Source organism: Ovis canadensis, chromosome 20 (genome assembly GCF_042477335.2).
Source record: "Ovis canadensis isolate MfBH-ARS-UI-01 breed Bighorn chromosome 20, ARS-UI_OviCan_v2, whole genome shotgun sequence".
Taxonomy (NCBI): Eukaryota; Metazoa; Chordata; class Mammalia; order Artiodactyla; family Bovidae; genus Ovis; species Ovis canadensis.
In genome coordinates this window covers 30,415,623-30,552,647 of record NC_091264.1, presented here as the reverse complement: position 1 = coordinate 30,552,647, position 137,025 = coordinate 30,415,623, and the positions used below count along the sequence as shown (strand labels likewise).

The following is a 137,025-nucleotide window of genomic DNA, read 5'->3' as shown; positions in this document are numbered from 1 at the left end:
TCAGAAAATTAGGAATAGAAGGAAAGTTCCTCTGTCTGATGAAGAATGTCTAGAAACAGAAACAGGGAATTCCTTGGTGGTCTAATGGTTAGGACTCATTGCTTTCACTGACCTGGGCCTGTGTTCAATCCCTTGTTGGGGAATTAAAGTGAAGTGAAGTTTCTCAGTCGTGTCTGACTCTTTGTGGCCCCATGGACTGTAGCCTACCAGGCTCCTCTGTCCATGGGATTTTCCAGGCAAGAATACTGGAGTGGGTTGCCATTTCCTTCTGCAGGGGATCTTCCTGACCCAGGGATCGAACCCAGGTCTCCTGCATTGCAGGCGGATGCTTTACCCTCTAAGCCACCAGGGAAGTTTTTGGAGAATTAAGATCCTGTAAGCCTTGAGCAGTATGGCCAAAAAAAAATCTAGGAACAAACAACAACAAAAGGCATGCAAAGTAGAAAAATATGACCCACAATCAGGAGAAAAATCAATCAGTAGAAAGACTCAGAAATGAAGAGATGAAATAACTAGCAGAGGAAGACACTGAAGAGATAATATAAATGTGCTTCACTCATATGCCTCATGTATTCAAGAAGGTAGAGAAACATACAAACACAAACAAGAGAGAAACAGAAGTTTAAAAAAAAACCCAACTGTCATGTCCAAAAATGAAAAATCAGTTCAGTTCAGTCACTCAGTTGTGTTTGACTCTTTGTGACCCCATGGACTGTAGCACGCCAGGCTTCGCTGTCCCTCACCAGCTCCCGGAGCTTGCTCAAATTCATTTCCATTGAGTCGGTACTGTCATCCAATCATTTCATCCTCTGTCGTCCCCTTCTCCTCCTGCCTTCAGCATCAGGGTCTTTTCCAATCAGTCAGTTCTTCTCATCAGGTGGCCAAAGTATTGGAGTTTCAGCTTCAAAATCAGTCCTTCTAATAAATACTCAGGACTGATTTCCTTTAGGATGGACTGGTTGGATCTCCTTGCAGTCCAAGGGACTCTCAAGAGTCTTCTCCAACACCACAGGTCAAAAGCATCAATTCTTTGGTGTTCAGCTTTCTTTATAGTCCAACTCTCACATCCATACATGACTACTAGAAAAACCGTAGCTTTGACTAGACGGACCTTTGTTGGCAAAGTAATGTCTCTGCTTTTTAATATGCTTGTCTAAGTTGGTCATAGCTTTTCTTCCAAGGAGAACCATCTTTTAATTTCATGGCTGCAGTCACCATCTGCAGTGATTTTGGAGCCCCCCAAAATGAAGTCTCTCCATTGTTTCCCCATCTATTTGCCATGAAGTGATGGGACCAGATGCCATGATCTTAGTTTTCTGAATGTTGAGTTTTAAGCCAACTTTTTCACTTTCATCAAGAGTCTCTTTAGTTCTTCTTCAATTTCTGCCATAATGGTGGTGTCATCTGCGTACCTGAGGTTATTGATATTTCTCCCAGCAATCTTGATTCCAGCTTGTGCTTCATCATTTTAAATGAATATAATATCTTAAATTTAAAAAATACACTGAATGTGACTAAGAACAGTTTAGACATTGTAGAAGAAATTATCAGTGAATATTCAGATATACCAGTTAAAAAATATCTAAACTGCAGCTCAGAGGAAAAATAAGAGGTGAAAAAACATAAGTAGAACATCAGCGACATTTGAATACTGTCAAGTCATCTAACACATGAGAAATTGAAGGCTCAGATTGGGACAGGGAAATAAAAATATATATATTAGGAGAAGCAATTATAGCTTTCTTCTTAAATTTGATGAAAACTAGAAACAACAGACAAGTAAATAAATAAATATTTTTTTAAAGACATTATAAAATGACACAAAATTCAGTGATTTTTATATTTTTCTATCATCATAGAAAAAGCATAGCTCAGCGTACACACACAGACATGTTTTTGGTTTTAAGTAAGATATATTTTGTCAGCCTAGGAAACTGGAACTTATTTCACATAATGGATTGTTGGCTTTATTTGCAGCTTTTAACTATCAGGATATGGAAGTGGGAGGGGGTCTCCTTTGCACTATTGCTCTGGCTGCAAACATGAAGGGTAGGACTGTGTCTGGTACAGGACAGACCCCAGATCTCACCAAAGAACCCAAGTGCTCCCCACTGCCCCACACTGCCTGCTTGCAGAGAATGGGGAGGGTGTTGGGGAAGAGTAAAGCCTAACTGCATAGCACAGGGAGCTCTACTCCATCCTCCATAATGACCTATGTGGGGAAAGAATCTAAAGACAGAGTGCGTATTTGTGTATGTATAGCTGGGCCACTCTGCTGCACAGCAGAAACCAACACAACATTGTAAAGCAACTAAAATCCAGCAAAAATTAATTTTTAAAAATAAACAAAATACTGTATTAAAAAAAAATAAAGTGACTCCTACCATATTTCAATAGGGATAAAAGAATAAAGCACAGAGGAGTTTCTGGAAGAGGCCAGTTAAGATGAAAAGGAACGTCTGTGGGAGTGGAATTTAATGTTAAGGAGGAAAGCTTGAGGGGTGAAGGAGAGTGATGAGGGTGCTGGGGGCTTTTCTTTTGGGGTGGCGGTGGACAACAGACTCACCAGTAGTAGGGTTGCTGCTGCTGCTGCTGCTAAGTCACTTCAGTCGTGTCCGACTCTGCGCGACCCCACAGATGGCAGTCCACCAGGCTTCCCCGTCCCTGGGATTCTCCAGGCAAGAACACTGGAGTGGGTTGCCATTTCCTTCTCCAATGCATGAAAGTGAAAAGTGGAAGTGAAGTCGCTCAGTCGTGTCCGACTCTTAGCGACCCCATGGACTGCAGCCTACCAGGCTCCTCCGTCCATGGGATTTTCCAGGCAAGAGTACTGGAGTGGGCTGCCATTGCCTTTTCAGAGTAGTAGGGTTATCAGGTAGGGTTATCAGGTGAGAAATCGTAGCCTGAGCTGGGAAGCTGTTGGGCTCTGATCTCTCCATTGAGAAGACTCTCTTTACTTCAGCCAATGCCCTATTACCCTCAGAAGTGGAAAGCCAGCCCACTTGGCAATTGTAAAAATAAATGCAAGAGGAAACAAAGCAACATACTATGTTCTGTCGAGATATTGTGCCTGCCAGATATTGCTAATGCCGGGCCAGAGATAGCTAGTTTGATAGAGATGTTATTAGACACAGGCTAGCACTAAGCTGACATCTTTCTCTTTGATGGTATCAAAAGGATTAAAAAGGACTCAAAATGCAATTACTTTTTGCCATCGAGTCATCTCTGGGACACCTGTGATACAGCCCCCGTTGTCTGCGAAGCATTGCTCTGGGCTAGACTCCAGACAGTGCTAATCCAAGTGGTCAAACCGAACTTCCCCCACCTGCCACTGACTGTTACGTGCTGGTACCCTGTCTCCAAAGACAGCCGCCAACAAGCTCCCCCATCCCTGTGCCATGTCCCTCCTCCTACCAGGAGACGGAGGCCATCTCCCCTCCCTGTGGGTCTGGGCTGGCCTTGGGAACTCGCCTTGACCAATAGCATGCACCAGAAGCGAAGATGTGCCCCTTTCAGCCTGAGTGTTAACTGATCCCTTCTGCCTGGACTCCTTGGAGCTCTGGACTGCCAGGTGAGAAAACCACCCAACTGGAGAAGGAGGTCCCGCTGCCCCAGCGAAACTGCCAGCTGAATGCAGCCAAATGAGTGAGCCCACTACCACCATGAGGCACACAGGTCACCCCAGCTGAGCCCCCAGCAACATGAGAGATAGCAAATAGCTGCTGCTTTAAGTCACCGCAGTTTGGAGCACCGCATAACAGCAACAGGCACCTGATTGTGTGCCAAGCACCACCAACAGCCTTACACGTGTTATTTGTTTAATCCTCACACCGTTCCTGGGAGAATGGTACCTTTCACTCCATTTTACAGATGGGAGAACGCAGGCTCAGAAAGGTGATGTCACCGTGCCCATGGTTTCATAGCTATTAATAGAAAAGTACTGGAGTGTAGGCTGGACCTAGTGTGTCTGATTCCAAGATGGGCAAGGCAAGGGGATGGTGGGGAGATCAGCAGGGACCCCGCATTTCCATGCCAGTGGGGAGAGAGAGATGCTGTCCAACTTGCCCCAGTCCAGGACGCTCCTAGGGCCCCAGCCAGAGTGCAGCAGGCTCAGGAGGGCAGTGCAAGATGGAACAGGAGGCCAGGTTCTGCACTGAGAGCTCATGCTGGGAGAAAGGGGCTCCAGGGCCACCAAATTAAAAATTTTTTTATTAATTTGGCTGAGCCAGGTCTTATATATAATTGTGTTTATGTATGTGTCTTGGCCGTGCTGGGTCTTTGTTGCTGCACGGCCTTTTTCTAGTTGTGGAGAGTGGGGGCTGCTCTTCGTTGCGGTGCACAGGCTTCTCACAGCGGTGGCTTCTCTTGTCGTGGAACATGGATTCTAGGGCACCTGGGCGTCAGGAGTTGCTGCACGTGGGCTCAGGAGTCGTGCTTCCTGGGCTCTAGAGCATAGGCTCAATAGTTGCGGTGCTCAGGCTTAGCTGCTCTGAGGCCTGTGGGATCTTCCTGGATCAGGGATCAGACCCATGTCCCCTGCAGGGGCAGGCAGATTTTGTTACCACTGAGCCACCAGGGATGCCCTGCCTCAGGTCTTTGCTGTGGCATGCAAGCTGCTAGTTGTGGCATGCGGGATTTACTTCCTTGACCAGGGATGGAACCGGGCCTCCTGCACTGAGAGTTTGGAGTCTTAGCCATTGGACCACCAGAGAAGTCCTGAGCCACCAGCTCTTCGACCCAGACAGATTCCCAGCCCCCTACCCTGCCTGGGCCGCCACTAGACTTCACGTGACCCCAACTGGATCTGATCTCTGAAAAAGGTCACCTAGTTTGTCTAGCTTGTAACCTGGGGACCCATGTGGCCAGCCTCCTGATATCCAGTGCCTGCTCTGTGATGGATACGGGGCTGCCCACAGTGGGCATTTCCCTGGCGCAGGATTCCCTCCTGCCTGTCTCCCAGCATCCTGCTGAATAGTCTTCCTGAGCCACAAGCTAAACCTGAAGTTTCCCTCCTCTCTTGATCCTCGATGCTTAGATGCTTAGATTGACAAGATTAGTATCTCCTCGGGCCTGTAGAGCCCACACCAGGATTCAGAGCTGGGTAGCCAGGGGACCCTTCAGGCATCAGTTTGTGTGAATTTACTAACAGACAGGCATTCACTGGAGCCCTGGGAAGAGAAGGGACACTCCTGGTGCAGCAGCCTGCGACAGCGGGAGAGGTGAGAGGGATGCCAAGGGATCACCAGAAGGCACCGTGGAGCGTCACTCTCAGCCTCGGGTCCACCCTTCTCGGCAGAAGTCATGGAGCTGAAAGCCAGATGCCGCAGACCTTGCTGACAATAGGGATCTGGGTGAAAGTCGATTTCCACCTAACATGGATGTGCGTGCGTGCCAAGTCTCTTCTGTCATGTTTGACTCTGTGCAACCCTATGGACTGCAGCTTGCCAGGTTCCTCTGTCCGTGGGATTCTCCAAGCAAGAACACTGGAGTGGGTTGCTGTGACCTTCTCTAAGGGATCTTCCCCACCCAGGGATTGAACCTGTGTCTCTTACATCTACCTGCACTGGCAGGCGGGTTATTTACCACTAGAGCCACCTGGGAATCCCAACGTGGATGCATTGGGTAGTATTTGGAAGCAGCAGAGAGTGCCCTTTGGGGCTGCATTTGCTCACGGAAAGCATGGAGGAGATGTGCCATTTTTCTGCTGCAGCCTCCAAGGGGCCATTCTGTAACTTGGCAGCAGCAGTAGCGTCATGCTGATCCCTGGATGGCAAGCCATGAGGTATGATCTGGAACTCTGAGTGTCAGTTGGACCCCTGGTGGGTCCCAGGTGGTCACCTTCCCTTCTGGGAGATGCTGCCGGCTTGGCTAGGCCACGGCATTCCGGTAGGAGCCACTTTTATCTGCCCGGGCGTTTGTCTTCTCTCTTCCTGTTGCCTCTCCTCCCTCTTTAAATCATCTCCCCACAAGAGCTGTTTAGTTTTCAAACTGTCACTGATTCTGCAGGTTTGAGGGCAGCCCCTGGGCCTTCGGGAGGATGGACAGAGAATCCAGAGGTTGACAGTGTAGCCTGGGAGCTGTCACTCACCACGTGGGCCCTGGGGAACATCCCCTTTCTTTTGGGGCCTTCTGTTTTCTAACCTGTAAAACGATCAGGTTGAAATGAAAGTTTCCTCCCAGCTTGAACCTACAATGATTCAGTCCTCAAGCATGTGGTCTGCTGTCTGACAGGTACTGGGCTGGGTGCTGGTTTTTGTAAAGCTCGCTTTCTAGGAGACAGGAAGGTGAATAAGCATGGAATTAGACCAGAGAGGACTACGTGCTGCGCCGTTAAAAAGAATACATTTGAATCAGTTCTGATGAGATGGATGAAACTGGGGCCGATTATACAGAGTGAAGTAAGCCAGAAAGAAAAACACCAATACAGTATACTAACACATATATATGGAATTTAGAGATGGCAATGACGACCCTGTATGCAAGACAGCAAAAAAGACACAGATGTGTATAACGGATGTGGTTGAAAAGATTGAGCTCTATCAGCCTTGTGAAGAAAGCAGCAGTGACCTGGCTCTCTGGCCCCCACTGCCCCCCCTCAGCCCATCCCCCACTCCTCAGGTACAGGCGCCGTCAATTCTTTTAGATGATCCCTTTGAGTTTTAGCAGTGCACACTTCTGTGGAAGAGACTTGTATCACTATTTTTGGACTTATCAGTATTAGGTCCCAATTAAGTTCTCACTTAATTTTTTTTTAAGATTTTTTTTTCAATGTGGATCTTTAAGTTTTTATTGAATGTGTTACAATCTTGCTTCTGGTTTACGTTTTAGATTTTTGGCTGGGAGGCATGCTAGATCTTAGCTCCCTGACCAAGGATCGAATCTGCACCCCCTGAATTGGAAGGTGAAGTCTTAACTACTGGACTGCAGGGAAGTCCCTAAGTTCTCACTTTATAAGATGTAGATTAAATTTTCTTTTATCCATCCTCCCCATTAGAACCTTCACCTAGAACCCCTGCCTGTCTCCTCATTCTCCCAATGTGGTTATATCATCCTCTTGGTTAGACAGAAACTCAATGTTTTCACTTTTTTAAATTAAATTAAATTTTTTTTGGCCACACCTCACAGCCTGTGGGATCTTAACTCCCCATTCCGGGGAACTGAACCTAGGCCCCCTGCAGCGGAAGCTCAGAGTCTTAACCACTGGGCCACCAGGGAAGTCTCATCAACGTCTTCATTTTCATGACTAATTGTTATTTATAGCTAAACCATGTAGTAGATTATTAATATTATTTCAACATTTGTTCTCTATGGAGTGAGCTGCCCTTTTTAAAATTTGCTTTGCTTTCCTTATCCATGTTAGTGATTCGGTCCCCAAATCTTTCCTGGTAGTGTAGATCTCATCTCAGTAAGTCCAAATTTTAGGCATTCTATGCATTTCATCTTCTTGAATAAATTGTTCCCAGAGCCCTTTCACTTCTGCAGGAGGACCTACTGGCTCTCTATTTCAGGCACTGATCCTAATCTCTCTCTCCTGTGGATTTTCTGATGTCTTTGTCTTGTATTTGCAGGAGGGAACACACCTCCACCCTCCCACTGTAGAAATGGTCAATGGAAGTTGTAATTTGGGGAGAATTTGCATGTCTCAGCATGTTTTTGTTTTATATTTAAGTTTGGCAGAGTATGGAACTTTAGGTTGGAAAAAATCTTCCCTTAGAACTTTGAAGGCAATGCTCCCTCACATTCTGTGACAGTTCTCTGAAACAGCCAATGCTGTTTTGAGTCCTGATCCTTTCACGTGATTGTTTTTTTCTAGAAGTTTGTAGCATCTTCTCTTTGTCACCGGTGTTCTGAAATTCTGTGACGTTGTGCTTTGGTGAAGGGGCATTTTCATATACTCTTTGGCCTATTTTAGGTCACTTCCCCAGTGGCTCAGATGGTAAAGCGTCTGCCTACAATGCGGGAGACCTGAGTTTGGTTCTTGGGTTGGGAAGATCTCCTGGAGAAGGCAATGGCAACCCACTTCAGCATTCTTGCCTGGAAAATCCCACGGACAGAGGAACCTGGTAGGCTACAGTCCATGGGGTCGCAAAGAGACGGACACGACTGAGCTACATTTACTTTACTTTTTACTTTGGCCTATTCAGTTTGGAAACTCATGTCCATCAATTCTGGGAAATGCTCTAGAAGTAATTTTTTTTTTTTTGATAGGAAAGTAGGATTTATTGGTGGGTGTAAGTAAGCAGGCGACAGTGCCCTGGCTCTCATGAGCGCAAGGGCCACCATTTGTTCTGAGGGCCACGATTGGGTATATATTTTACCCCACACCCATCTGGGATAAACTGCTTTTCTGCCACCGTGTTTTCAAATTCATCTGCGTTAAACTTAGTAAATCCCTGCTTCTTGGAGATGTGGATCGTCAGGTGTCCAGGAAACTTTCACTTGGCTCTGCAGAGGACCTCAGTCACATGCTTCCTGTTCTGCAGCTTGGTGAGGATGGACATCGTGACTTGGCCAGTGTGGACCCTGGCCACTGTGCCCTGGGGCTCTCCAAAGGCATCTTGCATACCTGTCTGGAGTCTATCACTCTAGCACAGGACAACATCTTATAGATGTAGGTGACATAGAAGGGGTGGAGCTACACTCGGATGTGAAAAACAACTTTGCCACAGCTTTTCGCCATGTACTTGCTGGCACAAATACGGGCAGCCTCCAGGGCTTTAGAGGAGAACTGCTGATATTCATCCGATACCATGTGGCCACAGAGTAGGAACTCATCACTTTTGCCTTCTTCTGTCCCAGGTCAGTGATGCTAATCTTAGCATCAGGGACATCTCGGCATAAGCCGAAGGGAGATTTTGGGTATGGCTTGTTCTTACAATACCGGTAACACCAGGCAGGGTGGATTGTCTGTGGCCTGCTGAAGGGAAAGAGCTCTTGAAATAATTTTTAAGGGATTTTTCTCTTTTCTGTTTTTTTTTTGTTTCTTTGATTTTGTTTCTTTGTTTGCTACAGTTTGGGAGGATATCTTTAACTTCCAGTCTTTCTGTTTAATTGTCATTCCTGTTGTATTTTAAATCTCTGAGACCTTATTTTGTCCCCTGAATGTTCATTTTTATAGCATCTTATTCTGATCTCATGGTTGCAATATCATATTTCTCTGAGAATAAATAATTTTTTAAAAAGTTTCCTTCCGTCTGCACAACAGTATCCCCCAAATTGCTTTCATCTGTTTGTTTTGATCTCTGTTCTTCATATTAGATGCTTTCCTCATGTGTCTGTGGACCTTTGGGTTCCTGCTGAAGAATGGAACTCTAAAAGCTTTGCAACTATGGGCGGGCCTTTGCTGCCTCTACCCTTTAGAAGCCCTTGAGGACTTCCTCGGTGGTACAGTGGTTCAGCTTCGCCTGCCAATGCAAGGGATATGGGTTCAACCCTGATCTGGGAAGATCCCACATGCTGTGGGGCAACAAAGTCCGTGGGCCACAACTACTAAGGCCTATGCGCCTAGAGCCTGTGCTCCACAAGAGAAGCCACCGCGATGGCAAGCCCATGCACTGCAACGGAGAGTAGCCCCTACTTGCTGCAACTAGAGAAAAGTCCTCGAGTAGCAAAGAAGACCCAGGGCAACCAGAACTAAATAGATAAATAAATACATTTTAGAAAATACTAAAAAAAAGTCTCTCTTGATGTCAGAGTCTCTCACCCAGTCCGCCTGAAGTGACCCTGCCTCTCTTACATCTGTGTTCCCCAGCCCAAAGACTCTCCGTCTTACTCACTCTAGAATATGCATCTCCCATCACCTGCAATGGTACAGAGGGGGAAAGGAACTGACCTGCACAGAGTAAGAGAGGGGATTTGGAGAACTAACTGCTCCTTAAATTGACTTTTAGTTTGTTTTCTTTTTTAAACAGGCTTTTTTATTTTTTTAAGATTTTTTTGATGGGGACCATTTTTAAAGTCTTCATTGAATTTGTTACACTATTGCTTGTTTTATGGTTTTTGGCCTTTGGGCCAGGAAGCATGTGGGATCTTAGTTCCCTGACCAGGGACTGAACCCACACTCCCTGCACTGAAAGGCGAAGTCTTAAACCACTGGACCGCCAGTGAAGTCCGTAGGCTTAATTTCTTTTTAGAGAAGTTTTCAGTTCAGTTCAGTTCAGTTCAGTTGCTCAGTTGTGTCCGACTCTTTGTGATCCCATGAATTGCAGCACGCCAGGCCTCCCTGTCCATCACCAACTTCCAGAGTTCACTCAGACTCCTGTCCATCGAGTCAATGATGCCATCCAGCCATCTCATCCTCTGTTGTCCCCTTCTCCTCCTGCCCCCAATCCCTCCCAGCATCAGGGTCTTTCCCAATGAGTCAAATCTTTGCATGAAGTGGCCAAAGTATTGGAGTTTCAGCTTTAGCATCAGTCCTTCCAATGAACACCCAGGACTGATCTCCCTTAGAATGGACTGGTTGGATCTCCTTGCAGTCCAAGGGACTCTCAAGAGTCTTCTTCAACACCACAGTTCAAAAGCATCAATTCTTTGGCACTCACCTTTCTTCACAGTCCAACTCTCACATCCACACATGATTACTGGAAAAACCATAGCCTTTACTAGATGGACCTTTGTTGGCAAAGTAATATCTCTGCTTTTGAATATGCTATCTAGGTTGGTCATAACTTTCCTTCCAGAGAAGTTTTAGGTTCACGGAAAAGTTGAGTAGAAAGTCTAGTGAGTTCCTGTACACCCCCTGCTCTCCTGCCCACATATGCACAGCCTCTCTTACCATCAACATTCTCACCCCAGGGGACATTCGTTACAGTGGATTAACCTACATGGACACACCATTGTCCCCAAAGTCCACAGTTTACATGAGTGTCCACCCTTGGTGTTGAACATTCTATGGGTCTGGACAAATGTATAAATGCACATACTCACCATATAGTTTCACATTATTTTCACTGCCCTAAAAATCATGTGCTCTATCTATTCATTCCTCCCTCCTCCCAACCCCTGACAACTACTTCCGTTTTACCTTTTAAAATTCACTCTTATCCCTGCTTCTAGAAGTAACCCATGCCAATCTAGCCCGGAGCCCCAGGCCCTGAGTTGGGGAGTGGGGCTGCTTCTCAGCTGTCCTCATCTCTGGCAGGACTCAGCTTTCTCTGCCATCGTCTCTCCAGCTTCCAAAACTTGTTGCTGTTGTCTCCTCCCTTGTTCTACTGGTTTCTATGAATCTACACCTTAAGAACAAGGCCCTCTGTGTAGTTAAGCAGGGCTTCAGGAGGAAAACGCATGAGCTCAACTTGCCACCTCTAATTAAAGGTGCTGCAGGTGAAATCTCTGTGGTCACCTCAAGTTCAACTTGACCCAGACCACTCCCCCATCTTCTGCAAAATAAGGTTCTGATTCTCTGTAGGTCCTGGTTTCTGCCCGTGGCTCCTGCTGCTCTGCTGCCTACGCTTTGACACCACAGGGTCCTCTCTGCACCTTTGTGTCCTTTGCCTCCTGTTTGTGGACACTCTCCCTTTCTCTCTTCCTCTGGGGTCCCTCCCGTTTCCCCTCCTCTGTTCGCAGCAAGATCCGGCCTCTCATACCCAGGCCTGAATGAACAGCCTGTTAGTGACCTTCGAGTATTTTCCCTTCACATCTAACCTACGAAATGTCTTTAAACAAATAAACTTGCCATAGTCATGTCATTTATGGCCCCCAAATATTTTGTCTAGAGCAAAAAGTCCCGGTTTCTGAGTAGGCAGGTGAGTTTCCACAATATGACTACTGTATCTGCCTGTCCCAGCCTGCTTCTCCTGCTAAGACCACTGGGCCTGGTCATAGCCACTCTGAGCACACTGGTCCCTTCCAGACCCTGATCCCTCTGCCTGCACACCTCCCCAAACTCATTGTAAATGCTGCCTCTGACACTGAGCTCCCCGAGTTACCCCAGAAATTGCCCACAGCCTCTTCTAGGTTTCTAACCTTGAATCAAAAGTCATGTTGCCATGTTTGGCTAACATATCTGTCCTTCTTCGGGGTTGTCTGAGGGGAGGGACTGGGTCTTATCCATCCTGTACATTCAGGGCTTAGATCGGTATCTCGTATGCATTAAGTCCTCGATAAATGTGTGAGTGATTGACTTTATAGTTATATTTCATTATTTGTCTGTCTATTCTTTTCTATGCTGCTGTCTTCATTGTCACCATATTAATAACACTTTGATAGGAAGATCGTTTAAATAATTAAACTCCTTGAAAGTGTCATTAGAAGGACCTTCTTTGTACCAAAGATTGCTCACAGCAAAACAGAAAAGAGCATGTTCTTTTGCATGCTGTCTTAACTTGATTTATTATTTCACTCCTTTACGTGTCTGTCTTTCTTCCCTAACTGTTCTGTCTGCCCTGCAAGGGCAGGGTCTGTGCTTAGCTATTCCTGCCAGCATTCCTCATGGCACTCGGCCCCAGCCTGGGCAGAGAGCAGGGGCTCCGTAAAGATGTGTAGATGGACTCACATGTGCTCCAAGGTGCAGGGAGGATAAGAGGGCTGGTCTGGGGTGACTGACTTTCTGGAGTGGAAGCAAAATCAGATAGCCAAGCTGGGCTTGGGTCAGGCCTGTGGGGAGGGTGATGGTGAGGACCAGCGTGGACCGTGGGAGAAGGCATCTGGGAACAGCCCATCACAGCCAAGTGTTCTTTGGGAAGCAGGGAGAAGAGCAGAATGAGGAAGAGGGTAGATGGAGGAGAGAAATGTGTGTGGACAGAGTGGCGGCAGGGTGAGGGTGGCCAGCACAGTGGGGCAGGGACGAAGAGGGTGGGCAGGCCTCCAGGGTCAAGGCCTCAGGGGGTCAGGGCCTGACCAGCCCCCTGCCCCACCTCCACTTCCCTACTTCTCTTTCACCTCCACTTCGGGTGTCAGAGCCAACTTCACCTTCACCCTCACTGGGCTGGGTCTCCCCTCCCTTGGATCAGCATCACCAGGTCCAGGCTGAGGCCTCTGCTCCCTGATGGCATCCCGCCTCCCGCCCTCCCCCCGGCCATTCGAGAGTCCCATGACTGTGTCCAGACACCCCCTCCCAGAGCGGACCCCACCCCTCTTCCTGAGCAGCTGAGCCCGAGCCCTTGGGGAGATAACAAGGAAGGGGTTATGAGAGGCACCTAGTTTGATGGACAAGGGCGGGTCCTCATGGGAGTATCACGCTGAATCTTGCTGCCCTCTCCTACTCCCACTTAAACATGTATCAAAACCCACAACATCAATACAGTCAAAAATACGGATAGTAAACCCTCTTCTTGACATTCCAAGGGTATTCCCTTCCCCTCCCACTCTGGGGTCCTTGCTTGCTCTCTCCCTCTGCCGCTAAACTAGTGAGAGAGAGTTTACACCCCTGCTTCCCTTTCTGCTCCATACATGGACTGCTTAACACGACTCCCTTCTCTCAGAGTAGGTGCCATCCTAGGGTGCCAGGGGCTTCCTGCTGCCAAGTCCATAGTGGCGATGGTAGTGGTTGAGGAGGGGTGGTTCTTCCAGGCTTTGTCCTCCCTGAGCGCCTCAGCCCTGCCCTGCAGAACCCCTGCCTTGGCCTCAGGCTGCCCTCTCACCTGGCCCTCCTCCTGATTGCCTTCTCCATCTCTGCCTTCCTTCACAGCCATGTTTCTTGGCCCACAACCAGATGTGGGCCCAGATTTATCAGCATTTCAGCAAGGTTCATCTCTCCAGCCCCTCTGGGCAGGGCCAGCTTGCTTGTCCTGGCCCTCCCTGCAGGCCCAGCTGAATAACAGACCTCTTCCTTGGCTGTGTCTTGAGCCCAGAGGGGCTGAAGGAGTGAGATTTCTTCCTTTGGCCCAGGACCCAAACCTTGGAATCTTTCTTCTTTTGTTTTTAAATGAAACATTCCAGCCACACAAAGGTATCGGGAATAATGGGATGAACCCGTGTTCCTAGCAGCTGGCTCAAGAATAAACATTATTGATGTACTTGAAGCCCCTTGAGTACGCCTTCTCGGGGCATCTTCCCTTCCCCAGAGAGGCAACCGCCATCCTGAATTTGTTATTTATCACTCCTACAAAATCTTTAAATGTTCATGACATGTATATGTGGCTTACACACGCATGGCTTCAAAGCACTGTGTAACCAGCAGCACTCTGTGTATCTTTCTTCCATTTTCGCCCCTCAGATGTACCTGCTACTGACAAGTTGCACTGTGGACTCCTTTTCTCCACAGTCTAATATTCCACTGTCACAACGTGCCACACTTGACCTCCTCACTCTCTCATAAATAGGCATTTCAGATACACCAGCTGCGGTCGTTTTGGACCTTTCTTCTCTTGTGCAGCTACCTGGTCCCAGCTTCTATTCTGTTCAAAAAGCTTCCTGATATCATTTCCCAAAGCAATCTCCCTTTTTAGGACTCCATTACCTGTCACCCAGATAGCCCCAGTAGCCACCTAACTGGCCCCCACAGCCCCAGCTTAGCCCACTCACCCCACAGCTACTTTTTCCCCACAGCTGATATCGGTTGGGTAGCCTCTGCTCTAAACCCTCTCCTGGGCGCTGCCCCCCACCCCCAGCTGGGACCCCCCAGCTGGCCCTTGAACTCTCCACAGCCTGACTCCCTCATTTCCCGTATCACCTCCCACCACTGCAGCCAGAGCTTTAAATGTTCTCAACTGCCCCGATCCTGCCTTCTCTCTGCTATTGCTCCACTTACCAAGCTCTCCTGCTGAGTCTTAGCTTCCCCTTGAGGCTCCTCCAGTACATCTTCTCTGAGAAGCCTGCTCTGAACACCTCTGGAGGCCACAGCCCAGGGTGATGGAACCAGATTTAGCCCCTGCCAAGCTCACTTGAGGCTACAGTCCATGGGGTCGCAGAGAGTTGGACACGACTTGGTGACTGAACAATGATCACAATAAAGCTCACCTGAAGAATCAGACTGTTCCCCTCTGATGCAAACTCAGTGACATGGGTCACAACTCTGAATCTCATCAGCAGTACCAGCAGCATTGCTGCTGATGGGGTACCAGTCAGTATGGGCCCCGTGTGCTGGCTTCACGAGTTCATTTAATTCTCCCCTCGATCTGAGGAGTCAGGGATTCTTTTTCCTCTGTAAAGATTTGGAGGCGGGGATGTGGACCATTTTTTAAGTTTTCATTGAATGTGTTACAATATTGCTTCTGTTTTTGTTTTTTTGGCCATGAGGCATGTGGGATTTTAGCTCCCTGACTAGGGATCGAACCCATACCCCTGGGTTAGAAGGTGAAGTCTTAACCACTGGACCACCAGGAAATCCCAGAGTCAGGAATTCTTATCATCACTTCGTAGATAAGGAATTTGTATAGACAAGGAAAAAATATATATATACAGATAAGGAGACTGCTCCGAAAGTCCCTTGCCCGAGGCCCAGCCTGTGCCAGAAGATGTAAATATCGTTCAGCAATGACAGTGGTAGGCCAGGCTTCTGTCAGTCCAGTCTTCCTCACATCTGCCTCTCCACACAGACCTTTGTTTTCTGCCACATGAACCTTCCTGAAGCTCCATCTAGGCCCCTCTACAAGTCTAGAGTGTTTTTTTCTCTCCCTGTTCCCTACCTGTCAGTTTCCCCTTCCCAGCTGTGGCCTCTCTTCCAGGCAGTCCTTCAGGAGCACAGGGGGCCCCTGAGCCCCATGGTAACTGGCAGCCAAGATTACATTTCATTAACAGCTATTATGGGCTGTGGACCTAATGTGCACCTAATATGCATGACACATTTTTATATGTGTCTCATTAATCTTCTCAACAAGCCAGTCATGATCACCCTATCCCAACTTACAGATGAGGAAACCAAAGCCCAGAGAGGTCAGGAAGTTTTCCCAAGACCTCAGAGCTAGCAAGTAGCAGAGGCAGGATTTGAACCCCTGCAGAGCCTGAGTTTTCTCCCCTGCAGTCCTTGGCCCTGATTGCCATCAGTTTCCCAGCTGAGAGCTGAGTCTGGGGCTTCTCTGCTGTCCACCCACTTGTTACTGTGCTTGGCTGCTCTTGACCCCAGGCAGCGGCCGATGGAGACAGTCGGAGTTCCAGTCTGAGAGCAGGAGGGGCTCTGACCCTTAGCGGGGGTGAAAGGTTTCTACACAGGACCAGGAACTCCAGCATGCCCACTCCACCCCGTACCACTCCTGTTAATTCAACCCATCTTTCAAAGGTCACCAATGCCCCCTTCCTAGCCCCTCTTGGGTAGGACAGAGGGCCTTTCAGCCTTGGCTGCCACCATGACCACTTTCTTGGGAGGGGTTGTTTTTCTAAACTTTTGAACCTGAGGTGGAGACAGACTGCAGGTGTGCGGGCGACCTGGGTCTGTGTGATGGGATGTCACAGTCACTACCGTGTGGTTTGTGTCCTTGCCCGGGGTGGCCACAGGATAATTGCAGGCTTTCAACATGGAAGGGACCTCTTGGTGTAAATGTAGCTGATGAGCAGCATCACGTGTGTGCCCATGTGTCTGTGCATGTGCTCAGGTGTGTGCCTGTGTGTGTGTGGTCCTCGGGAATCCTCTCCACCTCTCTCCTCTGCCCAGCGGCCTCTCTGCCCTCACAGCTCAGATTCTATTCCAGCAGAAGCTCTCCCCCTCAACTACCTCCTCCTCCCTGTGTGATTATTTTTATAGGGCATTTCAGCCTTCTTTCTCAGGCTCTCTTTGTCCCTCAGTGACATTTCAAGCCTCAACTTACCTGATTCTGCCTAGAGCACTCTGAAGCCAGGGCCTGATTCCTAGCTCTGAGGTACTCTGTACCTCAGTTTCCCCTTTTGGAGTCTCCAAGGAGAAGGGGGGGACAACCTGCTCTTTTCTCTTCCCCCAGATTCAACCAGATTCCTCATTCTTTTAATGCTTCACCTGTTAGTCTCTGATTCCCAAAGTCTCAGTTTCCTCATCTGTGAAATGGGGATAATAATAGTATCTAACTCAGAGTTAGGTGGCATCACTTAATGGATATGAGTTTGAGCAATGTCTGGAGATGGTGGCGGATAGGGAAGCCTGGCGTGCTGCAGTCCATGGGGTCTCAAAGAATCAGACACGATTTAGCGACTGAACAACAATGAACAGAGTTGTGAAGATTAGACAAAATAAAAGGCTTCTATAATAGGATGTGGTATGTGATAAGAGCTCGTTAAATGTTAGTAATTACTGTTACCATTAAAAATCTTTACTGACCCCTTTATCGTGCCCAGTGTATTAGGCTCCAGAGGCGTCTTCTCTCCAGATCGCTCTCATCTCTCTTACTTCTTCCGTTTCTGTTCAAGGTGCTTCATAGGTCAAAGTTGGATGGGTCTAGAAGCCCCCAAACAGCAGGAGGAACACTTTTCTGCCCTGGGCTATAGACCGCTCTCTGGGACACGGGGTCACAGGGCTGTAGTTCTCACAGGAGGTTGAGCATTCCCTCCCACTCTCCACCTCCCGTCCTTTCCTGGAGGGCAAGTTTGCCCGAAGAGGAGCCGCAGCTCAGCTTTGTCTAAAGCGCCCTCTGCTGGCCACTGGCAAGGCCTTGGTCGAGGGTGGCGAGTAGGGGGAAAGGAGCCTCCTGAGTGTGAGGGGAAGGGAATGTCTGCCCAGTGCAGAGTCCACAGGCACCGGTGTCCGTGCTCAGTCGTGTCCGACCCTGCGACCGCACAGACTGCCGCCCACCAGACTCCTCTGTCTGTGGAACTGTCCAGGCAAGAATACTGGAGCGGGTTGCCATTTCCTATTCCAGGGGATCTTCCCAACCCAGGGACCAAACTGGTGTCTCCTGCATTGGCAGGCGGATTCTTTACCCCTGCGCCACCTCGGAAGCCACTGTGTTACCTTCTCACCCTCAAAATGTCTGGCTTGGAGTATCCCTCTTTTTTTTTTTTTGGTTGCCAGCCTGAGAACAGCTTCCAAAGACAGCTTAACCCAGTAAATGCAGAAATATTCAGACCTGGACAAGCAGCCGGCCAGAGCTAACCACCTGCTCCCGATAACAGTAGGAAGAAGAGAAGCTAGACAGCATGCAGAACTTCCTGACAGCAAAACAAGACTGGGGATAAGGTGGTTCTTATTTAGGAGGTAATGAAATCCCATGGACAGAGGAACCAGCCTGATGGGCTACAGTCCATGGGGTGGCAAAAAGTTGGACACAACAGCATCTGAACACCAAATGATGGGGGGGGGGGGTGCTGTCCCACGTGGGATCTGTCAGAACAGTAAGGACATTAATGCCTGAGTCTAACTCAGGAGACGGAGGTCCACGGCAGCCTCCCATTCCTGACATTTTAAGACCTTCTCTGCCAACATCTGGGAGAGGTCTCACCCCACGTCCAAATGTACTGACCAGACATTTGCCATATCCCTGGGGGAAGGAATAAAAAAGACTAGTTTGAAGCAGGAGAAACTGAAGTTGGACCACTGGAAGGGCTGTCCTGACACTGAGGCTAGGGGTCTTGTCCCTTTAGAGTCTCCCATCTGGGAAGAATGCTCCTAGGGCCAGGGAACAAACCTTCTCCTGCGGGTGGAGTTGGGAGCTCGCAGGTAGCAGCTAACACCTCTGGATTCTCTGGAAGGCTAATGGGTTCCATGGGAAAGCAGGGGGAAAGGGAAGCAGCCACAGTGAAACTGCGGGTAACTGCTTTGCTGCAGTCAAGAATGCCTGTTGTCCACACAGACTACATGCAGCTAGTCCTACCCTAGTTCATGCAGCTAGTGCAGAACCCTGGCAGCCTCCATGGAGGGTGATGGGGGCAGATTACGATTTGAGCAGTGCTACTTCATAGCGCCTGGTGGGCAGAGCTCCCCTGGCCTGCCCGTCCTGAGATGCCCTCCCTAGGCAGGGACAGGGGATTCACCCCGGGCTCTGCACCAGAATCCAGAGGATTAGGGCACGGGAAGGAGGCGGGGTAGACGGGGCTGGACAGGTCGGGGAGGACACAGATGATGGTTGAAAAGAATAGGAAAGGCCTGAGATGGGAAGTCAGTGGAGACTCAGCCTCCAGATCCTGCTGGCTCTACCCACACCCCCCGCCCCCGCCACTTGCCTCAGGCTTGGCTTTTGGAAAGTTCCAGCATTTTGATGCTTTGTGGGGTTACTGATGCCGGTCCGCTTTCTCAACACCTTCCCTCCCCTGGCCACACTTCCCCTAAGTGCACACACTCCTTCCCGAGCCCTGCTGTGAAGAAGTGCCCATGGTACTGGAAGGGAGCTGGAGTCTGAAGGGGGTGCTCCCCTACTGCGGATGGGTAGTGGGTGGGGAGTCAGGATTTGGTATGGTCCAGTGTGGTGGTGCTCCCTACCCTGCTCTGCCCTTAACAGCCTGAACCTCTTCCTTATCTCCCCCACCTGTCCGGAGTCCCCTCTCCATGGGCTGCAATAACCCTTTTTTCGACCCAAGTCTACACTTACAAGCGCTTACACTGCACAGTGGAGGACAAGCATCTCAATGCCACTCCCTCCCCTACGCACACCTATCCAGGTAGCCTCCACCCACGGGTGATGGGCCCAGAGGGCTTCCCGGGCATGTGCTTCTGCAGCAAGAACCCTCTGGATCCCAGGAGGAAATCTACTGCGCAGTGAAAACGTCCAGGCAGGAAAACTTGGATTTCAAACCCATGAAGGAGCCAGGCCCAGGAGTTGTGACTTTGGGAGAAAACAGAATGATGGAGACCTGGTTTGAGAGAAAATTCCCTGGATGATGAGTGGAAAAGGGAGCCAGGTGGAGCGGAGAGGAGCTGGAACAAAGCTGTGAATGATCATGGAGGCGGAGACGCTGGTGCTGGGGCTCGGTCCACTTCCGCACTTGCAGCAAGCACCCCTCCAGGAGACCCCGCTGCCCAGAGCGTCCTCCCCTCCCTTGCTGACACACGCAGGGCCCGGTGAAGAGAGGACGTTTAATATTTCTGTGCTGGTCAAACAGAACACAGGTGGGGAGTACATAGGGGAGGGGGCAGAGGGCCCCCTGCCTCTTGGGAGGGGTGGTTTGTGAAGGGGTGTATGTGGGGGTTTCTTGGGAAATAGTCCAAGGAGTCTTCTCAGCAAAGGGGCCTGGCCTGGGGTGTTGTGTAAGCATCAAACACACCCAGTCCTTGGCCTTAAGTTGGGGTCCCCCATAGGGGGTCTGTGGAGAGTCTCACTTTTTTTCCAGCTCCTTCGCTGGAATCCACACTCCCAGTGTGATGGGGAACTTGGTCCTGGAGAGGGGGGTCTGGAGAGCCCCCAGGAAGCAGCCCAGGGTTGGGAGGAGGGCTCCCCGTGCCCATGGCCCAAGGGGATGAGAACCCTGCAGGGGGAGCTGAGGGCAGCAGTCTCCTCCCCTCTGCCCATGCTCCTTCCCCCAGGCTGGGCCAGAGCAGAGGGGAGGTGAGCAGGGCCCCCAGCTTCTACTGAGTCCCAGGGTCCTCGGGGTTGGGGTGGAGAGAGGGGGTGTTGGCCACCAGCAGACACTGTAAACTTTGGTTTAAAACAATAACTTAAGTCGGGGAGGGCTTCCAGCCTGGGGCTGGGGTGGGCAAGAGGAGCAGGGGACGTGGGAGGCGACAAAGGAAAAAGCCAGCGAAAAGTTTTGGTTTTTGCTTCCGGCATAAGGAAGGTCTTTGGTCATCCGAGTAACTGAGGGTGCAGGGTTGGGGTGGGTGAGGGGAGACTACAACGGGGGACCTGAAGGCTGGGGTGGCAGTGACCGGCTGGGTCACAGCAGCCACCATATTCATCCCGCCCGCTTTCAGCCTGGCCTTTCCCCCTGGCCTTTCCCCGGACAGAGGCAGACGCTTTCCTGCAGCCCCGGCACCACGTCGCCCGACTCCAGCCTCAAGGGTAGCTCGGCTCCACCTCCACGAGTCCACCGGGCACAGGCCTCTTCCTGTGCTTCCTGGCGTGGGGGGCAGCAGCCAGCAAACAGGGGTGGAGGCCTGCTGCAGCCTGGAGCCAGACGCCCTGTTTCCACGGACCCCGCCCTCAATCCGGGTTCTCTCCCCACAACCCCGGGACTTGTCCCCCCAGCCCCCACCCCGCACTAGCTGTGGCTTCTGAACAGGCAGAGCTGAGGGGGCTGGTTTCTCCTGGGGCTGCTCTGAGATTTAGCTGCCCTGACCCAGGCCAGGGCAGGGGAAGGAGTCAGGGTGGAGCTACTTCTTCACAGTACGGACAAGATGGTGGAAAGGAGCACAGTTGGAGGAGGTGGGGGCCTCTGGCCAGACCACATGGCCAGAGCCAGGGGTGCGGTGCCCTGGGTTTGAGAGGGTGGCTTAGCCCCGCCTGCGGGTCTCCAAGGCGCTGAGGGGCCCTGTAGGGGCGAGCTGGTGGGGGAGGAGGGCCCTGTTGCTGCTGGTGGTTGGGGACAAGGGGCATGGAATTCAGATGTTGGGGGGGGGGTCTGAGGAGGGGTCTGGGCCCTCCGTGTCCTCTGCCGGTCCCAGACCAGGGATTCTGTGTCCCCTCGGGGTGGAGGGCGGACCGTCCCTGCCCCCGAGTGTCGTAGGTCAGTCAGGTCACCTTGGGAGTTGCTGGCCCAGCCCCACCATCTGAGTCCTGGAAGTGCCTTGAGGTTGGGTGGGGCGGGGTATGGGGGTAAGTGGGGCCTGCTCCTGAGGGCGGGGTCTCACCCCTGCCCCCGGAGGCCCTTAGGACAGCTCTTCTCCCGGCAGCTCGTCCTCCAGCTCCCTGTCTTCTGGAGGGCCCGCGGTGCTGGGGTTGGGGGGCCCCAGGGGGGGCCCGGGCCGCCTGTCCTCCTCGGCCTCAGCCGGCTCCTCTTTCACCTGTACCTGGTGGCTGTAATGGGAGGGGTGATGTGGACACCCAGGGGGCCTCCCCCTGCCCGCTCCCACCCCAAACGCATCCAGAATCTGGGGGCACCGGGGGGTGTCTCCCCAGGAGCCCCTCATTTCTGAGGGACTGAGGGCTGACATCAGTCTGGTCTTCCCCGGGGCTCTCTTCAAAGGAAAGGAGGTGTCGGGATGGGCAGAGATGGTCCTTGGTTGAGAAGGAAAGAGGAAGGGAGATGAGAAAGGATGGAGGAGGGAAGGAAATAAAAATAAAGGATGGAGGTGGGGAGCCATGAGGAGAGCGTGGGGCCACTGGTCCTGGGAAGAGAGCTGGACCGGAGGCGACAAGATGGGGATCCCAGCTGCAGGGGGACAAGATCCCACCTTCCCAAGGTTTGCTGGGGGGACTGAGGTGGGCTGGGGTCCGCGCCACAGCCTCACCTGTACTGGGGTGGGGAGAGGCGAGGCGGGCTGCTGCTGCCATTGCTGGGCAGTGGCTCCACGGGGGCACCCGCGTCGTCGTGGCCGAGGGGCAGGAGGCTGCTGGCGGAGCCAGGGTTCAGCATGCCGGGGCTGTTGAGGAGGGGGAAGCTGCTCTCGGCCAGGGCAGCCTGGAGGGTACAGAAGTGGAGGCCCGTCAGTGGGCTCCACCTGGTCAGGTGATGTCCCTTCCCCAGCCCTCAGGAGCCTCCTGTGCTGCGTGTCTGCGCCCTGGCAGATCTCTGGTGCTCCTGCCTCTGACCCTGGCCTGCCTTTCAGCTTTGCTGAGAACCTGGGCTTGACTTATTCCCCTCCAGGGAGACAGAGGACCCCTCCCACAAACGAACAAGCCAGGGAGGGGGACTCCATTGCCTATCTATGCCAACCTCCCTGCCCTGTGCCCCGTGTCTCTGCCAGAGAGGGTGGGGGAGGCTCTCTTCTGAGGCCAGCGAGCTGGAGGGAAGGTGACAGGGCTGGAAGGCGCTGGTCGGGGACCAGTCCACTACCTGGTAGCTGGCGTTAAGTGCTCCGTAACTGAGGCCCGAGATCATGTTCTTTACCAAGGTGGGGCTCCTGGAGGAAAGAGAAGGCATGTCTGCTTCATTCATTGGCTTACTCCTCACTCAGGCCTTGACCCTAACTGAGGGCCTGCTTTGTTCCAGGGGAGGTCCCGTTCAATATCCTGGAGGTCATAGTCAGCCGTGCCCATCTTGTTCAGCCCTCCTGCTGACCTGAAACAGCAGGAAGCAAGAGCCGCCTTCACAGGAGAGCTGCCCGGGCTCCTAGGGACCCTGGAACACACCCAGAGTCTCCGAGCTGATGAGTGGGACAGAGATTCCTCCCTGTGTCTTTCTCCACACCAGGCAGCCCAGGAGCTTTTCTCTTCAGTTTAGATTTCCCACTGTCCGACAAGGTCTGAGTGATAGCCTCCAGAGTCCCCTTTCTGTAAAATCCACTTTCCTGCCATCCTGAATTTTGGGACATCTAGAATGCCATGTGCTCAGCCTGTCCCCACATGCTCTACACCACAGGCTTTTCTATACAAAAAAGTACTCCAGGATTTGGGTCAGGAAAAGCAATGGCTTAAGGCCATCCTTCCACAGTGACTACCCCCAGTTTAGAGCGTCTCAGAGAGGTTAAGAAACTGGCCCAGTGTCACAGAGCTGAGGAGAAATAGAGGTATAATTAGAGCCTAGATCTTCTGATTACAGGGTGAAAATGGGACATGAAGATTTCAAGTGTTGGGACTGCCATGTGAGGGCACTCAGAAGGGGTGTGGTTCCTTTTTGAGTCCCAACCCTGCCCAAGCCCCCACTGCCGCCTGAAGGTAAGAAGGCTCTTGTCTGGGAGAAGGAATCTTTGAGGGGTACAGACATCCACAGATATAATCTAACTTGCTTCACACCTCTCTCTGCCTCTTCATAGGCCTCTGGCCCAAGAAGCACAGGCAGGCCCACATGAGATGTCTGGGGTGGAAGGTGGCAGAGCTGGAAGGGAAGCTGAAAGAGGAGGCTCTGACCCTCTCCCAGGTCCCTCAGTCTCCACTCAGAGCACTACGTAGGAGAGGTCAGAGACCCAGCTGTCAGGGATCTGCTGGGCAACTGCCTCCCAGCCCCTTGCCCTCTCTGGGCCTCCTCTCCCTGTGAAAAATGAAGAAGTGGGGCCCAGGGATCTCACAGGTTTGGCTCATCCTGTGACAAGACGGGGGAGAGTGGCTCTGGGGATGGCAGCCCCTTTGTCAATGGCCACGCTGGCTGCCACCTGCCCACGTCCTGATGCCCGGTTCCTCTCAGCTCCTCCCTCGGTCAGAAGCAGAAGACTGAAATGTCCTCTCCCTGAATCACCAGTCACTTCCAGACTCTGGGCCCTCCTGGGCCCGTGGCCTCCTTTCTCCCCGCCCTCCCCCACGGTGGGAAGGCTCTGGTGCACGGAGGTGCCCTGGGGAGGTATGGGGGGGTGGGCCACGCACCCCGTCATCTTTGGCGGTCTTCGCTTCTGGTACTCCCGCTCGTCCACAGTCCACACGGCACCCTTGACGTTCTCCACACGCACGAAGCACTTGTGCAGGCTGAGGTTGTGTCGCACCGCATTCTGGGGGTACGGGGACAGGAAGCAGATGCTCAGAGGGGGCCCCTCCTCCATGCAGGGGAGCACAGGCAGGAGAGTTCTCAGGTCCCACCTGGTCCCACCTTCCCCGGCCCAGTGACAAGCGGCAGTGGGTGGGCAGGCAACGACGCGGCTGGAGCGGAGGGAAGGCCCCTCTGCGCCCTTGGAGCCGAGGGTCCCCGGGACCCCTCGCCACCGCCAGCCCACTGTATCGTCTGCTCCCCGCCACATTTTAGAAAACTCTGTCTACCAGGTGACTGAAACCTCGTTAGCAATAGCCCATTTTCCCACCATCATCAGGCAAACACATGCAGTCGTTGGGGCTTCTGAAGAGCACGAGACCCCATTCAGGCCCTGGCCCCTCAGTGAGCCTGGGACGTCGTAGCTCAGGCACACACAGTCTCCATTAAGCCTCAAAAGTCTTGGGAATAACTCAGGAAGCCTTGCTGCAACTTCCTCTATCCCCTTGGGGCATGGGAGCCTTGACTCTGGGTTGTGGCTTAGACTGTTACTGTTTAGCCGCTCAGTCGTGTGACCCCATGGACTGTTCCCTGCCAGGCTCCTCTGTCCATGGGATTTTCCAGTCAAGAATACTGGAGTGGGTTGCCATTTCCCTTTCCAGTGGATCTTCCCTACCCAGAGATCGAACATGCGTTCTCCTGCATTGGCAGGTGGATTCTTTACCACTGGGGCACCAGTGAAGCCCTCTGGCTCAGAAAACATAGCTTATTGAGAGCACGAAGTATACAGTAGGGGCCTACTGCATGCTTGTTAACATAAGGAAGCTGGGAGAAAGGAGTGTGTGAGTTTAGTGGCTGTACAGCAGGAAGAGAAGGGAAAAGAAGAAAAGTCACCTTGGCAGTCCCACCTCCTCCCAGAAGGATAACTTCAGGAATTGAGGTCATCTGGTTTGTAGGACACTTGGGTGGGGGCAGGGTGCTTGGCCCATATTGCCCCCTGGGAGCCTGGGCTAGAGCCCTAATCCATCCCCCACTGCCCCCCAACGTTCCTCACTCCTGTCCCCCGCTCTCCTCTTTCAGCTTCACACCCCCAAGCCATTCCTGCCCCTGTTACCTGTCCCCTCCAGCCTCCCCCCACCTCATCTCCATCCTTGTCTCCTCTTTACATTTCTAAACGGGGAGGAAAGCAGGCTGGGCGGGCAGCCCGTGCCCCTGGAGATCCCCTCTCCCTCTCTCCCTTCCAACTCTTGCCACTTGCAACTGGCCCGATTTCATTACCAATTTTAATTTGCCTCTAATTAAATCCTGTGTATTTTTCCAACTCGCTTGCTAATCCACGAGGGAGGCGGGCGGCTGGAGTGGAATCTCTTGGAGCGATAATTACAAAGGGCCTAATCACGCCGGGGCTCCTGTCTTGGAATAAATTTGCCCGCATTACGGGGCTCCGATCCTCCGCTTTGCAAATGAGAATGACCCCAATTTCCGAGGATGGCCTCACCGGGGCTTTTTTCCCTCATTTCGAAGCCTGATTCGTGATGAGAGACTAATTCGTTACGCTGAAACATTAACGGCAATTTAAGGGGTCTGGCGGGGGCTGCGTAAACAAAAGGACCGGCCCACAACACGGGCCCTGGGAGGGGACACAGGGGGAGGGCCGGCAAGGACCGTCAGCTTGGCAGATGGCCGCTCTGTCCCCGGCTGAACGGCAGCTGGCCTGGCCCACGCTGGCTCCCGACCCTTCTGCCCTGGTCTGAAGCGGACAGCATCCCAGGCTGAAGGGCCCGAGGAAGGAAAGGAGGAGGGAGGAGAGGAAGCTGAAATAGTTGAGAAGAGGAGGGACCTCAGGAGCAGACAAACGGACGGAAAGGAAACAGATGAGTCGGGTGTGTACCCAAGGTGCATTTCCCAAGTGACATGAGTGGCAGCTTGATGGCAAAAATCCTGAAAGTCAGAGTGGACCACAAGCTGAGATGGTTTCTGCTGTGCCACAGGGAGGGCACAGGTGGTGCCCTACACGTGGCAGAAGCACCAGCAGAGCACAGCTCAATGGGACGGTCACTCACTGAGTGAGCTTCTTGCTGGGACCTAAACGAGGCGAGGGGAGGTGGGGGTGAAGACCTCCACGGAAGGAGACACACTGCTGAGACGACCAAGGCTGGGCCACCAGCCCAAGGTGGTTGGTATGAAGGCCCAGGGGGTTGAGCTACGGGAGGGGTGGCTTCCTGACGGTCATCGAAGGGTTTAAGGAGTCACCTAAACCAGCTCCTCCTGACCTCAAGAGGGATTGTAGAGGTGATAAGAGAGGACAGCAAAGGAGGATAGGTGGGTGAGAGGCACTTGGCCCCCAAGGAGGCAGCTGTCTGTAGCAGTGAGGCTCCACACTGATTCCCCTAAAGGTAGAGGATTAATATAGTAAAGCAAATGTTACATAACAACTGTAATGATCCCGACATTTGTATAGGACTCTGTCCTTTATGAAACCTGGTATCCAAACCGGCTTGCAGGTTGGAGACTGAACCAGGTGGCCCCCAGAAGGCCCTGCTGGCTCAGAGAGAGGGCAGGACTGTGGTTGGCAGGAAATGACATCACTCACAGCCAATCAGAGCAGCTGCCCCAGCCTCGCTGCATCTTTGGCAAGCATTGGGAATTGGGCATGGGGATACAGAAGGTCAGGAAGCAGTCTCTCCTGCTGAACTTAGCACTTTCAAGGAAGAGAAGGCTGAGCTCTGTACAGACCCTACCTGTCCTGATCACTGGTGGGGAGGGGGGTCCCTGTGACACTTGTGGAAACCTGGTGGGCCAGGGGAGGTAGGCTGCTTAACTGCAGCTTCTGCTCTGGCCAGCAGAGGGACTCAAGAGCCAGGGATCTGATTCAGGTCCTGCGACACCGGGCCCTGGTAGCCATCCTTTCCCACAGGGCGCGGACACTTCCTTCTTTCCCCTCAGCCGCTCCCACCCTGCTGCACAGAATGTAATACTTTCACCCATCAGACAGACAGACAGACAGCACACCCCCGCATCCTGGCTCTAGAAAAATAAACAGCTTAGTGTCCCAGCTCACATCTCTGCACCCCATTTTTCTAGCATCCCTCCCTTGCCTCTTTCTGGTCCCCCAGGAAAACTCTACAGCTGAAGGTGTTCAAATGACTAATTGGATGAAGACAATTATCTTCCTGCCACTGATGGGCGGAGCTGGGGAGAGTATGAGTGTCTGTGTTTGTGCCCCACAGTACAGTCCAGGATTTCGGTCTACACACACGTCCAGGCCTGCAATCACCCAATCCTGCCACCCCACCCCCCCCCCCGCCCCATCCATTCTAGGCTTCAGAGTGTGCACTCTGGCAAGGAATCTGGACCTTCAAGGACTCCTGTGAATGGGACCCAGGCCTCCCTACCAGGTTTGGGCACTACTGACTCCTGGAGGCCCTACTTCAGGGGGCTGGGGTCTTTGGGGCCAAGGGGGGCCCCTCTAGAGAAGTGGGGGTGGGGGTGGAGGGGCCCAGGGCCCAGCCTGGGGCCTGCTGAGTCATTTGTACAGAACTGCCTCTCCAACGGGTCTGTTAGCCGGCTTTGGTTTCAAAGGGATGTGGAGATGTCCAAGGTTGCCCAGGGCCCTGGTGAGGAGGAAGGGGCATGCCTTACCTTCCAGGTGGCTGTGTTCCTGCGGAAATAGGCGAACATCCTGGTGAACCAGTTATAGATCTCATTCAGGGTCAGCTGCCTGTCGGGGGTTTCCAGGATGGCCTGTGGACAACGAAGAAGTACAGGGACCCTCAGTCTGGGCCTCCAAGGGTCACAGGCCTGTGTGCTCTCCCTAGCTCTCCTCTAGGGCCCTTAACTCGTCTGAGGACAGGAGAGACCCACGGAGGAAGCGCGTGGACAAGCCTGGGGGTGCTCTCTGGTCCTCTGAGAGGGGCAGGCTGGTTGCAGCCCAACCAGAGGCTAAAGGGAACACAAGTCTCAAGGGCCATGCACTTGTTGGAGGAGCGTGTGAATTTCTGCTGGAGGGAACATGGCTCAAACAGCCCCTGCCCTCAACTGGGAAGGAAAGCAGCATTCTTAAGAGAAAGTAGAGCAGGCCATTTGGAATTTATCCTGGTTTTGGCAAAGGGCACCCCAAGCATGAGATGGAGTGTGTGTGCGTGCGCGCGTGAGAGAGACAGAGAAAAGGAGATAGCTACGAGTGACGCTAAGTGTAATAAAAAGTAGTCTCACGGGGTAACCTGTATGTGGAAAAGAGAGAATGGATGACACGGTGGGTATGAGCAGCAAAAAACAGCGAGTGTGCTCTCAGAGACAGGTCCACCTGACCAGCAGGCTGGGATCAGCCGAGGTCCCACGGGAGAGGCCATTGGCTGAGGAGGAAACTCGGGTGCGAGCGGGACAGGACTCCCATGATGCTCTCTGCTCCCAGGATCCCCTGGGGGCCGGGACGCTGAGGGAGGTGCGCAGCCAGTGTGCCGCCCCCAACCCACTCCCTCTGCCTCCCCACGGCTGGCTCACCTGGCGGATCAGGGAGGCGTAGGTGAAGGGCGGCCGGACGTCGGCGTTCTTGTAGAACTCATGGTTCTGGGCCAGCTCTGGGGGCAGACAGTCAGGGCATGAGGAGGTAACCGGAAGCGGGGGCTCCGGCTGCGGCGGAAGACGCCCCTCCCCGCGGCGGCCCTTACCTGAGGAGATGGGGGAGCAGAACTTGTCGTTGCTCCTCCGCCGGGCGGGGCCCCCGCTGTGCAGGGAGGCGGAGCCCAGGCCGGGGGGCCTCAGCGGGGTGACGGGGGCGGCGGCCGAGGTCGGGGGGTGCGCGAGGCCGTCTGGGAACGAGTCGGCTGCGGAGACCGTCACCTTGGAGAATGAGGAGCCGGGGACTGGGTTCAGCTGTGAGCAACAGGGCAGGGTGCTGAGCCGGGGGGCCCCCAGTGAGGGGCGGGGGGCGCGCGGTTCGGAGAGCCGCAGGGAGGGGAGAGTCACTCACTGGCTGGCTGAAGGGCTTGGGCTCCGAGGGCCGCATGTGCAGATGGGTCATCATGGCCTGCAGCCGCTCGCTCTCCTTGGCGAGCTGTGGAGAGGCGGGCGGTGAGCAGGGGCCTGTGCTAGGGGCAGCTGGGCCCTCTTCCCCTTCCACATCCCAAACCTCCATCCCCAGCACCTCTCATCCCTGCCCCCTGGCGTCTCCCTCCGTCTCCTGCTCCTTGAAACCCTCTGCACTTATCCGGACTGTGTCCCCGGCCTGGAGCCCAACACAGCCGCTGCCCGTCAGTGCCCACTTCTCCTCAACAGCACACGCCTTTTCTCCCCATCAAGGGCAGAGGCTGTGGCTGAAGTTCAGTGGCACTTGTGTGTGAGGGTGCCCTCACACACTGAATGGGGATACAGGAATGGACGGATGATTCATTCACCCCTATTCATAAATTCAACGGATCTTTCACAACCATCCTCTCACGCCAAGGTGCTCTGCTGGGTACTGGAAGGCAGTGGGTAAACACTGGTTGGCTGCCTCAGGGACTGTCCCGAGTAGCCTCCAAAGTATTCCAGGCTGTAGAGCGTGGACTCTGGAGCCAGACTGCTCTGGTCCTAATCCCAGCTCTGCTACCGACTGGCTGAGTGACCAGAGGCAAGCTACTGCACCTCTGTGTGCCTCTGTTTATGGCTGTAAAGTGGGCATAGCATCTTCCCAGGTGGCGCACTGGTAAAGAATCTGCCTGCTAACGCAAAAAACACAAAGGGACACAGGTTCGATCCCTGAGTCAAGATGCCCTGGCGTAGGAAATGGCTACCCACTCCAATTCTTGCCTGGAAAATTCCATGGGCTAGGACTCTGGTGGCAGAGAGTTGGTTACGACTGCGCACACACAAAGCAGGCATAATAATAGGACCCACCATATAAGATCACTCAGAGAATCCCTTGAGTCACCTAGGTGTTTAGCATAGCACAAACAGGTACTCAACATGTTAGCTATTCCTGTTTATTTTTATTGTTTTTATCAGTATGCATCTCTTTGGGACCTCCTAGCAGAGTGGCCCCCAACCCTGGCTCCCCCCTCAGAATCCAACTGTGTTCACAGACCTTGAGAACCTAAGATGACCCTTCCAGGAGCCCCCCGCGCCCTGCCCCCACAGCTTGGGGCCACACCTGGATCTCCAGCTGCTGCACCACCTGCATCTGCACACGGCACTGGGCCGTGCTCCGGTCGTCCAGGGCGTGCTCCGTGTTGAGGTGTCTTCCGGTGGGGAGGAGGGGGCGGACAAGAGAAAGTTGGCCCTGGTCATCTTGCTATCACCACCCTCCCCTCCCCTCCTCTAATCCCGCCCACGGCCTGGAGAGCAGACAGACCATGACATACAAAGAAGGGAACCAGACAAAAAAAAAAACAGGGCCACGGAGGAAGCCCGCCTTCTCGTCAGCCTCCTTTGATGTCTTTGCTAAAATCCCAGCTACAGAGAGATCTAATTGCAAATGAACTAATTAAGTAAACCTCTGACGAAGCGTGAAAACAATTTGTTTGACCCTGATGCTGCAAGGGTCTGGGAGACAGCGGAGTTAATCAGTCAGTGACAGAGCCTGGCACGGCTGTGGCAGCTGGCCGCCTGCTGCCAGCCGCCTGTCCGCCAGGCCCTGAGGCCGTCTCTAGGCCGTCACTCGGGGATGGGCCTGGGGGAAGCTGGGGAGGGCGGTGGGAGAAGGTCTCTCCTCCTCACACCCCCACCCTGCTGGGCTTCAGCTGCCTGGAGACTGGGAACTGGGGACAAGGGACAGGGCAGGGAGGCTGCTGGACCAGGAACACAGATTGGGTGGGGGGGCGGGTAGGTGCGATGAGGGAGTTGATGGTGCAGAGAAGGAATGAGGCCCCGCCCCCTGGGGTGAGGACACAGGACACTTGGGTAAGTTGGGTGGCAGGCTGGGGGACAAAGGAGAGGGGTGGTGACACCTACTTGATAAACTGGCCCAGGTCTTCACACAGGGTCTCACAGCCTGGCCACTTGCACTCTCCATGTCCGTACAGGGGGTGGGAGCCAGGCGTCTCCTCGTGGGAGGAGCTGCAAGGACAGGGAGGAGACGGGGGTCAGGGACCCTGAACACACCAGCAGCCTGGGTCCTGCGCAGCCCCAGCTTCCCTACGGATGAGGTTTCAGTCCCTAATACAGGTTCCCCAGAGGCCGAGCACAGTTTTGTGTGCCCCGGGAGAAGCCCCCAACTATGGCAGCCCTCGGGGTCAAAGCCAGTCCCCAGGCAGGTGTGCAGTGCTTCCTCCCGGCCCAAGCCCCATACCTGTCTCTCCGAGGTGTGAGCACAGTGGGCTGTCCGTTGGGCAGGGTGTGGTGGGAGAGGGGAGGTGAGACTTTGGGGGGGGCGGCGAACGAGGTAGCGGTAGTGGCCGTGCCGGTGAGGTCCAGCCCCTCCTGCTTTACGCTGTCCTCGGCGGGCTGCCCGGGGGCACCCTCGCCCTTCCACAGCTGGGGCAGGTCCGTGGGGCACACAGCTGCTGCAGGGCAGAGAGGGGAGGCCGGTGGGGCCCCAGGAACACAGGAGGCCCCCTGCTGCAGCTGGCTCCTGGGAGCCCTTGGGGGCAAGCGAGGGCAGTGGGGCTGGGGCTGGGGCTGGGTGGGGGCTGGGTACTCACCTTGCGGGAGGGTCTGCAGGGGCCCTGAGGCTTGGCTGGGCTGCAGGCTGACCAGCCCCTGTCTCTGCAGGTTGAGCAGGTGCTGCTGCTGCAACTGTTGCATCTGCAGGAGCTGCTGCTGGAAGGCCAGCTGCTTGTTCCCCAGGGCCTGGTGGGGGGCCCGCGGGGGCGGGCAGAGAGGGGTCCCCTCAGCCTCGGGCGTGCCGTCTGGCCCCCATCCCGCAGCCACCCCCTCCCAGGGCCTGTCGGCCCCCGGAGCTGTCGTGGTGGCGTCCGCCGCTGCAGCCTCCCTGCTCCCAGCCCAGCTTCCATAGGGCTGCATGCTGCCTCGCGGTAAACACGCCTGCACGCACGCACGCAGGCGCGCAAACACACACACACACAGCCAGACCCAGACACGCAGCACGACGCCCTCCCTGCTCCCGCCTCCCTCCTTCCACGGCTTCAGCTCCCGCACCACAGCTGTGCTCGCCTTGGGGGGGCGGGGGGCTCGCATCACAATGATGGATGAGCCTGTCAGACTCAGGGGGCCACTCCTGCTTGGCGGGCACCCTTCCCACATGCCCGGGGTGCCCCCCTTCTGCTCTGAGGAGGGGGCCTTCTCCCCTCCAGCTCCTCTCCTCTCTTGCTTCTTAGATACAGAGAATCCAGGAGTCTGATGGGACTTTAACAGATCAGCATCGACAGGTCACCAGACAGGGGAACAGACACATTGCTGCTGCCCAGGTGCCCGCCAGCCGCCCGCACTTGCTTGTTCTGCTCTTGCTGGCTCTCTCTTCCCTGCCCTGCCCCCTGATCTCCCTACCAGGCCCCCTGCCCCCCCGATTCAGTACTTCACGCAAGCACTAGCGAGTCAGTCTGTCAGTAAGTCTCTTCTAAAGGCCCAGGAGCCAAGCAAGTCCTGGGTGCTTAGGAGGCAGGGATGGCTGGGCCCACCCGCCCTGGAGGTGGGAGGATGAGGGGGGGTTGCTTCTCAGTAAACCCACTCTAGAGACAATGCAGAGAGTGTAACAAATACAACACCTCTGATGGGGAGGCTGAGGCTGGGAGGGAATGACTGGGCGACAGCAAGGCAGCTCCTGGGAAGAGGCAACTCAGAACATGGCTGTGTGTGGGTGGCAGGAACGGGGCGTGGGGTAGGGGCAGGGGGTTGGGGGTGGTACAGGGCCTGGTGTGGAACCTTAGGAAGCACTGTGGCACAAAGAGGGAGAGTGATGTGGGCCGAGGGGTCCCCTGGAGAGGCAGCACAGGATGCTACAGGATGTGACAGGAGTTGGAATAGAGCTAAAGAGACTGAAAGATTCTCAGGACCAGGCCTGGAGGGCTGAGGTGCTGGGTCACTGAGATGAGGAGGCAGGAAGAGGGCCAGACCACGAGGCAGCCTGTCCTGAACGAGGACACTCACACATTGACACATGCGTGCTCAGATACCCAGGGCTCAGCACATCTGCTCTCCTCATCCCACAACACGAAGCAAGGAGAAGAGGACTGAACGGGGTTGAGGGGAGATGGAGGAATGTGCCTCCACCCCCCCGCCCCCGGCCGCAACCCCCTCCCCAGCCTCTCCTGATATTTCTACTGTTCCCACAAAGCAATTCTCTCCCAACCACTCTGGGATGCCCAGCCTCTGGCCAGGACGGGGTGAAGTGGCAGGTGAAGGGCAGGCGTCCTTTGAAGGGCATGTCCTGCCCTGCCCAAGCCCCTCACCTCTTTGGGTTGCTGCTTCCCGGCCTGCTGTTGGGTGAGGAGTTGGAGGTGGAGCTGCTCTTGCTGCTTCTTGTAATATTCCTGCAGCTGGGGATGGATAGCAGGGCGGGAGGGGGTTAGCGCTGGCCGGGACTGCTGACCCCAAGGCAGCACCAGCCCTCTCAGGACTGGGCTGCTGAAAGACAGATGGCCCAGCAGGGAGGGCTGCCCTGCCCTCCCCGGTCTGCAGTCTGCATGGAGAGAGCTTCCCTGAGTAGAGCCAGGACTGAGAGGGGCAAGGGGAGCCTCCCCCACACTCCATGCCCTCCCTCTCCCTTAGGTCAGGAAAAGGTGGGGGATGTTCTCTGTCCCTCCCTTCGGGTTTGGAGATACAGGTGGGGCCAGCAGGCTGTGAGGGTGTAGGGGGTGGGGGGTCTGCTGTGGGAGAGGCCTGACCTCTGACCTCTCCCCAGCTGTCCTGGAAGAAGGCAGGTCAGTCTGGCCTGAGCAGTCTCTCTGGTTTCTGACACTGCTGTGGCCCTTGGTGATGTTGCTAGTAAACAGGGTGGGAGTGGGGAGGCCAGAACACCCAGCCCTTCCCTCAGCCTGGGGGCAGACTCACCTGCTGGATCATGAGTGCTTGCTGCTGCTGGAGCAAGGCCTGCAGCTGGGGGGGCGACAGGATCTGCTGCATCTGCTGGGGGGTGAGCATCTGGGACGACATCATGGCCACTGACACGGGCACCTGCGGGATGGGCCGAGTCAGACCCTCACCTCCACCCCCACCCCACGGAGGCCCCCACCCAGGGCCCCGCCCCTAGCAGGGCAGAGTGGCTGCAGAGTGAGCAGCCTTGGGTTCACATTCTGGCTCTGCCACCTGCTAGCCGTGTCTCCGGACAAGTGACTCACCTCCTTCATTCTTGGTTTTCTTTCTTCTTAGAAAACAAACATTTTTTGGCCATAGAACCTGTGGGATCTTAGTTCCCCAAGCGAGGATAGAACCCGTGCCCCCTGCATGGAACTGCGGAGTCTTAATCACTGAACCACCAGTGAAGTCCCTATTCTTGGTTTTCTTGTCTCTGAAATAGCGACAGTCTCGGAAGTAGCGACAGTGGCTGCCTCTTAAGGTTATCACAGGGGCTAAGGACCTAATACTTAGAACAAAGCCTGCAGATGTGCTGTGCTTAGTCGCTCAGTTGTGTCCAACTCTTTGCAACCTCATGGACTGTAGCCCGCCAGGGTCCTCTGTCCATGGGGATTCTCCAGGCAATAATACTGGAGTGGGTTGCCATGCCCCTCCTCCAGGGGATCTTCCCAACCCAAGGATTAAACCCAGGTCTCCCGCATTGCAGGTGAATTCTTTACCATCTGAACCACCATAGGGAAGCTCTTATATGCAGTTCTTGGTGTGAGAAGATTAGAACCTAGTGACACTGGTCAATAGAACCCATGCTTTGCAGGATTTCCCCCACAACCACCAAGTGATGGGGAGGGGCAGTATGTAGCCACTGCCAACTCCTACTCAGTGTGTTCTGACAACAGGACCCACAAGGTGGGCCTGGCTAGGAGGGCAGCCTGCAGCCACAGGAAGGTTTCAAAATGCCCACATGGCACTAGGATCTGGACTTTGGCCCAGCTCACATCCATGTCATGTACTCCAGCCCATCTGCCTAGATGGCCTGGAGCTGATGCCCAGGGAGCACGGTAGTGCCATCCTGGGTGAGTGGATGGAAATCCAGAGGTCCAAGTGGGGTGGAAATACCAGGCAGGGGCACAGGGAGGCAGGCCACTGCTCCTTGCTGGGCACTGAACTTGCCATGTGACCTCTTGGCAAGTCACTGGCCGTCTCCAGAATCTCCCATAAAACAGGGATCGGACTGTGAGAGATGCCTCCATCCTGCTGGAACATGCATGGTTTTCAAACAGGGCAGCTTTCTGTCCCCCGCCCTGGGTGAGGCCTCTCTAGGAGGCCCAGAGAATCCAGCTACAGGCAGAAGATTCAGGGAAAAGCAGTACCATTATTCTTTCCCCCAGTTCCCACCTCCCCTGAAATCCCCAAGCTGGGCATTCATATCCAGGGTAGTCCAAGTGGCAACACTGTCTTGTTGCCCTGCTTTAGCAGGAGAGGTGTCCTGACCAGCCCATCGGCCACCCCCATCAGTTTTCAAGGCCTATGTGGTCAAGACTCTGATCTCCTGCCTCTCTCCCCAGCCCCAGCACAGCCCCAGCAGAGCTGGCACTCAGTGTAAGTTTATGCTTCCCTGAGCTGAGTTACCATCCCCTGCAGATCAACTTTGGGGCAGGGAGGGAGGGGAGCTGGCGGCCCAGTCCAGGAGGAGTGTCCTGCAGAGACTTGTCCTGGTCAGGACAGGACAGGTTATGTCCCCAGAGGACTCCTGGGCCCTTTTACCTTTCCCCAGCCTCATGGGTACGGCAGAAGAGGAGGAGGTGGTTCCACTCAGGATCCCTGGCAGAGGCTGGGCTCAGCCTGAAGCCACCAGTGAGGTTATCCCCAGGCAGACGGAGGACATGCAGGGGACTGAGGGACAGCAACAAGTCTCACCACTCCCACCCCATAGGCAGTGGCCGAGCCACAGCCCTGGGCTCCCCTCCTCTACCTAAGCCATCTCTGTGCAAACATCCCTGGAAGGGGCACCTTGCTTTTTAGCCACGGTCACACCGGGTGAATGAGGGTGCCCCAAGTGCAGGGTTGGAATTCATGCCCAGGTCTGTGTGCTCCATAGTTCCCGCTGTGCCCAGGTCCTGCACTGCCTGCCCCATCCGAGCAGCTCTTGAGAAGGGCTGGGAGAATGAGCAGAAATGGAACCATCCAGAGAGCTGAAGGGGTCAAAAAGGTTGGAGATTCCAACGCCCAACCTCCCTCTTTATAGCTGTCACTGGGGAAGACAGGGAAAAGTCAGGCTGCAGGGCTGTTCTGGTCCCCATCCCTGGAGGGGCCTGCGGTGGGGGGCAGACCACGGCACAGACCCACCCCGCCTTGCAGAGCCAGCCTGTATCCTTTGCTGGGTGATCCCAAAAAGGTAGTGATGAGCTCAGAGTCATGGATTTCTGAGTCAGGTGACCCAGGTTCTTGTCCCTGACACTGACTGTCTTTTGAAATCCCTTAAGCTTCCTTTTCTGCATCCACTAACTGGGGTCAGGCAGGCCTGCCTTCCCTGCTTCACAGGACTACTCAAGAGGAAGCTGTTGGCAACTGATAATGTACCAGGCTAAGCCCTGTATGTGCATCATCTCCCTGAATTTTCATAGCCACCCTGGGAAGAGGGCACCATCACGGTCATCATTTTATAGATGAGAAAACTGAGGCCTAGAGGGACAATGGGAAAAGGGGTACGTGGAAGTTATTTGTGTGTCATGAAACTCTACACAAACATAAAGACAATTACTTTTGAAAACCCTCTGGCTTTTCCATTTTCCCTCTGTCCCCCCACTCCTCCACGAGTGCACCCCAGCACTTGGGCCCCAGGAGCATTACACGGTAAGGGTCACTTGAGACCAGAGTTCTGACCCTCCCATGCTCATGGCTGTGGGGATTGACCTAGAGCAGATGGCCAGGGCTCCGGCCAGGAACACTGAGCCCAGACACCCGGGAGGTCTTTCCAGGCACCAGGACTGTGAGTCACTGCAAGTGGCCTGCAGGAAAGGATGCGGCATTTCCTTCCTTGGGGCTTTCCTACTTGGAGGCAGGGGAATGGAAGAGATGACCTTGGAAGGCCTCCCCAGCCTCTGCTGTTCCTGCCAACTGGCCGAGCAGCTGGCTGGAGAGGTGGCTGCAGCAATCTGGACGGATTACCTTGTGTGTACTCGTCTCTAAGGTGGCCCAGCAGGGTCAAGAAAGGTCAGTGAGGTGGCTGCTGCTTGCTGATCTCCTAGACTGCCTGAACCCATCCCTTCCCTTCCCGCCCCTTGGGGGTTCTGAGAACTGAACTGGAGCTCCCCTGGTGTCCCCAATGACCCCCCTCACCAGGCTGGGATGTGTCAGGATGGGCATCGTCAGCGAGTCAGCTCGGCAAGGCCAGTGAATCACCATCTGGAGGGCGGCCAGGGCAGCTAAATGCTTACAAAAGCCCTGGCAGTGTGAGCCCTGGGCAAAATGCCGCCAGCTGCCTCCAGCCCCGCCCTCAGCGACCCTGCTTAGGCTCGGGGCCCTCCAACCACCATACATGTGGTATGCTGGGCTGGGAGGGGCAGAGATGGCACCTGACACAGAAGAGGCTCATTTGGAGGCTGAAATGGATACAATTTGGTGCCAGAATCAAGGACCCAAACTCAACCTCTTTTAAATGGGTGAGTGGGGAGACTAGGCCAAGGTTGCAAATAACCCTTGAGAATAACCAGAGAGTAGTTCTCAGTCCTGGCTGGAGCTGCAGCAAGAAAGATTGTGGTGAGACACCAAGAAGAACTTCAAGGAATGGCAAGGGGGCTGAGAAGATGAGACAGTGGCTGGCTTAGCTAAGGGGCTGCCCCAACCACCCTTCTGAAGAAACTCCTAGCTACCTGTACTGCCTTCTGTGAGTGACTCTCCCTGCTTGGGGCCCAGACCCAAACCAAGCAATCTCTAGGCTGGAGCTGGAGACCTAACCTGGCATTAGAAACTCTTGTGAAGCTGGCTCTGAGAGAGGGGTGGTAAACACAGCTTGGGGGTGAGCCGGCAGGTGATCCTGCCTTGAGTTGGGGACTACTGGGAAAGCGGCTGCCACTGAGCTGCCTGACTCACCTTATTCAAACTCCAGATTGACATAATGCACTCTCCTGGGTCCTCCCACCAGCTGTGAGATCACAGAAAAACTGTTTCCAGGCCCTGGACCTCACTAGGGGTCAGAAGCCCCACTTCCTTGAAAACTGAACCTGAGCATGAGGAGGAGAGGCAAGGAGGGTGTCCAGGTTTGGAGGAGGAGGATCATTGGCTGGGACCCCAGGCTCCTGGAGAAGTTCAGACATGGCCCTAAGAACCCCCATCTCCAGCAGCCCAGAGAACCATCAGGCCACGCCTCTGTACCGGGGACTCTGGTTCACTACTGTAGCATGTGACAACATCACAATGCAGGCAGGAAAGTGTGTGTTCTGGAGCTAGTTGTTTGGCTTCAAATCCTGGCTTGGCCCCTTGTTAGCTGTGTGTCTTTGACCATGTTTCTTAACCTCTCTGGGCCTGAGTGGCTTCATCTGCAAAACGGAGCTAATAACAGCATCTGTCTCCTAGGATGGTGAAGATAAAATGGGATGATATTTGTAAACTACCTGTGTCTACCCCATGGTAAGCACCGTGTAAATGTCGTCAGTTTAGGAAGCACTGAGTAAGTGTTTGTTGAGTGACCTCTCTCACTGTTGGCAGTGGGGGTGGTTTCCTAAGGAGGATTCCACAGCGTCCCTTCTTTTCTCGGTCCTTCCAACTACCATCCAGCTCCTTCCTCTTACTGGGTCAACAGACCCTCTCTGGATTGGGGAACATTCCAACCGTTCCCCAGCTGACTCCTCCCTGATTTTAGAAGATGGTATTGGCTGGACCAGGGGCTTCCCAGGTGGCACAGCGTAAAGACTCCACTTGCAAATGCAGGAGCCACGGGGGACCTGGGTTCAGATCTCTAAGTTGGGAAGATCCCCTGGAGGAGGAAACGGGAACCCACTCCAGAATTCTTGCTTGAAAAATCCCTTGGACAGAGGAGCCTGGCGGGCTACAGTCCATGAGTCGGACATGACTGAGCATGCAAGCTATTCTAAAAGCAGTAGGCTGGGCCTAGGGGAGAAAACTCAGAACAGACTCAGCACAGTAGCCTGAGGGCTACTTCAGACCCAAGGAGTATATGGGGGTGGGAGGGGGCGTGGAGAATGAAAGTGTTAGTCACTTAGTTGTGTCCAACTCTTTGCAATCCCATGGATTAGAGCCCATGAGGCTTCTCTGTCCGTGGGATTCTCCAGGCAAGAATACTGGAGTGGGTAGCCATTCCCTTCTCCAGGGGATCTTCTTGACCCAGGGATTGAACCCAGGTCTCCTGCATTGCAGGCAGATGGCAGGGGGATGGTGGGGACGGGGGGGGGGGGGTGCATTCCCTAGTTTAAACAGACCCAGTTTTGACACTACAGGAGACAGGAGACCCTTATACTTCATTCCCATCAGCTCTCCGGATTCTGTCCTCCCCTCCCCCGCCCAGGCCACTACCCCTCTGTGCCCGGCTCCTCCCCCCTGAGAGATGTCTCATTGGATTGGAGGCTTTTAGAAGAGGGCCACTGTCTGGCACCTTTAACTTCTTGACTGCACTTACATAAAACACAGATCTGCGTTCAGAGCCCCAGGACAAAACCTAGGCCTGGGTCCTTGTCCAGGCACCCAGTACCCCATCCCTGCCCTGCCCTTCTTGTCCCCCCTTCCTTCCCTCAGCACCCCACCCCCCAAGGCTCCAGCTTTGCTCACCCTTCCTCCCTTAGATAAACTTCCTTTCAAAGCCCCGCTTAATCCTCTCCCCAATTCGGAGTGCCCTCCCCTCCCAGCAAAGAGGGGTGGGGAGAGCGAGGAAGCTTGGTGGCTGGGCCCGGCGATGGGGAGGGGGGTGGGCTGCCCACGGAGCTGTGACCCACCCCGACTCAGACTGCAATTCTCCCAAGTTCTTTGTGACACAAAAGGTAAACAGAAGGCCTGGCTTACCCCCGCCCCCAACCCCATCTCCCCTCCCCCAGCCGGCCAGATGGGCCAGCACACTGGGGGGAAGGGAGAGGGGGAAAAAAGGGCAGATTGTGCAAAGGAAAACAAAAGAGACAGAGAGACATCAAGAGACAGGAAACGTGGGGAGACAGAGGGTTGGTGGGTGAGAGACGAGGTAGGGGGAGGGCTGGGCGTGGTGGCCTCAGCGAGTGAGAGAGCTGGGGAGAGGAGGGACAGGCTGAGTGACCCAGAAGTGCTGGGGAGAGACCAGAGGCGGTGGGCAGAGAGATGCAGAAGAGGAGGGCTGAATCAGACTCAGACTCTGAGCCGACTGGCTTGGGGGGGAAGGTCAGGTGCAGACGGGAGGGCAGCTTTTCTCCACCCACCCGGCAGTGACTGTGGCTCCCACTGGGAAGTTGCCCACTCTCTGGCACTGGGGATGGGCCAGAGCACTTCTCCAGCGGGTCCTCCCCTCCCTCGGTGTCCTCCTCACCTGCACAGCAGAGGCCGACTGTTTGCTGTCGTTGTTCCCTGGGGAGCTGAGGCCCGAGGCCTGCTGCAGCAGGAACTGCCGGGCCACCTGGAGAGCCTGCAAGACAGGGGTGCATCAGTGTTCCAGCAGCTCTAGGGGACATTTGGAGAGAATGAAGGGGAGGAGGTCAGGTTCACGTGGAAGGTCATGGGAATGAAAGTGAAGAAGGAATTCATAGGGCCTGACTCCATCTTAGGCCTGTTCATGCTGATCATGCTCGGCCACCTTTCCAATGGACTCTGAACTCTTTGTTTAGTGCCTATGAAAACAACAACAGAAGGATAAGACCCCCTCCAGACAGGGGAACCTTGAAGAGCGTATCTAGGTTACTCATCGCCTAAGAGAAACCATACACTAGATCACCCCTTCCTCCAGACAGGCCATAAATTTTTCTGTATCTATCGGAGTGTAACCTCGGGTTTATTGATTATTGGCTAATTGTTTGTTTGAGCACATGAGCACATAGCATGTGAATGATGGGGTTTTGGGGATTGTATTTTCCTTGGTTTATGTAAGTCTCAAGGAATTTGGAGTGGTGGGTTCAGACACATGCACATGGGATATAAAAGATTTTCACAAATGCTGGTCGGGGTCCTTGGCTAAGAGGAGACTCTGCCTTGGGCCTGCTGGTGTAATAAACTGCACTCCACTATCTGCATTGTCCTGAGTGAGTTTGTTTCCCAGAACACGTGCCTACAACAAGAGGGTCACGGGGTCCACCTGGGCTTGTGGAGAAAGCTAGGAGTCACTGAGAGAAGCTACCAGGCTTTGGGGATCAGAGCCTGTAGGGACTCACTCTGGAACTGTTGGGACTCAATGAGGGCAGTGGTACAGAATCCGCCTGCCAATGCAGGGAACGTGGATTCAATCCCTGGGTTGTGAAGACCCCCTGGAGTAGGAAATGGTAACCCACTCCAGTATTTTCCAGTATTGCCGGAAAATTCCATGGACAGAAGGGCCTGGAGGGCAGTCCATGGGGTCCCAAAGAGTTGGACATGACCGAGCACATAACACACGTGTCAATGGGGGAGCAAACGGAAGGGTGGGTGGTCAAACAATGATCCAGGAGAAAGTATTAACATTAACAGAGATTATTTGTCGAGCATCTACTACAAACATGTCAGGCACTTTACAGGGACAATCTCATTTGATCCTCTCCTGGGAAGGTGTGAGGTAGGGATTATCAGACCCATTTTACAGATAAGAAAACTGAGTCTCCAGGAAGTTAAGTAAAATGCCCAAGATCACATAACTCAGAAGCATCAGAGCTAGGATTTGAGGCCAAGAAGCCTGGCTCCCAAGCCATCTGTCTTACTAGGTGGTCAGTCTGAGGGCTCACGGGAATATCACCCACTTGAAGTCAGAGCACACAGTTGGGTGGATGAGGGTCTGAGCACTGCATGGCTTTACGAGTCCAGGGCGGTCTGGGCCCAGGACATCATGGCACTTGGGGAATTGAACTAAATCCTGAAGGGAGTGTGAACTATCAGTGAGGCCAAGGTGGCTCAGACTGGACTCTGAGGTGGTGGGATCATGGGATCATGGGAATGGGAAGCGCACAGTTTGCAGGAGGAGCATCTCTGGCTAGTCAGTGGGTAAGGGAGGTGGGCAGATGGGCAGTGAGTGGGAGGTTGAGCAGGAGAGGTCTGGTAGGAAGGGAGGGCTCAGGAAGTTCTCTGTAAGGTCTGCCAAGCCCTCCATCCCTGCCCCTCACCCACACCCCCTCCCACTCCAGGTCAGTAGGGGGTACAGAGGCTGGGGGTACAGGACTAGTTTTGAATCCACATTCCAGAAGCAAAAAGTCTGTCTGTCCCCAGGTTCCTCGAAGACCTCCTCAGGGCCTGGAGTGGTCGTGTCCAGGCTCTGGCATCAGGCAGACCTGAGTGTGAAGTCCAGCTGTGCCACCGCCCCCACCACCCCCGTGGGGTGATCATGGGCAAGTTATCCCCTCTCCTTGCATCGAGACCTCCTGCTCTGCAAACCTGGGCCACCACCCAGCTCCGAAACACGTGGGGGATGGGGGTGTTAAAGGACCAGTGCTTGGCACACAGCTGGCATTCTCAGGATCTGCTCCTTTCCCTTCTGAATCTCTCCACCTTCCTCTTTGTCACCTCCTCCAGCCTCTCCCCAGCACACCTACTAAATGAATCCACCTGTGGCCCCCTCGCACATATGCCCACACAAACCCTTGTCTACCCTCATGTGGACTTCCACTCCCATGCCCACTGCAAGCTGAGCCCCACCAAGGCGGCTCTGAAAGAGAGGGTATGGATGCATGCATACCTCCCCCGGCCCCCACTGCAAACACTCAGGGAGCCCACTGTGTACCAAGCGTAAAGGCACACCCCCTTCGCAGCCCTTTCATTGAACAGCTGAGCCTCCCGGAGGCTTAAATCTAGTTCACCTTAGGACAGCATCTAAACACACCCTGGTGTTTATGGGAACGTGTCCCTGGGAAGAACTGGAATCCAGATTAGCATGGCCCTCAGCAGCGCTTCAGATCCTAGACCTCCCCCATGCCCTTCTTTCTGCAGACCTCAGCCTGGAGAAGTGGCCCAGGGGTGCTTCTCTTCAAGACACACATCAGAAAGTAGAAATCTGACCTGAGTCAAGGGCTCTGAGAGGCTGTGGGAGGAGGTGTGGGGTGGGGAGAGGAAAGGAGGTGGCCGAGTTGTCATCAGGAAGGGTCTCTGCTTCTATGTGCCTCATTTCTAGGGACCACCCCCCAGGTCTAGTGACACAAGCTAGACAGATGCTCTATGTCCTCCAAAGGTAGATATGGGGTAGGAAGGTCAGGGGTCAGGAGCTGGCAGCCCAGGTGACCCAGAGGAGACGCTGGTCAGGGTGGGGGGAGGATGCACCCCAGATCTCTAGTAGGAACAGAGGAGCCTCATGGGAAGGATTTCCAGGGGAAGTTGTGGGGGGCACGCTGATCAGTCTCCTGGTGGGGGGGGAGTGGCCTGGGGGGGTTGAATTCACTCCCCACTCTCCTACTTTGTGGGCCCCTGGAGCATGAAATTACAAGACTTACAGGGAAAAAAATGACAGGGCCTTACAATCTCATTCCTGTGAGAACTCCCTGAGGCAGGCCCTCATCACCGCACCGCTCCGCCCCCCGCCCCATCTCCACTTCCCCTACTCCTACCACTCTGAGCTTTCCTCCCGTTAGGCCTGGTGAGATTCTAGGCCTGGCCAGAGCGTCACCTCCTCTGACCTCCCAGCTTTCCCCACACTCCTTCTTCTGGTTTCCAGTGTGCCCCGGACTGTGCTAGGTGCTGGGGAAACAAGAGAAACAGAACATGGACTGTCCCAGAGCGGCGATGGGCGCCAGAGCCCAGGGGTGGTGGCAGCGCTGACTGGAGTCTGGAAGGGCAGGCTCACCAGGACTCAGCAGGAGGGTGAAGGGAGAAAGCATAGCGACCCCCACCCAATGGGCAACAGAAATGGACAGCAAGTCTGGGGACCTTGAAACCACTTCCAGGACAGAAAATCAAGCTGTGTTGGGGGTAAGCAGGCAGAGAGGCTGGAGAGCCTCCGGGGTTTGTTCCTCCGGGCACTTCATTGATTCCTCCTTTACTCACTCGTTCACTTTCACGGCCCCTTGCCTCGTTACTGGCTTGGAGAAGATTGAGGGGTGACAGAGGAGATGGGGGAGGCCACAGTGGGCAGCACATGCTCATTTCATGGACTTTGTTTACAGCCCAGCCCCAACACCCGACCCAGTGAGGGACCTGGTTCCACCTATAGCTGCCCAGGAGTGGGTGATGATGGGTGGACAGGGGTTGGAGGCCCAAGCTCCCCTCCCCAGATGTCCTGGTCACTTATGCTTAGTGCACTGTGATACTGCTTCATCCTCACCCCCATCTGGACCCCTAGCCAGGGGTGGTGCTCCAGGAGGAGAAGGGTGGGCCAGGAGAGGCCCTTTGGCCCAGGAAGTCCTCCCCCAGGGTGGTCATCCATGGGATCAGGTAGGTCTGAGACTTCCTAAAGCCCCGTCCGACTCACAGTCACCACCCTGGCACTACAGGCGTAAGTCTACCCTGCCGGCCTCAGCTAGGGCCTGATACATCACTGCAGACTGCCCACCTCTGAGACACGTGGGAAATGACACCCCCCCCCCCAACCTTGACAAATGCAGCCCCACCTTCTCTGCTGATGACGACCAGGTCCTGGCCTCCTTGAAAACAGAGACATTGTTAAATGGATCTGTGGGTTCCTGCCCCGGTCACCAGCACCTGGCAGACACCCTTGGGAAATGCACTTGAGTCTAGGCTGAACAGGGAAGGCAGGCCCAGAATGACACAGAGCTCAGGAGCCAGCATGTGAACAGGGCCTGGCAGTTTTCAAAGCACTTCTACATTTGGGTGAAGCTTCCCAACCTTGAGCTAGACAGGGCAGGTGTCACTGGCTTCATTTGACAGACAAGGAAATTGAGGCCCAGGGTCCCATAGCTAAGAAGTGGAGTTCAGACACCTCCAACTGCCCAGCCCCCCTCAACCCCATGGAGAGATCATCGTGATCTCATGCACAGTCTGGTGAGGCCTACAAATGTGCCTTCCCCGAAGTCTTGGGAGCTTGCAGCTGTCTAGATGTGAAAGGGAGGTACAGCTGGATGAAAGCGGGGAAAGACCAAAAAAACAATCTCCCCAGGAGGAAAGTGGGCGCAGTTTCCCCTCCCTGCAGGCCAGAGATACCCAGATACATCTTTTGGTGGAAAGAGGCATTTAGGATCCCATCAGGGTCGGAAATTCCCTGGAGGTCCAATGGTTAAGACTCTGTGTTTCCACTGCAGGGGAGCAAGGGTTTGATTCTGGGGCTGGGAACTAAGATCTCACAAGCCACGTGGTACAGCCAAAAAAAAAAAAATCCCACCAGGGAGAAGGCATGGAGGGTTCAGGGAGCAATAGGAAATTGGGAACCATTTGGCCTTTTCAAGCTTATTTTCCGTCTCCCTCCACCCCTCAGACTGAAAACCAAATGCTCAGCTCTGTGGTTTGGGAATTAAGGTCTAGTTTTCCTCTCAAGCAGGCAGCACTGGTTCTTTCAGTGCCTGAACCCTGGTCAAAGGGATCTGGATCTAAATCCTGGCTCTACCATCTACTGAACGACCTTGGCTAAGTCCTGCTCTGAGCCTCAGTTTCTTCCTCTGTAAAATGGGAATAACCCTGTAGTCAGCTCAGAGGTTTGTTGTGAAGAATACATGAGACAGTGTGCGTGGAGTACTCAGCACAGTGCGACCCCAGCAGGTCCTGGATGGACGTTAACTCCTGTGATGGTGATTATTAATCTTTTACCTTCCCAGGCAGCTCCTGATCATTTGCCCACTGCCACCAGAAGGACTTGTGAACCAACTCCTCTTCCATCTACACCCACCCCACTCCCCCCTCAAGCCTAAGAACTCAGTCTCGCTAATGAAGCCGAACTCTCCTCCCCCTACTGCCCATTCAGAAGTCATTAGCAGGATCTCCACAATTAGGAACAAATGGTTTATAACGGATGGCACCCAGGGAGGGCCATGAGGATGGAGGGGAATGAAGCTAGTGCTTGGAGGGCAACAGGGAGCTACTAGGAAAAGAAAAACAAGTCCTGGGGCAGAAGGGTCTCTCATCTACGGGATGAGACCACACCCTCATTTCTGTCTGGGAGAATTCAGGGAAGGACCAGTGACCTCTGTGCAGAGGTCAGGTGCAGGGATGTTTACCAGTTCTTTCTCCAAGCTAGAGGATTCCAGGTCTGCGTTGGGGTCCCAGCCTTGCTGTGTGCGTGTGCGTGTCCATGTGTGTGTGAGGACGTGGTGCTCAGGAAGACAAGCTTGAAGGACTGAACTTTGAGAACAGAGCAGAATCACACAGATCACAGAACTGGTGAGCTGGAGGGTTAGAGGGTTATCTAGTCTGGTGTTTTCCAAAGTGCTGGCCTGGCCATGATCTAATGGTGGGTCATAGAATATCAATTGAGAAGGTCAAAAACAAGGAAAAAATACACACACACATGAAAATATCAGAGTTAATACATAAGCATAAGCATTGTTTCATAAAACTGCGCTGCTGCTCCAAACAAAAGGTATTTCTTACAACAGATTCCAGCAAAAATATCTGCAAAACACTGATGTAGTTCACTTTATCGATAAGGAAATGGAAATTCAGAGACAGGCAGTGAAGTGCCCAGAGTCACACAGCAGCTGAAGCAGAACCTGAATCCCCTGGGCCTGACATGGGCTCTGAACAGGGGAAGTGCGCCAGGAGGTGGGCAGGCAGGATGGAGGACCCCCGGGAATTAAAACTCTGGTTTAATTCCAATGGTGGTGAAGGGCAGCCAAAATAAACAAAACTGAAACTTTTGTTTGCATCTAGCTAATTTTGGCAAAATTGGGATCTCAACTGTCTGGATAGTTTCAACTGAGAGCTGGCTAGATTTAGAGGAAAGGGCCCTAGAAGGGTGTTTAGGGGGCCAGCCCACCCCAAACCTGAAAAGCCCTCCCAGAAAGGCCTATCACCTGATCACCTGTCCCCCTGGAACATGACTTTTGATTCCTTTATCCATAATTCAGGGGGTATTTATGAAGTCCCGCAGGACACCCACACTGTCCTAGACACTGGGGACACGGTGTATTTGCTTTAACTGGGCTCACATCCTAATAAAATGAGACAGACGCTGTAACACAGTGAAGCGAGCTGTGAGATAGTGGCCATGTTGTGCAGGACGGTGGGATGGTTACTTAGGTTGTACGGCCAGGGAGGACCCCTCCGAGGACACACTGAGGATGAGGGGGCTACTCTTTCAGGGGACAGATATACGACTGGAAGGAGCTGGTACAAGAGTCCAGAAGCAGGTGTAAGGCTGGAGCGTTATGAACCAAAAAGGCCAGTGTGGCCAAGCTTCCAAGGAAGTCTCAGGAATGAGTGGCAGCCAGATCACAGGGATGCTGGTTTTTTATTGCATTCTATATTCGATGAAAAATTGCTGGAGAATTTTAAGCAAGAACGGCTGTAATCTTTGAGAGCAGATACCTAACCCACTGCTAGTAAACAGTAGGTACCTAATAAGTACTTGTTGACTGGTACAGGAAACCTCTGTCTACTCCCTGAAATACAAGTCCTCTGGGACCAGAGTGTGGAGGGAAAGGGGACAGGGAGAAGGGTCAGCAGTCAGGGGTCCCAACCACCAAGGGTGCTGACCTGGGGAGATCCAGGCTCTCCACCAGCCAGGCTTTGTCCTCCAGCAAAGAGACATAAAAATGAAATTACGCAGAGAAGGAGGGGCATGGAGGATCGGGGAGAGGAGACCATAAAACCCCCGAAGTGATTCTACACCTTTTTCCCTTGGAAAAAAAAAAAAAAGCTTTTTGGGTAAGGCTGTAAATTTTTTTTACACCAACCTCGTAAAAATGACATCGGCACATTCTCAAATTAGAACCATTAAAATGAAAACCAGCAACGCAGATACAGGCAGGCCCACGTGGGTGGGAGACACACAGCCCAGTTTCAGGACCCCTTCCCCAACAAGTGTGTTGAGAATGCGACCCCTCCAAGGAAGATGATTAACACAAGAACCCACCACGGCCCAGAAGGGCAAGGTCCTCCCTAGAGGCTGGCCCTCCCCTCCATTCTTGCCCCAGAGGCATGGGTGCAGCCTCTCGGGGCCAAAACCAGCTCCCCAGGAAGGTCCAACAGTGGCGTCCGGAAGGAACTGAAGCACTGTGGGCTGAGGGTTGCGGGGTGGTGGCGCTTCCCCTCCTAGACATGTCCCAGTAACTGGAGTTCTCTGGAAGTGGGTCTGCTCCCAGGTCTGGGTTCAGGGCCACTGTGAACCCAGCCACTGCCCTCATGCTAGCCACCCTGCAGGGGCCCTAAGAGTGAGGTTTGGAGTGGGGGCTGTGCGGGGCATACGGTTCCCTCCCCACCGACTCCCACTGGGGCTCCCTCAGGAGAACACCTAGCTGACCCACTGAGAGGGGGTCCTGGGATGTGCCCACCTGGCTTCAGTCCTTCACCCTTAGAAGAGGAAACACTCACCTTCTTCCCCCTCAATTCTCCCCAAACTCCTTATCAGTAAGGACAAGAACTCTGGTATAAAAGGGAGATGAAAGAGGTGGGGTGGGAGGGTGGGAGGAGGGGGTCTCAGAATTCCACAGCAGAAGGGAAGCCTGAGGGTACAGTGGGCAGTCTCCTTCCTAGTCCCAAGGAAGCAGGGGCCTGGGGACACCCCTCCTCTACCTTTCTCTCCCCTCTTAGGGAAACTTCCTTTCCTGTCGGACCAGGAGGCAGACATGCAAAACAGGGGGGCCTTTGGCTTAGTTACCCAGGAGGGGTATGAGAAGGGGAGTTTGGCCCTCTCAGGACCCTGCCCGTCACCTTACTACCTGGCCCCACCTCCCACTTGGCCCCTGTTCCCAGGCAGGAGGGACGCAGGGAGTTTCTAACACTCCCTGCAGCTGTCCACAAGTCTGGGACCTCCCTCGCGTGAACTTTCTAAGTCTCCCCTCTGAGGAGTGTGGGCCCTGACTCTCCCTTCGGGGGGGCCCCCAGCACCTCCTGGGAAAGGACTCATTCTACAGAAAGAGAAGGGGAGTCTGGAGGGTGTGGGACCGGAGATGAAAGAACGGGATCTGGGGCGGGAGCGAAGACTTGAAGAAATGGGCCCCAGACCTGCAGACGAAAGGCAACTGCTGACTGCACACGTGAGGTGTCTGTGCTAATTCACCTCCGAAGACTCCCCTTTTTCCACCCCATCCCCCCAGGAACTGGGGCCACGAGAGCCAGATGGGAGAGGGAAAGGAAAATCTCTTCCATTCTTCCTTCCCCTAGCTCCCTGACACTGCCCAGCCCCGTCTCTATGGAGGGGGCTGAGGTAAAAGCCCATTAATGTGCAGAGCCCCCCAACCATTCTGAATCTCCTCACAGGATGTGAACAGGGTGGGATTTGGCCTGGTTGCCACAGCAACTGCAGTGGGAGTTCCCAGACGCTAGGCAACCCTCCCGTGACCCTTGCTGACCTGTCACCCCCGCAACCAGAGGACAATAGGAGTGGCAGCTCTGGAGGCCCCGACTCCTTTCAGCCCAGCCGCTCTGCCCGCTGCCCGCCCCCCCCCAACCCCGCTGCCTGCCTGGCCCAGTCCCCCTGGCCCCAAGTCCAGCGAGCATCCCGCCTGGCCCCCGAAACCTCCACAGGCCCTCCACCTCACTTCCCCAGAGCTGCCACACACTTCTCCCAGCCCTGGCTGTGCCCTCATCGGAGAGCTTAAAGGATATTTGTGGAGACCCCGGGGAAAGCCCTACACAATGGGAACGTGTTCATACAGGTGAAGTCAGATTAGGAGAAAACGCAAGGGCAACCTTCAAAGAAAAAATGCCACCCTAGAGGGGAAATATGGGCCAAGGAAGACTTTGGCTTGATGAGGGAAGGCAGGGGTTGATGGGCAGCTGGCACGCCTGTTGGGTTCAAGGCATCTCTAACAGGATCACTAACCCCAGCGGGCCAGCAGGGTGCTGGGTGCAGAATGAGCTTCCATGCATGTTTGCTGAGTGAATGCGCGCTCCAAGGCTCACAGTCCTCCCCTGCCTCCTCCTCAGGGGAGATTCGCCAGGAGACTGGAGACCAGGTGAAAGCCCCAAGGACAGAGTGGAGGCAGTGTGGCTCTGTCACTCACCAAAAAGGGGCTGGGAGGAGGGAGCAGGAAGCTGGGGCCTTGGCTGCTGGACCGAGGCAGGGCAGCCAGACCAGACGGGGACCCTCTCTCCAGTCAGACAGGGCCGGGCAGCCCAGCCCTGCCCCCCTACCCCCACCCCCTGGCCGCCTCTGTTTAAACAAGCTCTCGGCCTGCTGTTGCATGGAAACCGGCGCCTCTTGTTCCAGAGTGACGTGGCTGCCCTCTTCAGCACTGTTTGTTTCAGCCTAAAGTCCTGTCACCAGCCTGACTTCTGACTCGCCCTGTTTATCTCTCTCTCTCCTTTGTCAACTCATTACTCCCAAAGGCCAAGACTGCATTTCCAGGGCTTGTTTATCCAGAGCAGAGGGGCAGGGACCAACCGACAGATGGACAGACGGACAGAGGAAGAGGCGCCATGGGGGTACAAGGAGGAGGGACCAGGGCGCCACCCACAGACCCACTCACAACCTCTGGAGTGGCCACTTAGAGCCGGCGGCCAGCGCTGCTTTTTGTTGGTTTGTTTTAAGAGCGCTTTTAGCCTGAGAGTGGAGAGCTCTCATTCACTCACCAACAGTGGTTTATTTAGCACCTAGTAGGCACCAGGCCTTGCTGCCTCAGGGACTGCGAAGTGTGGTAGGAGCTGAGCCCTGCACGAGGAAACACCAGGAGCCAGGAGAACCGAGAACTACCATCCCTGGCACCTGGACAAGTCACTGCTGCCTCTGGCTGCCCCCTTATCTGTGATGTGGGAATAAGAACAACACAAACTTCCCCGAGAAGGTAAGGGGATTAAAGAACCAAAGCATCAAACAGAGGCATGGTTTTTGTTTGTCCTCCAAGGACTTCCTGATTGGGGTTGAGAGGGAGCAGGCACTTGCTGGGCCCAGCCCTCTTCCTCCATTCACTCTCCCAACAAAGAGTCAGAGACATTTGTTGCGGGGGAGGGGGTATCCAGAAATCGTTACCCTGAAGCCCCACCCCCAAAAGCTTCACTAATATATCGGAGGCAGAAGGATGGCCCACAGACTGTTTCCTCTTAATTGACAATTTTGTAATTTTAATTTTGCAGGGTTCTTTTCATAGTTTGGAGCCAAGAAAACCTTTTTTAAGTCTCAAATATTTTCCTTGGCCCTAGGCACTACGCCCGTAGTGAGTGCAAATGGATAAACCAGCCCTCCCTCTGCCTGCCTCCAAATCTCCACCCCAGTTTATTTGTGAAACAGATATAGGATTTTCCAGGACTTTGGGATATTCACCAAAACAAACAGGGATAACTGGAACGTGGAATATAGATGGTAAAACACCAGCCTGAATGCAACAGAAACACAGAAACCTGATCAGTACAGACAGTCCCATCTCTCCCCACCCCACACCACTCCCCGCGTATCCTGCTGCTCACTGGCGCTCAGTATTCTCTTTAAATAATTTCTTAAAAGAAACTTTCCCCCTAGCCTTCCCTCCACTTTCACAAATTTTCATAGCTCTGTCTGCCTAGAGGTGCGATAGAAGTCTTCACCCACACAAAATGGGTGGCCTTGGAAATCTCTGGCCTGGTGTGTTTTGTTATTGTTTTGATAAAGGGTAGGGTTCTGCCCTTTGACCTTCTGTCCCCCATAGATGGTACAGATTCTGTGGGTCTCTTCCCCAGGGAACCTGCTTAGGCAAGCTTGGGAGATGCCAGCGAACTCCCAAGGACCATCTCCCTGGAGAAAGGAGACAGGCCTTTTCTGCTCAAGTTCCCACTGTTTGCAAGAGGAAGGGATTTTTAAAGTCCTCAATTCTGTTCACACCCGTATGGATCAGTCACTGGGGGGAAGGATTTCACACCCAAATTGCATCTGATCCTAACAGTCCCTGTGCTTCAGGTGCCAAGAGGCCAAGGCTCAGGGAAACCCAGGACTGGCCCAGAAGAACTGCAGGGAAGGAGAGGTGGAGACGGAACCTGGGTTTGCTCATTCCCTGAGTCAGTCCTGGCTAACCAGCTCTAGATTCGGCCTTCTGACAGTGCTGCTTCCAATCTGACCTCTGGCTTCAAGTGTGGAGGGAAAGGGCCCCTTAGGGGCTATGAAGTGGGAGAAGGAGCCTCAGGGCAAACCTGGGGGAGAGCAAGAGAGTGATAGGGGCACACACCTGTGCACACAGGGCAGGGAGGGGCACAGGCAGGGAGGCACGTGCAGGACCAGCCCCCAGGGGTAGCACCACCAGCAGTGACTTGAGAACCAAAGTCAAATAAGAGAAGGCGCATCCCAAGGCCAGCCCTGGCTGGGCCGGTTCTCCTGAACTTGTCAAGCATGATTTTCCCTTATTCCCGGGTGGGGCTGGGAACTGGGGCCCCTGCTCTGTCATAACCCAACCAGGCTCCCCACCCTAAGGCCTCCTGATCCTCAGAGAGGCTGGTCTTGGACTCCTGAACTCTGCAGTTTAGGGTGGGAATGATGAAGGGGGAAGAGGGAGGAGGATACAGACAGAGGTTTCCAGTCCGGGCACTAAACATGGAGGCCTGCCTCTGCCTGCAGCTCGGGAACTCCTCCCAGGTGTGCTGACCCCCGGTGCCTGTGAGTTGACTCACAGCTTGGATCAGGGGCCCCAGGCAGAGGTGCAGGTGGGGAATGCATTACAATACAAACAAAGTAAAGCTCCCAACGTGTGCAGAGCCCCCCAGGCCAAAGAGGAGACACCCAGAGCGGGGTCTCCCTCCCCCAACCCTGTTTGTTAACTTAGCCAGAGTGCAGGAGTAGAGCCCAGGTGCCTGCCTGCCTGCCCAAGATGCACCCACCTCGAGCCTACTGCCCAGCCATCTGTCTGCCCTTGTGGGCATTTCTGAGCCTAAGCCCGGAGATCTCAGGGCCCCCAGCCACACCACCCTTTCTGGAAGGGCTGCTCTCCTCTGGCCTTAGGGATCACTAGAGGGAGGAGGGGTTGTCTCTGCTGGTTGGACCTTCTCAAGAAGGTTAAAGTAAGACAGCTAGGCTGGGAGGGGAGGCCCCCGGGGGAGCCAGGATGTAGGAGCAGGGGTCCGGCATCCCTCCCAGGTGGCTGGGGAGGCGTGCCGGCTCCTACCTGTTGCTGCTGGAAGTGCAGGAGCTCCGCGGGGCTCATCTCGCCGTTGCTGTCCGCGCCCACGGCCGAGTCCCTGCCCGGACCCCCTGCGGCAGGGCCCGCAGCCCCGCCGCCGCTACTGCCGCCACCGCCGCCATCGGCCTGCCCAGAGAGGCTGCCCACGCCGTTCTGACCAGACGGAGCTGACCTGATTGTCTCCGAGGCGGATTCCACCATCATGTCGCTCTAGCGGGACCTGGAGAGGGAGGAGAGACGTGGGGGAGGGGCTGAGGCACGAAGGCCTGCCAGGCAGGGCCAGCAAGGGATCCCCCCCCAACACCCCCGTCCCCAGACAACACAACCCCACCGAGCCCTGGGGCGGCTTCTCCCTCTCAACTTCCTGGAGGCTGACCCTGGGACCCCTGTTGGGGTGCAGACCCTCCTAATGTCACCCTCCCCCCAGGCCCAGGCAAGGGCAGCTCCAGACTGTAGCTGAGGTGCCCCCATTGCCCCATATTTCCTCGAGGGGGCGATGCCCCACCCTCAAACCAGTTCAGGCCTCTCCCTCCAGGCTAGTGTGTAAGGCAGAGCCAGGACGGGCAGGGGTCTGCAAGGACTGAAAAGCAGCTGAGGTATTCACTGGGAGCCACCATATTGCCTCCCCTCAACACTTGTGATGGCGGTTGTGTTTATTTCCCCCCAGATCCGGAGCTCCCCAAGGACAGGGCCTCCTTTCCCCACTGCAGCACAGGCAGCCGCCGTCTGCCCAGGACCCACTACTGGATGCCAGTCCCTCAGCTGGGCCTGGAGCTGTGCTCCGGGAGGGGGGGCAGCCAGTGGTCCGACATCCCTGACCTTCCATTCTAAGGCCCTTAGCCCAGCGCCTGGCCCAAAGCTGATTCTCAGTGTTTACTGTCTCCGCAGGCACCCAGACCCCTTCTCACAAGAATTGTGGGAGACCGTTCCTTTCGTCCTGATTTTATAGATGGGAAACCGAGGGTCCAGAGGGTCAGGAGATTTACCCAAGGCTGAGCCAAGGCCTGAATCCAGTGTCTTCTTCCCCCACGTCCCCAAACTGCCTCTCAAGCAATGGCAAAAACATGCTCAGGACAAGAGGGTATGACAGGGATGGTCAAGGCCAGCGAGGAGGGGGCCTGCGGTTCCTTCTGCATCTCATGGACGGTGCACTAGCTCAGATACCTGTTACACAGACTGAAGCAGATGGGGGGCTTCAGTAGGCAGAGCTGTTCTCAAAGGCTGGGGTCTCCAGCTATCGCCAAAGCCACAGTCCCTTGAGAGGAACACTGATTTCAGCCAACAAGACACAGTGGTATCCACTACTGATCTCTGACAGGAGTCTTAACCTCCCTAAATCTCTCTCAGTTTCTTTGTCTGTAGAAGGAATTTCTCCCAGCCTCAGAGTCCCGTGAGGAGTAAATAAAACAGCACACACAAATCACCTGCAGAGTTAAGGGCCAACAGATGATCGGTCCCTTCCTCACCTGCCCTCTCTCTGTTTGTAAGGGTGAAGGCCCTGGGCTCGGAGAAGTCGAAGACTTGGCCGAGATCACACAGCGATCAAGGGGTGGAAGCCAGTCGGTGATCTTTCCTCCCCTTCTTGATTCCCTTTTGGCCTTTGCAGACCCCACAGACACATGGAGTCCCTGACCCAATAAACGGGTGCGAGTGGGCCTTACTAGGCCAACGGCTGGAAGAGACTCATTGCCTTACTTTCTTCTCCAAGGAGGCAGCTCCCAAATTCTCTTTCACCTTGGAAGAATTCTCTCCCGTCACCCTACTGAGCCCCTTGCTGTTTTTGTCCCCAGTGTCAGCAGAATGGGAAGGACAGTGAGGGCGTGGGGGGAGCTGGGGGTACAGAGCACTGCTGAGGGCCCACGGGGAGCCCACGAGTCCCCGTGTGCCACGTCACACTTGCTCTTGTGATGATCTGTGCGGCCTCCTGGGTGACCCCGTGCTGCTGGAGTGTCCCTTTTTCTCTGCGTGTTCCCAAGGACTTTTTACAACCACCCCTCTCCCCCTAGCTGCAGCTCCCAATCCTGGGTTCCGAGAGGAGCTGGGCCGGGGGCAAGGGCAAGGTTGGGGGTGACGGTTTGGAAGAGATGGAGCACTCGGTCTCAGGCCTTAATGGCTGTGTCAGCCCGGGGGCCGGCAGCTGCCAAATGATGGATGGCATGGACACCATCCTCCACCCACCAGAGCACAGGGCTCCAGTCCCCCCCAGCAGCCTACAGAGCACCTTCCTGCACTCAGGCCTGGGCTCCCAGCTACCCGAGGGGGAGGGGAAGACAGCAGGGCCCCTCTGCTCTCCCTCGGCCTGACCCTGGCCCTGATTCCAAGTCTAGCTGCCCTGAGATCTGAGAACTCCTGGGCCCCTGGGGACAAAGACCAGAGCCTCAGGGCTGTGTGTGTGTGTGTGTGTGTGTGTGCACAGGAGAAAGGAGAGGGAATCCAGCAGTTTCTTCCTTGGGGTAAGAGAGAGTGCCCCCCTTCCCACACACACCATAAAGTTGATCAGACAGCAAGTTTGGAGGAAAGGAGAAAAAAGGAAGGAGGATGCAAACAGAAGTGTCCTTTTCTTTTCTTTTTTATTGGGGGGGGCAGGATATAGAGCGACACCCAGTGAACAACATAATTGCTGCAATGTGGCGTGTAATAATAGCTATTCAAGCGCCGATCATTCATATTAAACAGGGTGAAGCAAGCCTCTCATTTGCATGCTTGAGATTATATGCATTTGAAAAGTCATTTCCGCAGGGTGTATGAATGGCATTAATTCCCACGTGGCGCTCTGCTCTGCCCGCTCCCCGGGGCCTTCAACTCCTTCGAGGGTCCTGCCCGCCCACCAGCACGCACCCAAACCTGCAGGTGGGTGCTCCCAGGAAATCTCCACACCCTCACCTCTGCCCTGAGACACCTGCCCTCCCGAGGGGAAGCACATGGGCAGAGGGCAGCCTCATGCCTGTCTCTCCGCTGGGTGATGTAACAACACTGGGGTGTTCCCTGCACTGTGGGTGAGCAGGTTCTGGGTGCCTGGGGCCCAGCCAGGTAGGGGTGGGGTGGCTGGGGTGGGGTGCTGGAGGCAGGCCTTGATATCAGTGCCTGGTTCCCATAAGGACAGGGGAGAAAGCCAGTGTCCGTGGGAACCTGGACTCTGGCTGGGGGAGACAGGGGCCTGAGTGTCAAGGCACCAGAGCTCAGCCACAAGCAGCTGTGAATCCTTTCCCTTCCTCCTCTGGGCCTCCGTTTTCCTGTCTCTGCGTGGTGAGGTGGTCCTGAAGGTCTCTTAGGACTTGGAAGCTTCAGGAGTATAACTCCCCAGTCAGTGTGTGGATAGGAAACCACCAAGTTCTAGAGGCGGCCGAGAGACATGGAGGGTCCACTTGAATCACAGCTGTCCCTTTCCCAAGGGGAAATGCAGGCCTCAAAACTCCCCGTGGAGACCTGGGCTGCCTGCGGTGGTACTGAGGGGTCCCCTCCAAGAACCCCCTCCTCCGTTCACTCCCACCCCTCTGCCTCTTTCCACACACTTCCCCCTCTGCCAAGCCAGCTCCAGCCCTGGGGACCCCTGTCCTCAGCAAAGAACTGCTGACTGACCACCTGCAGGAGCTGAGAAGCACTCTGGGAAGGAGACCATCTGGTTTCAAGGGCCACCTGGGTGACCTTGAGCCAGTCACTGGTTGCTTTTTCTTTCTTCAAATGGAGACGTAAGGAGAGGGAACAAGATCTTTCTAGGATTCCCTAAAATTGATTCGGTCATGGCCAACTCAGCCTTCCCTGAACCCTCCCCTGCCGCAAGCTGGGGGCAGCGCGGAGTCATCCCCTGTGCGCCAGGATTTCTCCGTGGGGTGCTGGTCCTACCCTTGGGCAGGTCCTGGTTTCTGGTCTCTCAGGGCTCCCCTGGGGCGCCAGGGCACCTGAGAGCCTCTGGCCAGTTAAGGAAGGAAGGAAGGAAGCAGGGTCAAAGCCGCAACCGCCTCTTCCGCTCTGGGGGTGTCTGCGGGGCCGCCGGGGGCTCTCCCACCTCCCCTGAGGCTCCTGGCCCTTCGAAGGATGCGGGCTCGAAGCACGGACCGGCTTGGAACGCGCCGGGTCCGCCTCTGTCCCCTCCCTGGCCGGAAGTGACGAGTTCCACCCACCTTGGGGCCAAAGGGAGGACCCAAGGGTTAGGGTGCTTTCTGGGGGGGGTGGGGGAGGGAAAAGGAACAGGGAGCCCCACACGCGCAGAAACCTTTTGTGCCTTTTCCGCGGGCCCATATGGTGTACGGAGTATTAATTACCGTAGCTTTTTAATTAACAATCGCTTAATCTGAGCGATTGCCATGACACCCTATGCCTCGCCGCGAACCCGCACCGCCCGCCCTGCCAACTCATCAATTAATTTTTATTGACGTTTTCTTCCCCAAACAGGCACAATACCAGGGTTTTCCAATTAACACCTCCGCGATCTCTAATTAGTGCAATTAACAGACTGATGGATGCCCGGAGTTTACCCGCAAGGGAGGGAGGGAGCGAGGGAAGGGGCGGGGCAGCCCCCAGCGCGCTCTCGCTAGGGGCCTCGTGTCCGGCAGGACGCACACGTGCATGCGTGCAGCCGGAGAAGGGGCGCACCCCCAGCTCTCAGGGGAAGCCCGGCTGGTAGGGGCGTGACCACAGGTAACCTGTACCCAGAGCAGTGGTGGTGATTTGAGTTGAAATAGCAGACACCGGGGTCCAGCCCTTGGGAAACCTAGAATCTTGTCGGGGGGCAGTTGAAAGCCTGAGACTAGAAGTTGCGAAGCTGGCTTCTAGCCCTACCTCTGTCACCAATTTGCAGTTTAACTTGGGGCAAGTTCTTCCCTTTTCTTCTCTGTAGGATGACGGGGGAAATTGGACTAGATGTAGCTATCTGTTTACAATGTATATACCCCTATCAACTTCCAAGAAAGACTGGGAAGCAGACTGCAATAAAAGACAGACAAAGCTACTTAAAATATAATACCATGGGGTAGTACAAGGGAGAATAAATGGGCCAAGACCTTAAGCCAGAGGATCTCAAAACTTCAGTGCATCAGAATCGCCTTGGGAGGCTTGTTAAAATACAGATTACTGGGCCCCTGGCCTGGAGCTTCTGATGTTAGGCCTGGAATGCTTTGAGAATTCATTTCTTAAAAGTTCCTAGGTGATGCTGATTAGGCAGTTATGAGCTTCCTGGTGGCCAAAACGAGGTGATCTACCCCCAAGACCATTCGTTCATTCAACGTGGATTTTGTGCCAGTTAAGCCAAGCACTGAGTGAGGCCCTATCTACAGGATACTAAAACTTGGTCCTGGCCTCCAACTGGCTTACAAAACTCAAACAAGCCAGCGTAGGTGTCCTGGGTGTTTTGAGGACAACTGGTAATAATGGAGGTACAATTTCACCTCCCTTTTTTCCTGGGTAAATTTGGCATTTGTTTTTTTTGAAAGTTTAGCCAGTAGCGTGAAGTTTTGGCCACAAACAAACTCATTCTTTTCTTTCTTCTGATGCTGCCCAGGAGAATATTTCACCAGCAATGACCCTTCATCCATTCATTCGTTCAACAAATATTTAAGCACCTACTCACGTGCCAGGCTGTGTGTGTGCAGACCCGAGCAGGCCTTGCACTCCGGGAGCTATGTCCCCACAAGGTGAGGCAGACGATAAATAAAGACACATGTAGATAAGCTCAAATAAAATAAATTCTATAAATATGAGTACAGGGAACAAATAAAAGACTCAATTTATATGGAGGGGCAAAGAAGGCTTCTTTTTAAGAACTGGCATTTATACTTAGAAATGAAGAATAAGCAGGTATCGGTCAGGCAAAGTGTACACTGAATGCAGGGGGAACAGCATCTGCAAAAGGCCTGATTTTACAAGAGCAGTCACTGGTTTTTGAAGACTTCCTTCAGAGCAAAGAGTCTTTGAAATGGATGCATTTCTGGATTATATAAAAAGACATGGGATGTCCCTGGCAATCCAGTGGTTCAGACTTCACCTTCCAAAACAGGGAGACCGGGTTCAATCCTTGGTTGAGGAACTAAGATGCCACATGCCTCGTGGCCAAAAAATCAGAACGTAAAACAGAAGCAATATTCTAATAAATTCAATAAAAGACTTTATAGTACTACATGGGGGGGGGGGGAACTTTCAAAGATAGGTTCTCATAAGGTGTAATTTAGAGAAAAAAAAAGCCACACATAAGCAGGTACCATATGGAACAGAGCATGGGGCTACCTTTTATTTCCCTCCTCTTCTCTTCCTCTTCCTCCTCTAGCTGTCCCGCTATCAGATCCCACTTGTGTCAAGGGACGTAAAGCAGAGGGCTCTTCACAACGAGCACTGGCATTTCAAGCACCTGAAGGATACTTCCCAATCTGTCATTCCAAGGCCCGGGGATCCCCTTGCCCATCCAGCTCAGGCCCCAAAGGCCCACTGGCTTCGGGCCACCAGGTGAGAGGAGGGCTCCAGCAGGAGCCCTGGGGGCCTCGGCCTTTCCTCCCAGCCCCTCATTGCACATCCTACCTGCTGACCCTGCTCTGGTCTCTTATTAGCTCTGTAATTAGAACATGAGCAGTGAGGTCACCATCTGAGCCTTGGTTTCTTTATTTGTCACGTGAAGCTAATACAGTAACCCTTCCTTACAGGGCTGCCGCGGTATCGCTGCCTGAAGGTGTGCAGAGAAGGCTACTTACTACTGTTGTGGGGACCCAGCAAGTCCAGATGCCATCCCCTCATCCCGGCCCTGATGCTGGGGCCCCATCCATTCCAGGCTCGTCCATTTTCACTCTCTTCAGCACTTGAGGAAAGTGAGACAGAACCCAAGGGTTGGAATGTCTCTGTAGCTGCCAATCGGGTCCTCAAAGCAAGGCAGGGTGATGCGAGCCCCATGACTGCTTGGCACTTTGATCAGCCTGGGCAGTGTCTCTCCTCAGGCAGAGGGGGCCATCGGAGCTCCAGAAAAAGAGCTCAGTCCCTCTCCAGGGGCCTCCCTGGACTGTGGGATGCTCTTGTGTGGGTCAGAGTCTGGCACCCTGGGCTCCCTGCTAACTCACTGCAGCCTAAGAGTCTCCCTGAATGACACACTGGGAACTATCTGGTGTCCAACTTCAGGGATCATTTGAGGCCTCTTCTTAGCACAAAACCTCCAAGCCCAAGGAGCTGATGCACATGCCAGGATAAGGATGTGCCTCTGATTTGGAAGGTGAGCTGCCATCCTGGGGTTCTCTGTTCTAGGTTCTCCTCCAAGTTTCAAATAACTTTATCTTCTAATCATAAGAGTAGGACATCTTGGTAGAAGCATGTGAAGAGGAAATAAATGAATAGTACCTGTAAGTTTACCAGCTGGAGAGCTAAACTTTGGGGCCCTACCCCTTTCAGTCTTGTCCATTTCATTCTCTTTGGGCATATAAATTTCTAAAACATGAGCTTGGGTTCATAATCTGTACATGGTTTGAACTTTTTTCCCACTCACCACTTACTATCATAACCATTTCCACATGACATCAAATATTTTAATCAGCAGTTTTTAGTTGTCACAGAGTTGTCTGAATGACGCTGGGCACAGAGGGTACTGGCATTTGGGCACACAGAAGTGAATAAAACACAGCCCTTGCTGGGGGGAGGGGGGTTATAGTTGGGTGGAGAGAGACAGACACAGGCAAACACAAGCATTAAAAAATATCCATACCTGTTCTCTGTGCGCCAAGTAGCTTCAGTTGTGTCCAGCTCTTTGCAACCCAATGGACAGCCGATGGACTGTAGCCCACCAGGCTCTACTGTCCATGGGAATCTCCAGACAAGAATACTGCAGTGGGTTGCCATGCCCTCCAAAGAATCTTCCTGACCCAGGGATGGAACGCGTGTCTCTTACGTCTCCTGTATTGGCAGGTGGGTTCTTTAACCACTAGTGCCACCTGGGAAGCCCCCACCTGGGCTCTAGCTGGGATCAATTTAATTGGATTCTCTGGGAAGTCAGATCTAGGCATGGATAATTTTAAAAGTATTCTAAATTTCCAGTACAACCAGGGTTGAGAACCGACTACACAACACACAACTGTACCCATGTTATGTTCAGCAGATACTGGAGAAGGGGGCTGGCTATGGACGCCTCCAGGGAGGCATGGATGCCTCGAGGGAGTAGGATGCTCTGGGAAGGTTTCCTGTAGGAGGTGACTTCTGAGCTGAGTCTTCAGTAAGTGAAGCCTGGGCACACAATTTGTGAATATATTTTAGTAACAACTATTCCACTCAGAGTCCTTGAAAGTTCTTCCCCATATCCTGTCACACAGAGGCACTCACTATGACAGATGAAGGAACCACTCTTTGAGGAAGTTTAGTGATGTTTCAAGGTTTCTTGGCTGCTAGGAGGTTGAGCCAAACTGAAACCCTACAGCTCCCAAACCAGAGCTCTTCCCTGGAATTCCATCTCAAGGTGGCAAAGCCCGGAGGGCGGTCATTGGAATTTCCGAGGAATCTGAACCTTTCCTCACCACCACACCATGCCCCTGCCCCAGCGCACTTTTCACTGGCTCCGGCCCCAAAATGCTTCCACCAGGCCCTAGCAAGGTGGCCTCCCTCAACACTTCTTCCAAGTACCATGACCGAAAGAAAGAATTAACAGCAAGAAAAAGAGAAAAAGAGAACCAAAGAGCCCACTCCATCTCATTAAGAAAGTAAACATAAGAGCCATCTAAGTGTCTAATTAAGCTTCTAATTAGTCCCTGCTTGTTACTAATGCAAATTAGATTACTCCGCTTAACTACAGCATGTCCACAACACCCTTGTTAATTGCGGCCTTTTGAAATTAAATTACTCCCTAATTAGCATATCAAAGCCATTGATTCGGAGCTGGGAAAGATGAGGGCAAGAGGAGCCGAATGCCAAGTTTGGTTAATCAGAGATGGCTAATTAAATAGTGCTGTCTTTCGTGGGGGGCCTGCTGGTTAAGGGGTGGGGTACTCACTCAGGGCCTGAGAGGCCATCTGGAGCCTGGTTCTGGTAGTGCCCTTGGCACCAGGGGGCTCCCGTGGGCACAGGAAGGGCTCCTGCCAGCCTGGGACAGACCAGTGGTCTGTCCTTCTTTGGGCCCTGGCCCCTTTCTTTGTCTCCCGATATCTAGCAGTGGCATTTACAGGAATCTTGGGTACCAACTCAGAGGCATCCAAAAAACACACCCACATTCAAATATGCAAGATACAGCATCCTTCCACATCTTTTTCCCTGTTCCAAGATGACTTCCAGAAAGGTTACTGCTGCCCAGCGCTTCTCTAGTCCCCACGTGTGGTTCCATTCTTGGAAGAAAGTCTCCTCTCCCCCACCAAAAAGTACATTAAGTTTCTGTTGGGGATGGCAGGTAAGAGGGTGATGACTTTCATAGAGGGGTTCACCTCGGAGCCGATGGGCTAACTTTAGCTTAGAACAGATCCCTCAAGACATAAGGCCCTAAAATTCCCTCTGTGGTAGAAAGAAGGGGGGAAAAATTCATCTATCACAATCAGTTCTTAAGCAGCTGTGCAAGAATTAGATGTGGGTCTGGGTGTCCTTAAAGGTCTTCTCTGAGCTTGTACAGACCTTGCAAAGCCTCTCAGACACCCGCCCTGCCTAGATCTTCCTAGAATACTGAAGTGAAAGTGAAGTCGCTCAGTCGTGTCTGACTCTCTGCGACCCCATGGACTGTAGCCTACCAGGTTCTTCCGTCCGAGGGATTTTCCAGGCAAGAATACTGGAGTGGGTTGCCATTTCAGCAAAATCTCCATGGCAAAGTTGCTAACAGAAATGCCCTCAGGGTCAGTCCCCAAGGGGGCCAAGTGGGACTCGGAAGATACTCAACGCCAGCCTATCTTTACCCCACAGAAATGCAGGCTCCATGTTTCATAGTGTGTGGGTTTTTCAAAAGAAGCCGAGCAGGGACATTTATGTGAAATTTACCACCGTAATAAACTTTGTGAGAGCCAACAAAGGGGTGACGTTAGCCCATCTGTGATCTCAGTCCTATGGCCAGCATTCTGCAGGGGCAAGCTCCGGTCAGCTGTGTGACCCTGGACAAGTTAATCACCTCTCTGGGCCAGGGGACCTCACTTGTTAAACAAGAACAAGGAAAGGAGGCATGGGAAATGGCAAATCACAGTCCCTCAGCCAGGGTCTGGTGACCGCCTCCTTCCACTGTACCTGCCATAATCCCTTCCCAGGCTTGGGATGTCTTCTAGAACCTTCCTCCTCCATCTTCCATGCAGAAGGCAGAGTCTGACCTTGTAGGTGTCTTTGGCAGGAGGTACACACCTGTGCCCTCTGCTGTACATTTAACAGATTAGCCCTAACGGAGGGCAACAGATCTTAAATGCCTCATCTAAAAAGGACAGAACTTTCACAAGAATAAAATCTTGGTGACTGACGGTCCCTACCCTGGTCCATCAATGTCTCCTCCACCAACTAGGATGTGTATCTGTGCATATTTGATTCTGTCCCCAGATCTTCCTACCCCAGTCCTCCTCTCCGAGTTTCTCACCAGCAGACCTCAAAGCACACAGAATCAAGGTCATGGCCAAATTTCCAAAGGGTTTGGTTTTGCTGATGAATGCAGGGATCAACCCAGGCCCAGGGGAGAGGAAGACTGCCCCTCTCCCCATTCGTTCAGAAGGGTGAATCTCAGGTAGGGTCCAGTCCATGGGTAGCCATCCAAGCCAAACTGGGCTAAAGGGCCCATAGCAGTGGTTTTATTTTAGAAAATAAATTTAAAAGCAGGAAAAGATAGATGGGGAAGGGGTGAGGCTGTCCTGGTGTAAGGGGGAGGGCAGAAAGGCAGCACACAAGGGCCAAGCTGCAGCCCGTCTCGCTGAGCTCTCTCTCCCAAGGAGATTCAATTAATTGATAACAAGAGGCATCAAATTAATTTCTGGAGGATGTGAGATTCTGATGAAGGGAAATCTTCGAAGATGAGGATCTAGAGGGAGGGGGCACGCAGCGGCCCCTCTAATCAGGCTCCGCTGCCTAATTGCGGGGGAGGAGACTTGCCTGGGCCGCAGGGTCGCTGCCCCGCGCTCCACAGCGCCCCTGTCGGGCAGGACCCGCGGAGGCGGTGGAACAAAGGGGACCGGTCTCCTCTCTCACCCAACTTCCAATCCCCCCAGTCCACAGCTGCGGGAAAGTGGGTAGCAGGGAGAGGGGAGTGTGGGTGCTCCCTCCCCAGCGGTACAGTCAGGAAAACTGGGGCTCAGAGAGGGAGCGTCACGGTCCATGGTCAAGGTCGCAGAGGGAACGAGCAAGCGGGTCATGTGCGCTTACCCGAGCCGCTCACCAGGGAGTCTCAGACCCGCGCAACCCAGACCGGCCCCAAGCTCAGGGAGGTCAGCACAAGGCGTGGGAGACCCTCCCTGTAGCTGAAAGATCTGAGGCCACCAGGCCCCTCTTCCAGAGTTGCCTGGACCTCTCAAAATCCCCCAGCATCCTTTCGGAGAGGGCCGAAGACACTCGGCGCGCACGTCCCAGTGCTCAGGTCTCAGAGATCGAGGAGCTGCCGGCACCTCGCACTGATGAGCTCGCGAAGGCTCCGGCAAACACTGGCCGGGCGAGCAATCCTGAACGAGTGCACTCAGCCAGGGCGCGAGGACCCGGAGCTTGGCCTCTCCTGGGAACACCGGAGGCTTCCGAAGGGAAAGATTCCCCCAAATGGACCGACTACGCACCCTCAACATCCGACCTTCGCTAGTGCCTGCGACTCTGACCCGGCCCGGAGACGACCCGAACTGGAGATGCGGAAGCCTGGAGAAGCACTGCGCCCAAGCACGAGCGGCAGCCGCCCCTCCCTCGGTCTCCTGTAAATCCCGAGTCCCCATCCCTCCCCCAAATGCTCCCTCCCACAAATGGTCCCCAGCAGCGCGCCCTTTTCTTTCAAGTTGCCATACACTCTGCTCCAAGAACCCCCTGAAGGAGAGAGAGGAGGAAGTATATGCTACCCTCTTTTTGACCAACTTCCTTCGGCCTGGGTCTCCTGGAAGCCTGGGCTCCAGAGCTGGGAAGCCGAATCTGAAGAAGTCTGCCTGCTGGCCGCCGGACTGAAGAAACACAAGCCCCTTCACCAGCCCACTGGGCCGGTTTCCCTCCACACAGCTCAGCCTTCCTGCAGGCTCTGCTAGGACCTGGCATCCTGTCCTGGCTGGGGAGTATGGGAACCAGAGCCTGCCCCGCCCCCCACCAGCACCTGTGGGAAAGATCCTCACTGGGGGACTTGCTCCATTTCTGATTTTCCAAGTTGCAAGGGAGCCACCTCTTCTAAAATCTCTTTGCGGAGAGACTCCGGCAGCTCAGCGGTGGAAGGCAACCGCACGCAGTGATGGCTCCACAAGGTTTGTGGAATCCCGGTCTCCAATCCCAGACCCACCCTTCCCTCCAGTCACCATCATCTGTCTCTCCTTCGCTGCCCAAGGAAATTCTGGGTAACTTCTACCCGCTGACCCTGCCTATCTTGAACAAACATGGGGGGTCACTAGACACCCTACTCTGTAACCATCTGAGAAAAACCCACCATCTCACCCCCACTCCTTCCCATCTGCACTTGTGGCCCAGGTAGGTATGGTCAGAAACTCCCAGTGGGAGAGCAAAACCCCTTTCCCCACACCCTGCACCACCAATGACCCCACCCAGCTTCTGGTCCCAGCTTGGGAGGCTCCAGTTGGGCAGAGGATGGGGCCTGGGGAGGTAGGCAGAGCTGCTGGGCCCGGGTGAACAGGCTGCAGGGGACAAGGATCAAAGGAAGACCACCAGCCTGGCCAAGGCCAGAATGGCTCACTCCTTGAGGCACTAGAAGCTTTGACTCTATAGCCCAGCACACTGCGGCCTTGTCCAAATGGGTATCTTTTGTGCAGGGAGCTCTCGGTTTCTAGCTCAGGCAGGCATGCTCTGAGTCCAGGCTCCTCCCAAGGCCCACCTGAATGCTACTTCAAAAGCCAACTGTATCTGCAAGCCTGGGGCTGGGGGGTGTTGGAATAGAGGGTTCCTGTGCCCCCCAACAGGACAGCACTGGCCATGGGTGAAAGTATGCATTTCCATGGAGAATCCAGGAAGGCAACACTGAAAAAGACAGTGACTTCACCCTCAAGGGAAGGAGCTTTTTGCTTCTCCAAGGTGACCCATCCAGAGGTGGGTCCCAGATTGATTTAAGACTGCCAGCCAAATCTATCTTCCATTAGACTGTGTGAGCCAGGGTTCCATACCATAGGAGTCTCCCTTTTTTGGAGAAAGATGGTACCATTTTTCCTCCTCTGTGTTCTAAGGTATTATCCCTCCCACTTTTGTGTCCATGAGCACCTTAGCATGCTGGGGGGAGGTGGACCTTCCAGGGTCTTGTGCAGCTGAGAAATCCAAAGTCCTGAGCCCAGATCCTCCCTTAAAAGAAAGACAGGAAGGGGAAATCCAGCCTTCTTGCTGGAGGGCTGAGGGGGACCCAGGCCTGAGCCCAAGAAAAAGGGAGGGGAAGTGGCAGGCCCTCCCATCCTCTCCTTTCTCCCTTCCCCACAGCAGAGGCTCAAGCCCTACCGATTACACTGGTGGGAATTCCAGGAGCCCCACCACTAACTATGTGACCTCAGACAAGCTGTTTCTTCTCTCGAGGCTTTATTTTCCTAACCCTTAAAATGGAGATTAATTTCCAGTCCAGCACGTGGCCTGGCAGTGCTGGGAATCTAATGAAAGCTACCCCTGGGTCAGTACTATGGTGTGCCAGGCACTGTTCTAGGTACTTGACACCTGCTCTTCCATCCCACTGGCAAACAGGCTCTCAACTGCTATCACTGACCTACTTTATGCATAAGAAAACTGTGGTTCAAAGAGCTTAATTAAGTTCTCCAGAGTCCCATCACCACTGGCAGGTTCCAAAGCCTTTTCCTTTGTGACCCATGTTCTGCCCTGGGGAGGCCTGAGTTCCTTGCCCTGAGTTCCAGAGTCGGCACCAAGTCATAGGAAGCCACTTCAGCCACTGGAGCCTCAGCATCCAGTCAAAAACAGTGCCCATCCTGCCCTGGTCTGGGAAGCTGGGAGCTTTTGAAAGGAAACTGTGCCAGAGCTCCTTGGATGGAAGAAAGTATCACTTTCACTGCTGCTGTTGCTAAGTCACTTCAGTCGTGTCTGACTCTGTTCGACCCCATAGATGGCAGCCCACCAGGCTCCTCTGTCTCTGGGCTTCTCCAGGCAAGAATACACAGTTTGGGTTATCAGAAAAGCAAAGGTGCTGTGCCTGCTTGGGCTGGGCTGGAGGGGTTTGCATTTCAGCTGGAGAGACAGGAAAGCCACCAGGGCAGTGGGGCAGCAAAGGATTAGGAGGTAGGGAAGAAGGGTGCAGCCACGCCAGGCGTGGCAGATCAGGGAAGCCTTCTTGGGTAGATGACCCTTCCCCTCCTTGCACCTCATACCTCTCTTCTGACAAAGACACCCTTGCACCACCCTCCTCTCTCCTGTCTCGTCTGCCTTTCCTACCCTGACAATGTGCAGACCCCAGCCCTCACAGCTTGGGCGCTCCAATGCCCAACCTGGGAGCTGCCCAGACAGTGTAGGGGCTCAGCAAACCCTTGGGGGATTAATGGATTAAAGGACCCTTCCACCACAGCTCCAACTTTCCAGCCTCTAAGGAAGAGGTGTGTTTAGAGTAGGGGCCCAGCAGGATATGCACATTCCTGGCAAGAAGGGACCTACCTGCCAGCAGCCAGAAAGGAAGTTTCTGGCCAAAGGCAGAGGAAAGGGGGTGGGGTAGGGGTGTCCAGGTGTGAGAAGGGACAGGGACAGGTCCTTTTGCAAGTTGGGCCCACACTAGCCCCCCCCACCCCACCCCCACACTCCCCCACACTGGTGTCAGGCCTTTCTCTCCCCAGGGCTCAGGGGTTCACCAGCTCCATAACTCCTGCAAAACATGCCCAGGACTGGGAGAGGGAGAGAAAACCCCACTCAGCAATCTAGCACTTAGTGCCAGAAGAAAAGGTTCCCATGGTCTCCCCCAGAGTAGTGCCAAGATTAGGATGGGGGAGGGGTAAGGTAGTGAGGGGGAATCCAGGAGAGATTCAGATCTTACAGGGGTCCCAAGCTGCAGGGGGTCGGGGGGGAGGGGGGGAAGCACAGCCACTTCTACCTGATGCCACTTTGCCCCACTGATGACAGTGGGAGTGACACCAGATGGGGCGCCCAGGAGACAGTCATACTTCTGAGAGGCTCAGATCTAAGGGTGCTGGAGCGGGCAGACTGTCCAGGTGCCCACAGCACAGTCCCAGGGGCCTCCCTCCTGCCTGCCAGGTGACAAAGAGCCCAGAACCCAGGCAAAACAAAGTTCCTCAAGTTAAAACAAAAACAAAACAAGCCTGCAGATTTCCCCTCCCCTGCAGCAGTTTTCTGCCGGGTTGGGCAGGGTTGGCTGAGGCAGGGGCTGTCTGAGGTGGGTGACTCTCCTTAAAGCAGTTGGGCCCTGGCAAGCTTATTGGGCCTTTGGCCCTTTCCCCCCACCCCTGCCCCACCCACTGGCTTATTAGGAAGGTCATCAGCTTGAAATGCCCAGTGCCAGTAGCCTTCAGTCCCGATTCTCACAAAAAGTGAATTTCTGGGTTCAAATTCTTGGTGTCGAGGTCTCCATTACCCGCTGTGATCTACCACGGGACTGGTCAGACTCTCCCTCGGCTACAGGCTGTATAGATGATCCCACAGCTCCTTCCTTCTGGGTGGGAGAAGGGGGCACCCAGGGGAACCTCCAGCTCCAACCCTAGCTGCCTCTCAAACTGCTCCTCAAGCCCTCAATCCCAGACCCAACACAGTTCGCTCTGGGACAACCCAGGCACGTGCGGGATGAAGATGCTCAAGTTCAAGTGAAAACCCGCATTGGCCAAAATGCTCCTGGGCTTTTCTCAACCACCACTGAGATGACAGCTTCAGACTCCGGTTTTCTCCTGGGGCACCTCACCTCCAACCCCTGCTCCGGTCTCCGAGGTCAATCAGCAGGGAGACTCGGCCCAAGGATGCAAGACATGCGGAGATCTTCAGACGGCTGAAACCCAGGCACCGAGGGAGCGAGGAAATCAGCGGGGCGGGGGTTGGCAAGAGAAGCCGGCGACGCACAGGGCCGAGTCGGGGGTTCTCTATCTGGGCTCAGGGTCTCAGCGTTCCCATATCCTCTCCTCCCAACCAAGAGAGTCCGGATGGGACGCCCAAGTGTTCACGAGGTCGCCCCAGTTGGAGAGAATCCGCAGCCGTTAGGGCCTCTGACTCAGAATCCGCCTCCCGCGAAAGCACCCGCTCCTTTGCTAGGGAGGCCAGGACCCCAGGCAGCTCAAGGCGCCCCGCTTTCTAGCGCCTCGGGCTCTAGCCGGGCTCAGCTCAAGTTAGTTAGGCGTTGATGGGGAGCGCAAGGCTGGAGCGCTGCCGGGGTGACCGCAGCTCGGGGAGAAGTGTTTGCGGGGGGCCTGTCTGGGAAGATGCCACAGTCCTGGGTCTGAGGAGGGGGTCCTACTTGGTTATCCCGGGACACTCTTCCCAGGCGATCTCCGAACCCTGCTGCCGCCTTCTCTCCTCCCCTGTACGGTGAGGCGGGGCTCTCTTCAAATGGGGCGAATAAAGATACCCACAGGGTCGGCCCCCCACCCTCCGGCACCGGCGCACAAAATCACAAGAGGCCGTTTCTAGACGCTCTCAAGTCCCCAAGAAGTTTTCCTCTCGAATCTCCCAGCCGACCCAGGGATGGAGGAAAGGAGACGACTGGCCCCGGAACCTCCGAGATGCGACCCCAGCAAACCGAGTCCCCTCCTCATCCAAGGAGACGCGGCGAGGTGGACTGCGGTCTCCCCCGTCCCCATCTGTCTGCCTCCGGCGCGTCTTGGGGAGTCCTGGACACACTGGGGTTGGGGGAGCCCACTTCACCACTTCCCTCCCCGGCTCAGCAAAGTCTAGGCCGAGAAGTACTCTTTGTCTTACCCGGGGAGTGGGGGGGTGCGCCGGTCGCTCCCCCGGACACCCCATTCCCCGTGGCTAGGCCGGGAGGGGGCCGGTCCTAGATTCTTGGGGGGATGGCGGGCCTTAGTAGCCTTTCCAGCCCCCCACCCCCACCCCGGCCGACCTCCGCTGCCCACCCCCCGCCGCCGCGCCGTAGACCCCACCTGTTCCCCAGGCAGCTCCCGGCCGCGGGGGCCTGAGCCGGGGGCGGGGTGTCGCGGCCCCGCGGGGTCAGGGCGCCGCAGCCGGCCCCGGCTGGAACAAAGTGCGCCGGCCTGGGCCCGGCTCCTCCCGGCGCCCGGCGCGTCTCCGGCGGGCAGTTTGCAAACACAAAGTGAGCCAGTGAGCGGGCGAGAGAGTGCGCGAGCGAGGGAGTTGGGCTGGTCGCTGGCCCAGCCCCCACCCGCGTCCCCGGGCTCGGCCGGCCACCTACCTGTCCGGCCCGGCCGCTCCGTGCGGGCTCCGGCCCGTCAGCCCGCGCGGGGCATGGGGCTCGCTCGGGTCGCCGCCCGGGCCCGCCGCCGCCGCCGCCTGCTGGGGCTGCCCCTCCGCGCCGCCCGGCGCCGCGCAGCTCCCGGGCGCCCTCCCTCCGCGCCGCGCCGGCCGGCCGCCCGCCGCGCGCCCTAGCCTCGCCGGGGCATCGCACTTTGGGGGCGGCTCGGCTCGCTCCGGCTCTGCTCCTCCTTCTCGATCCTCCCGCGACGCTTGTCCGCTCGCTTCGCCGCCGGGGCTCCGGGACCCCGGCGTCCCCGCCCCCGGCCCAGCCCTGGTTCCGGCCCGGGCTCCTCCCCGCCGCGCCGCCGCCGCCGCCTGCGCCGCGCCCTCTTCGCGGGTTGGGGGGGGTGGGGGGCGCTCCGTCCCGGCCGCCGGCCGCACGCTCCGGTCCGTAGGGGCGGCCGGCTCCCGACTCCGAGGGGCTGCGACTGAGCCCGGGCAGCGAGTGGCTGCGAGCGGGCGGCACGCGGGCGGGGCGGGAGGGGGCGGGGGAGGCGGGGAAGGAGGGAGCGCGCCGAGAGCCAGGGAGGAGGGAGCCGGCGCGCGGCGGAGGGAGGGCAGACCAACTTCTAGCGCTACCATAATTCGCCTAAAGCAGGTGCAGCAACTTTCACCCGGCCCCGCAGCTGGCGGCTAGCGAAAGGAGACCACGTGGGCCAAACTTTAGAGGAAGAAAAAGTGGGGAAGACATAGGGCTGCGAATCTGTAAAAAGGAGGTGGGGGTGGGGGGAAATGGAGGGACTCCAGGGATTCACTCTGGCTTTGCGAATCCCAAGGCGCGCTTCGCAAACCCCAGCCTTTCTCTGGAGTCTGGAGGGACGGCCAAGCCCTTGCTCCCACACGGTTCATTGGTTCCCGGCGGGCTGTGCCCGGCGCAGGGAGTGGCCGGGGGGGCCCCAGGGTCCGGAGCCGGTGTCCCTCCTCCCCTCCCTTCTGCGCCCCGCTGCGTAGGGCTGGGGGGCGTGTGCTTTTGAAGCTGGGTGGGGTGTGGTGGGGGGGAGACTCCCCTGGGCTTTGTGAAACGGTCACCCCGGGCGCGCGCCGCCTCCCTCTCCGGAAGGGGAATTTCCCATAAAGTGCTCTACGAACCAGTGAAAAAGGGGCCCAAAGCCGGATCCGCGCGGGCAGAGCGGAGTGCAAAGTAGAAGCAATTATCCGGACAAATTAGATTGTAAACAAAACTCAACGTCTTTTGCCTGAGGGCGGGGAAGTGCGCAAGGAGGAACCCGAGGGATTGTGGCTGGAGCCAAGGTGTGTCTTTGGGTTGGGAGGGGGAAGTCCGGATGAGGAAAGGCCCCAGATCCGAGGGGGAGGGCTGTGCTGGTAGCTGGAGCCCCACGCGCAGAGACTCGTGGAAATCTGAATAAATTCTCTCTCCGCCTTTTAACCCCAAAACATCTCCGATCTGGCTCTGTGTGTTGCAGTGACGAGAGGTGAGGGACACCTCAGAGCCTGTCACGGACTGGCCCGTGACCAAGGGAGGGCCCGGCTGTGACTGGAGGCTAGGAAGGCCTTGGCCCTAGAAGGCTCTTCTGGCCCAAATCCCCCCAGGCAGGTGGAGACTGTCAGACACGGAATGCTCCTGTGGATTGGGAGCTGCGGGTGCCTCAGGGGTGACGGGGCTGTGGCCTGGGGAGAGAGGATTTCTTGGAAGAGAAGCCTTTCCAAGGGGACTTGGAAGAAAAAGAAGAGGTTTCCTCTTGGGTTCTCCTCGCTTTACTCCGTCCCTTTTCTGTGGGTGCAGATGACCAGGTGGAGCTGTCATGTGTGTGCTGCCTGTCCAGGTCCAGATCCTATGGATCTGCTCTGCATGGGGCAGGTGTGACAGGCATATTCAGGTTCTGCTGGAGCTTTTCAGATAGCAAGCTGTGAAATCGCTGGGAAGAGGACCCTGAGCGCCTTGTATGTGGGTACCACAGGTCCTTTCCAGTGTAGCAATAACAGAAGCATTACGGATAAAATAACCACAGCTAACGTTTGAGTTGAACCACATGCCAGGCATAGGACTCATTTCATCTTTGCCATAACCCTATAAGTAGACAGTCCTGTGATCTCCATTTTACAAAAAAGTTAAGTTCACCTATCTACACTTACCTGGCTGGTAAGGGATGAAACAGGATTCCAACCAGAGCTACTCCAGTGAGGCCTTTGAAGCAGTGCTGCCTGCTTGTGGGTTACCTGAGGAGTACAGTGTAGGAGGAAGGAAGTCTTTGGTGGTGTGATTCTATTTATTTTCTGTGGAGGGTCAGCTCTGGTGGGAGTCAGGGCATGTGGACGGGCCTGAGCCTGACCTGGAGTTGACAGGTCCTATGTAAGCCCAGCTGGATGATGACCATGCCCCTTGGGCCTCCCTCCCTCCTCCCTCCTTTTCCTGCAGAGATTTCTTCGGGTGGGGTGAGAACTAAGGACTTCCAATACAGAAGATGCAATGAGGTGACGACGTCCAGTGGGTTTCTCCAGCTGTTTTCTGTCTGGCTCCCTGGCCCACTGCATCCTTTCCCATCACCTTCCTGCAGCAGCCCTCTGCACCTCATACGTGGATTCACTTGCCCAAAGGGATTTCCCTAAGAAATGATTTTCAGTTTACCATTATCTCCAGGTCAGTTCAGTTCCCAGCACCCCATGAGTCACAGTAGGGAGCCCAAGGGAGGCCAAAGATCCTGTCTGGTCCTCACCTAAAAGGCAATTTAATTAGGAAACAAGGTCTTACCGAATACATATATAGAACACCCCCCCCCCAGATTAAAGCAGCCGGTCCAAAGCCTTTCTGGATGCAGGGGCTCCAGAAAAAGTTTCCAAAGGGTAGCCCTTGGCTCCTAAGCAGAAGCAACTGTGAATAGGTAGGAGGGTCCTCTTTCCATCTGTCTTTGTTTCCTCAAAGGGTCCCAGGGTCAGGGCCTACGATGTGACAAGAACAAGGGCCCATGGCCTGGCCCTACCAGGGAGGCCATGATTAAGAGCACAGAGGCTGGAGTGAGGCAGCCTAGGGCTGAACTTCAGCATCTGTCACTTACCAGCTGTGTGATCTGGACAAGTTACAGGATAGAGCCACAGTTTCCTTATCCATGACCTTGGGAGAATGCCTTCTGGGGTTTGGAGGGTAGCATGAAAAAGCCCGGGCAAAGCATCTAGCTCTGTGCCTATTCATCATATATTTTCCATAAACACTCACTTTCTGTTTTGTGAGCCCCAGTTTCCTCACCTAAAAACGAGAATACTGACTTCACAAAATCGTAGATCATACGTATGTCTGCAGCTGATACTTGTAAGCGCCTGCTGAGTGCCAGGCACTTGATTCACATGCTGTTCAGCTGCATCACCCCGGGCAAAGTGGCTCTTCTCATTTTACAGTGAGGCACTCAAGCTCAGGGGCTCCCAGGTGGCAAAGTGGTAAAAAAAAAAAAAACACCCTGCCAATGCAGGAGACGTAGGAGACACGGTTCGATCCCTGGGTTGGGAAGATCCCCTGGAGGAGGAAATGGCAATCACTCCAGTATTCCTGCTAGGAAAATCCCATGGACAGAGGAGCCTGGTGGGCTACAGTCCACAGGATTGCACAGAGTCGGACACGACTGAACACACACATTACACTACTACTACTCAAGCTCAGAGAAGTCAGGCAACTTACCTCAGGTCACATACCTAGAGCGTGGTGCAGCAAGGATTCACTCTCAGGTCTTCATGCCCTGAAGAGATGCCCTTTCCCAGGGTCAGCTACCTCCCTGTTCTGGGGATGGATTGGGTTCAGTCATGTCCAACTCTTTGTGACCCCATGGACTGCAGCATGCCAGGCCTCCCTGTCCATCACCAACTCCCAGAGTTCACTCAAATTCATGTCCATTGAGTTGGTGATGCCATCCCACCATCTCATCCTCTGTCGTCCCCTTCTCCTCCTGCCTTCAATCTTTCCCAGCATCAGGGTCTTTTCCAATGAGTCAGTTCTTTGCATCAGGTGGCCAAAGTGTTGGAGTTTCAGCTTCAGCATCAGTCCTTCCAATGAATATTCGGGACTGATTTCCTTTAGGATGGACTGGTTGGATCTCCTTGCAGTCCAAGGGACTCTCAAGAGTCTTCTCCAACACCGCAGTTCAAAAGCATCAATTCTTTGGTGCTCAGCTTTCTTCATAGTCCAACTCTCACATCCATACATGACTACTGGAAAAACCATAGCTTTGACTAGATGGACCTTGTTGGCAAAGTAATGTCTCTGCGTTTTAATATGCTGTCTAGGTTGGTCATAACTTTTCTTCCAAGGAGCAAGCGTCTTTTAATTTCATGGCTACAATCACCATCTGCAGTGATTTTGGAGCCCCTCAAAATAAAGTCTGTCACTGTTTCCGCTGTTTCCCCATCTATTTGCCATGAAGTGATGGAACCAGATGAAGTGGGTTAGTGGGTATGTTCTCAGTACCAGACCCGACATTGGGGGTGGGGGTGCCCTCTATTCCCACAGTCCCAACACATCTAGACTCAGATATTTTATGTTTCCATTCATCTGATTGCTTGAATCTTACTTCTTTTCCCCCTTCAAAACCTTTTTTTTTTTTTTTAAGGGAATTCCCTGGTAGTCCAGTGGTTAAGACTAGGCTCTTTCACTGCTGTGGGCCTGGGGTTTAACCCCTGGTTGGGGAACAAAGATCCACACAGCATAAGAACAACAACAACCCAAACTGTTTTTTAGTTAATTAAGAAATAAAACATTACCAACATAATGTAGCGGCTCAACACCTAAGTATATACTGACAGAAATGCATAATTCGTTCAGCAAAAGACAGATACTAAAATGGTTGAATGGTAGAATAGTGCCATTCAAGATAGCCATTAACAGTGAAATGGGTGAATAAATGCTGATATTCTCATGCATGGGCTAGTACTTGGTAATGAGAATGAACAAGCCATAGGCACACCCAGCAATGAGGAGAAGTCTCACAAACAATGTTGAGCATAAAAATCAGTCACGCCTTTGGCTGGAACTCCAGTCTTCCAGTAATTCACCAAAATGTCCAACACAAAGGCAAGGAGGGGCACCCACCCCTTTCTCTCTAGGCCTTTCAGAGAACATGGAGTCAGTCCTTTGACCACACACATGGGAATCTACAAAAAACAGGTGATATTGTAGATATCAAGGGAATGGACACTGTTAAAAAAGGAATGCCCCCAAATGGTACCATGACGAAACTGGACGAGTCTACCATGTTACCCAGCATGCTTTTGGCATCATTGTAAACAACGTAAGGGCAAGACTCTTGTCAAGAGAATTAATGTGCATATAGAGTATATCGGGGCTTCCCAGGTGGTGCTTGTGGTAAAGAACCCACCTGCCAGTACAGGAGTCCTAAGAGATGTGGGTTCGATCCCTGGGGTGGAAAGATCCCCTGGAGGCAGGCATAGCGACCCACTGTTGTCTGGAGAATCCCAAGGACAGAGGATCCTGGCGGGCTATAGTCCATGGAGTCGCAAAGAGTCAGACTCAACGGAAGTGACTTAGCATACACACGCCTAGAACATATTCAGCACTCTAAGAGCTGAGATAGCTTCCTGAAACTTGTGAAGGAAAATGATCAGGAAAAAGAGGGAAGGACTTCCCTGGTGGTCCAGTGGTTAAGGATCCACCTGCCAATGCAGGCGGGGGGATGGGTTCAATCCGTGGCCCGGGAAGATGCCGCATGCCACAGAGCAAGTGAGCCTGGGTGCCACGACTCTGAACCCTTTGAGCCTAGGGCCCGCACACCACAAGAGAGGGTAGCTCCCACTCATCGCAGCTAGAGAAAGCTCTCATGCAGCACAAAGACCCAGTGCAGCGAAAAATAAATCAATAAACGCTCCCTCCCTGCAAGAAAAAAGAAGGAAGCTAAAGAGAAAGATGCTTAGGTTCAACTGAACCTAAGCTCCACCCAGAGAAGCACACTTCAGGAAAACCAATGGAAAGAAGCCTGAACTGTTGGAGTCCATCCCCTGTGAGTTCATGACATGATGGGTGTAAAGAATCTAAAAGACCTGGAGTGAAAAAAAAAGGCCAATCACAGAGATAAATTCTACTTATCTGAAATTCAAAAATCGATTGAGCGAAATTGACAAGATAGAACTCAGGCGAGTGGCAGCTTTAGATGGGGGAATAACTTGGGCTTCCTGGGGGATTGGGAATACTTTGTGTTTTTTGAATTTGGGATTTGGTTACAGGGGTGTGCTCACTTTATGACAACTGAGCTGGGGTACACTTATGGTTTGTACATCTTTATGCTTAAAAAAAAGCCTATTAATTGTTACTGATAAAATTGAGATTCTTCAATATCCCTTTTTCCCTTTCTCAAGCCTTCCTTTGCCAGAGGTAGCCAGTTTCCAGAAGCTAGGAGGTAGTCTTCCCAAGTAAGTTTTACACTCTTAGTCACTTAGTGTGGCTTTGGTGTCCTAAAATGTTAAATAAAATGTATCCTTCTGCTCCTTGCTTTTACTATTTGTTGGTGGTGGTATTCTTTACTAAATTTCATGTTGCTGAGGTTAATTCAGGTTTGCTACGAGCATCTCTGGGTCATTAATTGAAAAGATTGATGAAGATCGTTGTCACATCTGTGTGCTCCCGTTTCTTTACCCAGCCTCCCAGTGACAGTTGGGTTGTTTGGCTGTTGTGGCCACGCTGCAGTGGGCTTCCTTTGAGCAGTGTCCCCCCGCCCCAACGCCACCCCCACCCCCCACCCCCCCCACCAGGGCCTTCTGCTTCTCTCCTTGTTTGCCTCCTGCTCAGTCAAGTTGACCTTCTTTCTCTCTGTGTTTCCTCTACTCACTCTGGAATCTTCTCCCCTCCCCATCTCCCAGCTGTCCCTCCCCACCCTGCTTCCCAATCTTTCTGACTCAGAAAGACCCAGGGTCTGTGCTGGGTAGAGGTGGGGGAGGGATGGAAGGGGGTAGCCTCTTTCTTTGCCACAAAGGCCCCTGTTCCCCAAGATAAATGACGATTTAAACAAAGAAATATTTCATTAAGAGTTGATATCTTAATGAACTGTGCCAGGAACCTCCAAGGCACTCTCCAGACTCTCCCTCTTATTAAGGGGGGCTCCTACCCTGGGGTGGGGGAGGCTTATCAGTTTACCATATTGCCCTGAGTAGAGGACCATGCAGTGTGGGAAGCTGTCCCAGGGGACTGAGGAGGAGGGGAAGGCACCCAGGCCTGGGGGTGGGGCCAGGTTGCCCTCTTGGTAGGAGACTGGCCCAGTGCTGGGCCCTGGGAGGTGTTTGCAGGGCTCACTTTTAGGCTCTCAGAGATGCATGCCTTGTCCATGGGGTGGCGGGAAGGGGACTCTGCGCTCCTTGGTGGAAAATCATTCATTAAGGAACGAGAAATGAACGATAACCTGACAAGCAGTGGACAATTTTTCCATCAATTCGAACACAGTGTCTTTGGGTGAAATGAGATGATTACCGCCCTCCCCCCGCCGGCCCCCCCACCCCAATCCCATGGAGGGATTTTCACAGACAGACAGAACAGGACACAGGCAGGGATGGGCCTAGAAAAGCGCACTTCCTCTGTCCACGCACCACAGCCAGCCATTCCCCAAGGCAGGGGTGGTGGGGAATGCCCCAGAGACAAAGAAAGGCCAGGGAGGAGTGCACAGATGAGAATCCCTTCTCTTTTCCTGCAGCTCATCCTTTAAGAGCTACCCCACTTCTTCCTTCCTCAGAAAGATGCTTCTAATTGGGACCTCTCTGACGGTCCAGTGGCTAAGACTCCAGGCTTCCAATGCAGGGGGCCCCGGGGTTCAATCCTTGGTCAGGGAACTAGATCCCACATGCCACAGCTAAGAGTTCTCAGGCCACAACTAACGAGCGCAGATCCTGCGTGCTGCAGTTGAGACCCAGCACAACCAAATAATTAAAATATTAAGAAAGAAGGAAAGAAAACCCCATAGATTTAAATCCCAATTCTGTCACTTTCTAGCCTGAAATCCTGAAGCAGCAGGGCTTAATCTCAGTTTCTTCAACTCCAGAAAAGGGAGAAAGAGGGCCTGGCAGAGATGGTGAGAGAGTGTAACACCGATAGGGTTCTCTGTGAAGGCAGCCTGTAGATCGAAGCCACGATCCGATCGGTCTCTCTTGATCACCCCAGCCCGCTTCCATCTCTTTCCCTCTCCTCCTTAGCTGCTTGCGTTGGTGTGACAATGTGTTGTTGGATAATTATTATTTCATAAGCACCAAGTAACTTCAAATACATTGTTTTCTTCCTTCACTGGTTAACCTTTTCTCTCTAACTAGATAATAAACTGAGGTCAGAGCCCATGATTTTAGTCATTTTGGGATTTCCTCTTACGCCCAGCCTAGTGTGTTTTGCACAGTAAACGCTTGTTGATTTGGTTTGATTATTATTCTATAGTTAAAAAAAACCAGTCTGACACCTCAGGGCAAGTCGGGGCACTGCAGGTGATAGCGAAGGAGCTGTAGAACCTCTGGCCATTCCCTGTCTTCAGTGATTGGAGGGAAAGAGCTGGGGGTCGAAGTGAGGACTTGGATTGAAAATGGGACATGATGGAACTTCTCCGGTGGTCCAGTGGTTAAGAGTCTGCCTGGCAATGCAGAGGACAGGGGTTCGATCCCTCGTCCGGGAGGATCCCGTGTATTGAGCCCACGCTCTGGAGTCTGTGCTCCGAAACGAGAGGAGCCACTGGGGTGAGAAGGCGCACACGCTGCAACTAGAGCGTAGCCCCTACTCTCTGCCGCTGGAGAAAGCCCACACACAGCAACGAAGACCCAGCACAGCCAAAAATAAAACAAGTAAAATTTTGAAAATGGGACAAGACGGCATCCTCACTCCCTCGGGGCTGTTGCTGCCTCCATGTGCCTCCCGCTCTTTCCATCGCCGCTTGCTGCGCCCTTTCTGCTTGTCTACCGTTGGAGATGCCTTCAGAACTCTGTACTCAGAAAGGGAAACATTCTTTCCCTGAGGAAACTGGAGGGCCTGGGGTTTGGGGTCTCGGTCACTGGAGGATGAGGTGGGATATGAAGGAGGAAAGTCAAAACCAAGATGGCCTCACACTGGAAATAGCCATTACCTATTGAGTATCTGTTTACCAGGCATTTTTCATATGTATCGCTGATCCTCACGGTAGTCCTAGTGTTGAATTTTATTTCATTTGTTTTTAAAGAGGAAGCAGTTCCCCAAATGGCAGAGGCAATCGATATAGGGTGGGTAGAGGGGAAAGAAGTGACAGTCTTATTTTATTCATGTATTTACTTGGCTGCCCTGGGTCCTAGTTGCGGTACTCAGGATCTTCCATCTTCATTGCGGCATGCTGGATCTTTAGTTGCGGTGTGCAAACTCTTAATTGCATCATGTGGGATCTAATTCCCTGACCAGGGATCGAACCCAGCCCCCCTGCATTGGGAGTGCAGAGTCTTAGCCACTGGAGCCCCCTGCATTGGGAGAGTGGAATCTTAGCTACTGGACTGCTGGGGAAGTCCCAAGAGCATTTTCGTAAGTCACTGATTGTGTGTGGCATCTGGCAGGGCCGGTGGAGTGGGGCTCACACACTTTTCTGGGCTTCCTCACTCTGGTTGGAGTCCACTCCATACCGGGCCAGGACTCCAGGGCCCTCCTCCTTCCCAGTTCTCCTGCATCCCCTCTTCTTTCTGGTCTTCTCTCTTCCAGATTCTTTTGCTCTTGACCCCTGGCCCTCCAGTCCTCAAGACCTCGCTCATGGTTGCTGGGCAGCAGGAATTCCCCAGAGCCAGGCATCCAGAGGCTGGAGTGAGGCTGAATCTTCTTCAGAGAAGAACCAACTGTGCACCAGTCTCTGTGTAAAGCGTTCTTTATCAGTGACGTCATTTCACCTCCCGACCACCCTTTGGGATGATATAGTGGATGCTGTGGGTGCCCTGTCTGTGTGCCCTCACCCTGCTCTCATCACTTATACCCCTAAGGCTTCCTACCTGCCTAACTTTGCCTGAGGGCTTCCTCTGGGCTTTGGATCATTCTTTGCCTGTGTGTGGGAGACCAGAAGTGCTGGGGATTTAACACCATCCAAGAGAGCCCTGAACCCATGATGGAAGGGCTGCAGCTGCTGCTGCTAAGTCGCTTCAGTTGTGTCCGACTCTGAGACCCTATAGATGGCAGCCCACCAGGCTTCCCCCTCCCTGGGATTCTCCAGGCAAGAACACCGGAGTGGGTTGCCATTTCCTTCTCCAATGCATGAAACTGAAAAGTGAAAGTGAAGTCGCTCAGTTGTGTCCAACTCTTAGCGACCCCATGGACCGCAGCCCACCAGGCTCCTCCGCCCATGGGATTTTCCAGGCAAGAGTACTGGAGTGGGGTGCCATTGCCTTCTCCGGATGGAAGGGCAGTGGTATATAAATAACCCTCCTCCTTCGCCTCTGTGCTGGGGTCACCTAGGTGTGAAATCTACACACACTTCCAGGGTTTCCCAGCAGGAACCCACCTGAGGAGCTGTCTTGATGACCAACCTGATTGTGTTTCTTCCTCTCTTTATCTTACTCCCCTACTTCTCTACTGGTGTTTCCTTTACCACCTAAATCACTCATGTACACTGGAATAGTGGTCTCAGGATACCTGCTTCTGGGGGAACCCAGCCTAAGTCAGGTGGGTACCATCATCCTCATTTTACAAATGAGAAGACTCAAAGCTTTGAGAGGTTGAAACTCACAACCAGTTTCACAATTATGTAAGGGAAGTGCCTACATTCATACCCTGGCTTGTTAGATGCCAGAATATCCACTCCACTTCATTGCTCTACCATATGCCTTCTTTTAAAAAAATTTCTTAATTAAAAAAATTTTGGAGTATAATTGCTTTATCATGTTGTGTTAGTTTCTGCTGTACAACAACGTGAATCAGCTATTTGTATATATATATCTCCTCCCTCTTGAGCCTCCCTCCTAACCCACCCCATCCCACCCTCTAGGTCATCACAGAGCTCCCTGTGACATGTAGCGGCTTCCCACTAGCTCTCTGTTTTACACATGGTAGTCTATATATGTCAGAGCTATTCTCTCAATTCATCCCGCCCTCCCCTTTATTGCTCAACTGTATGCCTTCTTGAGGGCCCTGCCGCTCTGCCCCCAAAGTCTGGGGAGCAGGGTGGATAGGCTGTGCACTGGCTGGAAACGGAGGGTGTTTCCAGGTCACCCAGCCCTCCCTGCTTCCCTGTGGGCCCCTGGCCAGGAATCAGAGCCAGTTCCTGGATCATGGACAGAAAGAGAAGCGAACACCCACAAGACTGCCTACAGGATGAATGGGAAAAAGTGAATGCCACTTGGAGTGCTAGAAAAGAAGAGAGAGCCAGACGTACGAAGGCTGATGGACTCGGGACTGAGGACTCCTCTGAGTCTTTGCCTGGGATCAGACTTCCCTACATGCAGCAGCCCCTGTAAAGAGGAGGATTAGGGGTGAGAGTTGGGAAGAGATGTCTTGATAGTGGAGTTTGCTCAGCCTCAGACTCTGAAAAGTCCCTTTCTGGGAATCTCAGGCACAGGGAGAAATTGGCCAGTGTCTTCCTTGAGTATGAAGGTGGGCACTTTGTGGGGGTGACCTGAGCCCCGCAAAGACAAAATTTCATGGACAGAACATCATGCAATTTTTTACTTGGTTGGGTTTCATGACACCTTTGTCTTAGTTTACGTTCTAGAAGCAGACTCTGACGCAAGAGTTAGAGCTCGAGTTGGGAGTGGAAAAGTGGGGGACTGGGGAGACAGGAGGCCCACATCAGGAGTGTTAGCATGTACTGTGAGTGAGAGGGGCATGGTCCCACTGGGGAACCGCAGAAGACATTTGAGACATGCTTCTAGTTGTCCATATGATAAGGCAAGAAAGTTGGGGTATTTATCCACCAACTCCCTCTTTGCCATAGTTGGAAGACTGCTTCCAGATACAATAATTCTCCAACACTTCGAAATTGTCCTAGGCTTGAGCCAAGGGTGTTTCCATGGCCAGAAAGAGGGAAAAAAATAACCCTCAGGCAAAGGGCAGGTGTTGGCAGCAACCAACCTTCTTCATTTGGAGGTAAGTGCCGAGAGACATTGCAGAAAGCCAGCGCTGGCCACACTCTGCCCTCCTCCTTGACGTCTCCTCTTCATGTGCCTTTGTGGGTTTGCATCATCTCCTTGAATGCTTGGGGTTCTCAAGGCTTCTGACCCATGGCTCTCCTCAAGCTACATGTCCCCCTGGACAATCCTGTGTACTCCCATGCGTTTAACTACCGTCTGAGTTGGTCCAAGTTGTCTTGGACTTCCCTCCACCCCTACCCGACGTCTGTGAGCCTCCAGTGCTGGCGTTCCCAACGTGTCCCAGACCCAAATTATCATCTGTATCCAAAGACATGCCCTCCCTCTGCATCTTCTCCTCCGTGGTGGCATCAGAACCCACTCAGTCACTTTAGAAACTATTACTAGAAATCACCCCTTGATTCTCCCCAGCCCTTCCTTTTCACATCCAGTCACCAGGTCTTGTGGATGTGGCTTCCAAAATGATTCTGAGAGTCATACCCTCTGCTCCATCCTCACTCCTACTGCTGGACCCTCATCATCTTCTACTTGGGGTGTTCCAGTAGCCTCCTAACTGACTCCCGTTTCCAACCTTATCCCCAACCTGTGCCTCCTTCTAGCTCCTCTTCCACACTGGTCAAAGAGTTCAGTCTACAATGCCAACCTGAACTTTCGATATCTTGTTCAAGACCCATGCCTGAAGGGCCAACCAATTTCAAGCATGTTGGTCTGGTGTATCTTTCTTGGACCTTCGATCCCTTCCCTGGCCGCTCCCAGCTCTGCTACTTTGTTCTTGTGGTGTGTGTGCTGTGCTCTTTCCTCTCAGGCTGTGCCCTCTGCTTGGAATACTTTTTTTTTTTTCCAACTTGCTTTCATTGCTGACTCTACGACCCAGCTTAGATGCTACCTTCTCTCAGAAGTTCTCCTTGAATGCTCCAAGCTGGATTAGACGCTCTTCTTTTGTGCTCTTACACTGGTGCAAGCATCAGAAAATCCACTGCAAATGGGCTTAAATAAATAGACTGACTCGTGTAATTGCATCAAGGGGTAGGGCTTGCTGCAGGTGATGTGTGATCCAGGGGCTTAAGAAACGACGCTGCAGTAGTCTCCGTATTGCTAACTCTGCCTTACCCTGGGTGGGCTTCATTCTTAGAGTCCTTGGAGGGAGTCCCATAACTTCAGACTCACATCCTGCCCAGTTCAGTGCAGTGAACTGTTCAAGCAAATGCTGACTTGTTGAGACCTGTCTCAGAAGTTACTTGTTCCTCCTCAAATCAATCAAAATGTCCGAGGGCTTAGAGCATTCTACTTCAGCAGTTGGTAAACTATGGCCAGCTTGTTCTGTAGTGGCAGAGTTCAGTAATGGAGGAAGAAAGGAGCAAACTTTTTCTATAAAAAGATAGATAGTAAATATTTTAGGTTTGGTGGGCTGAAGCAAAAATCAAGGATATTATGTAGCGACCAATGTAATAAGACAGAAAACAAATTTCCACAAAATTTTTATGGATGGAATTACAATAATAATCGAGTACAATTTTTGGTAATAAATGGTCTGCTAGTGAGAAAAAAGGGATTTTTTTGGTTGAGGGGTGGGATAACATTTTGCTTAGTTGGAGTTCAAAGTTAATGCTCCTTACCATCAGGTCGATGGCAAACGTTCATCTGTAAAAATTACTCTTAGTTCACAGACTGGGGCCTGTGAACAAACCCCCCACAAACTCAGGCAGGGGTCTTTCCTGGTGGTCCAGTGGTTAAGACTCTGCGATTCTACTGCAAGGGGCGTGGGTTTGATCCCTGGTCGGGGAACTAAGATTCTGGATGCCTCGTGGTGCAGCCAAAAAATTAAAAAGAACAAACAACAACAACAAAAACAACAGGCAGGATTTGGTCTGGAGGCCAAAGTTTGCAGACCCCTCCCCTGAATGAAATCCAACTATTATCAAGCTAAAGGAAGAGACCTGGGAAGCTGGAGAAGGAGACAGCAAACCACCTTGATGGTAGAGATAACATCAGTGCCACAGGGCCTCAGGTGTGGGGCTACCTTTGTGATTCGCCATTCACAAAGTCAGGCTATGGGACATTTTATCAGACATTTCTTTTAAGACTAGTTCAAGTCCACTAAGCCTCAGGAACCTGATGCCATCCCTAAAACATAGGCAGGGCAAAGGTGGTTGTATCCTTTCAACAGAAGGGAAATGATGCTCAGAGAAAAGTGACTCATCTGAGGTTTCCCAGCAAGGCCTCTCTGAGATACCTTTGAGGATTCTAAGACGTGAGCCTTGGGACGGGTGCTTTGCTGAGTGAGTAACTGAACAGTTATGGTATGCCCTAGTTAGAGGGCAGAGGCTGGGCCAGCAGCAGTACAGGCTAGTCTAGACATGTCCTGGGAGGCTAGGTCTCTGGAGTACTCTGTGACATCCAAGGATCAGTCTCCTGGGATGGGCATGGTCAACACATTTTCTCAGGAACCCAGCTCTATTTCAAGAGTCTCTGGGCTTAGGCCTGTCTCCCAAGGAGGACAGGTGATATCAGCCTGGTAGTCCTGAGCTGGAGGGAAATTAGGCTGCAGGCAAGAATGCCCAGGACACAGACAACAAATTTGACCCCTCGCCTGTTGCCTCCAGCCTCCGGGCCTGGCCCCATCTGTCCCCGAAGAGCACTCTGGTGACTGCGGGCTAGGGTGTGGTTTAAACCTTGATTTGGGGATGACCCCAAGGTGGGGACAGGCTGTGGGCCGCCCTCCTCCGGGGCTGACCTGGCCTCAGGCAGGGCTGTCCACTGCCAGGAAAGGGCCTGCAGGAGGGCAGAGGCAGCCAGAAATGAAGGATGGTTGCTGGGGTCCTTTCCAGGATATATGCACAATGATATATGGATACCGATTGTGTGGGCACCGGTACCAACACATATACACTCACTGGCCTCACACGTGTATTTACACACTCCCATAGGCAGATGGCCACACCCTGCCCATCTTCACTACCAGGATCTCACACTCACACCCTCACATACTCCTATGGTTTCCCACACTTATATACACACCCCCATGCTCACACACACCAGTATTAGTTTCCTAGCTCTGCCATCACAGAGCACCACACACTGGATGACTGGAAACAGCAGGATTTGGTTCTTGTCTCACGGTTTTGGAGGCTAGACACCAAAACCACGGTTCTGGCTGAGATCCGCAGGGTGGCTCCTTCTCTGATTCTTGCTAGTTTCTGTCAGCCTCAGGCATCCCTTGGCTTGCAGCTGCCTCGCTCCAATGTCTGCCTCCAGCGTCACGCAGACGTGGGTGTCTGTGTTGCCACACGGACACCTCTGTTTCAGGGCACTCGTCATTGCATGAGGGGCCACTTGACTCCGGTGTAACCTCGTCTGAACGGATTATATCTGCCATGGCCCTGTTTCCAAGTGTAAAGTCATATTCTGAGGTGCTGGGGGTTAGGACCTCAATATATCTCTTTTGAGGGGGACACATTTGACCCATGACAACATCTTACAGCCATAAAAATCTCACGTGTACATATTATATCCCCACAGTGGCACACAGATGTATATGCTCAAAGTCACGCAGACACATGTTCACACGTTCTCACGGTCACAGGATGACACATACCCACATACGCCACCAGGATCACACACACACACACCCCTACCGGGATCACACACACACACTCTCTGCTTCAGTCTCCTGGTGTTACACACCCCTCACAGTTGCTCCTTCATGCGCCTGCATGCCCGGCCTCCCTCTGACACATTCCTCACCCCACCCTGGGGCCACACTCGGAGGCCACCCCGCGGGGGTCATGCTCTGAGACCCACACTTGGCTTGTACCTCTCACATCCTCTCCCACCCACACAGTCTCTCCGGTTCTGACTCCTCCTCCAGCCAGCATGCTCAATCCCTAAGCAACCCTCAGGGTCCGGGAGGCAGCAGCCAGCCAGGGCGGGGTTGGGGAGGTCCCCCTGCCCTGCTGCAGCCGGGCACCAGGTGGAGAGCCCCCTGCCGGCTGGGGCCTGGAGCCCCCCGAGCAAGCCTTCTCCATCTTGGACTCCCACTCTTCCCTCTCTGGGGCAGACAGACAGACAGACACACGGACACATGTACGTACGCTCTCACGCTCAGCCCCGTGCCCCTCCGGCAGCCCCACGGCAGCAGTCTGTTCCTCATTATGGGCCAATGCGCCTGTTTACTCACCCAGCTGGAGATGGTTAGAGAGTGATAAATAATGAAAGAGAAAACAGGCTTTTCCCCTCTGCGGCTTCTATTTATGTAACATGTGTCACAGCTCACTCACAGACTTTGTTTCGGAGCTGGTTGCAGGAAATAGTTTATTTTTTCCGGACGGTGGCTTGGGGGGCGGGGTGGGGGGGCTCGGGGTTTGGGTTTCTGGTCTCACGCCCATGGGAGTTTCGGGATCTGGTTCCCAGAGTCGTCTTCCCCTGGTGCCGCCCCTCCCCGCCTCCCCCTTCCCCCACGACAGCTCCGAGGCCGACGTCATGGCTCAAGGCTGCCTCAGAACTGGGTTTTCTGATTCCACTGATTTGCAAGGAGGTAGGGTGGTTGGGGGCCCCTCCCAGCTGCCTGTGAAACCCCTCAAACAGATGGGTTTAAGAGCCACACAGCTTGAGGCTAGGACTCCTTGAAAGGAGTAGGTGTGACAGGGGGTTTCCCAGGTAGCCTGCACCTGTTAGGGAGGAGGGTACACAAGAATCCGTTCTGTTAGATATCAATAATAGGGACTTCCTTGGTGGTCCAGTGGTTGAGAATCTGCCTTGCAATGTAGGGGACGTGGGTTCGATCCCTGATTTGGGAACTAAGGTCCCACCTGCTCGGAGCAACTAAGCCTGAGTGCAGCAACGACTGAGCCCAAGCACCACAATCAGAGAGTCCAAGCGCGGCAACCAAAGATCTCACGTGCCGCAATTGACACTCGGCGCAGCCAAGTAAATGACATTTTAGAACACGGATCATAGATCCATGCCCTGTATCCACTTAGCCCTTTCGTGTCCATGGTCTATCTGAGGCTTCGTCACTTTCAGCGGCTCCTTCCCAGGTGAGAGAGATTGAGGAACGGGAACCCAGAGGGACTGACTGGCGCCTTGGTCTGCTCACCTGGTTGTGAAGAGCCAGGACTTCAAACTCACCCCACTCACCATCTCCCCTCTCCCAGCGCATGTGGGAGTGTTTACTAGGGTGTGGGGGCTTGGAATGTAGTGGATGTGAGCTGTCAGAGGTCTGAGAGTGGGCTGCCTCCCCATCCTTCCCCTAGGACCAAGGCGGGCATCCTTTGAGAGATGCTCTGGGGAGGGAAGAAGCGGCAGGAAGTGGTACTGCTTCTTGACCCCCCAGTGCAGAGAGGGCTTTGGGAGGTTTAAAGACAACCTGCCCCCTTGCAGCCTGTCTCTTTTGCCAGGGCAGGGAGCCCATGCCTTATTTGACATGGAGCCTCATTGTGGGGGTGGTCCCAGGCCACTTGTTGGGGGAACCCCAGAAGGTATCGACCTCTGAGGAATGCAGGGTCTCCTTGGAAGATGGGCTGAGAGGCCCCAACCCCAGCAGACTTGGTGTGTGAATGCGAGTGTGTGTGTGTGCGTGCACAGATGACACAGGGTCAGTCCTAGTGGCCTTGGGGATCTTTTCGGGAACCGCTCCACAGGGAATCTCCTAGGGAGAAGAGGCCACATTCCCAAGACAATGATTTTTGAACGGGTGTCCGACAAGCATAAGAACACACAGTGAGGACTCAGTGAAAAAGAGAAAAAGCGTGATGGAGGTGGTTTTCAAATTTACTGGGTGTCAGGATCCCAAGAGAGTTAGTTCAACGCTGATGCCCAGGCTCACACCTGGGTGTTAGTTCAGAAGGTGGAGAGTGTCCAGCAGTCGACATGGCTGACAAGGTCCTGGGAGTTCTGAGATGGGTGGTTTCCCAGAGGCTTGGAGACAGCACCGTCGTCCTCAGTGGGCTCAGGAGGCACCCCCCTCCAGCCCCCTCCCCCAGTGAGAAGGAAGCTTTACAGTCAAGAGAAAATCTGACTTTCCTCAAAGAATGGCAATGAATCGGTCAGAAGAATAATGAAATTGATTTGGTTGGAAAGAAGGGAGAGGGGAAGGGAGGGAGGGCAGAGGAATGGAAGGAAGGAAAATGAGCTTGGTACATTCAGGCATCAGGCTCAGTTATACGGCATTTGGATCTGTCTGCTCTGACTTTGAGACATCCATACCCACTTCTGGAACCTGCAACGCTGTCAACATTTTATTCTTATTACGAGCTAATTCTTATACAGGCACACCCACCTCACCCCGAGTCCAAACTTTTTATATCAGCTGAGCGATTAGCACACCTTCGAGCTCATACTGCATTCCAGGCACTGTTCTAAGTACTTTATAGGATTCCCTTGTGGTCCAGTGGTTTAAGAGCTCCTGGCCTCAGAGCTCTCCGACTGCAGGCAAACGCCCAAGACAAGAGGCTGGGCACCCGGGGTCTCTGGTTTTTTATCCTGGGAGCACTCACGGCTCTGAGAGGGTCCCAGGAGAGAGGCGCCACATGAAGGGGGCTCCAGGAGCACCCCCTGCCTAGGTTTTCAGGAGACCCCTGCATCCTTATCCCCTTGGCAGGATGGATGCGTCACAACCTGGAGCTCAACAGTGTCGGGGAGGGGCTGAACAGGGGCCCCACCCTGGATGTTTGTTGAGGCTGCAGTTCAGTTTAGCTTGGTTTCAGTCGTGTCCGAATCTTCGCGACCCCACACACTGCAGCACGACAAGCTTCCCTGTCCATCACCAACTCCCGGAGTTTACTCAAACTCATCGAGTAGGTGATGCCATCCAGCCATCTCATCCTCTGTCATCTGCTTCTCCTCCTGCTGCAAACGTAGCTTAGTTTCCCAAGTATGGTGGGTCCTGCCCACAAACATTCACCTGTATACACACATACTCTCAGGAGCCTCCCCTGCATTCAGGGCCCCCTTTCATGAAGAAACCTCTGGTTTCTAACGTCCCCTGTGGATGGTGACACGTATAGGGAGTTGGTGATGGACAGGGAGGCCTGGCGTGCTGCAATTCATGGGGTCGCAAACAGTTGGACACGACTGAGCGACTGAACTGAACCGATAGTAAAAATCATCCTAGACATTACATGCTCTGCACACCTTGTCTCTAAGCTTCACATCGGTCTTGCAAGAAGGTTTTTTTAACAGAATCACCCACTATCCTTAGAGATGAGAATAACGGGGTTCAGAAAAGCCAAGCACTTGTCCTGAGGCCACACAGCCCGTGCGTGACGGGGCTGGATTGGGGTCCAGACGCTTTATCCCTGTCGTCAGACTGCCGCTCCCGTTTCTCTCCCCGCGTCCAGCGCCCAGCGCAGCACCCAGGATGTGTTCAGGAAGTCCACCGAGCCTTGTGCATGTGTGGGTCTTCTTTCATACACAGTCAGCACAGTCTCCAGTCACCCCTTTCTCCAAACCCACCCTAAGCTGTGATCGCGAGGCAGACTCAGAATTGCAGAGCCCTCTGCTTTCTCTGCAGCCAGAACTAGCACCATCCTGAACTCCCTGAGGGCCCTAGCCTCAGTTTCCCTCTGTCTCTCAGGTCCACACACCTGAGCAAGGCTTTGAGGAGATGGACAGCCCCTAGTCGGGCTCCTGCCCCAGGTCTGACCCTCACTCTGGAAGCCGCTGCCCGCCTCCGTCCCCCCTCTTCCTATGAAACATCAGGCCTGGCACTGCCCCCCCACACACACACACCCGCCCCGCTGCATTCCCCTCTCCTGGCAGCCCCCTGGGAGCCCGGGCTTTGCTTGAGGGCAGCGAGTGAAGCCGGCTGTAACAGAGAAACCTCGGGCTCCTCTTTAGAAGTCCCTGGAGGAGGCAGATCTGAGGAAAGGCTGCCGAGAAGGCGCCTGCAGCAATGTCAGCTTGAGAACAACCTGGCTGACAGGATGCTGAGCGGGGATTAAGGTCGGGATCAGGGAAGCCAGGGAGACAACGCAAGTTCCCTGCTCCCCTTGTTGCTGCCACCGCAGCCTCCTCGCAGGCTTCTGGGTTTGTCTTCTTGTTTGTTCTCTGGGAAAGTGGGAGAGGGATGTGGGCAAGGGTGAGGCAGGGAAGTGGGGGGAAGGCCAGGGGAGAGGTGGAGACAGGCAGGCCTGGGATGGAAAGCGATGGGTTCTCCTCTGGTCCTCAGGACTTGGTGAAGGACGGGCAGTGGCACGGTGGTCCTCGTTGGGGACCCTTCCCCCGCAACTGTCCCCAGTTGATGGGGCATCGATCACCTACCCTGTTAACTGTCCCCCATGTGCAGAGCCTGTCCTGGTGGCAGGACTCGTGAGGACAGAGCTGTTCTTGCTCTGAGAGAGGCTCCCAGCCAACGAGACAGGTGCAGTACATCTCCCAGAAAGGGGACAAGCCGGTTTCCACCTGCCCACAAATGCAAGCTCGTGGCAGAAGGGCCTTCACTCCGACCTGCCTCCTCACTGAAACGTCACAAGAGTTAGCCAGGTGGGCAGCAGAGCGTCAGTAGCAGCTGATGGAGCCCCGGACGCATCGCCCCTGGTGGGTGGCTAAAAGCGTGGCCTCTGGTCTCACGCTGCATGGGTTTGAATTCTGGCTCTGCTGCTGACTTACTGTGGGACTATCGACTAAACTCTCTACTCCTCCGCTGAGGGGAATGGTAGCACCCCCTCCTGAGGCTGTTAAAATGAAGGGAGTGAGCACAAGAGCCGTGCCTGGGATAGGGCGGGACACAGGTGATGGGTGCGCTGAGGACGGTTGCATTTATCGTGAAGCAGAGGGAAGGAATAAGAGTGGGAATCTGCAGTGAATCACCCGAAAGCTTCTGAGAGAAAGGAGTTTGGAGTCTGACTTTGGAAGCCGAGGCTTGACAGGGTCGGAACGAAAGACTGAATTGGGGGGTGAGAGACAAAGCCCCTTGTTTGCCGGGAGAGTGGAGGGCCTGAGAGGGGCGGAGATTTAAGGATATGTCTGGGGAGAGGGACAAGTATTCATTTTCTGGGAACTTCAGTCTTTCTGGGGCCATCCTTTCTCCAAGGCTCTAGCTCTAACTAGGGCTAACATGACTACTGTCTCCTAGTCTTGCCAAGGATGAGCCTGGGGTGCAAAGGACATGAAAAGATCCTGTTGATCACTGTGACCTTCGAAGACTGGGGCTTGGTCCAGAAATCCAAGCCATTCAGAGAAGCTTCCAGTGGCGCCTGCATTCTCTGGACCTGATGAGGAACAAGACAAGCAGATAAACACGTTGAAATTGCAAACGTGGAGGCGGATGGTCCCTGGGGTTGGGTTCCAGCTTTACCACTGACCAGCTGTTTGGAGCAGGTCAATCAGCTTCTCTGGGTCTTCGTCGCCTGGTTTGTGACATAGCGGAAAGATTCACACAGAAACAGAGGACAGCTCGTTCTTGGCTTCCTTGGGGAGAGCCACCACAGGGTTTGCTCACCTTGGCCCACACTGAAGCTCCTCTTGGGGTTCTTCAGCCCCTCACGCCATCTCTGGGCACCCTGACTGTAGGCTGGAAGTAGAGAAGGGTCTGAGTGGGAGTGAGAGCCCAGTGTGGGTTCCAGTAATTGAGGAAAGGATCCGCTGCACGTGAGCGCTGGGGGGAAGCACTGGGCCAGGGGGCCTGGTCTATGTGGGGGCGAGTGGGGTACCCTGAGCTGGGGACTGTATCTCTAGGGGACTGGTTTCGGGAGATGCTAATTTCAAAAGCTTCTTTTAAAGAAACCTGTCAATACAATTTATGTGTATATTTATTGTAGGAAATTTGGAAAATGCAGAAAAGCGTAGAAAAAGAGCTAAAGCTGAAGCTCTAGTACTTTGGCTACTTGATGCAGAGAGTTGACTCATTGGAAAATATCTTGTTGCTGGGAAAGACTGAAGGGAAAAGGAGAAGGGGCCAGCAGAGGACGAGATGGTTGGATGGTATCATGGACTCAGTGGACTTAAATGTGAGCAGACTCCAGGAGATGGTGAAGAACAGGGGAGCCTGGTGTGCTGCAGTCCATGAGGTCTCAAAGAGTCGACGTGACTTAGGGGCTAAACAACAACAACAACACACTTGATGTACGTATAACTCAAAAAATGTAGAAACAGCGTCATGGAGTAATGAATACAGTTTCATAAAACTAGTTTCTTCATTAAGTAAAACATCAGGAATTTTTCCTCCAGATCATTAAATATTCTCCTCCAGCATCATTTAAAATGGCCGCACAGGGGACTTCCTGATGGCCCAGTGGTCAAGACTTCTCCTTCCAGTGCAAGGATGTGGGTGTAACCCTCAGTCAGGAAGCTGAGATCCCACATGTTAGTCAGGGCCGACTCAGTCGCTCAGTCATGTCCGACTCTTTGCCACCCCATGGACTGTAGGCCACCAGGCCCCTCTGCCCATGGAAATCTCCAAGCAAGAAAACTGGAGCGGGTTGCTAGTCTCTTCTCCAGGGGATCTTTTGGACTCAGGGGTCGAACCCAAGACTCCCATAATGCAGTCAGATTCTTTACCGTCTGAGCCGCCCATGCCTCGTGGCCAAAAACCCCAAACATAAAACAGAAGCAATTTTGTAACAAATTCAATAAAGACTTTAAAAATAGTCCACATCAAGAAAAAGAAAATAAAAAAAATAAAAAATAAAATGCACAGTGCCCCGTCTTCTGAGTGCGTTGTAAGGCATACATTTTTATCAGTCCTCAATTGTTGGGCATCCAGAATGTTTCTAGATTTTTGCTGTTATAAGCAGTGCTGTGACAAACATCACTGTAGAGAAATCTTTGAAGGGGCGGCTAACTTGATGGTTGTTTATTTGTCTGTCTACCCCAGCCTGGAGTGTGAGATTTTCCAGGGCCGGCCCTGCATCCGAAGCAAGAGCTTGGCTCCTGGTTCTCTGTAGACCTCCAGTAATTGTTGAATTGCATTTTCTGGGGCTTGTGCTCCAGGCTGAGGAACTAGGATGATGGGCTTATCAAGAGGAAACCCACCTTCCCTGCTAGGACACTCAGGGGTCCCCAGTGCCCTCTGTAGGGTCTGCCAACTTCTGGGGGGAAAAAAAGCCATTTCCAAGCCCAGAGCTACCACAGTCGCAGAGGCTTGCTGAACTGCTTCCCTTTATCTCTTATCTTTTCCTGGGCAAACCTTCCGTGGCCTCCCCCTGCCAGGACCCTCCCCCCTGCACCACCATCCCCACCTCTGACTCATTTGAGTCCTTTTGTTATGTCTGCAGGCTGAAGGCCTAGCCGACAGAGCCCTTTCACCTGCTCATTACTGTTGTGGCAGCAGCCCGGCTCCCCCTGAAGCAGCCCCTTCTCTGCCCCCCCCACCCCGGTTTCTGACAGCACAGTCCCTAGGCTCTGGGAAGTGCCCACAGGGCACCCTCAGCCCTGCCCCCTGCTCTGCCCACCGCCTGCCTCCCATGGTACCAAGGAGCTTGGTCTCTTCCTCCCCCAGGGGCTCTGGGTGGATGCTGTCATTCTTAGACAGTTTTGTAGAATCAGGGGTTTTTGGAGCTGAGACCCAGCTCCTCACTTTTCAATGGGCCTTTAACACGGTTGAGAGGTAAGGGACAAAAATGAGAGGTAAAACTTACTAATTTAATCTCCCCCTCAAGCATCCATGTCCTCCCGCAGTGCTCTCTTCCATCTTCTCCTCCCCCACCTCCTTTTTCTTTCTCTTCCCCCGTTTTTCTCTTCTCTCTTTCAGCTCCGACACACTCTCCCACCCTCCTGTCCTCATTTCCCCTCCTCTCCTCTTCTTTTTTAAGTTTTTTTTTTTTTCTTTTAACTTTCAAGGTCATTCCGGACTCCTGACGCTGCCAGTCCCTTGGTGAGACGTGAGCGCCATTGGCGTCCGTGGCCTCTGTTTCCGTGGCAACCCAGTAACCATTAATTTTCAATTAAAGGAGACAAAAAGCTCGATGACAGCTCCAGGTCTGCTGAAGATGTCAAGAATCTGTATTAATATACAGCAAGAGAGCATAATTGTGTGTCCATCTTCCAGAGCAGCGAAAAATGGAGGGATAATTACCAGCTCGAAAGCCACTCTGTAATTTAGTTCTTACTGTCACCACAGCCCTACACATTAGCATAAATTAAAAGCAGAGTTTATTGTTATCAAAGTGCATTGATATCGCCAGACCTGGTTTCTTCCTTTTAACTGTTTGTCGTGGGTGAGTGACTCCCCAGCTCTCTCGGGGTCTCCCTGGGGTGGCGAGAAGTTCCAGCGCGGGGTGATGCCTAGGCACGGATGCTGGGTCAGGAAGGTCTTGGCCATTTCTGCCATCCTCCCTTGGGGTGGATGGAGACCAGGGTCAGGGTGTAGCCCCTCTGAAGGGGTCTGGGGATGCTGGTAATGGGGAACTTGGATATTAATTCGCCTTCCAAGTGTTAGTGCTTTGTTTTGCCTGAGGCCCCTCCAGCTCCCTCTGGAGGGGGGCTGTTGCCCATTTAGGGGACCTTTTCAGAGCCCAGCACAGCACAGGGCAGGTGTGAATGCTAAGTCGCTTCAGTCCTGTCTGATTCTTTGCAACCCCATGGACTGTAGCCCATGAGGATCCTCCATCCATGGCATTTCCCAGGCAAGAACACTGGAGTGGATTGCCATTCCCTTCTCCAGGGGATCCTCCCCACCCAGGGATCGAATCTGTATCTCTTACGTCTCCTGCATTGGCAGGCAGGTTCTTTACCACTGTGCCGCCTGGGAAGCCCAGTGAGAGTGCTCAAAGCCAGCCTAGAAAACAGTGAATGCCAAGCGGTTTCCTCTCCTGGGGTGGATGTCAGCGGGGGCCCTTCTTGCTTCCCCAGTTCAGAGTGTGAATTTCCCCTCTTGGTGTGGAGATGATCCTGGCTCTGGCCCGGTTCCCGCTGGCCACTCAGGGTCCCAGGTCCCCAGTGTGGCCTCTCTGGATGTCCCTCTGCTTGCTGCTCCACTATGCATCGCCACCTCCTCCCCTCCCCTGGGTCCTGCCACCCTACAGCCTCACCTCCGAGTAGTCACAGCGCCTGGAAGTGTCTCGCTGCCATGGTGCCCGTGACAACCACAGAAATCATGAATTTCCATGAATGGGGGATGCGGAGTTTTCTTGTATTCTATCCAGAGAGAGCTGTCCTTCAGAGGGGAATTTAGTGTAATTACCCTTAAGGGAGCGATCCTTACACAGTCAGTCACAACACTGACCTCCTGGCTGAGATCTGACAGCAAAATTACAGGCTGTGTACTCAACAGAAGGGGCATCCTTCTTTTTTTGGGGGGGGGTGGGGTGGGTGGGGTAGGCGGGAAGGAAGGAGGAGGAGGGGAAGGAGATGCAGAGGCTTTGAAAAGAAAAGTGCTGGCTTCCAGCTGCCAGGCGAGGGTTCTCCGAGGCGTCCGTGGGGCAGGGAGACTTGCCCACAGGTCCCCATGAATGTCTGCTGGTTCTAAGGAGGGGTCGAAGTGGGTAGTCCAGCCTCTTCAACCTTGAACTGTGGTCTGTGATCTTTGCTAAAGTCGATCTTATGGTAGGTTAGGGTTTGAAAGATATTAGAAATTATTTGATAAACCACCCACACGTGTTTCCCCAAACACATCTATCTGTCCCTTGGTCTCTCTTCCAGGGCTTGAATTTCCACTGTTCCTCCTGCGTTTGAGTTAATACATCCTATATCCTGTTAGGGGCTTTCAAGGTGGCTCAGTAGTAAAGAATCTGCCCGCCAATGCAGGAGATGCAGGTTCAGCCCCCGGGTCGCGAAGATCTCCTGGAGGAGGAAATGGCAACCCGCTCCAGGCTTCTTGCCTGGGAAATTCTGTGGGCAGAGAAGACTCAAGGGCTACAGTCCATGGGGTCACAAAGAGTTGGACACAACTGAGTGAGTGAGCACGCGCACACACACACACACACACATGCCCTGTTAAACCTCCCCTGGTTTATTTACCTGGCAGGACTAACTTGCTAATCTGTGACCATTTCAAATTTAGCATGAACTTATCAGTCACACGTGCTGGCCTGTCACTTGGCAGAAGCCTAAGGACACGCAGACCAGGCAAGTTTTCACAATGTGATGGAGAAAGTCCTCAGTGTGGACAGATTGCTGTGGACTGTAAAGCCAGGGAAGGAATGGAAGTAGATCCCCAAATCTCCCAGCAGGGAGGGGCCCCCAAACCAGTATGTCCAAACACTTCCCAATGCAGGGGATCCCTCTCCCAAAACTCAGCTGCTTCCTCTCCTAGGACTCCTACCAGTAGGAGCTCACCAGCTTGAAAGAGGTGCATTTCCCACTAAACAGCACTGACTCCTGGAAAATTCGTCTTGAGTGGAAACGGTTTCTTACCTTCCCTTTGGAGCCCAGGGACTAATCTAAACTTTCTCCCATGGGACAGCCTTTTAGCTTCACGGAGACCGTGCTCAGCTGTGTAACATCCTCTCCTTCAGTTCTAGGGCCCAGTGAGCCCATCGCCACCTAGCTCACCCTCCCGTGGAAGAGCCGAAAAAGAACCTGAAAGGACGAGGGAGGTGTTTCAACACTAATCCAGTGTTTACTGAGCACCTACTTTGCTCCCAACACAAATACCCACCACCCATCCCATCCAGTGAGGCGAGGATATACTATTACAATGTCACTGTAGAAGAAAAAAAGACCCAGGAAGCTGTAAGTCACTTGCCCCAGATGACCCAGTGGCCGAGGGGTAGAGCGAGATTGGAACCCAGACTCCGATCCCTGTGAGGCTTGCTTTGAGCACCCAACTGCCTTTGCCCCCAGGCCCAGCAAGCATCCTGTACTCTGTCAATGCTCTGCCTGTCTCCTCCCCTCCAGGACGCTTTGCTCCAGGGACCCAATGCCTTCTCTCCTCTCTCCTCAGCAGGGAGAAGGATTTCCAGGGGAAACCCAGCTCGAGTCCTGCTTCCTCCCTGAAAGGTCCCCTGCTTTAATGACAACATCAGCAATTATTTCCGACCATAGGTCTAGCTCCAGAGCTTGTCATGTGCTTAAAGTAGGGCATTTTACTCAATTCCCTGGGCATTTTCCCTGGCTGAGGGTTCTGCCTGGACCCCTGTCCCCTCTGAGATCTGTTTCTCCTTCAAGGCCACCTTCTCAGTAATCCCAGTCCTAACCATCTTTTCCCACTTCCTGGTACCCTTGTTTCTCTCCACAGTACCAATCACTTTATAACATCATATAGGATATTCTCATTATTAGGCTCACTGCCTGTTTTCCTCCACTTTAGCCTCCAGAAGGGCAGGGACTTGTTCGTTTTGCTTACTATTGCGTCCCCACTTAGAACCATGCCTAGTATAAAGCAGGTGCCTAATGCATAATTGTCAAATGGAGGAATACTTAAAACCAAGGAGTGTTAATTTCACAACAGAGAGGGACTAGGGCCCTAGTTATGGGTTAGGTGGCTTGGCCAAGGTCACAGAGCTGGCAATACCCAGACTCAAGTCCTCATTCATTTGGAGCTACTGAGCATAAGGGCTCTAAGTGGGGCCTGCTCTGAGCTTTGGAGGGGCAGGGTGGCTAGCTGGATTGCTGGGGGATTTCTGCCTGCACACCCCCCAACAGGACTTTCTGGGTCCCCCTCCCCTTCCTCTTCCTGCAGCTCCTTTCAGCAGCCCTGCCCTCCTCCCAGCCGGGGAGGGGCCTGCAGGTGTAGTTTGACTGGCTTCCCTCCCCCCCAGGACTGGTCCCTGCCTGGCCTGGAGTCCACACCCAGGGGCCCTGGGCACCCCTGGGAGGCCCCCACCCTGATCTCTGAGTGGCTCCTCTCCCTGGATGTGAGTCTGGGCCCCAGAGTGCCCACACAGAACATACATCTTAAACAAACACTTCTCCTTGCTGTTTATCTCCCTGGCCTTTAAACAAACTCTTTCAAAGGTTTCTGCTGATAGGAGAGATTTACTGAAAACCATTCCTTGCTTAAAAGCTCTGGGTTTATGTTGCCGGGGTGGGGGCAGCGGGGCTTGGAGCCTGGGGTTTCTCTGCCTCCGGACCACATGTTTATCCTTCAGGCCTTGATAGAGGAGCAACACAGACTAATCTTTATGGAAAAGAAAATAGGAAACGCAGGAAAGGGGAGGGGTGCAGACTGGGGGAGAAGTTTGGCTCTTGTCTTTGACTCCAGGAGGCCAGTGGCAGGTCTGGTGCGGCTGTGCCCACCAAGCTGCTGCCCGAGGGAGTGGGTGCCGTGCCTTGCAGGGTGGGGCTCCCTTGAACTTTGGACGGAAGGCCTTAGGGCAGGTGAGCCTCTTCTAGGGCCCCCACCCCTGGACAGAGGCCAGGGTGGGCCTCTCCTACTTGGCGGGGGGCCAGGGCAGGGATGCGGGGCCGCAGTCACGTGACAGTGTTTACTCTTGTATTCGACCGACGTTAGGTAAGCACCTAGCTGTGTGCAAGAACCTGAACTACAGAGTTGAATAGGTGTTAACTCTGACTTCAGCGTTTCTGGCAGCCTGGTGCTCACGTGGATTAGCTCATGTATTACAGCAGCCATAGAGGTGGATTCTGGCTTCCCTGGTGGCTCAGACGGTAAAGCATCTGCCTACAATGTGGGACACGGGGCTCAATCCCTGGGTCGGGAAGATCCCCTGGAGAAGGAAATGGCAACCCACTCCAGTATTCTTGCCTGGAAAATTCCATGGATGGCTACAGTCCAAAGGATCCCGAAGAGTCAGACACAACTGAGCAACTTCACTGGAGAGGTAGATTCTATAATTACCCTAGTTTTGCAGACAGGGAAACCAAGGCACAGAGAGATTGAGACCTACCCCTGAGGTTTTGGTTTAACTGGGAGGCAGTCTGGGCATTATATTCTAAAGTGTATCCTGAGGGGACTGCCCTGGCGGTCCAATGGTTAAGACTCCAGACTTCCAATGCAGGGAGTACGGTTCGACCCCTAACTGGGGAACTAACATCCCTCCCGCAGCTATAGAGCAACTAAACCCGAGGGCTCCGGAGCCCTTGAGCCACAGCTAGAGAGCCTGTGTGCCACAAGGAAAGATCCCAGGTGTTGCAACGAAGACCTGAGGCAGCCAACTAAGTAAATAAATGAAAATTTAAAAAAAAAAAAAAAAAGAGAGGAATGAATCTTTACCACTTGTGGGCCTGGGCCAGGTGGGTTGCATACATTTTCTCATTACTCTGCCTCCCAAAGCTTTGAGATACATCTCGCGACCACCTCGGATGAGAAGACAGGAGCACTGGGATCTTAGTAACTTGCCTAAGGCCAAATTCAAATTGTGGATTTAAATCCACAGTTAAATGACCTAGTATTTATTCCTGACCCTTGAAGAGTGCTTTATACTTTTAAAGCTGTCTTCAGGTTTATTTTGTCCACTGAGGAGGAAAGACTGAGTGGCCTGTTGTAAGTTACACACCTGATTTCTCAGCCTAGGAAAGACCCATGGGAGGTTATGTTGTTTTTGTTTTGAAACCTACTTGGGCTTTTGTAGATAGAAGCTGCTCCTAAGAGGAGAATGGGGCCAGGGAAGTGGGCCAGGGCAGAGGCCCTGGGCAAGGGCGGATGTCATTGCAAAGACTCTGCTGACTTCCGTCTGTGCTTTGTTTGTGAAGTGAAGGGGCTGTCGTGGCAGGTGGGGAAGGGAAGGGAAGGCAGGTAGGAATTTCCACTCCTTCCTGGCCCGGAAGCCACTGCCCCTCCTCTATGTTTACACTTGACAGGCCACACCCCTCAGGATGGCACAGACTGACACCCCTTCCCTCAACCCCTCTGCTCTGAGCCAAACACCTTTCCCAGTGCCCAGAAAGCAATTTTCAGCACCTGGGACCTGGGTGGGCCCAGCTTCCAGGGAAGAAAGGGGGAGATATGATGAGGAGGCTGGGCATGGGTATAGGAAAGTTGGGGAGGTAGGCGGTAGCCCAGGCTAGGACAAAATTACGTGATTGCCTCGTACTTGTCACCTTTCTCTTTGTATTATTTTTTTATATCATGACACCAAGTTTCTAAAACCTTTCATCCCCTCCTAGCAACTCTTGCTCTAAAACATTTCATTCACACAAAGGTAAACATGACCGATGAAAAGTGAAAGTCACTCAGTTGTGTCCAGCTCTTTGTGACCCATGGACTGTAGGCCGCCAGGCTCTTCTGTCCATGGAATTCTCCAGGCAAGAATACTGGAGTGGGTAGCCATTCCCTTCTCCAGGGGATCTTCCAAACCCAGGAACCTGGATCTCCTGTGTTACAGGCAGGTTCTTTACCATCTGAACCACCACAGATAGCAGCTTCTAAAGCCATCCTTTCACGAGAGAAGTGCATTTTGGCAATGGCCTCTTTGTTCGTCCATTCATTCTTTGATTTATTCAGCAATTTCCTTGGGCATTCCTGGGGACCCTCCATCCCATCTGAAAGCCTTATCTAGCCGGCTCTGAATTGTTTGATGGGCTGCTGTCCAAGCTTTGGCTTTGCCAAAATGACACCCTTACCCTATTGTACAACATCTAGGTATACTGGCAGCAACACAAACTCTCTTTTTCACAATTCAGTGAAAGAAAAGGTAATTCATTCTCCTGGAAAAAAGTTTGGGAGACTTTACTTTAAGTAAAAACGGGTGGTGATTTTATCCCAGTGCTCACTGCAGTGTTAGTCACAATAGCCAAGATGTGAAAGCAACCCAAATGTCCACTGGCAGATGAATGGATAAAGAAGATGTGAAAGATATACATAATGGAATATTACTCAGCCATAAAAAGAAATGAAATAATGCCACTTGCCATAACAATGGCACCCCACTCCAGCACTCTTGCCTGGAAAATCCCAGGCAAGATCCCTGGCAATCCCAGGACGGAGGAGCCTGGTGGGCCACAGTCCATGGGGTCTCTAACAGTCGGACACAACTGAGCGACTTCACTTTCGCTTTTCACTTTGGTGCATTGGAGAAGGAAATGGCAACCCACTGCAGTGTTCTTGCCTGGAGAATCCCAGGGATGGGGAGCCTGGCGGGCTGCTGTCTATGGGGTCGCACAGAGTCAGACACAACTGAAGCGACTTAGCAGCAGCAGCAGCAGCCACAACATGGATGGACCTAGAGGTTATCATACTAAGTGAAGTAAGTCAGAAAGACAAATATCATACAATATCACTTATATGTGGAAACTAAAGAAAAAGACACAAATGAACTTTTTTACAAAATAGAAATAGACCCAGGCATAGGAAACACCAAAAGGGAAAGGGAAGAGAGGGATAAATTAGGAGTTTGGGATTAGCATAGACACACTGCTGCTGTTGCTAAGTTGCTTCAGTCGTGTCCGAATCTGTGTGACCCCAGAGACGGCAGCCCACCAGGCTCCCCCGTCCCTGGGACTCTCCAGGCAAGAACACTGGAGTGGGTTGCCATTTCCTTCTCCAATGCACCAAAGTGAAAAGTGAAAGTGAAGTCGCTCAGTCGTGTCCGACTCTTAGAGACCCCATGGACTGCAGCCTACCAGGCTCCTCAGTCCACGGGATTTTCCAGGCAAGAGTACTGGAGTGGGGCTCCATCGCCTTCTCTGATAGACACACTACTATATATAAAATAGATAACCAACAAAATTACCTGTGTAGCACAGGAAATTGTACTCAATACTTTATAATAACCTCTAAGGGAAAAGAATCTGAAAAAGTATATATATATAAATATTCTTTCCCCAGGGCTTAGTTGCCCCGAGGCATGTAGATCTTAGTTCCCCAACCAGGGATGGACCCCACCTTCCCTGTATTGGAAGGTGGATTCTTAACCACTGGACCGCCAGTGAAGTCCCCAATCAATTTATTCTCGTCCGGCCATCAGGCTGAGTTCCTTAGGGCAGTTGAGCAGGAGCCCATTGAGAATATCAGAGCTTGGAGGGAATTTTCAAAGGGGGCCACTGTGGATCAAAGTTCTGGATTCATTTCCCTCTGTTCCCTTCCATAGAGAAAGAGCTGACTTGTGAGCTCTTAGGAGAAGACTCTGAGCTCAGAGCTGGAAGGGACTCAAAGAATCCTCTAGTCTGGTTTACAGAGGCTAGAGGGGCTTAAAAGTAGTACAACATTTTAATAAGCTTAATTTACACTGTAACCCTGAATATAAAGTAACTAAGAGTCATACCTCTCTTCTAAGTTGGAGAGGCTGGGCCCTGCATACTCTGCTCTCCCAATTACCCCTTGAGTGGTCCGGAGCTCCCTGTGGAGCTCCAAAGCTTGAAGTGCACATATAGAATCCACAAAGCTCTTTCAGTGATTCACCTTTCAGACAAGTGAAGAGCATGATGGTGAGGATGGGGGCCCCTAATTAGGGTCCTCCACCCTCCACGGTCTGCTTTGGGTTCACATTCCTTCCCTAAACACATGATGTGTTTTCCTTTCCAACCTGACCTGTGAAATCCTACCCACCTCAGGCTCAGCCCAAATGTCACCTTTTCATGGTCCCCAATTCTCTCATGCGATTGATTCTGGCCCCACGCCAGCTACGGTCGGTGTTCCCAGAGCTGGCTAATTTTGCACCTCTCTTGGGATCAACTTCCCTTGCATTTCTGCTCACGAAGCAGGTCTTTTCTCCCTCATCAGACTGTTGGGTTCTCTGAAGTCAGGGGCACTTTTTTCATCTCAAGCATCCAGCCTGTGAAAGGTGTGCAGTCACAGTGAAGCTGTTGACATTTTTTTCTGGGGTGAAGGTGAGATGCTTTGCCTGTGGTTGTGGGAGGGTCTGCCTACTGGACAGTCCTGGTTGATGAGCACTTAAGGGCCTTGAGTTTAATCAGCTGGGTACTTGGAGAAATGAATGAGAATGGGGGAGCGACACGGTCTTTAGGGCTTGGGGGAGGGTCCTTACTGCCCTGAACTGGATCCTCCTCCACCATCACCCCTGAAAATGCGGAGCAGAAAAGGGGGTAAGGGAAGAGAAGTCAGGGCCAATACACCTCCCACCACCACTGGTTTCCCTCTCCTCTGGCATTTTAAGAGCTCAGACTCAAACCTTTCAAGGGCTTTTGAAACAATGAGATTTGCAAGTGCCCTGAGCTCAGTCTAATTGCTTAAAAGCCACTTCAGGCTCCAACTGACCCAGGATAAAGCCTGGGGGGTGGGCAGGGGGGAGGGGAGACCCAAGACACTCTGTCACTCTGCTCCCCAGGCCTTTCTTGGTGACCAAGAACTGCACTAGGGGTAATGCTAAAAGGAATGAATATTCGATTGTCTCCAGCTAGCAGAGTCACTGAAACTTCCCTGAATTTTCCCCAGCCTTTGTCTCCAGGGAACCCCTCACACCTAAACCTGCTCTCACACACCTTCTCATGCAAAGCCCAGCATCTCCAGGAGTGGTCGGGGCAGGTGTGTTCACAACCAGTTTTCAGAGATCAGACTAACCTAAGGTAACGAGGTCCAGAAGGGTCAGATGGCAAGTCTGGAGGTATTTGACTCAAAGATGCTGCTGCTCTGTTCCCCTGGGATCTTCTGCTATAGAGGCACGGGGGGTTTTGCAATCTCTAAGTCAGTTTCACCTCTCCATGCCTTGCTGATTACTCATCCTCCAAGTTCTGGTTCCTTTTCCTTTTTAATATTTATTTATTTATTTGGCTGTTCTGGGTCTTAGCTGTGGCATGCAGGATGCTTAGTTGCAGCATGCTATCTCTTAGTTGCGGCACGTGGGATCTAGTTTCCTGACCAGGAATCAAACCTGGGTACCCTGCATGGAGAACATGGAGTCTTCTTAGCCCCTGGATGACTGGATTTCTATACAGAATTCTTTTCTCTGGCCCAGGACCGTACAAGGCCCCGTATTACATAGGATCAAAAGTGCTCTATAGCCTTTGAGTCCCCCCATAATTTGGCCCCACCTCCCCTTAGCTGCATCCCTCCCCCACCCACCGCGCCTTTTCACACGCTGCGCTCTTGCCCTCCACTCCTCATCATCCAGTGCAGACATCTATTTATGTGCCTGGCATCAGGCTCAGCAGGGGGGACACTGAGATGACTAATTCATCCTGCTTTCAGAATGACACGTTTTAGGTGGAACATAGAAATATAAACAAATGAATTTCTCTGCCGCAAATTTGTTGAGCACCTACTATGCTTCAGATGCTGCCCTAGGCTCTAGGGACATTGAGGTAAACAAAACGGATAAAGTTCCCACCTTTGTGGAGCTTATAAGGTGGAAGAAGAAACGGGCAGCAACACCTAAGCAGAGAGATACGTAATCTGCCAGATAGAGCCGGTGAAGGGAAACAGAGCAGGGGAAGGAGAAGGGCCTTGGAGGTGGGGCCATCCGAAGGGAGACCTGAGTGGAGAGCGAGAACAGCTTGTGCAAAGGTCCTGAGGCAGAGCTGCCTGTGTGTTCAAGGAGGAGCAAGAGGCCAGAAACGCTTATGCTGGGAAAGATTGAGGTCAGGAGGAGAAGCAGTCAACAGAGGATGAGATGGTTGGATGCCATCACTGACTCAATGGACATGAGTTTGAGCAATCTCTGGGAGAGAGTGAAGGACAGGGGAGCCTGGCATGCTGCAATCTATGGGGTTGCAAAAGTTAGACATGACTGAGTGACTGAACAACAACAAGAGGCCAGTATAACTGGAGAAGAATAACTAAGGGAAAGACAGGAGATGAGTCAGAAGAAACTGGGGCCAGATCATGATGGGGGCTCTAGACTCAGCAAGGGCATTGGGTTCTAGAATGAGATGGGGCCACTGGGGATATTGAGTGGGGATATTGAGAAATATGAACAAATATATGTTTTGAAAGGCTCACTTTGGCTGCTGATGGGGAACAGCCTGGAATGGAGGCAATAGGAGAAGGAGGGAAACTAATTAGGAGGCTACTATAATAGTCTAGCAAGAGCCAGGGATGGTTGGGGTACTGGGAAGTAGTCAGATTAGAGATCATTATGATACATTCAATACATTAGATCTTGATAGAGATCAATACGATACATTACGATACATAACTGAGTAGACACTCAATTATGAGAACACAAGTCCAGGACCCCTGAGGGACCAGGAGGTGGTGGGCTGGACTGTTGACAAGAGAGGATTGCTAGAGGTTTGATCACTGAGCTGAATCTTAAATGAGGAGGAATCGGTCCAGACAGGAGATGGGAGATTGGCCAGAGGGACCAGCAAGTATTGAGGTGTGAGCCTCATGTACTGTGGAGAGCTGGGAGCAGGTAGCAGGTCAAAGCATCATTTAGCCGCAGGGAGTGGTATAATGGGTGATGGGGACAAACACCGAGGTGGGGCCCTGTTCAAGAGTTTGGGGTTCCTTTAGTAGGCAGCAGAAAGCCACAAAGGGTGTCAAGCCCGACCGCTTCCACATCCAATCTATGTGGGACAAAGGCCACTCCGGATGGGGAGAAGGGGGAAGGGCAGGACTAGGGTTTGGGAGGCCAGTTAGGAGGCTGACTTGGTTACAGACAGCAGTGGCCTGGACCACAGGAACCCTGATGGAACGTTGTCAGGATGCTCAGTAGATGGCTGATTGGAGAAAAGGGCTTAGAAAACAAAGAAGGAAGAGTGACCCCTGTTCGGCTCCAGGGCCCTTAGACTGGAATGAGGCCCCCCGCTTAGGACCCTTCTCACAGGGCAAGGAGTCTGCAGAGCCCACCAGGACCACCCTCCTTCCAGATCATTCTTCAGATACCCAGGGCCCCGAAACTCTCATGTGCAGGGTCTACGTGGGCCGCCTCCCCAGGTTCACCCTCCAGGGTGAAGCCTGTCTGGGTTGCAGGCTGAGTGTGGGGGATTACATGGAACTGGGATGGCCATGTGGTACTCTTAAAGCCCCTCTCAGCCCAGGTGAAGCTGGGGATGGGAAGAGAGGGGAGGCTGGCAGGGGTTGTGGGGGTGCAGGTAGGGGAGCTCAGAGGCCCAGCTTCCCTGCACTGCCCTGTGCAGAACTCCAGGAAGCCTGAGAACTCTCAATTTGAACCTGGCTTTCCAGATCCTTAGAAGGTGTATGTGTCAGCCTGGGAGAATAGAACATATTTTATTTAACAGTTTGTTAACTTGATTTATAACTTTTAAATATTTAGACATATGGAATGTGGGCCTCCATTTGTACTTTTGCCCAGTCCAGGAGGGGTGAGTGGAAAACTCCCCAGAGCCGGGATTGTATCTTATTTGCCTTGCTCACCCTCTCTCCTCCACCCCATCTCAGGGCCCCTGGGCCTTGGTAATTTCCATCCAGCTGGACAGAGAGTCAGATCCCGGCCCGGTAGTGAGAAATGTGGACTTGTTCTGGCCCCAGGGAGAAGGTTCATCAGGCAACTGACTGCAGAGGCCTTTGGATGGTGCGGCCTGGGCAGGGGGTGGGGAGGATATGGGCTGGGGCCTAGACGGTGAGGACTTGGGACCCCAGGCACAGACAGCCCCATTCACAGCCCACCTCTGTCTGCTCTTTAAGACTGTGTGGTTCTTGTAGGACAGGGTAATGAAAATAATCCCTAATTATCCCTACCTAGCAGAGCACTAGGGGGGAAGAGGCAGTGAGTATTGGCATGAAGTTACTGCTGCTATTATCACATAAAATGGTCCCTTTGAGGGAACTTTTAAGCCAAGTTAAAGGGCAGCTCCTGGCAAATGAAAGGAGCTGAAGTTGGTTTTGGTGACAGAGCTTTCTCTTCCACTTTATTTTTTTAAAAACTATATATATACATTGTATGTATAATATATATATATCTGCCTGCAATGCAGGAGACCCCTGTTCGATTCCTGGGTCAGGAAGATCCCCTGGAGAAGGGATAGGCTACCCACTCCAGTATTCTTGGGCTTCCCTTGCGGCTCAGCTGGTAAAGAATCCGCCTGCAATGTAGGAGACCTAGGTTCAATCCCTGGGTTGGGAAGATCCTCTGGAGATGGGAAAGGCTACCTACTCTGGTATTCTGGCCTGGAGAATTCCATGGGCAAAGAGTCGGACACAGCTGAGTGACTTTCGTTATAATATATATATAAACTTAAGTAAATGTATTTCATTTTATCGTAGTTTTTAGTATTTATTTAACTGTGCTGGGCTCTAGTTGTGGCATGTGAGACCTTCAATCTTTTTGCAGCATGTGGGATATTTAGTTGCAGCATGCAAACTCTTAGTTGCGCATGTGGGATCCAGTTCCCTGACCAGGGATTGAACCTGGGTCAGCTCCATTGGGAATGTGGAGTCTTAGCCACTGGACTACCAGGGCAGTCCCTCTTCCCACTTTCCAAGTTCCCCATGAGGAGTCACTCAGTGATCAAGCTGTCCCTCCCCCTGACCCCCTCTAACCCCCCACCCCCATCCACCACCAAAGCTACCTGTTATTTCTTCATGCTTCACCTTCTCCATCCTTCCATTCCCTGGAAGCCTGGCCAAGCAATTCACTTGCGCAGGACTTGTGGGATCTTAGCCCAGGATCCTAACCACCAGGCCACCAGGGAACTCCCCACTCCCAAATTCTTGAGGGCCCTGTTCACAGGAAGATGTCAATGGGTGAGAATGAGCCCAGCACTGTGCTCACTGCCTGAAACACACCGTCTCATTCAATCCTTTTAAATAATCCAATGAACTTGGTTCCAGATGCTGGGGTCCCTGTTTTATACAGGAGGAGACTGGGGCAGAGAGAGGTTAAAAAAACTGGGCCGGGATTTCTCAGCAGATAAGTTACAAAGCCAGAACCAGCACCCAAGAATGAGTGGCTGGAGTCCACTCTCTTTCCCAGGAGGACTCCAGCCATATTTGGAGCTCCTGTGACACTCCCGTGGAATAGCGTTTAGACCTGCTGGAGACAAGGCCCTATTCTGATGGAGACACTTTGATGGGAGGATAGCAGGCACTTTAGCTGGCTGATGGCAGGCTGAAGATCTGGTTTGTCTGGGAGAGGAAGTTCTTTTGTTTTCCTTCAGATTATAGCTTAGGACCTTCCAGGCAAAAAACAAGCAAACAAAACAACGCTCTCTTTTTGAGGGAGGAGGGCTATGAGTGGGTCTGGAAAGGAAGATACTTGGTGTTTTTGAAGAGGCTTTTGGGGGACAGCACAGGTTCCCGTTGGAGGCGATTCTATGAGGACAAGGAGCTGCTCCTTCCCCACCACAACCCTGGTGACATGGGCTCCTTGGAACGCTGCCCAACATGGGGAGCAAAGGCCCATGAAGTGACACGTAGCCATCATTTGCTTGTTGAGAGGAGACCGACATTTGATTCTGGCCCCTGCCTTCAAGAGCTTACAGTCTCAAAGGATGATGGATACACACCCTGGAGGAGCTTCTCATGGAAAGAGCACTTGCTGAGGCCTGCCTTCTGGCCCCGTTGTGAGCCCACTGTGTGACCTTGGGGAAGTCACTTGCCTTCTCTGATCTTGTTTTTCATCCATACAGTGAGGAAGTTAGTATTGATCACTGGATAAAGCCTTGTTTTTCCTTTTAACAATGAGACCTGGAATTCTAATGCCATTCAACACAGGACTCTTCTGCAAACAGCTGAGCTGCTCTGCTTCTGAGAGGTAGGGAACCCACACTCTACCTTCTTCCTCTTCTTTTTAGATAATTTTCCAGGGCAGCTCTAAGTGTCTCTATGGTAAGGCCAGAACCACATGGAGAAAGCGCAGGAATGACATGGAGGAAGCTGGATGGTCTTGAAAGCTAGAGGGATTGTGATGGGAGGAGGTGTGGGAAGGGCATACCAGGCCAGAGACAGTATTGAGAAAAGATGTAGAGACAGGGAAGGGCATGGTTGACACCCGTGCACAGCCAGCCTGGCCCAGATGGAGGAGTTCTACACTAGAGGTGGGGAAAAACAGCAAGAAAGAGGTTCCCAGGTGGCATCCATGTGACTGTCATAGGGACACTAAGAAGTAAAGATGATTTCCACCACAACTGGGAACGTTTCCAGGCTCCTTTGTACAGAGGGGCAGGGTATGCCCTGCTGTGAGGTTGGTGGGGTGGGGGTGGGGGGGTGGAGCAAGAACCAGAATCTAGGAAATAGTAATAATAACGGTGTCTACCTCAGAATGTTGTCTGGAGGGTGGAATGAGTTAGCATATGGAAAGCCTGGAAATGTATCTGGCACATGGCGAAATTTGCATAAGCTTTCAGTAAAGTCAGACCAGAGAGGACCCGGAGGTTGCCTAAGCTGTGCATCCTTTCTACCCGCTGGACTTGCATTGGCCAGTCAGTCAGTTCAGTCACTCAGTCATGTCCAACTCTGCCACCCCACGGACTGCAGCACACCAGGCTTCCCTGTCCATCACCATCTCCTGGAGCTTACTCAAACTGATGTCCATTGAGTCAGTGATGTCATCCAACCATCTCATCCTCAGTCGTCCCCTTCTCCTTCACCTTCAATCTTTCCCAGCATCAGGGTCTTTTCCAATGAGTCGGTTCTTCACATCAGGTGGCCAAAGTATTGGAGGTTCAGCTTCAGCATCAGTCCTTTCAATGAAGATTCAGGACTGATTGCCTTTAGGGTCAGTGATGGTTTTGGACTTCTCCAGCTTCTATGCTCGCCCATGCTGGTGATTCTGTGATGTGTGTGTGTGCGTGTGTGCATGCAGGCATGCGTGTGCATGCAGGCATGCATGCGCATGCATGGGAAGGGGATGTAAATGCAGGTGTCTTTCTGGGCCACTCCCTGACACACGCACACACATTCCCTCCCTCATTTCTCTGTTGCTGGTTTGCTCCCAGCCATCCCACCCTCCAGAGCCCCTGACTTCCTTCCTACCCCCGCTCCAAGCCCACACCTCACCCCAGCCTCCTCCCTCGCCTCTCCCAGAGCCCATGGCCCTCCCACTCACCATAAATCTGTAACTCTGGAGCGTGTGTGTTGGGGTGGTAGAGGGGGTGCTGCGGTGGAAAGGCAGCAAACCAAACCAACCCCAGCTAATGAAAAGGGCGATAAATCTCCATCCATCAGGTTTGTTGTGAGCACAAACATTGCCAAACAAGGGCCCAGATGGCCTGTGGGCCCTCCTCCCCATGGTTTGTAGAGCTTTAAATGGCATGGTTGCTTTATACATCTATTCACTATGTGGAAATGGGGGTGGAGAAATGACAGTATCCAAGGGTGCTGGGCCACAAAATAGGATTGGGCCAGGTGGGAACCCTTTATGCCCCACCCCCAAGCAGGGTTCCTCTGGCCAGTCCTTAACTCCCCTGCCCTGTTCCTGGAGAGAACCCAGGGTGAGCCCTGTCTGACATGGGCCAACTGGGGGAGGAGGGAGAAGGAAGAGGCTGCCTCCACAGCCTGGACTCAATCTGTTCCAATCCCCAGACACATCCTGGGGCAGCCAGACCCAGCTCCTCTCTGTTGTTTCCAAAGTTCTTCATCCCTTGCCCAGAACTTTCCTTCCTTTCCATCTGGTCAGTTTGAAGCCTACTCTATCTTTCAAGCTCAAGCCAAGCCCCACCTCCTCCAGGAAGTCTCCCTGCCCCCAATCCTCCTGGACCTGTCCTGGCTCATTCCTACAGCCTGGCCCACTGGGAGTCCAACTCAGTCATTACCAGAGGTGGAAAGGCCTAGGTGCACAGTTGGGCTTTACCGCTGAGCAGAGGGACCTGGAGCAGGTTAATATGTCAGCCTCAATTTCTTACTCTGTAAAATAGGTATAATCACGGCACAGTCGGGCTTCCCAGGAGGCTTGCTGCTGCTGCTAAGTCGCTTCAGTCATGTCTGACTCTGTGCGACCCCACAGACGGCAGCCCACCAGGCTCCCCCGTCCCTGGGATTCTCCAGGCAAGAACACTGGAGTGGGTTGCCTTTGCCTTCTCCAATGCATCAAAGTGAAAAGTGAAAGTGAAGTCGCTCAGTCATGTCTGACTCTTAGCGACCCCATGGACTGCAGCCCACCAGGCTCCTCCATCCATGGGATTTTCCAGGCAAGAGTGCTGGAGTGGAGTGCCATCGCCTTCTCCGAGGAGGCTTGGTGGGTAAGTAATCCGCTTGCAATGCAGTAGACTCGGAAGACATGGGGTCAATCCCTGGGTTGGGAAGATCCCCTGGAGTAGGGCACGGCAACCCACTCTAGTATTCTTGCCTGGAGACCCCCAAGGACAGAGGAGCATGAGGGCCACGGTCCATGGGGTTGCAGAGTCAGATACGACTGAAACGACTTCGTAAGAAGGTACACCATAATTATTTACGGACCAAAAAGGATGTTTGGGCTAAGGGATGGGAAAACCTGGACTCTCCCTACTGTTCAGTCTAATATTATTAATGTTTATGTATTTACTTTGTGGTCTCACTTCCCATACTTCTTTTTTTTAATTTATTTTTTAATTGCACTGTTCAGTTTTTAAGTCAGTGTGCAATGCTGAGCAAGACACATGACCTCTCTGGGCCTCATCTGCTCCTTCTGTAATATCAGGACGCTGCCACCTTCTCTATCCTATAGTCCTGCTGGGATGACATGGAATGGTCTTTGGAGGCTGCTCAGAACAGGGAAGGTGTGGCTTGTGATGATGCTGATGTCAGGGATGGAGTTGGGGGGAGGTTCTCCAAGTCAAGTCAGAGGCACCCAGTGGTACATAATTCATACACGCTCTATAGTCAAAACACACAGGCGTGTTCCCCTACCCCTAATGGGGTGCCTCCTATCTCTTCCTATCCCGTGACAACTCCAGACATAAAGGACCAAGAAAGAAAATGCCAGAGGCTTTAAATTCCTGATCCTCTGTGGGAAAACCCCCAAAGGGAGCCAAGGGGCTCCAAACGGATGCTCTATGGTTCCTTATTTCTAGGTCACCGGGGGGTTTACCAATGGCTGGTGAATGAAGAAACCATTTAGGATAAAAATACTTCACTTGAGAGTCTTGGAATCCCTAAGATGCCCATGGATAGGCTATGCTGCTGCTGTTGCTGCTGCTAAGTTGCTTCAGTCGTGTCCGACTCTGTGCGACCCCATAGACGGCAGCCCACCAGGCTCCCCCGTCCCTGGGATTCTCCAGGCAAGAACACTGGCGTGGGTTGCCATTGCCTTCTCCAATGCATGAAAGTGAAAAGTGAAAGTGAAGTTGTTCAGTAGTGTCTGGCTCTTAGTGACCTCATAGACTGCAGCCTACCAGGCTCCTCAGTCCATGGGATTTTCCAGGCAAGAGTACTGGAGTTGGGTGCCATTGCCTTCTCCGTGGATAGGCTTTAGGAGTTGCTAAATCACTTGAAAATACTTGTAAAATTATGTATGTGAATATATGTGAGCTTATGAACTGCTCCATGTTGGTGATCTGGAACTTCCAGTAAATTCTCAAAGGAGTCCATGACTCAACAAAAGTAGACTTGCTCTATCCCTGATCCCTCATGTCAAAGGTAGAGGAAGCTGAGGCCAAGAGAGGGGATATGAGCTGCTGAGTGACCCATACGGAGCCAGATGAAGCCTAAGGTCCCTAACCCTGTGGGGCTGTGTGGATGGGTTAGGGCTGCACAACCAAAAATGCAGGTGCGGCCCCCCAGGAGGCTGTGCAACAGCCCACAGTGCAGTGCAGTCTCTCCTTGCTTCTGGGAAAACATGGACAGGAAGGTGGGTGCCGATGTCTGTTTCCATGGAAACCAAACATGGAAAGAAAAGGAATTCCCTATTACCAAGAAGCCTGGGCACACCGGCGGGCCTCAGTTTCCAGGTCCACCTCCTATGAATGAGTGTGACCTTGGACAAATCACTTAACCTCATTGGGGTCAGACTGTCCAGCTGCGAAGTGGGGACATACACTTACCTGATGAGGATATTATGAGGATGTGATGAGTCAGTGTCAATGAAAATACCAGTAACGGCGAGCGGCACTTAGTAAGTGTTCAATAAACTGCAATTTTGTTCCTGTTGTTTGATAGTTGGCAACTTTGCAGTTTCTTTGTTCACTACAAAGTCTCTGACTCTGTGCCCCTTGCATCTTCTCCACTCAGTTGTAAATTCTGCAGCTTAATCAACTGTCTTGTTTAGAGTTGTATCTCCCCAAGCCTGGCACGCGGCGTGCAACAGGTATTTATTAAATGAATGAATGGAAGTACCAAAGCACATTCTTAAGGATGAGAAGGAGCTCTGACAACGTGAGAACACTCATCAGTTTGGATCAGCCCCAAGATCAGCCCCAGGGCTGTGCCAAGAGCCCTATTAAGGATCAAGAGAGTTGGCTTCCGGTCCCAGTTCTGCCACTTAACTGCTGAGCCACCTCAGCCAAGTTGCCAGACCTCTCTGGGCCTCTGTGCTTCCTCCAAACCGTGGGAGCCCTGAGATTCCCCGGCTTCCCCCTTCAAGGCTGGCCTCCGACCAGCTGGGGAGTGTGGGAATGTGGGATCTGGGGATAATTCAGTCACTTCATTAATGACAATGAAGCAGAAATGGGAGAGGATGTTAGGGCGGGGGAGGGGGGTGGGGGAGCGGAGTAGCAATCTTGGAAGAAAAATCAACAAGAGCCTGAGCAGCTGCGGGTGGGGGTGGGTTTGGGGACAACCACGCTGGTCCAAAGCGCCAGGGGTTGTGCGCCCCGGGAGCGTGTCTCCTCCACGGCGTGTGCCCCCGGGGCTCGGCCTGCCCCTCCCTTCCTTGTGCGCCTCGCCAGTTCCCGCCGCCACTGACTTTCTGACTTCTTAACTTGTCAGCAAATCCCAGAGTTAAAAATGCACACGCACGCCGGCCAGCCGCCAGCAGGGCCGTCTGGCCGCGGCTCCAGATGTGGGGCCACCGCGCAGGCCGCCCGCCCCGCCGCGCAGACTAAACAATCAGCCTTGGCCGTGAGCGCAGCGCAATTCCAGATGCCGCGTCCCTCGCGCCGCGCGCTAATTGGGCCGCGGGCGCGAGGCTCTGTCAGCGCCGGCCAGGCCCTGCCGGGGGCGGCCTTGGCCCCGGGCCGGTCCGCTTAACAACTTAGGGCGGCGGCGGGGTGGGGGGTAGAGGGCGGAGGAAGGAGGGAGAAAGACAGGGACTCAGAGACAGACAGCCAGCCAGACACACGGAGGCAGACAGCAAGGGACAGAGACATTCTCAAAAAGAGACAGAGCTAGACAATGAGAGAGCCAGGCTCAGATTTAGGGAACAGAAGAAAGGCAGAGACACACACACAGAGCGGGAGAGACCGAGAGCAGAGGCAGGGCAGACCAACTCCACAGCGAAATCAAGAGAGGCAGGAACGCGTGGAAGGCCGAGAGAGACCTACGCGTTTGCCGCGAGTCTACGCAAGGGTGTCCACCCTCCTGTTTTAAAGAACCTCCTTCTCACATTCTCACTTTTTATAATTCTTCCTAGACCCCGGCGAAGCTGGGGACTGGGCCCGCCGCCTGGCCACCTAGCCCTGGCTGCGAGGAGCCTGGGGGACTGCGCAGAGGCAGAGTCCTCGCCCCAAAGGAACCTGAGCCGTCGAGGGGTCACCACCAATCCTGGCTGGGAGAAGTTGCGGGCGGGAGCAGGAGGGGGGCTCAGCGGGAGTTTGCCTGGAGGCTGGGGGATGCCCAGAATGACTCCAGCAGTGTCCCTCCTGTAACCAGGCAGGCACTTCGGCGGCGGCGGCGGCACCCTCCTTCCCCTGGCGCCCTGGGGCCTCCGGGGGGGTTGAGGGGGCAGAGACGGGGGATGGCAGGTTAAGCCGAGGCCCAGGGCAGGGAAGCCCACTGGGGACCACCCGGGGGAGCCCCCCCAGCCTCTTGTTCCGCCCCCGCCGGGAGGCCCGGGCGCCCCGGGGGTGAGCGCGGAGGGCAGTGCGGCGGCCCGGCGGCTCTTGGCGGCCCCTCTCTGACAATCTTTCCTTTGTTTGTTTTCTTAAATCTGGGAGGCCCGAATTCCTGCCGGATTCCGTAGGTTTCTCTCAGGAAGGAGGCGCCCCCACCCCCACCTCCTCTCACGTCGGGCCCGGCTGCTGGGGGAAAGGCAGGTTCTTCCCGGAGGCCCGCGGCGCGCAGCCCCGCGGCCCCGGGCACAGCGAGCGGGCGCCGGGCGCGGCGGAGAGTCCCGGGCGCCCTGCCCGCGCGCGCCACCACGCAGCCCCGCCGCAGGGCCACCGGCGGCCTCCGCCGAGAACATTAAAAAAAAACACAAAATCAAACCAGGAGAGTTTAAAAAGATACAAAGAGCAGCTCTCCCCACTGCACCCCAGCCCCATTCCACACCCCTCCACCTCTCACACTCCCCCCGCCCCATTTTTTTATTTTGGTCTCCAAACTTGAGCCTCATTAATTTCCAAAAAAAATTTCCCCCAATAAAAGGCAAACATGGAAAGAAAAACAAACTATTAGAAAATAGAGGAGGGAGGAAATGTTATTTAAAAGGTTAGCAGACCGCATCATTTTCCAATGATATTATATACTCCCAGTAGTATCCAAAATATATATGGGCCCTGGGCCAAGAATGTAAAAAAAAGAAAAAAAAGAAAAAAGAAAAAAATTAGAAAAAACCCTCTCTTAGACACAACATCTGGAGCTGGGAGCGAACAAACCCCCCATTTATCACACTTAATCCTCCAATGAAGCAATCGACAGTTGACTTCTGTTTTGCTAATTTAGCTGCTTTCAAGCGCCGGCCCTGTCCAGACCGGGAATTAAGTGTCACTTGCGGAGGGCCTGCCCCACCCCCGCCGGTCTTTGCTCCCTCCCCGCGCCCGCCGGCCCTCGGATAGGGAAGAAAGACCATTAAAGAAGAAAGAAACTTTTTATGAATTCCCTTTATGACTGCCCACTCGGGTCAGTGAAAAACTCCACTCTGACCTTCTTCTGCCCCCTGGGCCCAGCACCCTGACATCCACTTCCTTGGTGACACACCCCTACCAACCAGCTAGCTGCCTCCCCCTTCAGACTGGCATATCAATGCCAGCAGCTGGCACCAACGCCAGCAGGCTCCAGGCGGTCACCCCTGCTCGCTCACCGGTTGCTCCTCGGGTTGGCTAGGTGCTGCCAGCCTCCTGTCTGGCATCTCGACCCTCAGGCCGGGACAGCAGAGGGAGGCCCCTGGTGCTTGGGTGGCAGGGGCCTCTAATGGAGACTGGAGGCTCCGAGGTGGAGGCCCAGGGCCAGCAGCATTTGGAGACTTTAGGATTTGGGGAGAGAAGCGGGAGGGAGAATGAATCAGGGAGAGTGTATCATTTGAGGATTAGTCAATAAATCCCTGGGACCCTGGCCCAGTGGGGCTGGTGCCAGGGAGCCTGGCTGGCCGGGAGCGCAGACTTCCCTCCTCAGGAACCTTCTTTACCGCCCACCCCCAAAGGCCTCAGTGGGTCTCTCCTCATCCCTCTCTGTCTGTCTCTTAGTCTCTAAGCCTCCTCTCCTAGACTTTGGAGCCCAGGGCACAGCCATTTGCTGTTCCCGTCCCCTGTTGCTGGGGACAGCTGTGCAAGGGAGCAGTGAAGGTTATAGGCTTAGGGGACTGTCCTCAGGAATCTGCAAACAGCAGAGCCTGGAGCATGTGCCCCAGTGCAGCCGGCCCACTGTTCTTCATTCAGCCCACCCTGGCCCCCAGCTCCTGTGTCCTGGCAGAGCCCCCAGGAACAGCCTGCACTCCTGAAAGAGGCCCCCAGAACCCTGAATTCCAGTCTTCTGCAGGCTCTCATGGTGGCCTGGCAGGGCCTCAGACTTAGTTCTGGCCCTTATCTGGATGTAATCCCACCTCCTGACCCTGCCCTCCAGGGCGCACAAAAGTATCCTGCTTATGGACTCTATTGTTCCGGTAGGCATCTAAGAACACCTACTGCAGGCCAGGCAATGTGCTAGTGTCAGGGTATGGAGCTGCAGGATGATCCTTGCCCCTGGGGGCTGAAGCCTCTACTGGGCCCTGTTTTCTGTTCTGAAGAGGATATTACCCAACTGTCTTCATTCAAAAAGCAGTCACTGCGCACATGCTAAGCCCTGGGGATCTGGAGATGCGTGTGTGCTTAGTTGCTCAGTCGTGTCTGACTCTTTGCGACCCCGTGGGTTGTAGCCCATCAGGCTCCTCTGTCCATGGGATTCTCCAGGCAAGAATACTGGAGTGGGTTGCCAAGCCCTTCTCCAGGGGATCTTCCCAACCCAGGGATCGAACCTAGGTCTCCTGCATTCCAGGTGGATAATTTACCGCCTGAGCCACCAGGGGTAAAGCCAGCTATCTGGAGATGACGGAAGACCATTTGTGTCTTTAAACTTGCCAGAGAAACGGACATGCCAACAGTTAATTCTAAGACAAGGCAGAAAAAACTAAGAGCCCAAGTAAGACATTTGTAAAAGATTCAGGGTGTGCCCAGTGGAGAGACTGACTCACCCATGGTGGGCTGGAAGGAGGGTGTGATGGACCCTGGCTGGTGGGGAGGCCTCATTGCATTTGTTCCTACAGCTCAGCCTAGGGGTAGTACACCTAGTGGTTATGAGCAAGCGGTCAGAAGCCAGGCGGGTGGTTCAGCTTCCTGCTCCGCCACACCACCTGTGGGATCTAGGATTTCTTAGTTTCTTTGAGCCTTGGTTTCATCATCTGTAAAGTGGGACTAACAGTAGCAATTGTTTTGGGAGGATCCAGTGGGATAACGCAGAGCAAGCAGCTGGCATATGGTGAGGTCTGAGTGAATGTCCACTTTAGTTTTCTTTCTTCCAGGGGATATGGATGGACACCTCGTAGCCTCCCTACCATCCTCCCTGCAGCCTCTCCCTTCTGCCTAAGGAAACGGCACAGTGTGCTGGGTACAGAGAGTAAATAGAAAACCTGTCAACTCTTGGCTCAAGTGACAGCAGGTGGACAATGCTGTGCGCAGTTGGATGGTAGACTTGGATGTGCCCTCTCCTCTCTCTGATACCTGGCCATGGACTGGGTGAGCCATAATTGCTGTTTTCCTTGCTCTCATGTCTCTGGAAGCCGCTCAGAGGAGGACCCTCTGAAGCTCTCTTTCCCTGCTCAGCAGAAAGTCAAGAACTGTCTTTTTGGCCTAGAGTCACTATTTTGTGACTCTGATTTGAGCTGAGACCTCACTTGCTATGTGTCCTGGGGTAAGACATGTCCCCTCTCTGGGACTCAGACTCCTCGTGGGTAAAATGGGTGAATGTTCTCAAGCAGCTTTGCAACTCTGCTTCTCCTTTGAGCTGGGGGTGCCTTCTCGTCTTTTCTGGAAGCTGCCCCTTTCATCTGAGGGTATGGTTTCTATGCCTCCATTTCTCGCCTGCCTCTTGTCTTTTCTCTATGATATCCCTTCTTTCTCCCTTCTTCTTCCCCTTGGGCCTCCTCTGCTTCTCTTTTTTAAAAAATTGCTTTAATTAACTTTTGGCTGCGTTGGGTCTTCCTTGCTGCACGGGCTTTCTCTAGTTGTGGTGTGTGGGCTTCTTGTTGTGATGACTTCCCTTGCTGTGGCTCTAGAGTGCAGGCTCAGTAGCTGTGGCACATGGGCTTAGTTGCCCCGCAGCATGTGGAATCTTCCTGGACCAGAGCTTGAACCCATGTCCTCTGCACTGGCAGTTGGATTCTTAACCACTGGACCGCCAGGGAAGTCTGGCTCTCTTCTTTTTCTCTCTCTCTTTCTCTTCCTCTGCCATAGTACTGAGACCTAGAGAGTGTGTGGATGAACTGATTTCTTCTCTAGGTTTCCTCCTCCCAACTCCACCCAGCTTTTTGATCCCCAAACAGAATCTGGGCCCAAGAAGCCAGGCCTCTCCACCTGTCCTCCTGGCTGGGGCTTTGTCCCTCCTGGCTTGGGTGGTACCCTGACCTTTGACCTCTGACTTCTGAGAGAGTGGGGCATTAGCATCCCAGCTGGACCAAGAGAGTGCCTAATATGGGTCTTCTGTCCCCAGAGACTGGCAGGCTCTGTCTTCCCATGCTGCCTCCCCCCCAGAATCCCAGGCTTGGGGAAGGGGGGCAGGAAAGGAAGCCTTTTCTAAGCTTGCTGATGCTCAGCCCCCCACCCAGCTCCTCCACAATGCCATCTCCCACGTCTGAGGCTAGGAGGAGTCTGTCATGGAGGCCCATGTGCTTGGAGGTTATTAGTGTCCCCAAGGAACTGACTCGTTATTGTCAGGAACCATTTCCAGAGAGCCTACTGCAGGCCATGTACTATGCCCTGAGCTCGGAGGAGGCGTCTCTGTTGGAAGCGGGTAGGACAAAAGACTAGGGGGTGTGCTGCTTGCCAAACCAGGCTCGTGGGCAGAGGGTTTGGCAGTGCCTGTGCGTGGGTCGAGTTGGAGTGGCACCTGCGATGGAGCCAGGTCCCGGAGGCAGGTAAACAGGATGCTGTGTGCTTTGTGTGGGGGAGGAGGAGGGGGACAGGGAGGGGCACAATGGGCTATTGTGTGCTCCACTCACTGTCACTCCTGGACTCTGGGCTTCCCCTTCCTCTCTGTCACCCTCCCGCTGGGCTTTACAAACATCAAGATGTGTGGAAGATGAATTCAGAGTCTTCCACTTTTGGGATCCCCCCCCCCCCGCCACCCCGTTCTTACCTAGATCACAGGGGACCACGATGGTGTGGTAGATGCTGCATGGCCCCAGCCCTGTTTCGTTTTTCCTCTTTTTCTCCCAGCTAAGGAGGGAACGAGGAGGGAACATCTGGTCAGGTGGGTGACAGAAGTGAGATCTAGCCAAGTCTGGTGACCGGGCTCTGGCCTCAGCTGGGTCCCAGTGTCTGTCCTTGGGAAAGTCACACAACTGCTCTAAACCTCAGTTTACTCATCAGTAAAATGGGCTAAGGATGACCTTCACTCTGTCTGCCTCAGAACATGGTGTGGTGTTGTGACAGCCTCTGGACACTGGGAAGGGCCAGACACAGGGAAGAGCTGAGCTTGCCGCTGTTATTTCTCTGCTGCAAGACCCCTTCTACCTGCCAAAGCTTCCCTTCTGAGGGCAGGAGTAGGGAGAATTGATGACTGCCCATGTGGGACTATAGAAGGACCTAAGAACAGGAATGAGAATTCAGATTCTCAAGGTATTCAGCCAGCTGATCTTCATCCGTTCACCATTCAGTCAACTTTTTTTTTTTTTTTTTTTTTTTAGTTTCTTCTCTAAGCCAAGTACTTTGAAATTCTAGGTCTTCAGAGATGAACAAGGCATACCTTCTGCTGTTCTGCTATTGGGGAACTAACTCCTAGTCAGATGGGAGAGGCTGAAAACACACATACACACACATGAGACTTGAATGTATAATAACAACGGCTAATATTTATTGAGCACTTACTGTGTGCCAGGAATGGGTTGAGCTCTTTACATACATTAATTCATACAATCATAACCATTCTGAAGATGAAGCAGTTGAGGCCCAGAGAAGGTAAGCAACTTGCCCAAAGTCACATAGCTAGTAAGTAACAGCCAAGATTAGATTCAGGCACTCTGTTTAGAGTCTGGACTCTTAGCCAGTACACAGTACACACAACATACATGAACCTATACAAACAAGGGGGAAAGAAGAGTTAAGAGAAGATTGGGTTGAGCCTCTGAAGGAAGAGAAAAGGGGAGGAAAAATTGACCACTGTTCACTTCCACTGGGGCAGGGCAAGGTGAACCAGCCTTGGCTTAAAGCTGAAAAGACTTGGAGTAGGGGCTCTTGGGATGTGTTTTTAGGGCAAGAGGCTGAGCCGGTCTTTCTTGAAGATAGCAGAAAGCTTTTTTTAAAAAATTATTTATTTATTTGGCTGTAGTGGATGTTAGTTGTGGCATGTGGGATCTTTGATCTTTGTTGCAACATGTAGAATGTGGGTTCTTTCAGCGGGGGCATGTGGGATCTAGTTCCTCGACCAGGGATTGAACCCGGGCCCCCTGCACTGGGAGGGCACAGGCTTAGCCACAGGAACACCAGGGACATCCTGAGAGCTTTCTTGTTGCGATAGCCCTGTCAGCCCTCTGCTTATGGTCCTTTCCAGCACAAAACTGGGAGGGAGGGTTCTCAAGAGGTTCTCAAGAAGGTAACTTCTATGTATGAATGGAGGGTGCCCCCCAAAGTCTGCTGGGCCCCTTGCTCTTTCTCGTGCCTGCAGATGCTGGTGAGCTGTGAGGAATTAAGTAGGACTGAATGTTACAGAAGGTATTTCTTTGGGAACAAATGATGCAAACCCACCTCCGACAAGTTTAAGCAGAAGGCAAGGATTCATCGACATAAATAAGCATAAGCAGGAAGGGCTGGAGTGGTGTATGTACACGTACAAACATGTGGGGTGGCAATGGGGGCCCCAGTTTAGACAGTCCCGAGCCACATAAAGATACCATCAACTTTCTCTCTTTCTTTTTTGAGTTCATCCATATCTTGGCTGTGCTGTTTGTTGTGTGAGAGTCTCTTTTTCCCCGTCCGCCCCCCTCACTGGGGATGGGGAAAAAAGGGAGGTCAGGGCTTCTCCTCTGTTAGAGGACAGGGAGAGGTCAGTAAAAGACCATGGCAACAATTTCATACTCACATCTCAGAGAAAAAAGAACATCTGTCACTCTCAACACCCTCTGTCTATAAAATCCTAGGGGAGGACTTCTATTGGCCTAGCTTGGGTCATGTGCCCACTTCTGGGAAAATGGTGTGCAGTGATTGGCTAGACCTGGCACATGCCCGCCCTAAGTCAGGAGGGGTGGGGAATTACGATTGGCAGCCCCGTGGATTGGGGAAGCAGCCTTTTGTGAAGGAAAGAGGTGCAGTCACCAGCATGGACGAGGCTCCCAGGCAGACACAAACAACAGGTGCCCCCAGAACAAGGGATAGAGGAAGGGATAGAATAGACTTAGCACGTGTTCTTGGAGCTTCACGATTTGGGGGGAAAAGCTTTCACGACATTTTAAGCATGATTTTTATTTATAACACACATAGCTATGATCTGGAATAAAATTTAAAGTTCATATAGACTTCTAAGATAAAACAGAAGAGATCAAAAAATGGGGGGCTTGTAGCAGGCTGTTTTCCTTACCTAACCCCCTCCTACTCATTTTTTCAAGCTTCTGTGATATTAAGGATGGAGATAGGATGGAAATGGGGTAGGAAATTTGAGTTTCACGTGGATCTTGGAGACAGAGAGATGTGATTTAAAATCTTGCTCTGTCATTTTCCTAGTGAGTCTGCTTGCTTCCCTGTAAAATGGGTACATCGCTGCCTGCTTGGGGGAAGGGTTACCATTAGAAGTAAATGAGCTAATAATGAAACACCTAGCTTGGAAAATCCCATGGACGGAGGAGCCTGGTAGGCTTCAGTCCGTGGGGTCGCTAAGAGTCGGACACGACTGAGCAACTTCACTTTCACTTTTCACTTTCATGCATTGGAGAAGGAAATGGCAACCCACTCCAGTGTTCTTGCCTGGAGAATCCCAGGGACGGGAGAGCCTGGTGGGCTGCCGTCTATGGGGTCGCAGAGTCGGACACGACTGAAGCGACTTAGCGGCAGCAGCAGCAGCAGCAGCAGCCCCGTGTCTGGCTTGAAGGGAAGACACTTTGTGAATGTCAGCTCTTACTTCTGTCCTTCCTGTGTCTGCAGGCTCCTGAAGCCAGCTCTGGCAATCTAGGGCCATGAGAGCAGAGAAGGAAGTCCCACTCAAGGCCCTGAGCTAACCTCCTGCTGCTCCTGGCAGAAGCCTTGTGGCTGTCTCCTCTAGGGAGCTATAATCATAGACATGAGTGCAGTGATAACTGGCTTTGCCACCTGGTAGATACTGAATAGGCAATTAATCCTTTACTAGTGTAGACAAAACATCACCCTCCAAGGGGGAATTCACTGACCCACGTTCCCAAAGCTCCTTGTACTAACTTCTCTTGTGGTTCATATAGCTGAGCACTGCAATGATGCGTTTACCTGTTTATATGACTTGTGAATTCTAAGAGAGAGGAATTGTTTTCTCCATCCCTGTACCTCCCTTCAGTGCTCAACACAGAAGCTGGCATGGAGTGAGGACCCACTGACTGTTTGATGGCTTAATGAAGGAATAAATGGATGGACCTGCTGCCTTGGGTTGCTTTTTGTCCAAGGACTGAGTTACCATCACTGCTTGCTGCTGCTAAATCGCTTCAGTTGTGTCCGACTCTGTGCGACCCCATGGACAGCAGCCCACCAGGCTCCCTCGTCCCTGGGATTCTCCAGGCAAGAACACTGAAGTGGGTTGCCATTTCCTTCTCTGCTTACTGAGCCACTAAAATGTATTGGGCATATATTAGAGCTCTTCCATTGTTCTGTCACATAATTCCCAAGACAACCCTGGGTCACAGAGATTGTAACTTGCCCCCATTCAATTCAATTAATTAATTATTTTTTTCCACATCATGAGGCATAGGGGATCTTAGTTCCTTGACCAGGGATCAAACCTGTGCCCCTTTCTTTGGGAGCACAGAGTCTTCACCACTGGAACGCCAGGGAAGTCCCCTTGCCCCCATTTAAGAGATGAGAAACTGAGGCTCAGAAGGTTAAATTATTTAACCAGGGTCACCCAGTCTATTCACGGTGGCATTGAAATGCAAACCCAGTTCTGTCAGATGTCAAAGTCAGGGAATAAACCTCTACATGCTTCTGTCTTCCATCTCAGGTTGTACTGAGGTGTCCAGAGAAGAGGGCTAAGGTAGAGAGAGCCCCCCTAGAAATGAAGCTGAAATGGGAGCTCTTTTAGAAAGAGGCAAGGGTTGGTGATCAGAGAGGCCACTGGCTTTGGTTGGGGGGAGGGGAGGGAAGAGGGGGGCTCTTGGGGGCTGGAGGTCATGGTGAAGTTCAAGGGGACTTGGGTCTGGGGAGAGGGAGGAGGTGGTCAAGTCCTGGCAGGCGGTGTCGGAGCAGGGTCTCCCTCTCGGAAACTGGCTGGGGCTGAGAGTCAGCCCTTTCAGGTCGTTTTCTAGCTGGATTGGGGGGTGTTTAATATTAATAGTAATGACTGTGGCGGGAAGATAATAGGCCTCAGTCAGATTAGAAGGGGGTAAGCGCTTATCTCTGGCTGCTGAAGACACATGTCTTTCACCTGCTCCTTTAATATCCCCCCTCTTTCATTCCACCGCCCACCCCCTCCCACCAGCCTAGAACAAAAGGGGTATTATGGGCCGGGTGTTTTCAGGCTGCAGCCAAGGAGACCTCCCCTTCCCCCTCCGCTCCCCCTGCATAACCGCCCGCCGCCCCCCCCCCCAAGTCTGAATGAAGCTTTTTCCTCCCGTAAGAGATTAGCTCCATTTGACAAGGCAGTGAACTTTGGGAGGGGTGAGTGGGGGGTCTCCTCCGGGAGCCTCCAAAGTGCAGCCCTAACGGATGCTGCTGGAGAGAGAGCCCAAGAAACAGCCCTGAAGACAGACAGACAGACGCAGGGCAGGAAAAGCATCGAGGTAGGGTCAGATACCGAGACCCAAGAACACAGCATGTGCTTACACACTTACACACACAGACACACACGTTCCAGGGTGTTGGAGAAAAAGAGCAGAGATGCGGGTCAGGGGAGAGACAGAGAGAGAAAGACAGACACACAGACATCCACAAAGAATGAGCAGACAGAGAGACATGCACACACTTGTCACCAGACAGACCCGGAGAGGGACAAAGGTGGAAAGATGGGGGGCTGGAGACATAAAGCCAGAGACACCAAAGACGCAGACGAGGATGGGGAGAAGACGACAAACGGAGGAGATGGGGTGAAGCTGGCAAGAAGCCGGGGGAGCATGGAGACCCAGAAGAGCCTTGCACAGGGGCCTGCTGGACCTTTGACCTTCCCTGGCGCTGGCTCTGTTGACCCTGGTCTTGGATCAGGGCCAGTCTGGAGCGGGTATTTTTATAGCTTGGGAGGAATGGGGTGGAGATGGAGCATGGGCTGGATAAAGGGAGTGAATTGGAAAAGCCGTGGACAGACAATGCCCGAGGGAAATGTGAATTTCCTTGATAAGGTAGCCCCCAGTCTCTGATGGGTGCCATCAGGTGTGGGGGTGATGGGCTGGGGGACACAGCTCTGAGGAGGCTTCTTTGGGGGTCATGTAGGAGGAGGATCCATCCCTCCTGCTGGTGGCAAGATGGAGACAGAAGGAAAACAGGGCCCACTTCCACCACAATTAAGACTCCTGGCCCCACTGCCTTCCATGTCGGAGAGTACTAATGGCTTAGCAGTGAGAAAGCTGGGCTGTTGGACCACAAGAGTCCTGGGTCCTAAACTGTGCTCTGCCTCTACGTGACTTTAGGGAAGGGACAAAAACATCGTAGCTTCCCTTTCCCTATTTACAGAGGACTTCCCAGGTGGCGCTAGTGGTAAAGAACCCGTCTGCCAATGCAGGAGACATAAGAGATGGGGGTTGGATCCCTGGGTGGGGAAGATCCCCTGGAGGAGGAAATGGCAGCCCACTCCAGTATTCTTGCCTGGAGAATCCCATGGACGGAGAAACCTGGCGGGTTATAGTCCATAGGGTCACAGAGTCAGATACAAATGAAGTGGCTTAGCACACTCCATCTACAGAATGGTAATAACAACAGTATCTCCCTCAACAGTGGTTGTAAGGTTCAAATTAGGACAAGGTCTTGGCATCATTGAGACCCAGAGTAAAGACTGATGTCTATTTGCTACTTAGTATTTGCAGCCTCTGTTCTAAACAATCTTTCCAGTATTATCTCATTTAAATCTGAGAAGAGCCCCTTCAAGACCTGACTGGAGACCACTGTGAAATCACAATCAATCCGTTCCATGGTGGAGCCGTGATTTGGTCCTAGCCGGCTGGGGACTGTCCACTACTGCTTCCTACATCCCCATTCTTATTAAGAAGAGACACATGGTCCCCATCCCCACTGTCCAGAAGGAGCTCCACTGCCTTTTCTGGAGGAGAAGCTGATTTTTATACAACCAAAGGGGCTTGCAGTTCTTGCTGGTGGAAGGGCAGGCGAGGCAGAGGTTCTCCATGAGGGAAAAAAGAGTGCTTGCCAATTTCCATGGTGTAAATACTCCCACCATGGCTGGCTCCCCGCTACCAGGGTGACCTTGACTGGACAGGAATCCGGAAGAGATGCCTGCAATCTGCTCCGAAGCCTGGGTAGGCTGGGTAAGCGGGGCCCAGGTTGCCTGTGCAGAGAGAAGGTGACTTTCGTGTACCTGCTTTCACCCCTGGGAGCTTCCTGGCTCATTCAGGAGAGTAGAGGCACCTGGTACCCACACTCAGTGCCCATGCCAGGGGCTGAACCGAAGATTCTAAACCAAGGGCACATGCTATCGAATTTGTAGATGTTTAGAAGTGGGAAGGGAGCATGGTGTGGGGGGCGGTGGTGCTGTCTCGTGTAGCCCTCTGTCCTCCGTGGCTGGAACTCCTAAAGGTCAGAACCGCCTCTTCCCCTCCCCACCACCCTTGGTCACTTCAGCACCCCTTTCCCTCCCGAGTGCCCAGAACACCCCTCTAGGTGCTGTGAACCGGTGTGGGGTAACAACAGTGCCAGGGGTGGGGTGGCACCAGAGGCCTGTGGTCCCCCTCCTCTGGGCGCCCCCAGTGCCTTCTGTGAAACCAAACACTCCCCAGTGGCCCACCCGGACACCTGACTCCCTCCTGGGGCCCACTCAGGGTGCAAGCCATTTCCTGTCTGGGTCTTGGTAACCCCCTGAAATCCCAGCCTCCCTCCCCGATCCCTTCCAAATGCTTATTAAGCCGTTTGCAAATCCAGGGCTGAACTGAGCGGCGTGAGTTTAATAAAGCAGAAGACAGATGCCATCCATCACGGGGGCCCCGGGTGGGGTGAGGTGAGCTGATGGACGCACACCCTTCTGGCTGCTTCTAGGTCAGCCAGCTACACATCCAAACAGACCTTCCCCTTGCCTACCCTGGCTGTGGTCCCCATCAGGACCACCTCCTGGCTGCATGTGGCTACTCTTAAGGTCACATGCCTGCCATGGATCCTGTTGGGAGGACCATGGCTCACTCTGGACAGAGAGAGTGTGGGAATCAGGTGAGGGGGCAGCCCAAGCCTGCATTCCACGTGAATATCTGTAACAGGCAGGGTCCAGAATAGGATACAAATTCAAGCAGGGGCCCTACACCTCAGTAATCAAGATAAATATTTTGATGTAATTTTTTAAAAGTCAAAAGCAATGCTAAAACATCCATGATGAATAAAATGGCATAATTTTGAATAAAGATGGTCCATTTTACTGATTGCCCTGTTGCTTTGGTCTCCGGTATGAATCATTGTGGTCTGATAGCAGACACCTCAAATGCAGAGGGTTCAGAAGCAAATTCCTGAACTGCCCCTAGATCTGCTCCTTCAAGCGTCTTCCCGTCTCAGAAGACTCTGTCTGGCCAGTTGCTCAGGCCAAAAAAAAATTGGAGTTATCCTTGACTGCTTTCTTTCTCTGATATCTCGCACCCAACTTTTAGGCTGTGATTTCAAAATACATCCAGAATCTGATGACTTCTCGGCACCTCCACTGCTGTGTTTCTGGGCCCGTGTCACCCCTCTGCTCAGCACTCCCCACGGCTCGCACTGCACTGGAGTAAAAGCTCTTCCAGTAACCATGGGGCCCTGTGGGCCCGCCCCCTTCCCTTCTTTGACATGCCTCCTATTAATCATTCTCTCCCTCGCTCCCTGCACTCTGGGAGGGAGAGTGCAGACTCTTGCCTCAGGTCCTTTGCACGTCCTATTCCTCTGCCTGAAACACTCTTACCCGGATATCCACCTGGCTCCTTCTGTCATCTGAGGTCTGTCCAAACATCACCTTACCACGAATCTACTGCTGCATGCTGCTGCCCACCGTGGTCCTCCCTATCCCACGTGCCCTGCTTTTATTTTTTCCTCTCTCTCTTTTTTTTGAGGGCAGAGTTTGTCTCTAAGTCCCCATTGTGACCACAGTGCCTGGCAGTTGGACACAGTTAATGCTGTCTGCCAGCCCCACCTTTGAACAGAAAGCTGTGCACTGAAAGTGTTTCCTTTTGCCTATCTGCCAGGTTTTGATCCTTGTCTTGTTCCAAGTCCTACAAAAGGCACCTCCTCCAGGAAGCCTGGCTCTTGGCCAAGGGTGTGCAAACCCGAGTCAGAACTAAGGGCTCTGAACAGGGACAGGAGCACTGAGATTCAATCCTGCTCAGGATCCAGCTCCCTGTGCCTCCTTGAGCAAGTCACCTCTCCTCTCTGGACCTCCATTCCTCCTTTAAAAAGGGTTTAGACCAGGTTCCTTCTATCTCTGACCTTTGAAGATTTTAAAGTCTTTCAAGAGAGCCTAATGTGGTTTCTGGAGTCAGACTGTCTGGGCTCAAATCCTGGTACCACCACTTCCTGAAAAATGAAAGTGTTAGTTGCTAAGCCGTGTCCGACTCTTTGTGACCCTATGGACTGTAGCCCTCCAGGCTCCTCTGTCTGTAGGGTTCTCAGGCAAAAATATTGGAGCAGGTAGCCATTCCCTTCTCCAGGGGATCTTCCCAATCCTAGGATGGAATTTGGGTCTCCCGCATTGCAGGTGGATTCTTTACTACTTCCTAGCTGGGCCTATTAGATGTTCCAGGCATCTTTTGTTGCATCTGTAAAATGGGGACAATTATGGGCCCCACTTCACAGGATTGTTGTGAAAACGAAATGAGAGGATGAGAGTGTGGTCAATGACTGAGAAAGCACCTAAAATGCTCTAGAAATATTTACTAGTTTCAGTACCAAGGGTAGTAGAAGAATCCTGAAGAATTCTAGAGTTTCCTAATTGGTTTTTTACCAATTTACACATATTTATTAAGAGCAGGAACAACAAACTTTTCATCCCCAGGAAATAGAAAGGCTGACAAGGGGCCGAGGGGAGCTGCTCTCACGTCTTGCCCCTGGACAGTCCTGGCTTTGCTCATCCCAACCAAGGTGTAGTCAGTGGCCTACGTCTTCCTCCACCCCCTACCCTCTGCTCCCAGCCTCCTCCCTGTGGCAGCCCACGGTTCCAGCCTGTCCCACCGGGCATCCCCTGAGCTGGCTCCATAGCCCCCTGAGAACTCAGGCTGGGCTGCGGCTCGCCTTTCACACCCAGATGCAGGAGGCGGCGCGGGAGCCCTGCCTGGGGCTGGGCCAGGGGCCAGCTCAACATCTGGCATCAATTACCAACGGTGGCTGCGGAGTGGACTCCTCTGCCTGCCACTCACCTATCTGCCGGGGTGACAGAGGAGATGGGAAAAAGGTTTTCACAGCTGGAATAAATTGAGGGGAAGTGGAGGGGGAGGGTTGCAAAGAGACAAAAAACAACATTGAACTCAAGATGGAAGAAAGACAGTGTTAGGGGAGGTAATGAAGAAAATATGTGTGAGCGTGGCCTGCGTGTGTGTGTGTGTGCGTGTGTCTGTGTGTGTGTGTGGGTGTGTGTGTGTGGTGTTGGCAAGTCAGCCAGGGTATTCTATTTAGTGTTATTTAGTATTTTGTTTATTTGGGGGAGGGGCCGCCTACTTCTACTGAAGACTGGGTAGAATTTCTATTTGAGGTCTCCCAGTAATAAGAGGTGAGGTGGGTGAGAAGCGGGAACAGAGGGGAAAAGCAGGGAAGAGGCCCCAGTGAGGACAGACCAGGAGGTACTTACTGAGGGGGCAAGAAAGGGAACAACAAAAAAATAAGGCCCTTGGAAGAGGAGAAGAGGATAAAGCCAAGTGGCCCATAACACGCCAGAGCCTGGCCTCTACCTCAGTGCCCGGTACCCTGGGTTGGGCCCGGGAGCCTGTGTGCCTCTGTGTGCCGGTGGAAGCTGGGGAGGGAAGCCCTCCCCTCCCCCACCTGCTGACCCCACACAGCTCACTCATCCCTCCCTCCCAGCCACCCACACCTCTGAGTTCAGGCCACAGGAATTCCCCTCTTTCTCCATCTGCTCCCCACTGACACGAAGGCACTTTCAATTGCCTGCTCATTAGTCATCAAGATCCTTCCCCTGGACACACGGGTCCGGTTTCCATCTAGAGCCAGGGCCACAGGGCCCCCACCCCACACTAGGCCCCTATCGCAGAGAACTGGGCTGTAATAACCTCATCAGAAGGCGGTGGAGGGGGCCCCTCCAGAGGCCCTCGAAGTGTTATGTGAGGGGCTGGGGGGGGGTGGCCCACTGTGAACAGCCCACTTGAGGCGGCTAACGCCCCTTCATATTATTATCCCTGTTGAGTCCATAAAAGCCCCCTCTAGCGTTACAGCATTTGAGAGACTATTAAGTTTTAAGGCCTTGGACCTCCGGGGAGGAGGCAGGTTGACAGGGGCGTTTTGTGGGCTCTGGGTTTCCGTGGCAGCTGGGAGGCTGACAGGGGCTGAGGATGCGGGCACAGGCCTTAGGAAGCGGTGGGCAGGGGGCAGGCCCAGGGGCAGGGCAGAGGGTAAGGGGCACACAGGGCTTGCAGGGGCGCTCTCCCCTTCACTCCGGGCCTGGTCAGGGGCTCCCACATTCTTGAGGGAGGTGAGGGGGAGAAGACGGGGCTTTGCCTTAATGGAAGAGGAGGGCTGAGGGGTTCGGGGCCTTGGCGAGAGACCCTCGGTCTCCCACCCTCCGCTGGGCCAGCTCTTAGCCCCGCGTCCTCGCCCCGCTCTGGTCTCCTTCCCGGGCATGTGGCAGCCGTGCTGCGGAATCTCCTGCCTCCCTCCTCTGGAGGCTGGGGCAGGGGCCCCAACACCCCAGTGCCCCCTCCACCCACACTTGTCCTGGGCCCTCTGTGCCCTCAGGCCAGCCCTGAGGCAGTCCTGGCGGGTGGAGAGGCCCACTTGGGAGCAGCAAATCTGTGTTTGAATCCAGGCCCTGACACTTAGGAGCCCTGGGACCTTGGTGCTGTTCTTGGGACCTCACTTTTCTTGCCTGTCGCCAGAGGGGTGGGACTGGGTCATTCCTGCACTTAGCGCACCAGTCCTCTGCGTCTAACGTCGTGGTTTTGTGTGAGGAGTGAATATTAGCCTCAAGTGAAAACTCAAGCACGTTTAGAATAATAGCTGATGTACTTGAGCGCTCACAGTGCGCTAGGGGCTTTACAGGTAGCCTGTCATGACAACGACCCTCTGAGTGGCAACTCTTCAGTCCCTCTTTGCCAGTGAGAACACCAAGGTCCTGGGGGATGAAGTGCCCGGCTCTAGGCTGACCGGATGAAGGGCCCATGGCTCCATACTAGCCAGCCCACCGCAAGGCCTTGACCACCTGTAAACCCGTCAGGTGCTAGTGTTGTATAGGAGGACTGGTCTCTGGATGTGGAGAAAGGACTGCCCCAGGCCTCTATCTGTTCTCAATACCCACCCATGAACACATTCTCGGGGCTAACCCGTCTGAGCCTCACTTTCCCCCTCTACACCTTGAGGATGATAGCGAGATGAACAGTGCCCATCTCCTGGACTGCTGGGAAAGAGGAACAGGCCCTGAGCCCAGGGCCAGACCACACGGAGGGTTCCACCCTTGTTAGTTACCCTCGTCATTGTCACCGCCATCCTCACAGGTTGCAAGAACCCCCTCTCCAGCCAGCTCTGGAGGCCAACCAGCCAGAGAGAGTCCATGTGGTGGTGGGGGGGCGGGCAGTCAGCCCAGTGTGGTCTGGAGGCCAAAGAACCAACTTCCTACCTGTCTTCTCCTAAAGCCTGCAATTTGGAGATAATAGTAATAATAACACCACACATTTGGAGAGCCCTCTCTTTAGCATTTCAATTCAATTCTGCAAATATTTACTGTGTGCTGACCATGTGAGGAGCCTTCACATCGATTACCTTCTCCTAATGGGCCAACCCCTCCCCTCGGCTCTGGCATCCACACACAAACTCATGTATGTGTGTGCATACACGCACAAGCACGCGGATGTGAGCAGAGGCACACAGGGACACATGCTGACACACGAGCACACACCCAGGGCTGTTGTTTGCCCTCTCTCACCTCTCAGACTCCATATATGTTTTAGCCCTAATTTGGGACATTCGCCTTAAACTCTAAGATGCTCAGAAGGCTGGGACCCTGACCTCCTAAATCACCCTGCAGAGGATATTTGGGCAGGGTCATAGGAAGGCTCAGAGCTAGCTGGGTGATTCGCACATGGACTTGGGAGTCAGCCAGCCCCCGTTCAGATCCCTGTTCTGCTGTTTAGCAGGTCCGTGTCCCTGAACAAGTTGTTACATCTTTTTGTGCTTCAGCTTCCTTATCTGTAAGATAGGGATGACAATAGCAGCCACCTCGTAGGCTCAGGGAGAATTAACAGGACAACACACCTGGCCAGGGTACGACCAGGGATGGTGGTGATGGTATGATGACGGGTGTGCCGACTGCTTTCCTGCAGATAACTCTTCACACAATAACACTGAGTGTCACTGTGAGGGATCCCAGCTAAAATATATTTTCCCTTATCAGTTTGTGATCAATGCCACAATCAGTATTTTGGGTTAAGGTATTTATTAAAAAAAACAAACAAACTATGCCTGAAATTCACTGGCTTAGCATCATCATGGGAATGAGTTTAGCAGATCCTTTATAATTTGACCCTAGTTATGGGATGGTCCCCTTCCCCTTCTTCAGAAAACGTCTATTGTTCACTTCCTATTTGCTGATCGTCAAAGACACGAAAGTGAATCAGACACAGAACCTGCTCCCAAGAAGCTCTCTGCCTGGAGGTGGATCCCACTGTGGAGACCAGTGAGAAGAGCTCTGACGGTTGTCAGTGCAGGAGTTGAGAACGGGATGGGGGGATTCCAGAAGATGGAGGGATTGAGTCTGGGAGGAAATGAGCGTTTGGTCTCCCTGGAGCAGGTGATGGTGGGCAGGCTGAAGGGCAGTGGGGTTTTGCAGACAGGGCCATGCTGGTGGTGTGGGGCACAAAAGGGCTGGACACAGCGCCGAGGGCTCGACTGTGGTGGGAGCAGATTGCATCTACTGCGACGTTCTCCAGAGGCCTCCCTGCTGCCCTGCATTTGCCCTCCTCCACTGCCAGTGCCTCCACTCCTGGACGAGGCAACCAAGAAGCAGCTGGTTTCCTTTCAGGGCCCTCGCTTATTGAAAAATCAGTCTCAGACTTTCCTGCTGGTCCAGTGGTTAAGAATCTGCCTGCCAACGCAGAGGACATAGATTCAATCCCTGGTCCCAGAAGGCGCCGCATGCTGTAGAACAGCTGTTCCCGGGCACCACAGCTGTTGAAGCCCACGCGCCTGAAGCCTGTGGTCCGCAAGAGAAGCCCCCTCTCACTGTAACCAGAGAATGCCTGTGTGCAGCAGCAAAGATCCAGCACAGCCAAACATAAATACATACATAAATTTAAAAAAAAATTCTCTTTTAAACATGAGCCTCTTCATGGACAGTGAGATGTTCGGGCCCTGGGAGGTGTGCTGGGCTGATGGGGAAGAGCGGATGGCTGTCAGATGGCGCCCTGTTTCCCAGCTCACTGGGGCACACCCCACCTCCAGGCTATAATTGTGTGTCTCTTTTTCTGCCCTGTGGAGTAAAAGGGACTCCCCTGTCGCTCCCATTGGTGCAGCCCTCACCAGTTGGCGCCAGTGGCACTCCTTGCCACGCACCAGGGTAGCGTCCTCTTTATGTTTCCCTGAGGCTCAGAGACATGACATGCTTTCTGGGAACAGCAGAGCTGCTCCGTGACCGTGTTCCTCTTTGTATTTCCATTACGTACATCTCAGCCCCAGAATCCAAGAATAGCTGCAATACCCGAGGAGAAAGAACCAGATTTTATAAGATAGGCAAGTCCAGAAGCCTCTCTATCATTCTACCCCATGCCACCCTCCCCCTCTGGGTTACTTGCCTTCATTGCTCTAGTTTTCCCCAGTCTAACCCTTCTTCTGTAAACTAATCCTCTTACTGATGTACAATATACATAGAGTGGTGCATAAGTCATAAATGTACAGCTTGAAGAAATTTTGCAAAACCAATACAACCGTGTAACCGACACTCAGAGGAAGAACAGAACATTTACTAGTACCTTGGAATACTGCCTGGTGCCCCTTGCCAGTTACTGCCCACTCACTGCCCACCAAAAGTCACCACTCTTCTGTATTAGCTTTTAATACCATAGATTTGTTTTGCCTGCTTTCGAATTTTATATACATGGACTCATTCAATATGTAGGCATTTTGCATCTTCTTCCTTTCGCTGGATATTCTGTTGACAAGATTCATTTGCAGTGTTGCATACTGCCATTGTATAAACTTTGTTGTCTATCAATAGCATGTTCTTTCTCATTCTTTTCTAGTATTCCATAGCTTCAATATTATCTCCATTTATTGCTGCATTCTACTGTTGAGTTTTTCCAGATTTTTTTCCTACCGCATATAAGCTTGCCATGAACATTTGTCGACAAATAGAATTTCTGGGTCACAGACCATGCATGCCTTCAGTTTTATTAGATAACGCCAATGGTTCTCAGTGACCGATGAACCAATTTATATTCCCAACAGCAATGCAACTGAATTCTGATGCTGCCACATCCTCATCAACACTTGATGTTCTCTGTCTTTTTATTTTAACCACTTTGCTCCATGTACGGCAGAGTTGCATTGTGGTTTTAGCTTTGTATTTCTCTGATTCATGAAATTGTTTCTTATGTATAGTGGCTATTTGGATATCATCTTTCTGTGGGATGAATATCAAGTGTTTGGCCCATTTTTCTTTTCTTGTTTTTGTTTTTATTTTCCTACTGATCTATAGGAGACATTTATCTTCTGGATATAAGTCATTTGGTGGATATATATTTTACAAATAGCTTTGTGTCCTTTCTTTAAGAACTCTATGGGGACTTCCCTGGTGGTCCAGCGTTTGAGAATCTACCTTGCAGTGCAGGGGACACGGGTTCAATCCCTGCTCAAGGAACCAGAATCCCACATGCTGTGGAGCAACTGAGCCTGGCGCCACAACTAAGACTTGATGCAGCCAAACAAACATTTTTAAGAAAGAACTTTTTGCCTACCCTAAGGTCATGAAGATATTCTCTGTTTTCTTCTAGACGCTTTATTGTCTTGCCTTCCACACTTGTATCTCTAGCCCATCTGGAGTTGATTTTTGTGTATACTCTGAGATAATGGGTCAAGATCCATTTTTGTTTTTTTAAGATTCATTTTTAAAACATGGGCTAGCATCATCTTGACCTTGGGCCTTCCTCATCCACTTCCAAATGAAAGATCTATTTTAATCAAGAAAGGCTTTTGTGTCCAAATGTGCCCTTTCACAGTCAAATTCAGAAGCAGCCCTCTGGGTCCCCATGTAGGGTCCAAGGCAGAACTCACAACCCATGTGGTCCTGAACTGTGCCTGGCTCACCTCTTTCTGGGAAGTGCCCTGGCACAGGAGGAAATCCAGGGAGAGAGATGAAGCACACTCCCACCTCTCAGCTGGGACTCTACCACCCACTGGGCTCCCGTGACCAGATTTAAAGATGCCCTGTGGAGCTTCCCTGGTGGCTCAGTGGTAAAGAATCTGCCTGCCAATGCAGGAGACACGGGTTCCATCCCTGATCCGGGAAGATTCCACGTGCTGAGAAGCAACTAAGCCTGTGTACGTCCCACAGCTACAGAGCCTGTGAGCTGCAACGACTGAAGCCCACGAGCCCATGAGCCTGTGCTCTGCAACAAGAGAAGCCACTGCACTGAGAAGCCGAGCCCCACAGCTTGAGAGTAGCCCCCGCCGGCCGCAACTAGAGAAAAGCCTGCAGGCAGCAACAAAGACCCAGTGCGGCCAAAAATAAACCAGCAAACAAATAGATACAATTAGAAAAGAAAAAAGAAGAGATGCCTTGTGGAGTTCTGACTCTGGGATTCCTTGCAGAATTTGGGGACTTTCTGCTTTCTCTACCGATATTTATTCACTCCACAAGGGCTTGGTTGCCTACTCTGGTCACTGGTCAGTAGACCTATAGCCAGAAAGAAAACAGACAGCAAATCACGCCCTCGTGGACCTTGTATTCTGATGGAGGGAGAAAGGCAATTAGAATAGAAATAAGTAAAACACATAAAGAAGAGTATGAAAGAAGATGACAATATAGAGAAATACATATAAAAAAGCAAGACAGAGGGGTAGGATGCTGCGAGGTTAATTTTAAGTTGGATGGTGATAGGAGGGAGGCATTATTGAGATGGAGACATCTGAGCAAACACCGGCAAGCCGAGCTGATATCTGTGGGGAGGAGAGGGAGAGCATTCTAAATGGAAGGAACAGCAAATACAAGATCCCAGAGGCAAGAAATGGTTACACAGCCTACGTTGTACACCTGAAATTAATATAAAATTGCAACTCAACTATACTTCAATAAAAAGAAAAGAAACGGTTACACAGGTGAAGGAAGAGCTGAGAAGACAAAGAGGCATCTGGGAAACAAGTGGATGGATGCCACTGTCAACAGAGACAAAAGGAAGAAGTGTTCTTAGATCCCGCAGATGGGAGTCATTCAGCAGAAGCGGCAACCATGGCGAGGTGTAAGCTGGGGGCTGGATTCGTGGAGATGTGGCCG

At 53.1% G+C, this 137,025-nt stretch overlaps 1 protein-coding gene and 1 pseudogene across 4 annotated transcripts; both read right to left on the bottom strand.

Annotated features, from left to right (window-relative positions):
• Positions 1-8,261: 8,261 nt before the first annotated feature.
• LOC138425919 (large ribosomal subunit protein uL16-like) lies at positions 8,262-11,981 on the bottom strand (annotated as a pseudogene).
• Positions 11,982-19,833: 7,852 nt separating this feature from the next.
• FOXP4 (forkhead box P4) lies at positions 19,834-70,951 on the bottom strand. 4 transcript variants are annotated; one of them, XM_069564705.1, is made up of 17 exons: positions 70,861-70,951; positions 53,472-53,706; positions 40,724-40,819; positions 34,195-34,317; positions 33,594-33,680; positions 31,887-32,034; positions 31,535-31,748; positions 31,198-31,302; positions 30,398-30,485; positions 29,240-29,323; positions 28,938-29,142; positions 28,771-28,847; positions 27,910-28,011; positions 24,171-24,292; positions 22,708-22,774; positions 22,163-22,332; positions 19,834-21,728 (listed from the first exon to the last, which is right to left on the bottom strand). In XM_069564705.1, exons 2-17 carry the CDS (start codon positions 53,688-53,690, stop codon positions 21,581-21,583), a joined length of 2,055 nt encoding a protein of 684 aa, XP_069420806.1. In that variant the 5' UTR covers positions 53,691-53,706; positions 70,861-70,951; the 3' UTR covers positions 19,834-21,580. The 4 variants fall into 4 exon arrangements, with proteins under 4 accessions (XP_069420806.1, XP_069420808.1, XP_069420807.1 ...); XM_069564707.1 differs by having other exon boundaries at positions 28,938-29,109; XM_069564706.1 differs by having other exon boundaries at positions 31,535-31,745.
• Positions 70,952-137,025: the final 66,074 nt, after the last annotated feature.

Excerpts from the sequence above, each read along its gene's own strand:
- FOXP4 (XM_069564705.1), bottom strand. The coding sequence starts at position 53,690 with ATGATGGTGGAATCCGCCTCGGAGACAATCAGGTCAGCTCCGTCTGGT. Across the intron at positions 33,681-34,194 it reads AAGCACTCATGATCCAGCAG|CTGCAGGAATATTACAAGAA; the intron begins GTGAGTCTGCCC and ends ATCCATCCCCAG. Across the intron at positions 31,749-31,886 it reads CCTGCAGACCCTCCCGCAAG|CAGCTGTGTGCCCCACGGAC; the intron begins GTGAGTACCCAG and ends TCTGCCCTGCAG.